Genomic DNA, 144179 nt, shown 5'->3' with positions numbered 1-144179 from the left:
GACCAAAAGTAATATTGGAATTGTACATTACAGGCTGGATATTCATAGACCCTAGGTTATAGGCTGCTACCTTAAAGTGACTGGACACTGGCAACTTTTGGACATTAGTTTTTTCTACTGTCCTTTGGTCAGCCTTTTTCAACCAGGGTGTGTCTTGAGGTTTCTTCAGGGGTGCCTTGGCAAAATGGCTAAAAATTGCCCAAAAACTATATACAGGCGTTGGGTGGATTAAACCTGCCTTTTATTTACACAAAGCCACAGGTTTTCATTGTGCACCATTATGAGCTTCTAGCTGCCAACCTCTGACAACCAATGACATCAGTTGATAAGGAGTATTTCAGTCGCCTGAATAACATCCATGTTCGACCCTCCCCTGCCTCTCTCCATCAGATTTGGGGTCACATTAGCTGACTGATGGAGAAAAACTGAGGAAGAAGAGAAACATTGGAATACTAGTCAGTACTAGTTTGCACCTCGAACATTGGGAATCCTATGTGTGGGGTTGTTGCTGCATTATGTAAACCTATTAAAATGTTTTTTACATTTTAGAATGGGGTGCCTCGAGACTGTCCATAATTTTAAAGGGTGCTTTGACTGAAAAAAGGTTGAGAAACACTGCCTTAAGTGATGGGCCTCTTTTGCCTTATGGAGAAGTTTTCTATGCTTAGCTAGTTTTTTTTATTTTACTTCACATCAACTCTTCACTGCCTTCTACTATAATATTAGAAGCATAAGCTAACCATAAATTAGCTTCATGTGTTGCGGTAACCCATGTTAACACTTGCATGTAAGTGCAGGGTGTTTCAGTGTTATTCATTGTGAATGACACCCTAATGCATGTATGCAGCAGTGCATCACAATACATATGCCCTGTGTCGTAGAGCACTGTGCTACCAAAAATGGGTTGTTCATATTTTGGACCATTGCCATGCATTGGCTGGTCATTCATAATGAATAGGCTGCCTTAATGCAGCACACAACATAATGTGTCCTTAACGCACCTCATCACATGGAAGAATTGTTAATCCAGTCATATTGCTGAACTGGAACAAATATATTAATAAGGAGTTTGATTACACTGAGTCTACTTGCAGCAAGTGTGTTGCAAGTCATCTCTCTTTCCAGTTTTTTGGAAGTACTGAAAATCTTTGACTTGCAAGAGAAAGTAGTGAGCAACTAAACGCACTTCAAAAATCCTGTTTGATCTGATAAAAGGGGATTTGGTAAAAACTATAGCTGGTCTCTTACCCAAACCAGTGAATACAAGGTATTTTAGAGATGTCGGTATGGTCCACAAGGAATAAAAACCATAACTTTTTATTTACAATTCCAATGTAAACACATCACCATATATAAAAAAATTACTATTCCATCAAGAATCTACGCCAATATTATTTATTATGTATATTTTCCATATAGGTGCATTTAAAAAAATTAGAATATTAATAAAAAGTTAATTTATTTCAGTAATTCAGTTCAAAAAGTGAAACTCGTATATTATATAAGAATTTTTAAAACAGAAATATTGGCTTACTGAAAAGTATGTCCATGTACAGGAAAGTATACACTCAATACTTGGTCGGGGCTCCTTTTGCATGAATTACTGCATTAATGCGCCATGACATGGAGGCGATCAGCCTGTGCCACTGCTGAGGTATCCAGGACATTTACCCCCTTCCTGATTTTCTTTATATATTTGTTGCACTAAAGTTGTTCTGAAGGCAGAAGGTTTATCTTAATGCATTCTGTGCATTAACCACTTATACCCCCTTCATCAGGCCAATTTTCAGCTTTCAGTGCTCTCACACTTTGAATGACAATCAGTCATGCAACACTGTACCCATATGAAATTTGTGTCCTTTTTTTTCACACAAATAGAGCTTTCTTTCGGTGGTATTTATTCAATTGCACAGGGATGTAGACACACGGCATATCCCACCGTGTGCCTCATGTAAAGTCCCAAACCCCCCCTTCTTCCTTTAATCACCACTGGGTTTTTTTATTTTTTGCGCTATAAGTAAAAAAAAAGAAAAATTCTGAAAAATTTGTAAAACAAATGCATTTTTCTTTCTGTTATAAAATTTAGCAAATTAGTAATTTTTCTATATAAAGTTAAGTTAGGTCAAAAGTTATGCTGCTACATTTCTTTGGTAAAAATAACCAAAAGAGTCTACAAGCTATGGGGCCAATCATTGAAAATTGATCACACCTGATGTACTGATGGCTGATTTCATTTCTTGAGACACTAACAAGCCAGGAAAGTACAAATACCCCCCAAATTACCCTCTTTGGAAAGTAGACATTCCAAGGAATTTAGTAAGAGGCATGGTCAGTTTTTTCAGGTTGTAATATTTTCCCACAATTCTTTGCAAAATTAAGATTATTTTTTTTTAAATATACATTTTATTGAGAACAACCGGGTACAGGCATAATCAGAAACATAACCATGAGGAGTGTAACATGAGCAAAGGTAGAAGGCAACAACAGGAGCCAAGAAAAAGATCAGCGTTGTAAGTCCCTAAGAGATCAATGGCAGAGCTTACTTGTGTCCCCCAAGAGGGACAAGATTTTTTTCTCTTTTGTTTTTCTCAAAATGTTTATAATAGGTTATTTTTCTCATATGCATACTTGCAACTACACCCCAAAACACATTTGGGTACTCCTTCTGAGTATGGCGATACTACATGCGTGGGACTTTTTCACAGCCTGGCCCCATAGAGAGGCCCAACATGCAGGGAGCATCGTCAGGTGTTCTAGGAACAAAATTACACATCTAATTTCTTGTCTAACTATTACACTGTTTAAGGCCCTGGAGCACCAGGACAATGGAATTGCCCACAAAATTACCCCATTTTGGAAAGTAAACACCCCAACGTATTTTCTATGAGGCATAATGAATCTCTTGAACATGTCATTTTTTTCCACAAGTTTTTGGAAAATGTGAAAATAAAATGAAAACTTATTTTTTTTACACATTTTTACGGCATTGATGGGAGCTGAGGAGGATCCACTGATAGGGTAGCACTGATGAGCACTCACTGATGGGCATTGATGTGCACTAATAGGGCACTTTAATGACACTGATGAGCACTGATAAGCACTCGTTGATGGCACTAATGAGCACTGTAGTGGCACTAATGGCACTGTAGTGGCACTGATGTGGCACTGTAGTGGCACTGATGAGCACTGTGATGGCACTGATGTGGCCATCACTGTGGGCGCTCCAAATCCAGCCCACTCACGGCTGCTGCATTGTCTCTCTCTCCTCAAACCAGATGACAACGGTTTGTTGACAAAGTGATTGCTCCGTCATTGGACTGATGGCACTGAAGGGGTACTGATGTGGCACTGATGGTACCGTAGTGACACTGATGAGCACTGTGATGTCACTGATGTGGCACAGATGAACACAAGAACATAAAACAGCACAGCTACAATGAAATGGTGAGTCTAGAGTTGGGTTTTAATGGTGTAATTTTATGTATATACAAATTCAATAAATAATAAATAAATTGAGTGGGTTTTCTGACTGGTCTAGCAGCAGTGTTTATTTATAGCTTTAATGGTAAACTGAATAAATATATATTACTGTGCAATTATACAGAGGCTATAAAAAGCATTCAACGTGTTGTAAGCTTCATTGTCATAGAACATTGACTCTTAGTGCATTTATTAATATTTTTATATAATTGTATTTATTTTTATACTGGTCGGCGAAATTATAATCTTCAACGGCAAAGGAAAAACAGAACTCTGCAAACTGACTTTAATTACAGTAAAATGTACAAAATAACTGAATGCATAAGTATACAACCCCATTAAGTTAGTATTTAGTAGATGCACTTGAGTTCTTTTTGTCTTCATAGTCTAGGTTTAGTCAAAATCCTCACCAGATGTTGGACTTTCCAAATATGCATTTCCACTATATTATTACTATAAATTACTATACATTACTATTACTATATATATATATATATATATATATATATATATATATATATATATAATATATACAGTGGGTACGGAAAGTATTCAGACCCCCTTACATTTTTCACTCTTTGTTATATTGCAGCCATTTGCTAAAATCATTTAGGTTCTTTCTTCTTCCTCATGAATGTACACATAGCACCCCATACTGACAGAAAAACACAGAATTGTTGACATTGTTGCAGATTTATTAAAAAAGAAAAACTGAAATATCACATGGTCCTAAGTATTCAGACCCTTTGCTGTGACACTCCTATATTTAACTCTTTCCATTTCTTCTGATCATCCTTTAGATGGTTCTACACCTTCATTTGAGTCCAGCTGAGTTTGATTATACTGATTGGACTTGATTAGGAAAGCCACACACCTGTCTATATAAGACCTTCCAGATCACAATGCATGTCAGAGCAAATGAGAATCATGAGGTCAAAGGAACTGCCTGAAGAGCTCAGAGACAGAATTGTGGCAAGGCACAGATCTGGCCAAGGTTACAAAAAGATTTCTGCTGCACTTAAGGTTCCTAAGAGCACAGTGGCCTCCATAATCCTCAAATGGAAGACGTTTGGGACGACCAGAACCCTTCCTAGAGCTGGCCGTCCGGCCAAACTGAGCTATCGGGGGAGAAGAGCCTTGGTGAGAGAGGTAAAGAAGAACCCAAAGATCACTGTGGCTGAGCTCCAGAGATGCAGTCAGGAGATGGGAGAAAGTTGTAGAAAGTCAACCATCACTGCAGCCCTCCACCAGTCGGGGCTTTATGGCAGAGTGGCCCGACGGAAGCCTCTCCTCAGTGTAAGACACATGAAAGCCCGCATGGAGTTTGCTAAAAAAACACCTGAAGGACTCCAAGATGGTGAGAAATAAGATTCTCTGGTCTGATGAGACCAAAATAGAACTTTTTGGCCTTAATTCTAAGCGGTATGTGTGGAGAAAACCAGGCACTGCTCATCACCTGTCCAATACAGTCCCAACAGTGAAGCATGGTGGTGGCAGCATCATGCTGTGGGGGTGTTTTTCAGCTGCAGGGACAGGACGACTGGTTGCAATCGAGGGAAAGATGAATGTGGCCAAGTACAGGGATATCCTGGACAAAAACCTTCTCCAGAGTGCTCTGGACCTCAGACTGGGCCGAAGGTTTACCTTCCAACAAGACAATGACCCTAAGCACACAGCTAAAATAACGAAGGAGTGGCTTCACAACAACTCCGTGACTGTTCTTGAATGGCCCAGCCAGAGCCCTGGCTTAAACCCAATTGAGCATCTCTGGAGAGATCTAAAAATGGCTGTCCACCAACGTTTACCATCCAACCTGACAGAACTGGAGAGGATCTGCAAGGAGGAATGGCAGAGGATCCCCAAATCCAGGTGTGAAAGACTTGTTGCATCTTTCCCAAAAAGACGCCTGGCTGTATTAGATCAAAAGGGGGCTTCTACTAAATACTGAGCAAAGGGTCTGAATACTTAGGACCATGTGATATTTCAGTTTTTCTTTTTTAATAAATCTGCAACAATGTCAACAATTCTGTGTTTTTCTGTCAGTATGGGGTGCTATGTGTACATTCATGAGGAAGAAGAATGAACCTAAATGATTTTAGCAAATGGCTGCAATATAACAAAGAGTGAAAAATTTAAGGGGGTCTGAATACTTTCCGTACCCACTGTATATTGTGAGGGATTAGCTCGATGGTAGGCGTGGATGACCCCTTTGGGGGTGCGTTTTCACAGAGAGATAGCCGAGCAGTGGTTGCAAACAACACTGATTTATTCATGCAATTTACTTCACACAACTGCAAGCCTCAAAGCAGCCAAAATAAAATAAAACAAAATAAATCCTTGCCACTGTGGGCGGCTACCTTCTCACACACTGGAACCTATCTAACGAAGTCTGTCCCCAACCTACTGTTGGGGCAGACTTGGCTGGTCATACAGCAGACTTTCTTGTCCTACAGCGGACACTCAATAGTCCATGTTTTATCTCTCCACCACAGCACATGTTCATTGAAGCTGTCCCTTTGTTTTTCTCTTTGCTTGGCAAACATTCCTTTATTTCTTCCACATAGAAATAGTTTGTTTATTTACCTTGAGAAGTCTTCACAACTGGTTACCCTCCTTAGTGCACATCACTTCAGGGGGTCTTCTCCCATGCTCACCAGCTTGTCGGGAGGCCCTCATCTGTCTGTCCTCCTCTCCCAGCCCACACGGCGACAGGAGGCAGCAATCCATAGACTTCCTCTGGACAAATTATAGAGGCCTTCATTTCCTCATTCCGAACAGCTGAAGGCCTTTCAACTTCTTTACACCTTCCTGCTGCCTTTGGCAGCCGACACCCTATAGTAATTGGTGAACTTGCCAAACCAGGTGGGAATGTGTCTCCTCTCTGTGACTACATCCCCAGATTTACCTGACTTCCTGTCACAATAAATATATATATATATATATATATATATATATATATATATACACATACAGTACAGACCAAAAGTTTGAACACACCTTCTCATTCAAAGAGTTTTCTTTATTTTCATGACTATGCAAATTGTAGAGTCACACTTCAAGAGGTAGTCACCTGAAATGGTCTTCCAACAGTCTTGAAGGAGTTCCCAGAGATGCTTAGCACTTGTTGGCCCTTTTGCCTTCACTCTGCGGTCCAGCTAACCCCAAACCATCTCGATTGGGTTCAGGTCCGGTGACTGTGGAGGCCATGTCATCTGGCGCAGCACCCCATCACTCTCCTCCTTGGTCAAATAGCCCTTACACAGCCTGGAGGTGTGTTTGGGGTCATTGTCCTGTTGAAAAATAAATTATGGTCCAACTAAACGCAAACCGGATGGAATAGCATGCCGCTGCAAGATGCTGTGGCAGCCATGCTTGTTCAGTATGCCTTCAATTTTGAATAAATCACCAGCAAAGCACCCCCACACCATCACACCTCCTCCTCCATGCTTCACGGTGGGAACCAGGCATGTAGAGTCCATCCGTTCACCTTTTCTGCGTCGCGTAAAGACACGGTGGTTGGAACCAAAGATCTCAAATTTGGACTCATCAGACAAAAGCACAGATTTCCACTGGTCTAATGTCCATTCCTTGTGTTCTTTAGCCCAAACAAGTCTCTTCTGCTTGTTGCCTTTTTTTAGCAGTGGTTTTCCTAGCAGATATTCTACCATGAAGGCCTGATTCACACAGTCTCCTCTTAACAGTTGTTCTAGAGATGTCTGCTGCTAGAACTCCATGTACCATTGACCTGGCCTCTAATCTGAGCTGCTGTTAACCTGTGATTTCTGAGGCTGGTATTTCTGAGGCTGGTGACTCGGATGAACTTATCCTCCGCAGCAGAGGTGACTCTTGTTCTTCCTTTCCTGGGTCTGTCCGCATATGAGCCAGTTTCTTTGTAGCGCTTGATGGTTTTTGTGACTGCACTTGGGGACACTTTCAAAGTTTTCCCAATTTTTCGGACTGACTGACCTTCATTTCTTCAAGTAATGATGGCCACTCGTTTTCCTGTACTTAGCTGCTTTTTTCTTGCCATAATACAAATTCTAACAGTCTATTCAGTAGGACTATCAGCTGTGTATCCACCTGACTTCTGCACAACACAACTGATGGTCCCAACCCCATTTATAAGGCAAGAAATCACACTTATTAAACCTGACAGGGCACACCTGTGAAGTGAAAACCATTTCAGGTGACTACCTCTTGAAGTGTTGACTCTACAATTTTCATAGTCGTGAAAATAAATAAAACTCTTTGAATAAGAAGGTGTGTCCAAACTTTTGGTCTGTACTCTATATATATATATATATATATATATATATATATATATATATATATATATATATATATATATATATATTGTGGGGATTTGCTCTGGTAGGTAGGATTTGCGGGTGCAGAATAGAGGCAAAACAGATGGTTCTTCAAGTAAATCAGGAGTGTTTTATTTACACTTCAGGAACACAAAAGTAACAGTCTTTCTTGGTGTTAACTCACACCCAACAAAAAGGAAAACGACAGTCTTTAAGGCAGGTTTTAAACACAGCAACAAGTCCATTCACCTATGTCTCTTTGGTGCTGTTCACACACAGCAACGGATCAGTTCACCTGCTTGGAACCTTTCCAGCCTCAGCACTCACTTCCACAGCCTTCTGGTGCATGGAGATAATTCTCAACCACCTGTTAGGCTGTCTGCCTTATAAACCCCAGGCAAGACCTGGCCTGGAGCGTGGGGAGCAGCCACCCACCCACACATTAACTGCTCCCAATAAGAGCCGGCCTGGATTCGGCTTTACAGCCACACTAAAATAGAAAAAATGTCAAACAGCACTAGCTGCTGCTGACACAGAATTACCGGCTCTTATCTCACCGAGGCCAGGAACCTCGGTGACGCGTATCTTCTGTCGACCACGGATCCATGTGCCCTGCCACATACCTCCCCCCTTTGTTCAACCCTCAGGGGGTGAACACATGTCATACAGTGTGCGCGAGACAGAGCATCCGCATTTCCCTGTAGGCGGCCTGCCCTGTGTTCCACTGAGAACTTGAAGTTCTGAAGGGACAGGAACCATCTGGTGACCCGAGCATTTCTCTCCTTGGCCTGGCTCATCCATCGGAGAGGGGAATGGTCGGTCACCAGACGAAATTTCCTCCCCAACAGATAATAGCGAAGAGACTTGAGTGCCCATTTGATAGCCAGGCACTCTCTCTCCACTACACTGTATCGGGTCTCTGCTGGGGTGAGCTTTCGGCTGAGGTACACGACAGGATGCTCCTCCCCATTGATCTCCTGTGACAGCACAGCCCCTAGACCTACTTCCGAGGCGTCGGTCTGTACTATAAATCCCTTCTTGAAGTCTGGTGTGACCAACACTGGGGACCCACATAGTGCCGACTTCAAAGCGGAAAAGGCCTCTTCCGCCTTATCATTCCAGTGAACCATGACTGACTTTCGTCCTTTTAGTAGCCCTGTCAGTGGAGCAGCTAAGGTGGCAAAATGGGGAATGAACCTCATATAATATCCCAGCATTCCCAGGAATGATCTGACCTGCATAGTGGTGACTGGTCGGGGCCAACTACGTATGGCTTCTATTTTGTTTACTTGGGGTTTAATGACTCCTCGCCCAACCACATACCCCAGGTATTTAGTCTCTTCTAATCCTATTGAACACTTTTTTGGATTAGCGGTCAGCCCGGCCTTCCTAAGGGCATCCACTACCGCCTGCACTTTGGGCAGATGACTTTCCCAATCCCGGCTGTGGATGATGACATCGTCCAAGTAAGCCGAGGCGTACTGACGATGAGGTCGCAACACTATGTCCATTAGTCTTTGGAAGGTGGCAGGGGCGCCATGCAGGCCAAAGGGTAACACCTTATAATGATATAGGCCCTGAGGAGTAACAAAAGCCGTTTTTTCCTTGGCAGACTCCGTTAAGGGTACTTGCCAGTACCCTTTGGTGAGGTCTAGCACTGAAAAATATCGGGCTTGGCCTAATTTCTCAATCAGCTCGTCTACTCGGGGCATGGGATACGCATCAAACTTGGAGATTTCGTTTAGCTTACGAAAATCGTTGCAGAACCGCAACGTCCCGTCTGGTTTGGGTACTAAAACTATAGGACTGGCCCATTCACTTTTAGACTCTTCAATAACATCGAGTTTTAACATGAGTTGTACTTCTTCCTCAATAGCATGTCGCCGAGCCTCGGGTACCCGATATGGCTTTACCCGGACCTTGACCCGGGGCTCAGTGACAATATCATGTAGGATTAGAGACGTGCATCCAGGGAGGTCTGAGAACACATCTGTGTTCCGACTAATGAACTCCCTGGCTTCCTGGACCTGTTTGGAGGACAGGCTATCTGCAGCTTTTACCGTGGTTACTGCTTCACAGGCTTCAAGAGGAGGGGCTGGACCTTTTTCACCTAGAAGCCCTGGTTGGGGGCTGTCGTTCTCGGACAAGTCCCTATCTTTCCACGGTTTTAGTAAATTTACGTGGTACACCTGCTCCAGCTTCCGCCGCCCTGGCTGGTGTACTTTGTAATTTACTTCCCCTCTCTTTTCGAGTACCTTATAGGGACCTTGCCACCTAGCTAGGAACTTGCTATCTACTGTTTGCACTAGTACCAATACCCGATCACCCGGGTTAAAGTTCCGGACCCGAGCCTGTCGATTGTAGATCCTACCCTGGGCTCGTTGGGCTGCCTCCATGTGTTCCCGGACCAATGGCAACACATTTTCCATCCGTTCCTGCATCTGGGTGACATAGTCAACAACACTTTTGTAGGGGGTTGGTTTTTGTTCCCAGGCCTCTTTGGCTATATCCAACAACCCGCGAGGATGCCTACCATATAACAGTTCGAAAGGGCGAGAACCCCGTGGAAGCCTGAGGTACTTCTCGCACTGCAAACATCAGATAGGGCAGAAGCAGGTCCCAGTCCTTACCATCCCTGGAAACTACTCTTTTTAACATGTTTTTTAATAAATCTCTCGACATCTGTCTGGGAATGGTAGACGGATGTACGTAATTGTTTTATGTGAAACAGCTTACAGAGTTCTCTCATAACCTTGGACATAAACGGTGTCCCTTGGTCAGTCAGGAGCTCTTTAGGCAGTCCCACCCGGGAAAACATTTCCATTAACTCCTTAGCTATAAGTTTGACGGACGTATGTCGCAGGGGTATCGCCTCCGGGTAGCGAGTGGCGTAGTCAAGGATGACTAGAATATGTTGGTGACCCCTGGCAGATTTTGGAACCGGGCTGATTAGATCCATAGCAATTCGTTCGAATGGGACCTCAATTATTGAGAGAGGTATCAGGGGACTACGGAAATGGGGCTGGGGGCTAGTTATCTGACAGGTTGGACATGACTTACAATACTCTTCCACTTCTCTGAACACACTGGGCCAATAAAACCTCTGTAGTATGCGGTCCTGTGTTTTCTGCCACCCCATGTGTCCCCCAAGAACATGTTGGTGGGCAAGCTCCATAACAAGCTTGCGGTACGCTGTGGGCACCACCAACTGTTCAACCAGTTCACCACGGATTTGGTTCACTCGATATAACATTTCCTGTTGAACAATAAAACGTGGAAACCTCAATTCAGCCCCAGGTTTTTGGGGTTTACCATTAATTATTACAACATTCTCCCAGGCCCTGCTTAGGGTCGTATCCCGGTGTTGTGCGGAACTGAAATTTTCCCCGGAGACCTTGAGGTCTGCCAACTCAGGGCCGGATGGCAAGTCCTCCACGTCTCCCACCATTACATTTAGTGGGGTGGTGTCCCCCTCTATCACAGAAGCTGTGGTCACCCCTACCGGGGGACCTTCGGATTCAGGCTCCCAGGGCTCTGGCCTCGCAATGGAACCAGGCCATTTTGCTAGGGTTGTCCCTGTCTCAGGTTTGTCAGACCCTTTTACAGTAGGCCACAGCGCCGAAAAACCTGGAAAGTCCCTTCCGAGTATTAGTTCATGTGGCAACTTGGTAGCGACAGCCACTTCATGGGTCCACTTGCCGGCCGCTGTGGACAAAGTTACCAGCGCTGTGGGATAGTCCTTTAAGTCTCCATGAATACATACGACCCCGACCTTGCGGCCGGTATACTCAGCAGGCCTTATTAACGCCGTTCTTACCAGGGACACCAGACTTCCTGAGTCCAGCAGAGCCATCGCCAAAGTGTCTCCCACTTTCACCTGACACAGATGGTTACTGTCTATCACCTCACCAGTGCCTGTGGCGCATAGCTTTCGTGCATACAATGAGTGGCGGTGTCCATAGTTAGTCTCCATAGGCTCGTCCAGTTGTGGACACTCAGCCCTCATGTGACCTGGCTCCTGACACCGCCAGCAGACTATTGGGGCCGGGCGTGCAGGGAGTACATCTCGAGTGGGCCTCATTGCCACCAAGCGTTGGGTCTGTGGCGGAGATTTCCGGGGTTTGACTGGCCCCCTCCCCCCTGTACATCCCTGTAAGTTCTTGGTGGCCTCATAGCGCTCCACCAGGTCAACCATATCCAGAGCATTGTCAGGAGAAGCCTGGCCGATCCAGTGCTGGAGGGGATAAGGCAAGGCCCTCCAAAACATGTCAGCCAACACACGGTCCAGCATATCAGTGGGATTTAACAGATCAGGCTGCAGCCATTTTTGCAATTTGTGCAGTAAATCGTAATATTGTGGCCTGGCCGGTTCGGCCGCTTTGTAATCCCACTGGTGCACTCGCTGAGCGCGGACTAAGACATTTACGCCCAGTCTCGCCAGGATCTCACCCTTTGCGGTCGGGTAGTCGGCAGCTTGGTCATCTGCCAAATCGAAAAACACCTGCTGGGGTCCGGATGCCAGGAACGGAGCGACCACCTCAGCCCACTGGTCACGGGGTAGCTTCTCCCGAACCGCCACTTTTTTAAATATGGCGAGGTACGTCTCAACGTCATCCGTGGGAGCCATCTTAGGTATTGATGCACAGACCGCTTTCCGGACATCATGCACTCCCTGAGACACCCCAGACTTTTCCAAAGCCAACACATGTTGCAGCAGCCGTTGGTTAGTCTCCTGCTGTGCACGCATAGCCTCCTCATGTCTTTTTTTCTGTTGCAGGTTAGTCTCCCGCTGTAGCTCCATGGCCTGCTGTTGTCCTAAATTGGCCTGGGTAAGCTGCCTTATCATCTCTTCCATCTTTTCCGGTGGCTGTAGCTTAGCAGGCTTAATATAAGACATGTACAGTCACGTTCAGCAGAACAAAAACATTTTGGCATCTTACGCCAGCCTCACTGCGCATGCCCGCATCCTCCACCAAATGTGGGGATTTGCTCTGGTAGGTAGGATTTGCGGGTGCAGAATAGAGGCAAAACAGATGGTTCTTCAAGTAAATCAGGCAGCCACCCACCCACACATTGACTGCTCCCAATAAGAGCCGGCCCGGATTCGGCTTTGCAGCCACACTAAAATAGATAAAATGTCAAACAGCACTAGCTGCTGCTGACACAGAATTACCGGCTCTTATCTCACCGAGGCCAGGAACCTCGGTGACACGTATCTTCCGTCGACCACGGATCCATGTGCCCTGCCACAATATATATATATATATATATATATATATATATATATATATATATATGTATAAAAATTACAATTACTATAAATAAAAACTATTACTATACTATATATATATATATATATATATATATATATATATAGTATTTCCACTATACAGCAGTCACCTGAAGCCCCTTGACTGCACTTAGTTAATCTCCTCTATTTTAACTATTTATGTGACTTTGGAAAATAATTTGCTGCTCTTGTAATGGTCATCGCATTCCAAAAAAAGACATATATACCTTTGCAGTTGTTTTGTGTTTTGATTTTCCTTTACTGAAATTTATTTAAAGAGAACCTGTCCCGAACATAAAAACGTTCAAGGAAAAGCACAGATACTTAAAAAGAAAAAAAAATTCTGGAAATGCTTGTTTGCAGTGTTTTGCCTTTTCCATTAATAATGTTTTATTCACTTGCAATGTTCCGGATACAGCATATGGACGGACGGCTTTTCATATACGGCTTTTACTCATTGTTTTATTGTAATCAACACCAGCAAATGACATGGCTCCCCGAATCATCACTGACTGTGGAAACTTCACACTGGACCTCATGCAACTTGGATTCTGTGCCTCTCCACTTTTCCTCCAGACTCTGGGACCTTGATTTCCAAATGAATTGCAACATTTTCCACACTTCGTGATGATTTGAGGAGCCATATCATCTGCTGGTGTTGGTCCACTGTGTTTTATCAAGTCCAAAGTCAGCGCAGCCCTCTACCAGGAAATTCTAGAGCACTTCATGCTTCCTGCAGGACTTGGCACCTGCCCACCCTGCCAAAAGTACCAATACCCGGTTAAATGTTCATGGTATCACTGTGCTTGATTGGCCAGCAAACACATTTGACCTAAACCTCATAGAGAATCTGTGGCGTATTGTCAAGAGGAAGATGAGAGACGCCAGGCCTAACAATGCAGATGAGTTAAAGGCTGCTATTAAAGCAACCTGGGCTTTCATAATACCTCAGCAATGCCACAGGCTGATCACCAACATGCCATGCCGCATTGAAGCAGTAATTCATGCAAAAGGGGCCCTGACCAAGTATTTAGTGCATACTATGCTGTACATGGATATACTTTTCAGTAAGCCAACATTTCTATATGAAAAATCCTTTTTTTTTTTTTTTTAATTGATCTTATGTAATAGTCTAATTTTTTGAGGTACTGAATTGTGGGTTTTTACTAGCTATAAGCCATAATTATCAAAATTAAAAGAACTAAATGCTTGAAAGCTATAACTGTGTGTAACGCATCTATATAAAATTAGTTTCACTTTTTGAATTGAATTACTGAATTAAATGTACTTTTTGATAATTTTCTAATTTTATGAGATGCACCTGTATTTGGGCTATAATTTTATTGGACACTTTTCAGCACTTTACAATACATGAATATAATACATGAATTGCCATATAAATGAATTGGTCATACACATTTTACCACTCTGATACACAAGTTGTTATATGCAATATTTGATTGCACATTTCTAGCACTTTATGATAAATGAGCTGATATGAATGGATTATTTATAGCATATTTTTATAGGATCACTAAGGAAGGATTTAAAAAAAAAAAATCACACAACATTAGTGCCATACTCTTTTTTTGCCTTATTAACTGGATTACTCAACATGTTAGGAAATAACCATTGTACAGGCTGCCACACCAAAACATCAATCCCGAGCACAGAGTCCATAGTATAATACAGGTTTGTATGTCTGTATGTTAAAGACACCCCTGGCTCTACTACCTGTTGGACACAAAAAAAGTGATATTGACTTATAGCAGTTTCTGCTCGAAAAACAAGAGTATAACTCAGGATGGGTGGGGAGCCATGTAAAACCCTATATAATATTTGGTTGTCCTGTTGTCTGTGCATAGAATCTCCACTGTCTGGCTATATTGGCTGAAAAATATTTAGTGACCAGTGGAGTGTTGGATACCTTACCCACTTTACCAGCACCAAAGCAGCCCCAGACATTTACATTACCTCCACCATGCTTGACCGATGGCGTCAGGCACTCCTCCAGCATCTGTTCACTTGTTCTGCATCTCACAAATGTTCTTCTGTGGGATCCAAACACCTCAAACTTAGATTCATCTGTCCATAACACTTTTTTTCCAATCTTCCTTTGTCCAATGTCTGTGTTCTTTTGCCCATCTTAATATTTTCCTTTTATTGGCCAGTCTCAGATATGTTTTTTTTCTTTGCCACTCTGCCTAGAAGGCCAGCATCCTGTAGTCGCCTCTTCATTGTGGATGTTGAGACTGGCGTTTTGCGGGTACCATCTAATGAAGCTGCCAGTTGAAGAGCTGTGAGGCGTATATTTCTCAAACTAGAGACTCTATCATACTTGTCCTCTTGCTTAGTTGTGCACCAGGGCCTCCCACTTCTCTTTCTATTCTGGTTAGAGCCCATTTTCTGTTCTCTGAAGGGAGAAGCACACCCCGTTGTAGGAAATATTCAGTGTCTTGGCAATTTCTTACATGGAATAGCCTTAATTTCTCAGAACAAGAATAGACTGTTGAGTTTCAGAAGAAAGTTCTCTTTTTCTTGCCATTTTGAGAGTATAATCGAACCCACAAATGCTGAGGCTCCAGATACTCAACTAGCTCAAAAGAAGGCCAGTTTTTTAGCTTCTCTAATCAGCACAACAGTTTTCAGCTGTGCTAACATAATTGCGCAAGGGTTTTATAATCATCAATTAGCCTTTTAACACGATTAGCTAACACAATGTACCATTAGAACGCAGGAGTGATGGTTGCTGGAAATAGGCCTCCGTACACCTATGTAGATATACTCCATTAAAAATCAGCCATTTCCAGATAGAATAGTCAATTTCCACATTAACAATGTCTAGACTGTATTTCTGATTAATTTAATGTTATCTTCATTGAAAAAACAGTGCATTTCTTTCAAAAATACGGACATTTCTTAGTGACCCAAAACCTTTGAATGGTAGTGTATATCAAAGAAAAAACAAATAGGATTGTTACGATGTTATGCAGGAAGAGTGTCTGTAGAAGCATTAACTATTTGGGAAATCACAAAAGCCATATTACATTTAGATGTGTACACTGTTAATTAAAAAAGCATTAAGACACATTGTAAAAGTGAATGGAAGAGGACTGGAAGGTTTACTACCTATTAGAAATATCTATTTTAGAGAAAAGTACAAAGGTGGCAGTGTGAATTCATTCCTATGTAGAAACAAAAGAGCAAAACAGATGCAAACTACTGTACTCTCACTGTACAGCTTAATTTTATCTTCAGCCCAGCATGGGGGTTCCCCTTTCTCCTCCTCCGGTATAATCTTAGTACTGATGCCAAATGTTTCTGCCCTACCCTAGATAAATGATGTGCTCATTCATCTACTTTTGTGACCAGCACTGACCACTGTTGTCTTCAGAGAGTATCAAACCTTTGATAGAGCTGACAGTTGGCAATAATCTTCAGCCTAGTGCTCAGAACTCCATGTTACACACATTACCGCAGCGCTGGCCATCTGTGATCTCATTCTGGCAGAGAGTTTGATGCATTGCAGTAAATTGAATATTTCTCTGATAGTTCTTATTTGTGTAGAAAAAAAAAAAAAAGATGGTTTCTTGGAATTTATATTTGTGAAATTTTTAAAGAGATCTTGTAAGGCCATATTTTTTGTTTTATATTCACTTTAATACTGGCTTATACTGACCTTCCCTTTTCTCTACTTCCACTGAGGTTGCTTTCTGTGAGCAAAGCAATTACTGTGTACTTCGGGTATGTGGGAGCATGATCCAATCCCCTTCCTCTTGCAGTACAGTACTGGTACTTGCAATTTGCTGCTCATCCAGCACTGCCACATGGTGAGGAGGCCTAAGCTTTGTGTAAGCTTTAAGTTGGGCTTCTTCTCTTAAATTTTTCCAGTGAACGGAGGGGCATGGATGTGAATGAATGGAAAATCTTGCTGCTGCGGCATTAGAGTGAACCTGTTGCTTTGCCCTTAATTATAAAAGCACAGTTTCATTTTAATATTTGTACTTTTAGTTTTGCACTACTAATCTAAAAAGTTCATTCTTCTATTCCCAGATTCTCTGTGTTGTCAAAGGCAAGCATTTCCCCGTGATATGGCATGCTGGTTAACTGATGCCATGCTGAGGAAGTCTTGTCCATATGTTCAGTTGTGTTTGGTGTGACGGTTATTGGCAAGGGCCAAAAGTAGAAGTCCTTAGACTCTCACAGTAAAGAAAAACTGGAACTAAACAGCTGTCCATTAACAGGGATAGTGTTTTTTTTTTTTTTTTTTTCTAGCATGCTCTTCAGAACTAGGTTTTGCCAAAGGTCACACAATAGGATGTGTGTCTGACTTAAAAATTTAAAACAATCCCTCTACTTTTTTTTTTTTAATATACTCATATCTGCCCATCATTGAGTGACCCTCCACAGTGCCTCTTCCAGGAATTAAGACTATCCTGTAACCGGCCTTCTTGCCACCCTTGTGACATTATAACACCACTGCATTCTACTGGATCCAAGAGGACCTTACTGCTGAACAGCCATTTGGACGTAACTACATCACTCAGACAGCAACGTGGGCACCCAAAGAAAGGCCCTCCCACTTTGGAGTCCAAAAGAGTAAAGACTTGGGGCCGACATGATCGGGAAGATGAACTTGTAAAGACACATTTCCTTCACCCATGAATTAATCTTAGTAAATGTAATAGAGTCTGACTTATTGGGGTTCTGTGTGATTTTGCAGATTAGTCACATTATTCTGTGTTGTGAAACCTCTCTCTTCTGCTCTATTATTTTGGGAAAGGAGGAAGAGGGATTAGAGAGATGGTGGTACATTAAATCGTACTGCTTTCTTTTTGAGGCTCCACATAAGAGCTGTTCAGAAGATGACGATAGCCGCAGCTAAAAGGATTTAGCTAGCAGGTTAGCCAGCTGCACAGTATGAACAGCGGGATGGAATTAGAGGCACTCAGCGGGAAGACTGTGTCCCCTAACTGAGTTTAGAAGAATCATTTAAATGTATAATTGAATTGCACCTTAAAACAAATAGGATTATGATTCATATTAACAAGTGCTAAGAGTGCAGCTGTGATCAATGTGATCTGAGTACCCCTCCGTGAATAAATGGCAGCCAGTCCATCTGAATATTTTTGTTTGAACCATTCCTTGCTCACACTTCTTTCTTTTATTGCTTCGGCATCTTATATGTTCTGCTCTGGTTACTTCTCTTCTTCAATTTAGCCTTTTTTTTTGTTAAATGAATGCGTCTGAAAGAAGAAAGTGTTGAATTTGTATGTTTGTTTTTTATTCGTCACCAGGAAAACTCGGCAATTATTGGAGAAAGTGGTTTATCAAACTGGATGCAGTGAGACGATTGCTGCTGTCGCCCGCTGGTATCTCCTTAGACATTTACATGCCAAAAATGATGATCAGTTAATTGAAGTAAGCCTTTGTTCTTGGTTTAGAGACTGTTCTTGTCATGTCATTTGTATAAAATCATTAATTAACAGTGTCACTGTGAAATGATCAGACTTCTTACAGGCTTATACTAGATCCTGACAGCTGTTCCTTGTACTGTGACAATGAATACTTGCTGTCATTTTGACACCTTATTAATACAATTTTTTATGCTAGGTATTTTTTTTTTTTTTTTTTTTTTTTTTTAGCTTAAAGGGTCAATCTACCTGAAAAATTATCTTTCAGCTTAGGAAGGATCATCCTGGATTAAATCAACAATCAACTCCATCAGTTCTCAGGTGTACCTACTTGTTGTAGCCATTTTGAGGGGTCTTCCTCTCTTGACAGATTCTTAGTTTTCTATTAGAAATAATGCAGCAGAATGAGTGAGAGAGCTGCTGCAGGGGAAGATTCAACATGCGTTTAGAGAGAAAAGCCAATAGTTACAGTGGGGTCACTTAAGAACATAAGAAACTAGTAAATTATTATTTTCATTGGAGTCTATCCCAAAGCAATCAGCGCAGTTAGTAACTACGAACTAAATAATCTCACACTTCTAAATAACTCAAAATTGTGTTGCAAGCTGTGACACTAAATGGTGATTTCACCCCACCATCGATCAATAAATGAATGCAAAAAGTGAAGCGCAACACTTCTCAAAAAATGATCCACCTCCAAATGTGTAATTACAATATAAAACTATCTACAACATCAAAAAAATATACTGTATTTTCTGGCGTATAAGACTACTTTTGAGCCTCAAAAAAATCCCCCAAAAATGGGGGGTCATCTTATACGCCGAGTATAATATCTCCAAGGTAACCTAAGTATAAGTATTACCGGTAGATGTAATCTCTCAAGACGCTGGCTGTGTGGGAATCCTGTACTGGTATACAGTATGTACCGTAGCTTCGGCTACATACAGTGTACCGTGCTGAGCCAATCAGGGAGAGCGATGTATTCTATTATTGAATGCAAAGCCTGCTCGGATTGGCGGAGTAACATCAGCCCGCTTCTCTGACTCTGCCAATCCGAGCAGGTTTTGCATTCAATATTAGAATACACCGCTCACTGTGATTGGCTCAGCGCGGTATACTGTATGTAGCCTGAGCTACGGTACATACGGTATACCAGTACAGGATTCCCACACAGCCAGCGTCTTGAGATTACATCTACTGGTAATACTTATACTTAGGGTACCTTGGAGATATTATGAGAGATTACATGTATTACAGTACTTGGGGTACCTTGGAGATCTCTGAGAAATCTTATGTTTTTCAATGGTGTTGCCTTGCTTCGGAAGGGGGGTAGTCTTATACGGCGAGTATAGACCAAAACCTATGTTTTAACTTGTAAATTAGGGGGGTCGTCTTATACGCCGGAAAATACAGTAAGTCCATACACATAGCATCAAATTATTTGCAATGCCCATCAAGTATAAAAATCCATTAAAAAAATCACCGTATGGCCCACATGACATCCCTTTATACACAATAATACTTTACCTTATGTTAACTCAAACCGTTAGACTGCATCTGACACCCTGGCTTATAACCAACCGCAAGGGCTTGTCTCAACATCCTTCTAAGAAGGAGATGTCTACAGAGAGTATCCCTGGTTCCTTTTTATAGGTGCTTACTTTTGTTGTTGTTCTTGTTGACCGTGTAACCAGAGTTTGTGGAATCACTCCATGTATACTAGCATATTCTCGTAGTCTGTACCATGCCCTGTATTGATATATTTTCTCAATAAAAAGTTTGAATATTAACGTGTGTCTCAATAACCACCACCACCACGTGTATCTTCCAGAATCCACTCTTCGATCCCTCCTGTCAATGTGGAGAAGCTGCCTCCTTACTTTTTCAACCAAGCTCCCACTCTTATGCAGGGTCATACAAAGATAGAAAGCGCGGACATGGTGTACTTTGCTAAATACAATTATTTGCCCAAAAAAAAATCATCCACAGCATAAAATTTAATTCTGGTCCTCCGCCAACTCACCACCTCAGCCAGCGAGCAGCGTTATGTCACAGGCTCGACTCATCCCTCCTATATGCGTTGCACCCCAGGACTGAAGAAACCCAAACAAGGGGCACAATGGGTAAAGGAGGGAGGAGTCGAGCCTGTGACGTCATGCTGCTTGCCAGCCGAGGTGGTGAGTTAGCGTAGGACGAGTATTCAATTTTATGCTGTGGATAATTTTTATCTAGTGAGTGTTATTGCTATTTCGGGTAAATAAAGGTATATAGCAAAGTACACTATGTCCGTGCTTTCTATCTTTGTGTGACCCTACATGAGAGTGGGAGCCTGGTTGAAAAAGTAAGGAGGCAGCTTCTCTTCATTGACTGGAGGAATCGAAGAGTGCATTCTGGAAGGTGGGGATTGAGACACGTGTGTTATCTATCCTTAGTAGGTGAGCTTGAATTTCACCTGGTGGTGGAAGAGCACAAGAGTGTGAAGCAATCATACAGACACAGTGGTGTTTAATGGATTTTTACACTTGATGGACACTGCATTTGATGCTATTGTGTATGGACCTTTTTTTATTTTTTTATCTACATGGTTTTATATTAGAAGTACACATTTGGAGGTGGATCATTCCCCCCCGTCTGCCGAGTGCCCCCCTAGCAAGCATACAATGCGATCAAATGTGACGTAGTGGTGTGGGCTTTTAGGGGTAAAACATAAGGCCTCCTCATCGCCTTTCAAATGCCCTCTGAAAAATCATTTCACTACAAATTACTTTTCAGAGGGCTAACACTTGTGTAAACTTGCCATTAAACACTCATAGCTGGAGCAGATATCAATATTTGAAGATCTCTCCCTTGCTCTCCAGTTACAGCTTAAAATGTTGTATTTCTCAGTAACAGGGGACACCAAGAAAGATGCCTGACAGGGGTTCTAACCACTATTTCCAAAACTGAAAAGTTTTAACAACAGTTTCTTCTGTTCCCACATACAGAGAATCTATGTGCAGATGTTGTTGAATACAGAAATATCACCAGATGAGGGCCAAGTGACTTACACTATTTCACAGCTTTTGTTAGGATAACTAGTCAGCGAAAGTTGATTTTTGAAGCTGCTTGGCACTTGGTGAATATCCTTTGTTTAGTTTGTTTATTGACCTGTTTAGTTCAGACATTAATACATCTTTATTAGTTTCCGAGGAATAAATTGCCTGTCTTGTCCTGTTGTTTGGTCTTTGATATTAATTTGCTACTTTTCTGCTCTACTCTTTCTCTTAGGTGCTCTTAGAGAATGCCAAAGTTCATGAAGACAGCCGAGTCCTGGATCTCCACCAGCAGCTGTCCAATAGTTCATAGTGTTCTGTTTTTTGTAACCGGCCATGAATTAAACAGACTTCCTGCCAGAATGTAAACCGTTTTTTTCTTTTTAAATATCAACGTGTAATCTAATATACAACCTGCGGCATCCAGTGCGTTGTACCAGCCAGAGCTTTCCTTTCATGTTTGCCACAAAATGCTGGCCAAACAAGCTGTGTGACTCAATTATTCATAGATATCTCAGTACAATGCATTTCATATGGTTTTTAGTTCTTGCATGAATTAGGCAATGCTTCTGTTTATTGCTAGATTCTATTGTTTAGTTCAATGTATGAATTATTCTCAGGAAGAGGACTCCATCTTTTTTATGAGCCATAATATGTGAGATTTTAGGCTGAACATTGGGTAAAACGCTTTAATACATGCATGTGAACTGTCTTATCTGCCAAAGGAGGTGTCACTTTATCTAGTCACTTTTGTGATTCATACACTTCTGCCAGACAAAACAGTCAGAAAGGTGACACAAGAAAGGAGAGAGCGGCGCCAGCTTAGTATAGTACAAGTTTATTTAACACTGTTAAAATTGGTGACTCACTGTCCGAGGTTGGGTGAGACCGGTACACAAAGACTGTTAGGGTCATCCATCTTCCTCTTCCATTATAGTGGTCATAGGAGAAGGTGGTGAGGTTCCAGAGGTATAGCCGAGCCGCTGTGGGGCTGCTAGTTGTCACTGGCCGCGGCGGAGCATGCACAACAGGGCTCCGGCTGCCGACTTCTGATCCCTGATGACATCACTTCCTGGCAGGAGAAAAATAGGGGTTGCACGCGTTCAGAGCATCCGTGCTCCTTCGTCAGGCGATGGGAGTGTCTCAGGTGGGGCAGGGAATTTATACCCTGTTGCCGGACTAATTGCAAAGACATCTGTCTGTGGGGGGGCGGAGCCAAAAGACTCTAAGAAAGTCATCTCAGTAAAAACACAATTGGGGATACATGTCTCTAGGAAATCCATAAAAGTACATAAACATACATAAAAATACATGATGGTATTACATAAAAGAGGACTTATAAGAATAAATCCCATAAAAACAATACTGACATGGCCATGGGGAAAATAGATCGGTAATGTGTGTATACATCTACATGAAAAAACGGTATTGGAGGAAAAAAAAAAAAAAAAAAATAAAAATAGAAATAAATGTAAAGAAAAAAAAAAAATTTAAAAAAAAATTTAAAAAAAAAAAATGAAAAAAAAAAAATAATAATAAAATAATAAAAAAAAAAAAATATATATATATATATAAAAAGATATATATAAAAAAAAATTAAATAAAATAAACATAAAAATAAAAATATATAAATAAAAATAAAAATAAACATGAAAATAAAAGTAAAAATAAAATAAAAATAAATATAAAACTAAAAATAAATATAAAAATAAAAATGAAAATGAGAATAGAATACACACATACATATATACATATATATATACACACATACACACATAAAAAAAAATATATATACATATATATACATATATATATATATATATATATATATATATATAAAAATATTGATGGAAAAAAAAAAAAAATATATATATATATGTCACTGATAGGGAATGATGTGTGAATGTATGAGGTGTCACAAGTATATGTGCAATATTTTAGAGTGTGATATTGATTTCTAATCCCTCGTTTAGGCCTCCTGGCGCTAGAGTGTCCAGGGTATAAATCCAGTAGTTTTCTCTGGTACACAGTCGCTTGAACCGTTCAGCAGGGGGAAAGTGTGCAGGGATGGCTTCCAATACCCACACTTTGAGTCCATCGGAGCACTTGGGATGATACTCAGTAAAGTGTCGGGGGACGCTATGTTTATCGGAACCTGTTTCAACAAGGTTCCGATGCTCTCCAAAGCGTTTGCGTAAGGTCCGTATTGTACGGCCTACATAAAGTAGGTTGCAGGGGCACACGAGGCAATAGATGACATATTCCGTGGAACAAGTGTAGAAGTCAGTGAGGTGATGGGTTTTTCCATTGTTTGTGAATTCCTTTAGACCGTGTCTCACATGTTTGCATGTTAAGCACCTGGTCTTACAACATTTGTACATTCCCTTGATTTGGAGAAAGGAGGTGAGTGATGAGTTAGTTTTTGGTCTAATGGAGCGGACCTGGCTTGGTGCTATTAGAGTTTTGAGGTTTTTTGCGCGCCTGTATGAAAAACGGGGGCGCTCGGTGAGGTCTGCACATAGGTGAGTGTCTTCCTTTAGGATTGCCCAATGTTTATGGAAAATGCGTTCCATGTGCTTGAATTTACTGTGAAACTGGGTAGTGAATCGTGCAGAGGTGGAATGATTGTTTATTTTCCTTGTATACTCCGCTCTACTTTTCTTTAAATCTTCATGCAGGTAGTGGTCAGAGGCTTTTGTTATGAGTTCTTCAGGATAACCCTTTTCAAGAAATTTCTGTTTGAGTAGTGTTCCATGGTGGAGATATGTTTGGGACTGAGTGCAATTGTGTTTAAGGCGGCAATATTGGCTCTTTGGTATGTTCTGAATCCATCTGGGGTGGTGGTGACAGCTATTGTAGTGCAGGTATGAATTTCCAGCGGTGGGTTTGACGTAATTCTGAGCACTGATTGTATTATCATGATGGTATAACTCGAGGTCCAAGAAAGTGAGTTTTTCGGCATCTGAGACTGATGTGAAGGATAGCCCCATCTGGTTGTTATTGCAGTGTTCGAGAAATGGTGGTATGAGGGAGGCAGGGCCATCCCAGATGATAACTATATTGTCGATATATCGACCAAAGAAGATGAGATGAGAAGCAAAGGGATTGTTGTGCCAAATGTATTGCTGCTCCCAGTAGCCCATAGTTAAGTTGGCGTAACTGGGGGCAAAATTGGCCCCCATGGCCGTGCCTTTGATTTGGGTGTAGAACTCGCCATTAAACTCGAAGTAATTGTGGGTGAGACAATATTCTATGAGATCCAGGAGAAAGTGTGTTTGCCGGGGATTGAGTGCAGATTCATCATTCAAGAAGAAACGTACGGCCTGAAGTCCAATGTGATGTGGTATAGATGTATAGAGAGAGACTACGTCCAAAGATAGCCAGAGATATGATGGTTGCCATGGGTAAGAGGATAATAGGTCCAGTAGATTGATGCCATCCTTAACATATGACGGAAGTTGTTGGACTATCGGTTGAAGGAAATGGTCGATATAGATGGAAAAATAACTGGAGACACTCTCCATGGCTGCAATGATGGGTCTGCCCGGGGGATGAAGGGGATCTTTATGGATCTTGGGGAGATGATAAAAATATGGCCTATGGTAAAAGTCATGTTTGAGAAATGACACTTCTGTGGAGGTGATGACATTGTCCTTTGCCGCTTTTTCAATGAGGGAATGAGCTTCCACTTTGAATTCGGGCAAGGGGTCACTGGTGAGTTTTAAGTAGGTGGAGCTATCGGACAGAAGCCTGATGGATTCTTTAATGTAGTCAGCTTTATTTTGAACGACCAGGCTACCACCTTTATCCGCTGATTTTATGATGATATTTGGGTTTTTCATGAGTTCCTTTAAAGCCGATTTTTCCATAGGTGTTAGATTGGAGGCAGGGTGTGTTTGGTCATGGGATGATTGGCACATGCGGCGTATATCAGCATGGACCACTTGGTAGAAGCTTTGAATGTACGGACCTTTAGCAAATGTGGGGTAAAAAACTGATTTGGGCCGAAACGTAGTATGCTGTATGGGTGGGGAACCAGGTAGGTTTTGGGAAAGAATGGAGACGTAATCATCAGTATCGCAAGTGTATAGATCTTCTAAATTCTCTAGAGCCTGTAGTTCTTGTGTATTGAAATGATAGTTCTGTTCAGTGGTGGGAGAACTGTCAATATCATCTATATTGGGTATTGGTGATTCCTTTATACTGTTTTTGTTTTTGTTAGCTTGAATATGGAAGAAGCGTTGCACCGTAAGGTTCCGTATGAATCTGTTCAGATCTAGGAAAAGGGTGAATGGATTGGGAGCAGCTGTAGGCGCAAAAGTGAGTCCTCGGGCTATAACAACCAGATGGGGCTATCCTTCACATCAGTCTCAGATGCCGAAAAACTCACTTTCTTGGACCTCGAGTTATACCATCATGATAATACAATCAGTGCTCAGAATTACGTCAAACCCACCGCTGGAAATTCATACCTGCACTACAATAGCTGTCACCACCCCAGATGGATTCAGAACATACCAAAGAGCCAATATTGCCGCCTTAAACACAATTGCACTCAGTCCCAAACATATCTCCACCATGGAACACTACTCAAACAGAAATTTCTTGAAAAGGGTTATCCTGAAGAACTCATAACAAAAGCCTCTGACCACTACCTGCATGAAGATTTAAAGAAAAGTAGAGCGGAGTATACAAGGAAAATAAACAATCATCCCACCTCTGCACGATTCACTACCCAGTTTCACAGTAAATTCAAGCACATGGAACGCATTTTCCATAAACATTGGGCAATCCTAAAGGAAGACACTTACCTACGTGCAGACCTCACCGAGCGCCCCCGTTTTTCATACAGGCGCGCAAAAAACCTCAAAACTCTAATAGCACCAAGCCAGGTCCGCTCCATTAGACCAAAAACTAACTCATCACTCACCTCCTTTCTCCAAATCAAGGGAATGTACAAATGTTGTAAGACCAGGTGCTTAACATGCAAACATGTGAGACACGGTCTAAAGGAATTCACAAACAATGGAAAAACCCATCACCTCACTGACTTCTACACTTGTTCCACGGAATATGTCATCTATTGCCTCGTGTGCCCCTGCAACCTACTTTATGTAGGCCGTACAATACGGACCTTACGCAAACGCTTTGGAGAGCATCGGAACCTTGTTGAAACAGGTTCCGATAAACATAGCGTCCCCCGACACTTTACTGAGTATCATCCCAAGTGCTCCGATGGACTCAAAGTGTGGGTATTGGAAGCCATCCCTGCACACTTTCCCCCTGCTGAACGGTTCAAGCGACTGTGTACCAGAGAAAACTCCTGGATTTATACCCTGGACACTCTAGCGCCAGGAGGCCTAAACGAGGGATTAGAAATCAATATCACACTCTAAAATATTGCACATATACTTGTGACACCTCATACATTCACACATCATTCCCTATCAGTGACATATATATATATTTTTTCTTTTTTTTTTTTTTTTTTCCATCAATATTTTTATATATATATATATATATATGTATATATATGTATATATATTTTTTTTTATGTGTGTATATATATATGTATATATGTATGTGTGTATTCTATTCTCATTTTTATTTTTATTTTTATATTTATTTTTATTTTTAGTTTTATATTTATTTTTATTTTTATTTTATTTTTACTTTTATTTTCATGTTTATTTTTATTTTTATTTATATATTTTTATGTTTATTTTATTTAATTTTTTTTTTTATATATATCTTTTTATATATATATATATATTTTTTTTTTTTTTTTTTTTATTTTATTATTATTTTTTTTTTTTTTAATTTTTTTTTTAAATTTTTTTTTTTTTTTTTTTTTTTTTATCTTTACATTTATTTCTATTTTTATTTTTTATTTTTTTTTTCCTCCAATACCGTTTTTTCATGTAGATGTATACACACATTACCGATCTATTTTCCCCATGGCCATGTCAGTATTGTTTTTATGGGATTTATTCTTATAAGTCCTCTTTTATGTAATACCATCATGTATTTTTATGTATGTTTATGTACTTTTATGGATTTCCTAGAGACATGTATCCCCAATTGTGTTTTTACTGAGATGACTTTCTTAGAGTCTTTTGGCTCCGCCCCCCCACAGACAGATGTCTTTGCAATTAGTCCGGCAACAGGGTATAAATTCCCTGCCCCACCTGAGACACTCCCATCGCCTGACGAAGGAGCACGGATGCTCTGAACGCGTGCAACCCCTATTTTTCTCCTGCCAGGAAGTGATGTCATCAGGGATCAGAAGTCGGCAGCCGGAGCCCTGTTGTGCATGCTCCGCCGCGGCCAGTGACAACTAGCAGCCCCACAGCGGCTCGGCTATACCTCTGGAACCTCACCACCTTCTCCTATGACCACTATAATGGAAGAGGAAGATGGATGACCCTAACAGTCTTTGTGTACCGGTCTCACCCAACCTCGGACAGTGAGTCACCAATTTTAACAGTGTTAAATAAACTTGTACTATACTAAGCTGGCGCCGCTCTCTCCTTTCTTGCATCTCTCAGGGCTTCTCCACGCTTCAGCCGGCTGCCGCGGACTATAGCTTCCCTACAGTACCAAATTTTGTTCCCCCCCACGCAGCCCCATAACCCCCCCTCCCATCCACCCACATTCCTTGTACCACCTTGGGATATTAGAAGAGCGCCATGACACCCCCCACTTTCAAGAAAGGTGACACCACATTCTTTTTTAGAGGTAAGGCATTCAGTCCTTGGCTCCAAGTTTAAACCTTTTCCCAGTATGAGTGTTGCTGTTCAGAGGATTACAGAAGACTAATACAGAAGACCAATATCTGGTACTGATGCTAGTTGTATACCTTGAAATATTTTTATAGAACGCACCGGTGCATTAAATGGTATTTGTCTGGAGACTAGGACCAGGGGCCCACTCCAAATAAATTTAATTACACCCTCCTCTCGCTAATACTCATGCATGCCTGTTCCAGAGGCGGCTCTGTATATTTAACAGGTCTTCTAAGATTGCCATGTATTTGGCTCCATCCATCTTCCCCTCAACTCTGACCAGTTTCCCTGTCCTTGCTGAAGAAAAGCATTCCCACAACATAATGCTGCCATCACCATGTTTCACGGTGGGAATAATGTGTTCAGGGAAATGTGCAGTGTTCGTTTACTGTCACACATAGCATTTTGCTTTTAGGCCAAAAGTTCAAATTTTGGTCTCATCAACTTATTATTTACATATTTGCTGTGTCCCCCACATGACTTCTCGCAAACTACAAACTGACTTCTTATGGCTTTCTTTCAACAATAGCTTTCTTCGTTCCACTCTTCCATAAAGGCCAATTTGTGGAGTGCACAACTAATGGTTGTCCTGTGGACAGATTCTCCCATCTGAGCTGTGCATTTCTGCAGCTCCTCCAGAGTTACCATGGGCCTCTTGGCTGCTTCTGTAAATAATGCTCTCCCTGCCCGGTCTGTCAGTTTAGGTGGACGGCCATATCTTAGTAGGTTTGCAGTTGTGCCATACTCTTTCCATTTTTGGATGATGGAGTGAACAGTGCTGTGTGAGATGTTCAAAGCTTGGGATATTTTATATAACCTAACCCCGCTGTAAAGTTCCCCACAACTTTATCCCTGACCTGGCTGGTGTGTTTGACCTTCATGATGCTGTTTGTTCACTAAGGTTCTCTAACAAACCTCTGAGGGCTTCATAGAGCAGCTTTATTTATACTGAGAATAAATTAAACACAGGTGGACTCTATTCACTAAATAATAAAAAAAGACAAAGTGTCAAGCTAGGTGTTTGTATGAGTCACAGACTCTATGCCACATCCCTATATATTGTAAAGGAAAGGGAAGAAACCACCATCTGGGACTTTGTAGGCAGAAAAAAGAAAAAGTATAAAAAGTACAAAATATAAAAATAGTATAATCTTTTATTAATTACAAAAGTGATAAACATCACAATGCACCAGCTGATTACTCATCTATGCTCCATGCACCCTATTGATGCCCGTTTAGCCACCATGGTATATAGGATTGGCCTCTGCCTTTTTTGATCCTTGTGAGCCTCCACCTGTGCTGCACTCAGTACAACCTAGTGGCCACCATTTCCCAATTCCTATCTGGGATCAGGGCTTTGGCCTTTGGTACTTCTGAACTGTTCAATACGAAGAGGTATGCTTTACCGAGAGTAATCATGCAATCATTGAATCTGATCATGCAGTATTAAAGTGTATTGTGTTCATCCCATCTCCCTTTGAAGAAGGAATTTTCTGTATTCCAAAACATGTCGGGAAAGACAGTGAGAATCCCATCTATTCATGGGCCTATATATCAATGCGATTCAGTTTGGGTTCCCACTATATGTGGATGATATTAGAATTATTGATACTGTATTGATCCATTGTTCTTATATGGCATTGTGATGTTTATCACTTTTACGCTATGTAATTAATGATTACACTATTTTTATAGTTTGTACTCTTTATACTTTTTCTTTTTTTCTGCCTACAAAGCCCCAGATGGGGGTTTCTTCTCTTTCCTTTACTATTTACGAATTAAGTGACTTCTGAAGGCAATTGGTTCCACTAGATTTTAGTTAGGGGTATCAGAGTAAAGTGGGCTGAATTCAAATGCACACCACACATTTCAGATATTTAATTGTAAAAAAAATTTGCAAACCATTTATTATTTTCCTTCCACTTCACAATTATGTGCCACTTTGTGTCGGTCTATCACATAAAATACATTTACTTTTTTGGTTGTAAAATGACAAAATCTGGATAATTTCAAGGGGTATGAATACTTTATCAAGGCACTGTAATTCCTGGAAGAGGCACCAAAGTCACATGACGGGAGACTCAAGTGAGCAAAAAAGAGCTTTCCATTTTTTTTTCCCCCCAAGTTTGTAAATGAGTGTGAGTAATGGCTGTGGCAGGGACAATGTTTGCCTGGAGATTGGCTTCAATAAAAACACACAAGTTAGAAAGTTTGAGTCTTTAGTATGCACAAAGTAAATAACTCTCATTCACACTACACAAGAAAATTATTGGCTGTTTAGCTGCACGTGCATTGTCCAATGTGATGCGTGTGTTGGAAGAAGCTGTAGATACACCCAGGGCTCATAGAGAATTGGTTCTTCTTAGAAAAGTAAAAGGTGCTTTAAAAATGTAAACAAGTAAACAAAGTTTGAATTTAGAAAAGTTAAAGAAATATTACTTTGTCACAAATTTTAAGCATGTTACCCTAGGTACAATCAGACCTGGTGCTGAATGGGTTAAGCAGAGAAAGCATCTATCATTGGATAATATCTGACAATTTATACAGACGCTTGTCATTTCACAGCCATTGTTCCTAATTTTTAGGGACTCCTTAATGACTGGCATAGAACCACTGGATTGGCGTAAGTCCAATGTGGTGACTATATTTAAAACGGGATCAAAGTCTTTGCCAAGTAACTATAGATCTTTTAGTTTAAACCTCTATAGTGGTAACATACTGGAGAGTTTAATAAAAGACCACATAGATGAGTTCTTGTTGGGGAAAAAAATTCCAAACAGTACCAAAGGTACCAAACAGCATAGATTCGTTAGACACAAGCTGTCAGACTAATCTGATTTCTTTTTATGAAGAGGTAAGTAAAACCTTAGACAGAAGAGTGGGTGTGGAAGTGGCATACTTGGATTTTGCAAAAAGCGTTTGACACTGTTCCCCACACAGGGCTAATGTGTAAGGTAAAGTCTACAGGCCTGGAAAACTCAGTTTGTAAATGAATAGAAAACTGGCTAAAAGATCGTATTTAGAGAAGAGTGGTGAATGATTCTTACTCTGAATGGTCTAAGGTTATCAGTGGTGTTCCCCAAGGTTCAATGTTGGGACCCTTACTTTTTAATATATTTATAAATGGTATAGGGTCTGGGATTAAAAGTACCATTTTAGTCTTTGCAGATGACACCAAGCTATGCAGTGGAATAACTTCCTTACAGGATGTCTCCCAACATCCTGACCTCAATGCACTGTTTATTTGGGCAACTATGTGGCAAATGAGGTTTATTGTGGATAAATGTAAATGTATGCACTTTGGGGCTAAGAATATGCATACATAATGCATACTAGGGGCAGTAGAACTGGAGAAATCCATAGTGGCGAAGGATCTGGGGGTTTTGGTGGATCATAAGCTTAATAATAGCATGCAATGCCAAGCTGCAGTTGCCAAAGCGAACAAAGTCCTTTCTTGTATTAATAGAGTTATGGACTCCAGAGAGAGAGATGTCATTTTGCCCCTGTGCAAATCATTATTAAGACCTCATCTGGAATTTGCAAGATATTGGGGAACTTGAGAAAGTGAGGAGAAAGGCAACCAAACTGATAAGAGGCATGGAGGAGCTCAGCTATGAGGAAAAATTAGAGGAACTGAATTTATTCTCTCTTGAGAAGAGGAGGTTAAGGGGGGATATGATCAACATGTTTAAATACATAAGGGGTCCATATAGTGAACATGGTGTTGAGTTATTCGCTTTAAGGTCATCACAGAGGACAAGAAGGCGAGAGATTTAATCTTCAAATGTGGAAAGGCTTCTTCACACTCAGAGTTGTGAAAATCGGATTCTTTCCTAAATGTACATAATCTAACTGGGTACTAACATTTATAGGTAAAGCTGATAAATTGATTCAGGGAATATCCAATTGCCTCTTGGGGGATTAGGAAGGATTTTTCCCCTGCTGGAGCAAATTGGATCATGCTTTGCTGGGGGTTTTTTTTTTGCCTTCTTGATCAACTGTAGGTATGGTATCGTGTATATGGGATTGTATGATATTTTGTCCCCCCCCCCCCCCTTTTTATTGGTTGAACTATATCAGGGATCTCCAAACTTCAGCCCTCCAGTTGTTGCAGAACTACACGTCTCATGAGGCATTGTAAAAATTCTGACATTCACAGACATGACTAGGAATTATGGAAATTGTAGTTCCTGAACAACTGAAGGGCCATAGAGCAACTGAACAACTGAAGGGCCATTTGGTGACCCCTGAACTAGATGGACTTGTTTGTGTCTTTTTTCAACCAGACTCTCTATGTAACTTGTTTTTGTAGCAGTGACATTAAAGTGAACCTGTCAAGATATAGTTTTGAAAAATACAATCTTCCCAAACTGCAGGCCCCTTGTGATGGTAACTATTCTTGATCTTCAACCTCTTTTCTGTGTGCCTGGGAGTCCATCAGGCCTAGGCACACATTGATACATCACTGCACATTGGGGTTGAAGTTAGGCCTGGTCAGTATGTAGTCACTGGGATTGAGAGACTTCCTAGATGCACAATAAAAAAAGGCACTTGTAGGCACTGCGGAGTCCCTGGAGAGTATTCATAGTTTGCAGACTTTTATTAATGGAAAGATTCACCATACGCTAGAGCTTTGAATTATATGACATCATAAATATTACACAATACAATTTATCAGATGTTTTCTGTTATTTTATTTTTTTTTTAAATTTTCACTCAAAATGAAAGTTTGAATCTAATTCCTTTATATGCTAGGTTGTAACTCAAGATTTTAATGCTATTTTTTTTAACTATTAAAGAATTTATCTTCAATTTATATAGAACAATGATGGAAAATAGTATGTTTCTGATTCTTGCCTGAAACTAAAAGACTCTGGTGTTGTGTTCCTGGATAGTTAACAGATTAAGGCTGGGTTCACACTATTGCGAATAGGATGCGTGGGGAAGCCGCATCCAATTCACATGTCAGGAGATTGTGACCGACTCTCTATGGAGCTGGTTTACATATCTCCAAGCTGCTCCGGTGTGAATTGCACAGGAGTCCCGTTCGTCTTCTCGTCTGTTTCAGGTCCAAATTCAGCCAAAAATTGGGACTGAAATTGGACCTGAAACAGTTAACAGGAACGCACCGGACACCTGCTGTGATCCGCCCTGTGCGGAAGTGTGAATCCTGCCTTAGATAAACAGGCTTGTGAACAAATTTGATTGGGACCCTACGATCATCACATAAAGGTGCTGCGATTATGCAGTCTCCTCTGCTATACAAGTCAATCAGTATTCAGTGGTTTCCGTCCATCAGCTATGCCCAACATAATCTGCCTTTGTGGAGACGTAATTTTTGTTTTGCTGAGACATGGTGTTCAATTGGAACTCAAAAGCTATAGAAAACCACAATGTGGTTATATATTCATTTAAAGGCAACTAGTGCAAGTACCCATTTTCATATGGTTCTGTTAAGTCAGCGCATGCAGACTGAGAAAGTAAAGGCCACTGGTTATAGCCATTCAGGTTCTACTGCACGCATATGTGCTCTGACAAGAAGCAAAAGTATATAAGAAAACCTAAATACTGTTGTACTGCTCTTTCATTGCTCCAGGCTGAGATGTGTTCTTCACCAAACTCTGCTACTCTGTCACTAGGGGTTTCAGAACTGGCTGTGCTGTCAGGCAGGGGTGAGTGGATCACAAGACTGGCCTTACAGAATTATACTGTTTTATTTAAGTTGTGTATTTTAGCTGCTTGCCTGGAGTTCAGCTTCAGGATCTGTAGATATTAGAATAAAACGCATACCTTTTTATACCCTTTGCTAGAATTTCATGCTAAATTAAATCATATAATGTTATCTGTGGGTACAGTGATGAAATAATTAATACGCTTGTGCTGGTGCATTACTTCTAATCAAAGATGCCATTATGAATACAGTTATGAGTCACTTTGGGATCTGCTTTATTTAATAACTTAAATGGGCCAGTAATCAGCCTGTAGCTTACCATTAATAAACTATTTCCTCTGCCTTTCCATTTCTCTTTTATTTCTAAACACATCACCACGTAAAATATATTAAGTTAAATGTACCACGTCTGACTATTGAAAGACCATGCTATTTTTTTTTGTCTTCTTCAAAGTCATCTATAAAGTCTGTAGAACTTACCTAAATCTTCTCCCCTTGTGAAGTGATGATTTTAGGCGAGCTGGCACCGTTTAATCTTCAGGAGTTCCCATGGTAGTATACTTTATAAACATAGGGAGTTTTCTTTTTCTTTTTTGTTAGTTTTTAGCACTGCACAGTGGCTTGGTCATTGGACTCTGCCTTGCAGCACCAGGGTCCTTCCCGCTTCAGATTCCCGTCTGGACACAATCTTCATGGAGTTTGCTTGTTCTCCTCGGGCTTGCACGGGTCTTCTCCCACACTTCAAATACATGCTAGTAAGTTAATTGGATCATATCTAAAATTGGCCACAGTATGTGTATGCACGCATGTGAGATAGGGATCTTAGATTATAAACTCCTTAAGGGCATGGACTGATGTGAATGTGTAAATAATGTAAATTTATAAAATAGGTGCACCTGTTGCCTAGAACTAGCTCTCTCAATCGCTCTCCTGATCCTTCCCCAGAATCTAGCCAAATAAAAGGCCTTAGCATTGCCTCAATAAAATGACAGATGGCATTAATGGTTCGACAATAGCCTGATTTCTTTTTTTAAAGAATACATTTTTATTCTATTTAAAATTTCATACAGAAATAGAAAAAGTAGGAACAGAAAAATGGACAGCAGTAGTCTTGAACAGCAGATTGTTACATTAATTTTACCACGAAAAGTGTAATGGGGGAAAATGAGTACCTCGGCTTCCACAGATGAAGCATATTATCAGCATATCAAACAAGAGATTGGAGCCTGATGCCCCATACACACGTGCAGATTATCTGCAGACTTACCTTTTCTATGTAGTGCAAGGGCCTGCCGGATTGCATACAAATTGAAAGTGTTTAGGTTTGACCTCATATTATATGGTTTTGGTAAGTCTGCAGACAATCTGCACGTGTGTATGGGGCATGAGAAGATAAATTACACTTGGGTTTGGTTTGCAATGGAAAACCTCTTATACAATGGATAAAAAAAAGTCTACACACCCCTGTCAAAATGTCAGGTTTCTGTGATGTAATAAAAATGAGACAAAGATAAATCATTTCAGAACTTTTTCCACCTTTAATGTGACCTATAAAATGTACAACTCAATTGAAAAACAAACTGAAAAATTTTAGGGTGAAGTAAAAATAAAAAACTAAAATAATGTGGTTACATAAGTGTGTACAACCTCTTATAAATGGGGATGTAGCTGTGTTCAGAATTAAGCAATCACATTCAAACTCATGTTAAATAGGAGACATTTTCTTAGTTGCATCCTACAGCAAAAGCCATGGTTCGCAGAGAGCTTCCAAAACATCAGAGGGATCTCATTGTTCAAAGGTATCAGTAAGGAGAAGGGTACAAAAGAATTTCCAAGGCATTAGATATACCATGGAACACATTGAAGACATCAAGTGGAGAAAATATGGCACAACTGTGACATTACCAAGAATTGGACATTCCTCCAAAATTGATGAAAAAACAAGAAGAAAACTGGTCAAGGAGGCTGCCAAGAGGCCTTTGGCAACATTAAAGGAGCTGCAGAAATATCTGGCAATTACCGGCTTTGTGGTACATGCAACAACATATTCTTCATATGTCGGGGCTATGGGGTAGAGTGGCAAGACGGAAGCCTTTTCTAATGAAGAAAAACATCCAAGCCTGGCTACATTTTGCAAAAACACATCTGAAGTCTCCCAAAAAGCAAGTGGGAAAATGTAAACACACATATGAATAGTGATATATTAAAAAAAATCAGCACATTTAAAACATTCAATAAGTAATCCCAATAGTGTGATAGTTCCAAATAAAGTATAATCAGTCCTTGTAGATAAACACAAACGATTATCACAACACACGTGAAACAAATGTAGAAGTAAGGAGCCTTTTACTGTGTGTGGGGAAAATAAGGGTTGGAGAGCGGCGGCGGAGATCCGGGAGAGGAGTGTGATATCCAGCCAATGGACCCCGGATAGACACAGACATAGAGGGAGAGGATATTATGGATGTGGAGGGAGCCCAGCCTGCAGTGTACACATTTTGATTGAAAATCCTGAAAAACATCAATGTGGCCATTGCGGAACCAATAAGTTTCTGGAAATACTTTGGTGTATTCGTTTCTAGCCTTAACTGTTGGTTTGAGCGATTAGCACAGCATCAAATAGACGAAGAAAGTGTTTCCTGGTCTTTGGTTTCAAGACTCCCTCAACCACCCATTAAGGGCAAGACGGATACCCCTTCTTCATTGAATCATCTTATCCTACCCAACACTGGTTAATGGATTTAGGCAAGTGAGCAGGAGAAGGGAGAGAAAAGCTGTTGGTATAAATGCACTGGGGCATGCAGATCTACTGTTTGTGGGAGGATCCTCGTCTTCATTGTTTAGTGGATAACCCTGACATCCATCCTTGCTGTGTTGACTCATCTGGAATCTTGAGGAGGTTATGAGGCCATCTACACTGACAGCACGATCAACGGCCCTGGCTGGGTATTAGCCGCAGGTGTGTTTGACCCTCTGTGATAGGGAGTCCATAGCATCTGGTAAGCATGCAATTTATAAGGTGGAGGTTGCACTCGATTTGTGGTGATTGGATATCCTAACACTGGAGGAATTCCTTTTCTAAATTTTTCTACATCTTTACTTTTTCAAAATTTGTTTCACGGGTGTTGTGATAATCATTTGTGTTTATCTACAAGGACTGATTACCCTTTATTTTGGACTATCACACTATTGGGATTTTTTTTTGAATGTTTAACACTATTCATATGTGTGTTTAATGCCGCTCTTTACAAAACTGTTTACTTTTTCACTGTGCATACTGTATCTCACAGCTGCTTTAGGTTATATTGGTTTATATTTTTTAGTACAGTTTTTTTTCCTCTTTTCACTTTGTAAATGTGTTAAAATGTGTTATGGTCTGATGAAAGCAAGGTTGAACTTTTTGGCTATAATTCCAAAAGATATGTTTGGCTCAAAAACAACAATACACATCACCAAAAGAACACCATACCCATAGTGAAGCATGGTGGTGGCAGCATCATAATTTGGGGCTGTTTTTCTTCAGCTTGAACATGGGCCTTAGGCTGGCCATACACTATACAATTTTCTTGTTCAACTTTCCTTTAGATTTACCAAAACCATATAATATGAGGTCAAACCTAAACACTTTCAATTTGTATGCAATCAGGCAGGCCCTTGCACTACATAGTTTAAGGTAAATCTAAAGGAAATTGAATAAGAAAATTGTATAGTGTATGGCCAGCCTTAGTCAAGGTAGAGGGAACTATGACCAGTTCCAAATACCAGTCATTGGCATAAAATCTTCAAGCTTCTGCTAGAAATCTGAACGTAAAGAGGAACTTCATCTTTTAGCATGACAACAACCCAAAGCATGCATCCAAATCAAGAAAGGAATGACTTCACTAGAAGAAGATTAAAGTTTTGGAATGGGTGATCTGAAGAGGGCTGCACACAGGAGATGCCCTGGCAGATTTGGAGTGTTTTTGCAAGGAAGAGTGTGCAAATATTGCCAAGTCAAGATGTGCCATGCTGATGCTGAGTGTTGTAATAAACTCAAAAGGTGCCTCAACAAAGTATTAGTTCATGGGTGTGCACACTTATGCAACCATATTATTTTATTTTTACTTCTCTCCACCTAAAATATTTCAGTTTTTTTGTTCAATTGAGTTGTACAGTTTATAGGTCACATTGAAGGTAGAAAAAGTTCTGAAATGATTTGTCTTTGTCTCCTTTATTTAAATCACAGAAACCTGACATTTTAAAAGGGGGTGTGTAGACTTTTTATATCCACTGGGAGCCTCAGAGAAGCATATATTATATTCTTCCCAGATTGAGTCAAATTGAGGCCTGTTGACCACTTTGTGCCAAAGGTAGCAACTTCCTTCCACCAGTCAGGTATTTGGGCTTTGCCCAACTTTCCAGAAGAGCACTTAGGGAGTTTGCATGAACTAGAGGTTTCCAGAACATTGAAGAAATACGTATCTGTTACTGCTCCTTTCAGATCATATGACAAGCTTTTTATAATCCCAACAGGAAAATACCGGGCAATCGAGGATAATACAAGGACTTTGGCAACCTGAATTGGTAAACTCATACAGAGAGCGTACAGAGCAAGGGGTTGTGAACTTACCTCATCTCTACCAGGGTGGTGGTGGCTTCATGGGCCCTTTTGAATGTGCTAATAGAAACTATCTGTAGAGCAGCATCATGGTCTTCCCAGAGCACTTTTTTAAGACATTATAGAGTTGACCCAGGCTCTTTGTCATCTGTAGATTTAGGCAGAAGAACTATCCAGTCTTCTGTCGTAGCCTAAATAAAATGTTTTGGTTTTGTCAAGCAGTACCCACTGTGTTGGCTAGTCATTTATCACTAGAGTGCTGCCATGTTGGCGTCAGGAAAATGGAAAATTGTATCAAATAACGTAATTTTCCTTTCTTGACGCCAAACCATGGCAGCATACGGGCCCTCCCTTGTATGTTTTAGTATAAAGCTTGTTACAAAGAATAGGGGGGCATCTAACATCTGCTTTTTTTAAGCTATTTGCTGGTCCTGAGAGAGTGGTCAAGAGGCAGAGCTCTATCCAGTATGCTGCCCTGGTTTTGCGTCGGGAAAGGACAAGTACAATAAGTGTTTGATAACATTTTCTGTTTTCTCATCAGCAGTTAGAGCAGTCTTGTGACTTCAATTAGTGTCCAGCCAAGCACTGGTTAAAGCTTGTAAGGGGAGTTTTCCTATGAAACTGTAAGACCTCTGACCCTCTGTCTGGACAGTGCTGATTGGCCCTGTGCTGATCACAAGAAAAAAAGCAACTCTAGCAATACACACCAAACTGAGCATGTGCAGCCTGACTCTATAGACTCTGTTATCAGGAAATTATCAGGGGACAGTTGAAGGAGGGGAGGATCAGAGAAGCCAGGATCAAACAGCCTTTTTACACAATATAGATATTAACCCCTTAGGCTTGACAGGGAATATAACAAGCATGCTTTACTGCATATACAGACTGATTTTACTGTTGTGGGTTTAGTAACACTTTAAGACTTGCCATACTTGTTCTTTTCAATCAAGATTCCTCTCCATGTAGTGACAGAAGGTTGATTTGCTTTTTTTGTAGCTACCTGGTACAGTTGTTCAATTTAGTTGTAGTTTTACTGTGACTGGATCCTGCTGCATTAGACATCAAGGGTCTAGCCTGTAAGTGATCCTTGAGTGCTGGGCTGGACTTTAGCTCTTTTCAGTTCTAGCTAAGCTAACTACACTGGCTTTTTTCAGGTCCAGTGCTGCTAGTATTGCCTTTGCTCTGTCTCTGAAAACTTTCTTTTGTGAGTGGGCCATTGGAGGCGGGCAATGGGATTCCCTCTTTTTTTTTTTTTTTGTAATAGCTGGACCCTATTTTGAATTCCATGTATTCAATTAAACAGTAGTCTTTATTAAAAAAAAGTAGTGAACACTTGTACAAAGGAACATGAGTGCTTACAAATAATACTGTACACAATACACCACATCTCTAGAACACAGCAGTATGAAACCAGCAACAGCAGCTATGGGGCACAGCATAATGACATGTCGACGGCAGGAGACACGAGCTTCAAACGTCCAGGAATAGGGACCATCACCAGCCTCGGGCTATAGATAGTCCATGGTCTCAGGGGCCGCAAGGCGTAGTAACAGGTGAGAGGCGGCAATGGATTCACAATACAGACAATACATATCGTAGGCAGTATAGACAAATTAGACACACGTCTCCGGGACCTGGACCCACCTATCCCAGATCTTATTATATTTAGTAGGACAGCCTCGGTGTGCATATATCAGTTTTTTTATATTGTAGAGGGGAGTTGACCGCCCTAAGCCAGTCTGAAAAGGACGGGGGGGGTGGGCCTCATCCACCTTTGCGCAATACATTTCCTAGCGAGGAATAGAGTCTCGTGTAGAAATTGGGTGGTTTGTTTATCAATGCTAACATCTGGAAATATACCGAGCAGGCATGGCTTCGGGGTCAGTGTCAGGGGGGAGCCCATGGTGTCATGTAGGAATCCCACCACCTGTTTCCAGAAGCCCTGGAGTTCAGGGCAACTCCAAAGGAGGTGGAAAAACGTACCCCGTTCCCTCCCACACATAGGACAGTTGGGGGAGGCATCTGCCTGGTATTTAGCTTTCAGAAGAGGGGTCAAATAGGCCTTATGGAGTACATACATTTGAGTCAGGCGGTCGGACAGCTTTGGGGATACCAATTTACAGTTATCAAGGGCATCCTCCCATTCCTCATCCTCCAGGGTTCCCACATCACCCTCCCATTTGGTTTTGATAGCATAAGCCAACACTGTAGATTCGGGAAGAATGAGGGCATTGTAGAGGTGAGAAATTAGTTGTTTAGGGTTCAGAGCCCCTGAGTACTACTATCATAGAGATCGGAGCTAAATCTGGTAAGGGTTGAGGAAACTGGGAGGAAAAAGCATGTCGAACCTGGAGATATCTGAAGAACATGTGGTTGGGAAGGTCGAACTGCTGTTTAAGGGTCTCAAATGTTTTGAGCACACCTCCAGAGGACAGGTGGGCTAAACAATGTATTCCGTGCCGGGCCCAGGCGTGCGCATCAGGAACAGACGCCAGTTTGGGGAGATGGGCATTATGCCAGAGTGGAGTATGATCATGTAGTAAGGGAAAGTCCAACTTGGTGGACACAACATCCCAGAGGCGTCTATAATGATACAGCATGCTCGCATTATCTCCCTCATGTCTGGACCCCCTGACCCCCGTTAAGATCAGGGACAAGGGGTCAGCGCCGGCTAGGGCCCAGGACGGAGCTAGAAGGGCCAAGAATCTCTCCCTGTTTGAGTTGTGAAGATGAAAGAAATGGGACAATTGCGACGCTATGTAATACATATTGAAGTCGGGGATTGCAAGGCCACCCAAATCCGTAGGGCTCTTCAGTTTCCTCCAGGCCAATTTATGGCGGCTGGAGCCCCATATGAAGGGTTTGAGGATGGAGTCGAACTGCAAGAAATATTTAAGAGGGAGATAGATCGGGGAATGCCAGAATGTATAGAGTAATTTGGGGATTAAAACCATTTTAACTAGATTCCCCCTACCTCGAACTCCCAACAGTAGACGTGCCCAGGTTTGAGTTTTAGACTTCAATAAGGCGAAGAGTGGTTGGATATTATCTGGCAAATAGTTTTTAGGAGAGTTGGTGACCTGAATCCCCAGGTACTTGATACGGTCCACCACCTGAAGGGGACAGCGTGGGTCAACGGGGCGGGGGGGATGTCGTCTATTGGTAAAATTTGGGATTTGTCCCAGTTAATCATCAGTCCTGAGTAACGGCCAAAATGTTCAGTAAGGGACAGGGCTACCTGGAGTGATTCACCCGGGTCAGACAAGCACAGCTGAGTGTCATCTGCATACATTCCTATCTTTTCCTCCAAAGCGCCAGCCCTTAGGCCTCGGATATCCGGGTGGAACCTAATAGCAATCGCCAGAGGCTCGGCCACCAGGGCATACAGTAGGGGGGACAAAGGGCAGTCCTGACGGGTCCCCCTGGTGAGAGGGTGAGAGGGAACGCCGCCGAGGTGCAGCCGTTGGCTAATACCCTGGCAACCGGGGCCTGGTATAGGATGCGAACCCATTGGATAAAGTTAGGACCAAAACCATAGTCGACTGCCTTGGCCGTATCTAAGGACACCACAACTCTAGAACCGGAATTGCTGTGTTGTGCAAGTACTATTAGAGCCTCCTGCATGGAGGGGGGTAAGGAAGAAGTTTCAAAGGCTGTGGTGAACATTGTCAGAAGGTGTGGAACTAATACCTCCGAGTACGTAGAGTAAAATTCGATGGGGAGGCCATCCAGGCCAGGAGACTTGGATCTTGGAAACTGAGCAATTGCTTTGACTATTTCATCGTGCGTCAAGGGGGCCTCTAACATGGTCAGCTGTACATGGGTCAATTGAGGTAGGACGTCCGGGGACAGGTAGGGCAAGATTGGGGAGTCATCATCGGGGGCCACTGAGGAGTAGAGGTCCTGGAAGAAACCGCAAAAGCAATTCGCCACCTCACCTGGATTTGATACAGGGGGACCATCAGCAGGGTGGGTGGAGGGTAATCATTACTGGGGGTCTGTCATTACTGTGGACTAAATAGGCTAACAGTCTACCCACCCGCTCACCATGTTCAAATAGTTTCTGTTTCTGAAAGAAGAGGGACCTACGCGCCTTCTCGTAGTCAAGCTGTTCCACCACTCTGGTAAGGAGCTTCAATTGAGCCGCCCCAGAAGGAGTCGGTTCAGCTAGAAAAGCTGTCTCTGCCGAAGCCAAAGCCCGTTCAGCCTGCTCATACGCCCGAGCAGAGTCAGCCTTAACAGAATTAATAGTGGAAGTCAAAGTGGCTCTTGCATGTAATTTGAAAGTCTCCCATACCACCAGGGGGGAAGCCGAGGCAGCATTATCATCGAAGAAGTGCTGCCAACTCTCGGCTATGTTCCTCTCCTCAGGGATCAGAGAAATCCAAAAAGGGTTCAATCGCCAAGCAGGCCTGGCCCGGTCGGTCCGCAAACTCACCGTAATCCAGTAAGGTTTGTGGTAAGAGAGGCCTCGCGCGCAAAAGCCTGCGTCCAGCAATCTGGGGAGCAGTGAGGGGGAGATAAGAATAAGATCTATGCGGGACATTGAACCATGGGTTGAGGAGTGGCACGAATAGGCACGAAGGGAAGGGTATTTGATTCGCCAGGAGTCAAGCAGATTGAATTCCGCCATCAGGCGGGCGAATCTAGTGGTAGTGGGGGGGGGTACAGGGGACCCGGAGACGTGCATCCTGTCAAGGCTGGGGTTCATGGTGTTATTGAAATCCCCGAGCCAAACCACTGGGACCTGGGGGTGTTGGACCATGTAAGCCAGCCCTTCAAGAAGTATCGTAGATGATAAGGGAGGAGGGACACAAAACGCCATAAGCAGGTAGGGATCCCCAAACAACAATACATCCAGAAATACAAATCTACCTGCAGGGTCTACTATCCCCGGAGCTCAAAGTGGACAGACTTAGCGATTAAAACCGCGACTCCCCGTGAGTGGGAGGTATACATGGAGTGAAACGTCCAGCCTAGCCATGGGCGTCGTAAGTTGAATTCCATGTTTAATGTCAGGTTGCTATGGAATAGGTTTACATTGTGCGACTGTATGCTGACATAATTCCACAGGGTGGAGTATTGCACCTATGCACTCTATGCACCACCTGACAGCATGAAGGAAGCATCTTTTCACTGATGCTGCATGAGCTTTGATTCCTGAATGTTTTCTACTGCCTGCCTGCAGTGATACTTAGTGACCTTCAACTGCTTGGGCCTCCAGTCTTGAGTGTTTTCTCCTAGCTGCCCAAATTCTGGGAGTACACAAGGTGTAGCCTCTTACCTTGAGCTTGTTCACTGCTCCTTGCTTGTGGCTGCAACATGTCCAATTGTTGACAGAGAGGGGACAGTATGGCTGTACGAGGTGTGCATGGCATACAGTCCACTAAAGGGTGATAGTGCCAATGCATGTAATGTGAATTCACATTGCTTGCTAGTGTTGAAGTCTGTTGCTGGACCTTCTCCTCTCTGAGGATAATTTTACTACAGTCATACATGAGTTTATTTTGCAGATTGGCCGAGCTTATATTTGACACAGCAGCAAATGCACTACCTCTCCTTACCTACAGATTCAGTGCCCAATCTGCCTGCAGTCTTCAATACTTCTGAGCCTTCAGGTGTGGAAATAGTGTCTGATACCAATCACTCAATTCCCTGACTGATGAGCTTTCCCCTGAGGAGTGGCAGTCGTCTGCTTCTACCCCAAAATCGAGACCATTTTGGCCTGTGATTGATGCAGTGTACCACAGCTAAAACTGGAAGATCAACCTGTCACTTCTATCACTCTACCACTTCTACTGGTCTTGGGTCTAAAACTTACCGTTCTCATCCTTTCTTATTGTTTCTCTAAGAAGATTGGAATCACCTCCCAAATGCTTGTTGGCACTGTAGCATTTTTCTGAGTAGTTTATCACTAAGTGGTCAGTTCCAGGTGTGGATACATCCATCTCTCACCTTAACCGGTTGCCGACCGCCGCACGACTATATACTGCGGCGGTCAGCCCCGGCCAGGCAGAGTGACGTATCGGTACGTCACTCGCCTGTCACTGACTTGCGAGCCTATCGCGGGCGGGCGCGCGCCCGCCGAGGCGCGCGCCCGCCGTGGCTCGTTCACAGGCAAGTCAGTGCGTGTGACCGGCGGACTCGATGTCCGCCAGTCACACTGCGATCGCTCCTGTGAAGGGAGAAAGACAGAGCAGCTTGTGTAAACAAGCTGCCTGTCAGTTCTCCCTGTGTAAAAGTGAAGATCTGTCCGTTCTACTACGTAGAACGGTTGATCTTTGCTTTTACACCAATAGGAATGTCCCTACACAGTTAGAATCACGCCCCTAGGACACACTTAACCCCTCCCTGTCCAATAAAGTTAACCCCTTCCCTGCCAGTGTCATTTTTGCAGTAACAGTGCATATATATAGCACTGATTACTGCAGTAATGTCACTGGTACCCCCAAAAGTGTCAAAAATGTCAGTCAAGGGTCCGATCTGTCCGCCGCAATGTCGCAGTACCGAAAAAAAAATCGCAGATCACCGCCATTACGCGTTAAAAAAAAAAACACCAAAAATGACAAAAATCTTTCCCTTTGTTAGTAAACGCGATAACTTTTGCGCAAACCAATCAAAATACGCTTTTTGCGATTTTTTTTACCAAACATAGGTAGCATAAAACAAATTGGCCGAAAAATGTTAAAAAATTTTGATTTTTACTTTTTTTTTTGGGGGAATTTCATATAAAAAAATGTGAAAAATATTGTTATTTTTGCAAAATTTACGCTCTTTTTTTGTTTATAGCGTGTGATCAAAAAATCGCACAGGTGATCAAATACCACCAAAAGAAAGCTCTGTTTGTGGGAAAAAAAGGACGTCAAATTCGTTTAGGTACAGCGTCGCACGACCGCGCAATTGTCCGTTAAAGTCACGCAGTAAAAAATCGCAAAAAAACCCCTGGTCCTTTAGCAGCCAAATCCTCCGGGGCTTAAGTGGTTAAAGAGGTTGTAAACTCATTAAACTTTTTTTTTTTTCCCAACCTGAAAGAAAAACACATAATGAGCTAGTATGCATCGCATACTAGCTCATTATGAAATACTTACCTTAGAACGAGCCCCTGCCGTGCCGCCCACTTACCTGTATGACGGGCGACATGTTCAGTAGCCCGTCTTCCGGGATCTTCCGGACCACACTGTTAATAGAAAAGAGGCTTTTTTAAGGCCATGTTCTATTTGGTAGGCTCTATGTTGCACCTGTTATGGCTGTATTTCTCGTATGCAACACCATGGCTGACTTGATGAAAACCTTTAAAGTGTATCTAAGCCCAAAAACTAAAATGTACTATATTGGAGTGTACCAATCCAAAGATGTTGTGTCTACAGTCGTTTACTGGCTTTTGTTTTTTAACTTTATTTACACCTGGTGTTTTCGCCAGTAACACCATCCTGTCTTAGGATAGCTCCTCTATCTATAGAGAAGCAATGGAGTCACCTTTGGACTGTCTGGAGAGGGTAGTGTTTAGATGGACTAATAGATTTAGATGGACTTTACATAAGTGACTAACACAAAAGCTAAACTCGCTAACACTTTTTACTTAGAAACTGTTATACCTTAATTAATAAAGCTGACTAAATGCCACTTTTAATGCACACCTTGGTCTGTTAAAGGAAGCTGAAAAATAACAGCAGGATCAACAAGTAAACAAAAGTAAATTACAGGAGGGACTCTGAAAAACAAAGTATGTTCTGTTAATACTTCTGACTGACTGCATCATATGTCATTTTTGATTTTGCCTTTAGTGCCACTTTAAGTTTGATATGACTGATGTGAACATTAACCCCCAGGTCATTGATCGCAATCACCAAATATCTTTAGCTGTGGATTTTAGCTTGCTGGAAGCCTTTTGCTTACTGTCCCACATTGGTCTGCTAGAAAAAAAAACGACACCAATAGAAAGATTATCAGACCAAAGGATAAAATTTACATATAAACATATAAATGCATTTATTAATTTACACTAAAAATAAAAAAACAGCCAACAAGTTTCAGGAGTCAGAACCCCCCTTCCTTTTCATCAGGGCTTTAGGTAAAATAAGAACCTTGAATTGATTCAAAATATTCCTGTGTGAATCATGTAGGGAAGCTAATTGCTGGATATGAGAGTTACTGGCTAGCAGCATTTGTGTGAGCAATCAAGATAAGATTGTGTTTTATTACTAAAGAATGTAGAAAACATGGCATCTTGTTGATTAAGTGTCGGCTCACCTTGGTGCGATGCGGGAACCCTGCGAATCCACTGCGGATTCCCGCATTGCACCCGACTCGCAGGCAGTTCACATTGCCATATGCAAACTGCTGGGAGTGTCAATACAAAGTTAACAACAACCCTAGATTTGTTTGCATATCGCAGTGCGAACTATCAGTCGGGACAGAAATCGGTTTGCATAGGTGTGAACACCCATGCGATCTGATTCTGGTGCGGACCAAAAAAAGGGTCCTGTGCGACTTTGGTCTGAATGCATTGCAAATTCAGCCACGCAATCTGTATGGCTGAATGTGCATCGCACAGACATCGCATGTGATTTACACAGCAGTGTGGTGTGCATCACATGCAATGTCTGACATCGTATATGTGTGAACCGGCGCTAAAACATTATGCAGTGAACATCTGTTACATAAGGTGAAGTACTTCATTGTAACACTCTGGGGAAAAGATGCAATGTCCACTAAGCCCATCTAAATGTATCTTTTTAAACTCTCATATATCCTAATACACAGCAAATGTTATTAATATTATGCTTTGTGTATACTATATTATGGTAAGGCTGCTACATTATAATCATTTCAAATATCTTTCAATTCTACAATCTTGCGTTGAATTTTCTTGATGTCTTTCTGGACTTTCCTGCTTTCCAGTTTCACTTTGGTCTCTTGGATTTGTTGAAGGGAATTCAGAGACTCTTGAATAGCTTGAAATCCTGTTGCCAAAAAGCATATTACATGTATAAACCTCGGTGCCATAGGTATGTGACTCATCATTTTAAATTACAGTTGCTCTCCACTGATTAAAAGTCAGCTCTTTAGAGAGTCATATAAAATTGCTACATGTGCCTTTCTCCTTGGTCCCCAGCCACTCTCACCGTTTTCTGCTGCTGACTCCCACAATACTACAGGACTCAGCAGCTTGCATACTATTACACCTCCCTAAAAAATAACTATTGTGCTAATCCAGTGTTATTTTCATTGGTATAAGGAATTGTGTTATAGCTAATTAGTGCTTGCTACACTACAACTATTAAAGTTGCCTGTCCTCAGCAATAGATAATGAGCGTGGCCAAACAGGATAAATTACAAAGCTAAAGATGTTAAATATGTATTTTTTAAAACATTTTTTAATTACCCAGTTTACAGAGACCCTTTCACATGGGGATGAGGACAAACCACTGTAGGTATGAAGTACTGGCGCCCAGATGCACATACCTGTAGAAGCCTCCTAAACCTTCTTTCAGAGTGTTCTGATTGGTAAAACTCTTGACTTTTCCAGTTACTGCTGCATGATTGGTCACTGGAGAGATTTACTGTTCCATTCTGTCCTGGTGACACCCTAGAAAATCAAGGACTGGCCACACATTGTAGATTCCATCCATAAAAGTCCCTTTTTCCATCATATGGGGCAAAACAGCACAGGAGTTACAATAAATCATTATGATTAAGCACTCCTAGTGTGAAACGTGACAAACCGTACCATTTGATTGTAACTCCTGGTGCTGCTTTGTCCCATATGATGGAATAAAGGACTTTTATGGACGAAATCTACAGTAGTCCTTGATTTTCTATGTTTATGCGGTGGCGAGTCGGGCCGGCACAGCGACCTGATTCCTGATTGACATCCACACATGAGCGGTATTCATAGTTACATAGTAAGTGAGGTTGAAAAAAGACATCCGTCTATCCAGTTCAACCTATGATGTGTGTGTATGTTTGCTGTCCTTACCTGGTTGCACCTGGTGACACCCTGATATTAGGAAATTACTTGGTGTTACCAGGACTGGAAGTAATGGGGGGCATCTACAAGTCAGGAACACAGAAAGCATTCCCACTCTATCCAAAACAAAAAAAGATTTCGGCTAGAGTGGGTCATGTGTGGAGACAGTCCAGTATACCTTTCATTTCTTGCCATAGTTCTTTTAAAAATACTGTGTAAAACTGACCAGATAGCCCATGTTATTTAAAATTCTTTTACTTTGGAGTATAGAGAAGTTCAAGCATAAGCTCTAAAGAACACTTCTCTGCTCCTCTGACAACAATGTAATTATAAGGAACATTTTTCTGCCACTTCCCACACACTACTTCAAATGTATGCCGGTTATTCCCACATGTTGATTTTTTTGTTGCTTTAATTAACATCTAATGTACTTTTCTGGCCAGTATAATGTCTGGATAAGTCACTTGTGAAATGGCAGAACTGCAAAGGTAGGAGGGAATACTTGCCTGCTCTGTATTCACTTTTTATATTCTCTATTTCATCCCACATTTCACTTTCAAGTCTTATGACTCTGGCGACCATTTTCTCCTCTGCATGTTTCAGTTTGTTGATCTTTGCCTCCAGCTTTTGGACATAGTCAGTGTTGTCTATTTTCAAAGTCAAGTGGTGCATATTTTCCTGTAGTCTCTTCTCTATTACATCCTGTCAAGCACATTCATGTTAGACATTTTTCTTTTTATTTAATATGTTTTTATTGAAAGAGAAAGTGCAATACAAAACATAAGCAATAAACAAGGCTTAAAAAACATATTGAGGAACAGTCAGTCTTAGAAGAATATCGCTGTTGCAACATCATTCGGCATGAAAAAGCTATTGGCAAATTGAAATAAATCATCAGATCATGTGTACAATACCAATATAGAGCAACGAGGTATTCCTCATATGGAAATCATAAGAGAGTAAAGAGAGGAGTAAAGACAGAAAGGGCTAGAGAGGGAACCGAGAAAAAGAGAAACATAGTGGGCAAGGAGAGGAAGGAGTAGAGTAAAGAAAAAAGAGAAAGAGTAAGTAAAAATAGAAAGTGTGCATGCCCCGGGTGTTAAAAAAAAAAAATAATATATATATATATATATATATATATATATATATATATAACATAGCAGGCATTGAGATGAGGAGCAAGGGATCTCTAAAAGAAAATAGAGAACATCACTCATGTAACACGGGGCAGGTAGTAATGGTACTGTATTCAAGCAGGAAACAATGTAAGCACTAAACATTATATATAATGGCACAATCGGTAAGTGGTACCTTAGATTAAGACTCATCTGATTGGGGGGACACGGAGGGGTTTGAGGAACAGATAGAGAAGTATGTAGGGGTAGTTTTAAACGTGGTCCACAGGGAACAAATTGCCCAAAAAGAATCCAGCTTGTCACGAGATATATGAAAAAGCTCTTCAAAATAACAAACTTTATCAATTTTCCGTAGCCATTGATCAACAGGAGGGATAGTCGAGCTACCCCAGAAAACCAGCATGAGAGCCTTGGCTGAGTTCAAAAGGTGTGGCATGAGTGAACGTTTGTAGCGAGATATCGATTTGGTGGTACAATGTAGTAAAACAGTGCAAGGATCCGAAGAAAGAGCCTTCCCTGTGATATCTTGTATAATGCGAAGTACTTCCGCCCAAAATCACTTGATTAAAGGGCAGTACCACCATATGTGAGCATGAGATGCAGTGTCTCCACAACCCCTCCAACATAATGGGGGGCTAGAGGGAGATATAGCATTCAACCTCAACGGGGTGTAATACCACCTAGACGGTAACTTATAGTTGGATTCCGCCACTTTGGTAGAAATAGATGAGATATGTGCCAGGGCGAGAATTTTATCTTTTTGGGCATCTGAGATTTGGGAACCAAGATCCAATTCCCATTTGTGGAGGAAGTCTGGATATGATTGGTTTGTAGATCAATGAGGATTTTATAAAATTGGGAAATAGTGTGTAGAGGAGGTTGTTGAGATTTAAACAAGAGCTAGATTGGGTTTAAATCCGAAAGATCTCTCAAAGGGTGAGGAAGAGGAAATCATTTTCAAGTTGTACCCACAATTTAGTTTTGAGTGAGTATTTCCAGTCGATCACCGAGATCGTGTGAAATACTCCCTCACATTAGGGAGTGCAAGCCCCCCAGAACGTTTAGAGCGGTAAAGGGTCGCCCTGGCTATCCTGGGTCGCCTACCCTGCCATACATAGGTAGAAATCAAGGATTGTAAAAGGGAAAAGAATCCTACAGGCACACTCAGCGGCAGCATTTGACAAATATAAAGAAAACTGGGGGAGAATATTAATTTTAACTATGTTAACTCTGCCCAGCCAGGAGTGAGAAAGGAAGGTCCATTTACGTAGATCAGATTTAACCATGTTTAATAGAGGAATATAATTGTGACGAAAAAGAGATTGCAATCGAGGAGTAAGGAAAATACCCAAATATTTCAGTTTATCAGAGCACCAGCGAAAAGGAAAATGTGGGAGCAGAAAATCCACTAACTGGTGGGGCATATTGATGTTAAGGATTTCAGATTTTGACAAATTAATATTGAAGTTAGAGAGTTGGCGAAATTCAATGAAAGCCTTCATAAGGTTAGGGAGGGAAATCCAAGGCTGCTGAATAAAGAACAGGATGGGAGAAGAGGGGCCAGCCGATTAGCCAAAACTTTAGAATATAACTTAAGGTCTATATTTAATAAAAAAATAGGACAGAAGCTACCGCAATCAGTTGGATCCTTACCAGGTTTAGGGATTATAGAAATATGAGCAGACAAGGATTCATTGCAGAAGCCTGCAGAGTTAGAAATAGAATTTGCGTAAGAAGTCAAATAGGGAAGTAAAATATCGCTAAAGGTTTTGTAATAAGCCACGGTATAACCGTCTGGGCCTGGGGGTTTACCCGATTGTGTGGATTTCAGTGCACCTTGAAATTCTTCAACTGAAAAACCTTCCTCAAATTTTAAGAGGAAGCGTCTAGAAAGTTTCGGGAGATTCGCTTGTTAGACATTACACTCAGAAGTGATGTATATTGGGTTGATGGTGTAACAATGCCAAGTTGTTTAATAGCTAATTCCACTTGTGCTAATACAAGGAAGGGATGGGAAGTTTTGGTCTGGGGAGAAGAACAACCAAATTGCCTTTTTACGGAAGGCCCCAGCTTCTGTCTGCCTTACCATTACTGTAATGCACCTCTCCTCTCCTGTGCCCCCCCCCCCCCCCCCAATGCTGTACCTTTCTCTCCTGTGACTTACCTGTTTTTCACCTCTCCACCCCTTTCTGCTTCTCCTCTGAACTGCACCTGTCCTCTTCCTGCTCCACCTCTCACTCCGATGTTTCCCCTTTACTGCACCTCTCCACTTTTTCCTGCTTCTCGCCTGTACTGCACCTCTCCCTCCTGTGTCTCCCCTGTACTGCACCCATACTCTTCATCCTTTGCCCCCGTGAAGTGCACCTCTCTCCTGTCTCTCTCTCTCATACTGCACTTCTCCCTCCTGTGTCTCCCCTGTACTGCACTTCTCCCTCCTGTGTCTCCCCTGTACTGCACCTCTCCCTCGTGTCTCCCCTGTACTGCACTTCTCCCTCCTGTGTCTCCCCTGTACTGCACCTCTCCCTCCCGTGTCTCCCCTGTACTGCACCTCTCCCTCCTGTGTCTCCCCCATATTGCACCTCTCCCTTCTGTGTCTCCCCTGTACTGCACTTCTCCCTCCGGTGTCTCCCCTGTACTGCACCTCTCCCTTGTGTCTCCCCTGTGTCTCCTCTGTACTGCACCTCTCCCTCCTGAGTCTCCCCTGTACTGCACCTCTCCCTCCTGTGTCTCCCCCATATTGCACCTCTCCCTCCTGTTTCTCCCCTGTAATGCACCTCTCCCTCCTGTTTCTCCCCTGTAAGACACCTCTCCCTCCTGTGTCTCCCCTGTACTGCACCTCTCTCTCCTGTGTCTCCCCATACTGCACCTTTCCCTCCTGTGTATCCCCTGTACTGCATCTCCCTCTCCTGTGTTTCCTTAACACTGCACTTCTCCTGAGTCTCCCCTGTACTGCACCTCTCCCTCCTGTGTCTCCCCCATATTGCACCTCTCCCTCCTGTGTCTCCTCTTTAATGCACCTCTCCCTCCTGTGTCTCCCCTGCAATGCACCTCTCCCTCCTGTGTCTCCCCTGTAATGCACCTCTCCCACCTGTGTCTCCCCCATACTGCACCTCTCCCTTCTGTGTCTCCCCTGTAATGCACCTCTCCCTTCTGTGTCTCCCCTGTAATGCACCTCTTCCTCCTGTGTCTCCCCTGTACTGCACCTCCCCCTCCCGTGTCTCCCCTGTACTGCACCTCTCCTCCTGTGTCTCCCCTGTACTGCATCCCTCCCTCCTGTGTCTCCCCTGTACTGCATCCCTCCCTCCTATGGCTCCTCTGTACTGCACCTCCCCCTCCTGTGTCTCCCCTGTACTGCACCTCTCCCTCCTGTATCTCCCCTGTACTGCACCTCTCCCTCCTGTTTCTCCCCTGTATTGCACCTTTCCCTCCTGTTTCTCCCCTGTAATGCACCTCTCCCTCCTGTTTCTCCCCTGTAATGCACCTCTCCCTCCTGTTTCTCCCCTGTAATGCACCTCTCCCTCCAGTGTCTCCCCTGTAAGACACCTCTCCCTCCTGTGTCTCCCCTGTACTGCTCCTCTATCTCCTGTGTCTCCCCATACTGCATCTTTCCCTCCTGTGTATCCCCTGTACTGCACCTCCCTCTCCTGTGTTTCCTTAACACTGCACCTCTCCCTCCTGTGTCTCCTCTTTAATGCACCTCTCCCTCCTGTGTCTCCCCTGCAATGCACCTCTCCCTCCTGTGTCTCCCCTGTACTGCACCCCCCCCCTTCCGTGTCTCCCCTGTACTGCATCCCTCCCTCCTGTGTCTCCCCTGTACTGCATTCCTCCCTCCTATGGCTCCTCTGTACTGTACCTCTCCCTCCTGTGTCTTCCCTGTACTGCACCTCTCTCTTCTGTGTCTCCCCTGTACTGCACCTCTCTCTCCTATGTCTCCCCTGTACTGCACCTCTCCCTCCTGTGTCTTCCCTGTAATGCACCTTCCTGTGTCTCCCCTGTAATGCACCTCTCCCTCCTGTGTCTTACCCGTACTACACCTCTCCCTCCTGTGTCTCCCCTGTACTGCACCTCTTCCTCCTGTGTCTCCCATGTACTGCACTCCTCCCTCCTTTGACTTCCCTGTACTGCCCCCCTCCCTCTTGTGTCTCCCTAACGCTGCACCTCTCCCTGCTGTGTCTCCTCTGTACTGCCCCTCTGCTTCCTTTGACTTCCCTGTACTGCCCCTCTCCCTCTTGTGTCTCCCTAACACTACACCTATCTCTCTTGTGTCTCCCTAACACTGCACCTCTCCCTCCTGTGTCTCCCTAATGCTGCACCTCTCCCTCCTGTGTCTCCCTCATGCTGCACCTCTCCCTCCTGTGTCTCCCTCATGCTGCACCTCTCCCTCCTGTGTCTCCCCTGTAGTGCACCTCTCCCTCCTGCGTCTCCCCCATACTGCATTTCTCCCTCCTGTGTCCCTCCCATTTTGCACATCTCCCTCCTGTGTCTTCCCTGTACTGCACCTCTCCCTACTGTGTCTCCCCTGTAATGCGTCTCCTCCTACTGTGTCTCCTTCCTAGTGCACCTCTCTTTCCTATGTTTCCCCTGTACTGTACCTCTCCCTCCTTTGTCCCCCTGTACTGCAGCTCTCCCTCCTGTGTCTACCCTGTACTGCACCCCTCCCTCCTGTGTCACGCCTGTACTGCACCTCTCCCTCTTGTGTCTTCCCTGTACTGCAGCTCTCCCGCCTGTGTCTCCCCCCATAATGCACCACTCCCTCATGTGTCTCCCCTGTACTGCACCTCTCCCTCGTGTGTCTTCCCTGTACTGCCCCTCTCCGTCCTGTGTCTCCCCTGTACTGCACCACTCCCTCATGTGTCTCCTCTGTACTTCATCTCTCCCTCCTGTGTCCCCCTAATATGGCACCTCTCCCTCCTGTGTCTCCCCTGTACTGCATCTCACCCTCCTATGTCTCCTCTGTACTGCACCTCTCTCTCCTATGACTCCCCCATACTGTACCTCTCCCTCTTATGGCTCCCCTGTACTGCACCTGTCCCTCCTGTGTCTCCTCTGTACTGCATCTCTCCCTCCTGTGTCCACCTAATATGGCACCTCTCCCTCCTGTGTCTCCCCTGTACTGCATCTCACCCTCCTATGTCTCCTCTGTACTGCACCTCTCCCTCCTATGACTCCCCTATACTGTACCTCTCCCTCCTTTGTCTCCCCAGTACTGCACCTCTCCCTCCTGTGTCTCTCTAACACTGCACCTCTCCCACCTGTGTCTCCCTAATACTGCACCTCTTCCTCTTGTGTCTCGCCTGTACTGCACCGCTCTCGCCTGTGTCTCTTCTGTACTGCAATTTTCCCTCCTGTGTCTCCTCTGTACTGCATCTCTCCCTTCTGTGTCTCCCCCGTACTGTACCTCTCCCTCCTGTGTCTCCCCTGTACTGCACCTCTCCCCCCTGTGTCTCCCCCATACTGCACCTCTCCCTCCTGTGTCTTCTCTTTACTGCACCTCTCCCTCCCGTGTCTCCTTCATAATGCACCTCTCCCTCCTGGGTCTCTCTCGTACTGCACCTCTCCCTCATGTGTCTCCCCTGTACTTCACCTCTACCTCATGTGTCTCCCCTGTACTGCGCCTCTCCCTCTTATGGCTCCCCTGTACTGCACCTGTCCCTCTTTTGTCTCCTCTGTACTGCACCTCTCCCTCCATTGTCTCCCCCGTACTTTACCTCTCCCTCCGGTGTCTCCCCTGTACTGCACCTCTCCCCCCTGTGTCTCCCCCATACTGCACCTCTCCCTCCTGTGTCTCCTCTGTACTGCACCTCTCCCTCCTGTGTCTCCTTTATAATGCACCTCTCCCTCCTAAGCCTCTCCCTCCTAAGTCTCTCTCATACTGCATCTCTCCCTCTTGTGTCTCCCCTGTAGTGCACATCTCCCTCCTGTGTCTCCCCTGTATTGCACCTCTCCCTCCTGTGTCTACCCTGTACTGCACCTCTCCCTCTTGTGTCTCCCCTGTACTGCACTGCTCCCGCCTGTGTCTCTTCTGTACTGCAATTTTCCCTCCTGTGTCCCCTCTGTACTGCACCTCTCCCTTCTGTGTCTCCCCTGTACTGTATCTTTCCCTCCTGTGTCTCCCCTGTACTGCACCTCTCCCTCCTGTGTCTCCACCATACTGCACCTCTCCCTCCTGTGTTTCCCCTATACTGCACCTCTCCCTCCTGCGTCTCCCCCGTACTGCACTTCTCCCTCCTGCGTCTACCCCATTTTGCACCTCTCCCTCCTGTGTCTTCCCTGTACTGCACCTCTCCTTACTATGTCTCCCCTGTACTGCACCTCCTCCTACTGTGTCTACCTTATACTGCACCTCTCCCTCCTGTGTCTACCCTGTACTGCACCTCTTCCTCCTGTGTCTACCCTGTACGGCACCTCTCCCTCGACTGTCCCCCTGTACTGCACCTCTTCCTCCCGTGTCCCCTGTACTGCATCTCTCCCTCCTGTGTCCCCCTGTTTTTCACCCCTCCTTCCCGTGTCTCTCCCTGTACTGCACCCCTCCCTCCTTTGTCTACCCCTGTACTGCACCTTTCCCTCCTGTGTCTCCCCTGTACTGCACCTCTCCCTCCTGTGTCTCCCCTGTACTGCACCCATTCTCTCCATCCTTTGCCCCTGTGAAGTACACCTCTCTCCTGTGCCCCCCTTTACTGTACCTCTCCCTCCTGTTTCCCCCTCATACTGCACCTCTCCCTCCTGTGTCTCCCCCATAATGCACCTCTCTCTCCTGTGTCTCCCCTGTACTGCACCTCTCCCCCCTGTGTCTCCACAGAACTTCACCCATCCTTTTCCCCTGTGAAGTACACCTCTCTCCTGTGCCCCCCTTTACTGTACCTCTCCCTCCTGTGTCCCCTTCATACTGCACCTCTCCTTCCTGTGTCCCCCTCATACTGCACATCTCCCTCCTGTGTCTCCCCTGTACTGCACCTCTCCCTCCTGTGTCTCCATCATACTGCACCTCTCCCTCCTATGTCTCCCCCCTGTACTGCTCCTCTTCCTCCTATAACTCTCCTGTACTGCACCTCTCCCTCCTATGACTTCCCTGTACCTCTCCCTCCTGTGTCTCCCTAACACATCACCTCTCCCTCCTGTGTCTCCCCTGTGCTGCACCTCTTCCTCTTGTGTCTCCCCTCTACTGCACCTCTCCCTCTTTTGTCTCTTCTGTACTGCACCTTTCCATCCTGTGTCTCCTCTCTTCTGCACCTCTCCCTCTTGTGTCTCCCCTGTACTGCACCTCTCCCTCTTGTGTCTCCCCTGTACTGCACCTCTCCCTCTTGTGTCTCCCCTGTACTGCACCTCTCTCTCTCCTGTGCCTCTTCTGTACTGCACCTTTCCATCCTGTGTCTCCTCTATTCTGCACCTCTCCCTCTTGTGTCTCCCCTGTACTGCAACTCTCCCTCTTGTGTCTCCCCTGTACTGCACCTCTCTCTCCTGTGCCTCTTCGGTACTGCACCGTTCCATCCTGTGTCTCCTCTGTACCGCACTTCTCCCTCCTGTGTCTCCCCCATACTGCACCTCTCCCTCCTGTGTCTCCCCCATACTGTACCACTCCCTCCTGTGTCTCCCCCATACTGCACCTTTCACTTCTGTTTCTCCCCTGTACTGCACCCGTCCTCCTCATACTTTGCCCTCCTGAAGTGCATCTCTCTCCTGTGTTCCCCTTTTCTGCACCTCTCCCTCCTGTGTCCCCCTTTAATGCACCTCTCTCCCCTGTGTCCCCTTTTCCTGAACATCTCTCTCCTGTGTCCCCCCTTTACTGCTTCTCTCTCTCCTGTGTTCCCCTTTACTGCACCTCTACCTCCTGTGTACCCCTTTCCTGCACCTCTCTCTCTCCTGTGTCCCCCTTTTCTGCCCCTTTCTCTCCCATGTAGCCCTTTACTGCACCTGTCATCTTCCTCTTTTGTCCTAACTGAACTGCACATCTCTCTCTCTCCTGTGTCTTCCATATACTGCACCTTTCTCTCTGTGTCTTCCCTATACTTCACTTCTCCCTCCAATGTCTCCCCTGTACTTTCACTTTTCCTGCCTGTGTCTCGCCTATACCGCACCTCTCCCCTCCATGTCTCCTTTGTACTGCACCTCTTCACCCCTTCCTGCTTCTCCTCTGTACTGCACCTCCCCGCTCTCTCCTGCATTACCCCTCTATTGCTTTTCTTTCTCCTTTCCCTATTATGTTTTAATGTAAAGCACAACTCTTGTTCTTCTTGTAATTCTCCTTTCCTTTTCCTCCCTCCCCCTGTGTCTACCCTGTACTGTGTGTTTATCTTTCTCTCACGCATGCATGCCCCTGTATTATGTTTATCCCACATCCAGTCTCCCTCATATACTATTCCTCTCTTCCCCCTTCAACCTTTGCCTCCAGTCTGTGTCTCTTTAGATTGCTCCTTGCACTGCACTTCTTCTATCTCTGGCATCCCCTCTGTGCTGCACCTCTTCTTTTCCTTCAGAATCCCCCCTATACAGCGTCTCCGACCCCCACCCCCTCTGCTAGAACATCCCACTGCATTTCCTGTTTTTTTGTTTTTTTTATTGATGTTCATCTTTAAGGAGAACTTGTGTATTTCCTCAATCTTCAGGCATTATACATTGGAGTCTATGTCTCATTGCTTCACCTCCTGGAGACTCACTGTTCAATTGTCTGCCAATTTATGAGACAGAAAGCCGAGATGCGCTTTCCTGAGCCTGCCTTAATTGCTTAATTTCAAACGCCTGGATATTCCGGCTAATACATTTACTAAGGAGTTGTATTTAGACAATGGCATTTCCAAAGTACTGTAAATTAAAACAATGCACTTACTGAAATAATTATGTTTGTAATTCATCATGAAGAAAGCAATTTTAATCTGCTAGAATACAACAGCTTTTCAGCTGGATCATAATAATAATAATTATTTGTTCCCAGAAATGTGTAATTAAAACATCAGGATCTACATTTAATAAATTGTCTATTAAAGAAAGTGCATTTACTTATTGTAAACAATTACAAATGATGCCAATTTAATACTATATACTCCTGTATTATCACTTTCTGCTTATTGGGAAGCTTGGAAGTGATGGTTTTTTTTTTTTTTTTTCTCATACAGTAGGTGCCTTAAAGGGTTTTGAAAGACCACTAATTTCAAATGGTAGATGAAGTGCTGCCTAAGGACAAAACTTTTTTGCTTTGGATAGAATGGAGAGGAATTAGAACAGCTTTCAGTTTTTATTGCCGTCTGTTCCACCGTTAGAGAGATTCAGCCTCTCTATTTGTCCTATTTACCATTAACATCAAAAGTGGAAATAAAAGTAAATATCACATTTTAAGTGGACATCAGAACACTGATAAAAGGGAAATCTGAAAAAAGGAAACGGGGCACTAGCTTTGGTGATCCTGTTGACACACCAAGATTCCCTAACTTTGAAGGGATTTCCTCAATTCCTGTTTTAGCTGCAGAACAGGAAGCGATGGGAAATCTCCTCAATGAGACACATATGGCAATAAAAACTGGCAAGGGTTATAACCCTCCCTTACTCAAGCCAAAATGGAAAAAGGTTTGGTCTTTAAGTACACTTTAAATGTCTATTGAATCCATATAACTGCATAAATGTATCACTTCTAATCATGCTGACAGTTTTCTTGCCCATATTTATTCAGGTTTGTACTTCCTCTACAGAGTTGCCATCGCCTATGTAAACAGAAATATTTCCCGGTGTTATTTGGCATTGCACATACAAATTAAATGGTTGTCAACCTTTTTGGGAAAACCTTAACTTTACAGTAAGCTTCTAAAGGTATGGATCACCCAATGGCTTTATACACGTTGTGAATTTCATCAGAGGGACATCTATACCTTAGTCCCAAGAAGTTGCTATCTTCTGCAGCCATTGCCAGGTACCTCACTCTTTTTGTTGGGTTTTAGATTTTACAGTAATGGTTCTAGGTTATCGGGAGTGTGACAACCCTGGAAACCTTGGCATTGAGATCTCTCTTGTGGATTCCCCCCGGGAGATGACTCCAGTAGGCTTTCATCCATATGCAAATGAGTGAAAAATACTTTATATCATCGTTTTCTTAAGAAGGAAAATGCTTCTCAATCTGCTTAGCATATATAAGAAACAAACAATCAATGCCACTTACCATTTTTTCCCGGAGATTATTAAGATGTTGCTGAATATGCTGACTCTGTTCTTGAGTTAGCCTTTCTAGCTGAGATTCAGCCCATTTGTGCTGATTTTGAATTTGTCCTTGAATGTCATCAAAAATACCCCCAAGTCTGAGAAAAGGAAACATAATTAGTAAGGCATCCTATCATGTAATCTTGAGTACTTACAGGAATCCTTAGTAATATCTGTGGGGGGTAATGACACTGCTGACTTGTTTTAAATGGTACATATTCAGGAACTATAATCCTCATCCTTGATTCACTTACCCAGTGAATCACTGGCCTACAGTACATATGCTTATCCTGAACTGCATGTTTGTTCTGTACCAGCGATCTAACTAAGCTGGCAAATAAGGAAGAGGATAACAACCATGAAGCTTGCACCTTTACGGCCTCTTCAGACCTATCCATAGCTGTACTGCACTGTAAAACACCCTTTATGTTGTGCATTGCCATTGATTTAGATTACAATGTCACCCCGACACGCAAGTATAGTAGGTGGCAACAAACTGTATAAAAATAAATGCTGCAGATCAGTTTTGTGGCCCATTGCCAGGCATTGCCAGCCCATTACACAGAATGTTCTGTTGTATTACACACACATTAAAGTAGAACTTTAGGCAAAACCTTTTTTAAAATATTAGATAGAGTAAGGAAGGGTTATAACCCCTGTCAGATTTTTTTCCCCCATCTATTTCCAATTACGGAGGTTTCCCTTCACTTCCTGTCTCATAGCCAAACAGGAAGTAAGAGGGAATTTCTGAAAATGAAGGGAATTCCTTGGGGACCCCCATGTCATCAGAACTAGTGTCCCCATGGAAAGATTTCCCCTCTATTACTTTTCTGGGGACAACTCAAAATGTTGTAATTTTTTTTACTTTTACTTTTAATGATAAACAGGACGAATTGAGAGGGTGAATCTCCCTAACGAGGGCACAGACAGCAATAAAAACTGACAAGTATTCTAATCCATCTGCACTCTGTCCAAAACTAAAAAAAGTTTTGTCTTAAGATATACTTTTAGGCAAAAAATACCATGCAAGAAGGTTATAGAAACAGTATGCTTTAATAACACTATTGATAATGACACTATTTTAGGTGGAAGCATTCTGCACTTCTTCAGATCTGCTCAATGTTGTATGATTGATTGATGTATAGATTGAGGAATGGAGTATCTGGATTTGTAATCAGTCTGGAGTGTGTACAATATTCTCATGACTTCTTCACCATAACCTAACAATACTGCAGCCTCCTCCTCACCTCACTATGGATTCTATATACCCTAAAAATAGTTTTGTACCATTAATCATCCTGTCCCTGTAGCAGTCAGCCATGTAGTGATTATATGTTCTATATTCTTAACACACCAAACTTTTAACTGTAATTCTGGGCACACTTGCTGTGAGTGAGCTACACTGGTATAATCCAAACAGTCTCTTCAGTCTACAGTATATTTATACCTAATAGGACTGTAGCATGCAGCACATATGAAATTCTGCAAAGACAATAATTAGACGGTCATAAACATGAGCAATAAAAGAAGAAAATGGTTACACACCACCATGGAATCCAATGAAGAAAAGTTCTTTATTCACATAAGTGGTACAAGGTACAGCAGGGTAGGACAGTAGACGCGTTTCACACGACTGCTAGGTGCTTGTTCACTAGTAGTGAAGCCTGGGCATGTGACGCTGACATCACTTCCTGCCGAGTGGTCACGACAGGAAGTGACCCAGCTCCTTGGCCTTTTGCATTGGCCGAATCCTGGGCATGTGACGCTGACATCACTTCCTGCCGAGTGGTTACGACAGGAAGTGACCCAGCTCCTTGGCCTTTTGCATTGGCCGAATCCTGGGCATGTGACGCTGACATCACTTCCTGCCGAGTGGTCACGACAGGAAGTACCAGCTGTTCCATATCATTTCCTCCTAGATTTACTTTATATAGATTGGCGTGATGAGTGTTTTCCATACCCCCTTGACAACGTCGGTGGACGAAAAGCTTCGGGAGGTGCTGAGTCTACACTCCTTATCACGCCCGAATACCGGAGTTGCCCGCCCTGTGCCTTGGTGTCATCTATTTACACTTTTGCTGTATCATGTTCACCTCAGGGTGAGTGCATGTCTTTTATCTTTCATTAAATGTTTTAAACGTTATCACGCTATGGGCTTGTTTCCGTTTTGTATTATATGCATACTTTGCTAAAAGTGGATCCAGCCCATTCCAGTGGATTTGGAATTCATCCCAGATGGTTTGCTTCTTTTGAACAAGTTCGGGTGGACTTTCTAGGAGCTGCCTTGCAGGATATGGGTGGTAGTAGTCCCATAACTACTTACTGCTTTAACCCTTCCTTCCTCTGGTAAGAGGCTTCATGTGGTGGAGGTTTCACTGATTGTCTGTGTTTATATACATACACCTGGGTGGACGACCATATGAACTTCATTTCATCTACTTGTTATCTCTTTGGAACTGTATTGATCGTCTTATCCCTCTGTCTTAGCCTTTGGTGTTACGCATGGTTTATGGACTTTAGTTCTCTATATGAGTTCACAGTTCTGCACATTTAGCGCGACTCTTGTTTTATATTAGTCATGTGAAACGCGTCTACTGTCCTAACCTGCTGTACCTTGTACCACTTATGTGAATAAAGAACTTTTCTTCATTGGATTCCGTGGTGGTGTGTGACCATTTTCTTCTTTCATGCTTCTCCTGGTGGCGAGCCGAGGTTCAGCACCCAACTTGAATTGTGGACTTTAACTAGCCTGAGCGGTGTTATCTCTCTTCATTAATAAACATGAGCAACTCCCACTCTACAAATCATGAAAAAAATGCATAAACCTTTTTAAAAAAACAACAACACACGTCTAAACTATCAGTAGAGATATTGGCAGCTGCAGATACTCTAAAATCTTAGTGAAGTTTACTGTCAAACAAGGCAGCCTCAAAGGCCGGAGGTTGGGGGGGGGGGGGTGGGAGGGGCAGAGGCATTCACTACTTTTACAGGAAATTATGATTTGCATATAATGCTGTAAACAATGTGCTCCCGCACTATAACTAAAAATAATAGAATGGATAACTGCTACAAACACCAAACTAATCTGTGGCTAATGAGTGAAAAAAGAAAAAACAGTGTTGGTGTTGCGTTGGTATTTTAAATGAAATCAATGTGATCAATGGTCAAAACATATAGAGTGATGTGGATACTCAAACTACATACACAAAAAAACACAATCAAGCAAATAGTGTAATCTGTGCCAACAACATATAAACTATGCCACTTCTACGTGCTTATGTCAATATAGTGACTAATATCCAAACCACATGTGACATGTCATAAAAGTGATAATAAAAAATAACATTCTAATAAAGTCCATATATTTATTGTGTCGTGATTATTGATAATGCATCCCTTCACCATTAGAATGTGGTGTCTGGTGTCTCTTCTTCCCAGTGATGTGACACCTATGTGCTCCTTGGCCTCTCATCTTACTGCTGTAAGGTAACAGCATAAGTAGGTCTCTTTTAGCTGTTGCTTGGTCTGCCACCTCCTGCCTCTAGGGGTGCTCCACCAGCCTGATAGATCATAGGAGGACCCCTAGAGGCAGGGAGGGACAGACCAAGCAGCAGCTAAAAGATACCTACAGTGCATCCGGGAAGGTATTCACAGCGCTTCACTTTTTTCACATTTTGTTATTTTACAGCCTTCAGAACTAGTGTCCCCATTGGAAGATTTCCCCTCCAATTTTGAGGAAAATAATGCATTTAATAAATTTGGCAATAGGGCTATAACATAACAAATGTGGAAAAATTGAATGTGAATACTTTCCAGATGCACTGTACATATGCTGTTACCTTACAGCAGTAAGGTGACTGGCCAAGGAACACATACTGTAGGTTTCACATCACTGGGAAGAAGAGACACCAGACAACACATTTTAATGGTGAAGGGATGCACTATCAATAATCAGGACACAATAAATATATGGACTTTTTTTTTATTAGATTGTTATTTTTTTTATTATCACCTTTATGACATGTCACATGTGGTTTGGATATTAGCCACTATATTGACATAAGCACGTAAAAGTGGCATAGTTTCTATGTTTTTGGCGCAGATTACACTACTTGCTTGATTGTAATCATTTGTTCTTTATTGGGGTTTTATATAGTTTATCTGAGTATCCACATCACTTTATATGTTTTGCATATAACTTTAGCTACTTACAGGTACTGTATCCCACAAAAACGAGTACACCCCCCGTATTTTTGGAAATATTTTATTATACCTTTTCAAGTGACAACACTGAAGAAATGACACTTTGCTACAATGTAAAGTAGTGAGTGTACAGCTTGTATAACAGTGTAAATTTGCTGTCCCCTCAAAATATCTCAACACACAGCCATTAATGTCTAAACCGCTGGCAACAAAAGTGAGTACACTCCTAAGTTAAAACGTACTAATTGGGCCCAAAGTGTCAATATCTTGTGTGGCCACCATTATTTTCCAGTACTGCCTTAACCCTCTTGGGCATGGCTCATCAGAGCTTCACAGGTTGCCATTGGAGTCCTCTTCCACTCCTCCATGAGGACATCACGGAGCTGGTGGATGTTAGAGACCTTGCACTCCCCCAACTTCCATTTGAGGAAGTTGCTCAATTGGGTTTAGATCTGGAGACATGCTTGGCCAGCCCATTATCTTTCCCCCTCATCTTGGGGGTGTGTTTGGGGTCGTTATCATGTTGGAATACTGCCCTGAAGCCCAGTCTCCGAAGGGAAGGGATCATGCTCTTCTTCAGTATGTCACAGTACATATTGGCATTAATGGTTCCCTCCCTAAACCGTAGCTCCCCAGTGACGGCAGCACTCATGCAACCCCAGATTTTGACACTCCCCCCACCATGCTTGACTGTAGGCAAGACACACTTGTCTTTGTACTACTCACCTTGTTGCCGCCACACATGCTTGACACCATCTGAACCAAATAAGTTTATCTTGGTCTCGTCAGACCACAGGCATGGTTCAAGTAATCCATGGCCTTAGCCTTCTTGTCTTCAGCAAACTGTTTGCGGGCTTTCTTGTGCATCATCTTTAGAAGAGGCTTCCTTCTGGGTCAGCCATGCAGACAAATTTGATGCAGTGTGCGGTATATGGTCTGAGCAATGACAGGCTGACACCGCACCCCTTCAACCTCTCCAGCAATGCTGGCAGAACTCAAAAGTCTATTTCCTAAAGACAACCTCTGGATACGACGCTGAGCATATGCACTCAACTTCTTTGGTCGACCATGGCAAGGCCTGTTCTGAGTGGAACCTGTCCTGGTAAATGGTCTTGGCAACCGTCCTGCAGCTCAGTTTCAGGGTCTTGGCAATCTTCTTCTAGCCTAGGCCATAATTCTTTTTTTCAGATCCTCAGAGAGTTCTTTGCCATGAGGTGCCATGTTGAACTTCCAGTTGCCAGTATGAAATAGTGAGAGCGATAACACCAACTTTAACACACCTGTTCCCCATTCACACCTGAGACCTTGTAACACTAACGAGTCACATGACACTGGGGAGTGAAAATGGCTAGTTGGGCCCAATTTGGAAATTTTCACTTAGGGGTGTACTCACTTTGGTTGCCAGCGGTTTAGACATTAATGGCTGTGTGTTAAGCTATTTTGAGGGGACAGCAAATTTACACTGTTATACAAGCTGTACACTCACTACTTTACATTGTAGCAAAGTATAATTTCTTCAGTGTTGTCACATGAAAAGATATAATAAAATATTTACAAAAATGTGAGGGGTGTACTCACTTTTGTGAGATACTGTATGATTCAGATCTATGTTTTTTATGCAGTTTTTTAAGTGCAGGTTTTCTGGCTTATACAGTATATCTTATTCATCAAAAGCTCAGTCTGATTCGCCCAGGTTAAAGACAAGATTACTTTAAATACTGAATAATTCTACCGGACACATTATAACACGTTCTCTTAATTCAATAAAACAGTAAGGGATCAAGTTGTCATAGTGATTCTAAGTTCTACTGCTTAATTTTGTATTGATTTAGTCTCTTATTTTATGCCAAGCTTGTCATTAGACTAAAGGCAATTTTCTTCTTGGAGCTGCATTAATGTAATTAAAATACATACTTGAGATCTAGAAGTTGGATCTCATGGCGCTGCTCCCCCTGGGCACTCTTCACTTTGTTGTTCTGCTCAAAAATTGAAGTTTCCATCTTTCCTAATAGCTGCATTACCTAATAAAAATTCAACAGGGAACAGTCCATCAGTTCTTTCATTAAATACGCACCGTTTACTCTGAGCACTCGGGAGTGAAGAAAGAGCACAGTCTGTGCAATGCCAAGCTACTTGTACCAATATTTTGCCATTTTCTGATCAGAATTTATCCAGAAATGCATAACGCGCTATCACACAGTATAAAAAATACTGATGCAGTTGTGCAACGGTGGGGAGATTTACTAAAACGGGTGCCCACAGAATCTGGTGCAGCTGTGCATAGTAACCAATCAACTTCTAGGTTTTATTGCCAAAGCTTAGTTGAACAAGCTTTAGTTAGAAGCTGATTGATTGGTTATTATGTACAGCAGCTACACCAGTTTTAGTAAATGCCCCCCATTGTGTGTATGTGAAAAGACACTAACTGTAGAGGAGAAATGATCAGATCAATTTTGATAAAATGGGTCCATGGGCAGAAATCCAAGTGGCACCTTTATGCTGGAATACCAGTTTTGTGAGCAAAGCTTGGATCGCAACTGACAAAATGAACCGTCTTTGTTTGTAAATTCAATCTCTGTGGTAGAAGAGCATAGCTGAAAGGTAGAGAAAAAGTAGAGCATGGGTTGTGGGACTTTCAGTGAGATCAGTCACTGTACTCAATATAAAGAGAATATACAGTAATCAAATATACATTTTTTTGCCATTTCATGATACACATAAGGATGTACAATGCATATATCAGTAATAAATATAGACATAAATGAAAGGAGAACAAGACATAAAATCACTAAATTCATATATATATACATATCAAGGTAATAACCATATCATAAATAATGTATATCATAAAACGTTTCGTCATTCTCCAAGAAATGATAAATCTTCAAAGCGTAAGCTCGACGCATTTCATGGCTCATAGGCCACTCATCAGGAGCTATTAAAAACCAATACCTGTAAATATACATAAGTATCAGACTATAGAATAATCATAAAGAAAACAGGAAAACAAATTGCTCCAAATAAATATGAAAAGTTGTCAGTTACTTACAAAAAATACGAAATGACCCAAGGTCATTAGGAGGAATCATAATCTCTCCCCCATAGCTGAAACGTATCTAAGCCCAAGAACAAAGCTGTAATATACTGCAGCACCCCAGTCTTTAGCTGTAGTAGCTGCAGCTCTTTTTTCTTTAATTGTATCTGCTGATCCTGCCAGTAACGCATTTCCTATCCTAAGGTGACAGCATTCACTCACTGTACTGTAAATATAGAGGAGCACAGCTGTCAAGCTAAGGTAGGCCATAGATTATGCAATTTTTCAACTGTGGTGGAAGGAAAGAAACTGGCTTGATTCCCACATCAACACTCAGTGTTGGTGGGGGAAATGCCTCCTGCAGCGCTATTGTGTTCTGCTGGTGGGGTGCTTTGGGAGCATTTTTCTGCCAGCAGAACACAAAATTAGTGATTTGCCAGCTATAGTTGGTGTCAGGACCCAGACTTGAACCTGGGACCTCCATTGTGTCTGGCAATGACTCTGCTTATGTAGCCACCTGGAATGCTGCACAGCTCCCTGGACAAATCCTTGAATGATCCTGCCGTGAATCTTAATTGCCTTGAACCCTTTGCTCCTCTCATGAACTTCCTGATTTAAGCTATGATTTAGCACTCCCCGTTTGCCAGAATATTGTGCCTTCACCAGCCAATATCTCGCTTGTCTCTCTTGCTGCCGTCTGTATCTTCGCTACCATTCTTTATCGACATTTGGCTTGTTCCTTGACTACGCTTCTGCTTAATCCCAACCTGCAACTACTCGTTACCGACCTTTGGCTACTCCTTGACTATGCTTCTGCTTGATTCCTACCTGCTATATCTGCTACTGGACCCTGGCTTGCTCACCTCCTGGTGGGGCAATGCTAAGGACCGCGACCTGGTACTAGCACGCAGCAAAATCCATCTTCACCATCAGGAGCGCCGGTGAACACCGGTTAGTACTTAGATTCCACAACTCAGGTGAGCCTGCGTCATCTGCCTGGGTGACCTGCCTATGTTCCTATCCTGCTGGTTCCTGTGTGAGCTGCCACTGCCATAGCTACTGGTCTTCGAGCCTGACCCCTGATTGTGACAGTTGGCGGCACTAATTGTTTGGGAAAAACCCGGCAGGCTGGTTGTATGCAAGTTAACTGATAGAAGGACTTGTGTACAACCTGGGTGCCCATACATGGATCAAAACTCGCCCGGTCTCTGATGAACCGGCCAAATTTTAAACCATGTATGGCCAGTTTAATACAGGAAGCGTGTTAGCATTGCAATTCATCCCTCCCTTCTCCATCTCCTTAATGTAGGTGAATGTGTTCTGTTCTGTAGTTGACAGAGAGAACTGGGAACAATATTAACTGATTAGTGCAGCACAGTAAGTAATCCAATAACTAGATTTGTGGTAGGATTCATAGATATTTTTAGAACAGATATAATAAAGCACTTTATAGGTACATATACTCTAACAGACCAAAAGGAAGCAAAAAGGAGAAGTTAATTCTTAGGGGTTACATACACTTTAACTGCCTCCTGTTTAAGCATTGTACATATATGGTTGGATGAAAGCAGTGCTGATGTGGGTGGACGTAGGCGTATGTCCTGCTGTAAAATGTGCAGTGGCAGGATCTGTGACCCGCTGTGTTCACCAGCCAATCACCAATTGTTGTCCTGGGATGCTATGGGCGGCCCTGGTACCATGTGATCGCTGTGACCAATCACAGCAAGCACATAAAGAGTAGTAAACAATACTGTCATTGTTTAATACTGTGTGAGCTCTGTGATTGGTCACAGTGATCAGGGCCAAGTGAGAACGTCCCGGACTTGACGGAGGAGGTGTGGCATGACGTCCTTCCTGAACAAATCCCGGTTGTAATTTCCTCCAGGGATAGAGTCATACAGTTAAAATTCCTGTATAGGGCTTACTACACACCCCTGTTCCTTCATAAAATTGGTAAATTATCCTCCCCCCTCTGCTCTAAGTGCTCTGATGGTGAGGGATCCTTCTTTCATATGTTTTGGGATTGCCCCCCTATCCGTACCTTTTGGTCAGGGGTGACGACCTTTATAAACGATATCTCTCAGTTGTCCAATGTCTGTAACCCCCTTCGTTGTCTCCTAGGGTATGTGGATGATGAGGATGCTCCTGCTCGCACAAAACTATTTATGCGTTTGCTCTTCTTCTATGCTAGGAAAGCTATTGCTCTCCGTTGGAAATCTTCCACACCCCCTGACGTTCCATTTTGGATCTCTATTGTTAATCAGGCTCTGCCTTTGTATAAACTGACGTATGAGGCCAGAGGTTGTCCCAAAAAAGTCCGTAAAATCTGGTCTTTCTGGGTAGACTCTGACCTTAAGGCCTCCTCGGTGTCTGACACTGCCTAGGCGATGTCTAAAGTGCCTTCTTTTGCTCCGAATGTGTTGTTATATATTGCATATGATATTGTGTTACCCCCCCGGGGGTTTTCTGCTGTGCTCCTTTTACCACGATTACTGTGTATTCTCTGTACTGTTGTTCTATTTTGCCAGATGATTGGAGAGGATGCTTTGTATGTTATGTATCCTCTCTTTTCTGCTGTACTGCCATTTTTCTTTTGGTGTACTGTGTTTTGTTTGTTTAATAAAAACCTTTAAAAAAAAACTATAAACATTGTTATATAGTTGAAGTATCACTTCAACTATATAATAGGAGATATCTATCTAGCCAATAACACTGCATCCAGTAAGGCAGGCCTTTATACTACATAGTAGATGGTGGATCTAAAGAGATTGTCTAGTGTATGGTAAGCCTTACATAACCCAGAACATATTTCTCCTGTTTTCAGTTCTACAGCTCTACCCACATAGGCTGTTATCTGATTGTTTAGCACACTCTTCCAAATGATCGATCTATGCAAGATAAAAGTTAAGGAAGAAAAAAAAAAAATTATGCCTGTGTATTTAGTGAGAACAGTGATAACTGATTTATTGCATTTCATTTAAAAACATGTACCTGGAAGTGGGTGGTAGGTAGGAGGGTAGATGATGCAGGGTGTGTTCTAAGGAGGTCAGCTGGTCAACTCCTTCCTGGGTCATGACCTATAGTCTGTCCAGGAAGTAAGGCAGAAGTAATGGGGATGTTTTTTTTAAACAGCCATGTAAAGACTGAGGTAAGTGTGTGTGGAATAAAGCTGCTTTATTTCTGCAAAAGAAGTACATTAATGCTATATTGGTACATAGGGGAGCTGGAATTTAGAAGATAAAAAAAAAGGTGAACAACGGTGAATTTACAAAGTGTTGTTTTTCCTTTGCTGTTGAAGAGTATAATTCAGTTGATCAGTATCCAAATAAATAAAAGTATATAAAAATAATAATAAATCCACTGCGAGTCAATGTTCTATGACAATGAAGCTTACAACACGTTGACTGCTTTTTATAGGCTCTGTATATTTGCACTGTAAAGTACATTTATTTGGTTTACCATTAAAGCTATAAATAAACACTGCTGCTAGACCAGTCAGAAAACCCACTCAATTTACTATTTATTGAATTTGTATATACAGCGGGTAAAATAAGTATTGAACACACCACCATTTTTCTAGGTAAATGTATTTCTCAAGGTGCTAATGACATGAACTTTTTACCACATGTCGGTAACAATCCATAATATCCATACATACAAGGCCACCAAAACAAATGAGTTCAGAAATTAAGTTATATGTAATAAAATAGAATGGTAAGAGGGCACAAGTAATATGCACCCTTGCACATGGGACAGGGGATGTGAAAAAAATAAAAATATATAATTTTTGTGTCAAGTTTTTTATTAATATGGAGGACGCTGTCCCTTTAAGAAATGAGCCCCTCACAATTCTGGCGGGCTTTGCAGTGGCGCGCGCCCCTCTAGAAGATTCTGGGGTTAGGCTATATATAGAGGGTCCCTGAGGTAAGCCCCTCAGTTGAGTAGTGACTGCCGGGCGAGCACCCCTCCCTCCCTCCCGTCACTGGCACTCTATGTGGTGACGTCACCCTTGAATCAAGGGGGGACTTTGTGGTTTAAAAATATGTTTTATTTCGCTTGAGTTCTGGAACTAAGCGATACAGATGTATGTTTTATAATTTTGTTTGATTTGGAAAAGTTTATTGGATTGAATTTTGAATAAAGAATTATTTCATTTATTTAAAATAAAGTGCCGCGGCCATTATTTATGCCAAAAAATATTAACTTGTGTTGGGTTTTTATTCATAGTTATAGTTTAGTTATTATTATAAGAAAATGCATCCTCCTGTCCCATGACACAGGGAAAAAGTTTTGAACACATGAAGAAAGGGAAGTACAAAAAGGCACGGAAAGCCAAGACACCAGCTGAAATCGATCAGTAATTAGAAAGCAATTCTGCCCCTTGTCAGTGCAAAATTACCACTTGCCGACCAGCCGCCGTACTTATACGGTGGCAGGTCGGCTCTGTCCCGCAAAACGACTTGCCTGTACGTTGCTTTGTGAGACAGCTAGTGGAGGCGCGCAAGCACCAATTGGTCATAGGGGGAGCCAATCAGGGGGTCCGCTGGATGCGATGTCCGCCAGGCACCCGCGATTGCTCCCCGTGGAGACAGAACGGCGGTCTGCCGATGTAGTCACGGCAGACCGATGTTCTGTCAGTGGTGAACACAGGCATCCTGTGTTCCTCCTATTTAGGAATACAGATCTCTGTGTTCATCCAGCAAGTCCATCCCCCACACAGTTAGAAAGCACCCCCTAGGGACACACTTAACCCTTTGATGGCCCCTGGTGTTAACCCCTTCCCAGCCAATGTCATTATTACAGTAACAGTGCATATTTTTAGCACTGATTACTGTAGTAATGTCACTGGTCCTCCTAAAAGTGTAAAAAATGTCAGTTAGGTGTCCGACCTGTCCTCTGCAATGTTGCAGTCCCGTTAAAAATCGCTGATCGCCACCATTACTAAAAAAAAAAGTGAATACATAAAAATGACATAAATCTTTCCTCATAGTTTGCAGACACAAAAACCAATCAATATACACTTACTGGGATTTTTTCTTACCAAAAATATGTAGCAGAATACATATTGGTCTAAAATTATGAAAAAATTTGATTTTTACATTTTTTTATTGGGAATGTTTTATAATAGAAAGTAAAAAATAGTGTTTTTTTTCAGAATTGTTGCTCTTTTTTTGTTTATAGCACAAAAATTAAAAATCGCACAGGTGATCAAATAGGAAAAAAGGAAGCTCCAAAAGGAACCAAAAGGAAGCTCTATTTCTGGGGAATAAAGAAAACCTATTTTTTTTGGGTACAGTGTTGCACGACCACGCAATTGTTAGTTAAATTAACGCAGTGCCGTATCGCAAAAAATGGCCCGGTCATTAAGGGGGTAAAACCTTCTGGTCCAGAAGTGGTTATTATCAGCTTGTTTAGTCTTAACTGATGGCCTATAAAATAGTGTCTCATTACCAAGGTGTCACACAAGAAACATCTCATGATGGGTAAAAGCAAATAAATCTCTCAAGACCTTAGCAACAAACATACTGATGGGATTGGTTACAGAAGAAATTCTAAACTTCTGAATGTTCCAGTAAGCACTGTTGGGGCTATAATCCAGAAGTGGAAAGGACATAATTTCACATTAAACCAGCCATGACCAGATGCTCCTCGAAAGATTTCTGACAGAGGAGTGAAAAGAATTCTCAGAAGTGCTGTCCAAGTGCCAAGGACCACTCGTAGAGAGCTTTGGAAAGACCTGGAATTAGCAGGTACAATTGTTTCAAAGAAAACAATAAGTAATGCATTCAATGCCATGGCCTGTATGCACGCTCACCACACAAGACTCCATTGCTGATGGAAAAGCATGTTTAAGCTTGTTTAAATTTTTTTGCAAAACATTTAGACAAGCCTGTGGAATACTTGGAGAATATAGTTTGGTCAGATAAGACCAAAATTGAACTATTTGGAGGCCATAATACACACCATGTTTGGCGGTCAAATGGCACTGCACATCACCCCAAAAACATCATACCAACAGTGAAGTTTGTAGGTGGGAACATCATGGGGTGGGGCTGTTTTTCAGCATACGGTACTGGCAAACTTCATGTCCCTAAAGGAAGGATGAATGAAAAAATGTACCAAGACATTCTTGATAAAAATTGCTGCCATCTACCAGGATGATGAAGATTAAACAAGCGTGGACATTTCATCAAGACAATGATTCCAGACACAAAGCCAAGGAAACCCTCAATAGGTTTCAAAGAAAGAAAAAGCTGCTAGATGGGCCCAACCAATCACCTGACTTGAATCCAATAGAAAATCTATGTTGAGAACTAAAGATCAGAGTTCATAAAAGAGGCCCATGGAGCCTTCAAGATTTGAAGACTGTTTGTGTGGAAGAATGGGCCAAAATCACACCTGAACAATGCATGCAACTAGTTTCTCCATACAGGAGGCATCTTGAAGCTGTCATTACCAACGAAGGATTTTATACCAAGTATTAAATACATTTCAGTTAGCGAGTTCAATACCTTTTCCCTGTGTCATTCCATTTTATTACGCATAACCTAATTTCTGAACATATTTGTTTTGGTTTCTTTGTATGTATGTATGTATTGCATGGGTTGTTACTGACATGTGGTACAAATCTCATGTCAAAAGCACCTTTAGAAATATATTTACCTAGAAAAATGTTGATGTGTTCAATACTTCTTTTTAACCGCTGTATATATTGTAAAAAGTATAAAAATTATATATATTTTTTTTTTACATTCTATTAGCAATCAGTGTCCCTAATTACCATTGGAACAGTGTCTCTGATCACCACCACGCCAGTTACAGTATCCCTGTTCACCATCACACCAGTCACAGTGTCTCTGATCACCACCACACCAGCCACAGTATCCCTGATCACCACCACACCATTCACAGTGTCTCTGATCACCACCACACCAGTCACAGTATCCCTGATCACCACCACACCACTCACAGTGTCTCTGATCACCACCACACCAGTCACAGTATCCCTGATCACCACCACACCACTCACAGTGTCTCTGATCACCACCACACTAGCCACGGTATCCCTGATCACCACCACACCACTCACAGTGTCTCTGATCACCACCACACTAGTCACAGTATCCCTGATCACCACCACACCAATCACAGTGTCTCTGATCACCACCACACCAGTTACAGTATCCCTGTTCACCATCACACCAGTCACAGTGTCTCTGATCACCACCACACCAGCCACAGTATCCCTGTTCACCACCACACCAGTCACAGTGTCTCTGATCACCACCACACAAGTTACAGTATCCCTGTTCACCATCACACCAGTCACAGTGTCTCTGATCACCACCACACCAGCCACAGTATCCCTGATCACCACCACACCACTCACAGTGTCTCTGATCACCACCACACCAGTCACAGTATCCCTGATCACCACCACACCACTCACAGTGTCTCTGATCACCACCACACTAGCCACAGTATCCCTGATCACCACCACACCACTCACAGTGTCTTTGATCACCACCACACTAGTCACAGTATCCCTGATCACCACCACACCACTTACAGTGTCTCTGATCACCACCACACTAGCCACAGTATCCCTGTTCACCACCACACCAGTCACAGTGTCTCTGATCACCACCACACCAGTTACAGTATCCCTGTTCACCATCACACCAGTCACAGTGTCTCTGATCACCACCACACCAGCCACAGTATCCCTGATCACCACCACACTACTCACAGTGTCTCTGATCACCACCACAGTAGTCACAGTATCCCTGATCACCACCACACCACTCACAGTGTCTCTGATCACCACCACACCACTCACAGTATCCCTGATCACCACCACACCACTCACAGTGTCTCTGATCACCACCACAGTAGTCACAGTATCCCTGATCACCACCACACCACTCACAGTGTCTCTGATCACCACCACACCAGTCACAGTATCCCTGATCACCACACCAGTCACAGTATCCCTGATCACCACCACACCACTCACAGTGTCTCTGATCACCACCACACTAGCCACAGTATCCCTGATCACCACCACACCAGTCACAGTATCCCTGATCACTACCACACCAGTCACAGTATCCCTGATCACCACCACACCACTCACAGTGTCTCTGATCACCACCACACCACTCACAGTGTCTCTGGTCATCACCACACCACTCACAGTATCCCTGATCACCACACCAGTCACAGTATCCCTGATCACCACACCAGTCAAATTGTCCCCTAATCACATCCACACCAGTTACAGTGTTTTACATTCTGAATTGTTTTTCATTATACCATTGTTTATTTCATTTCAGGATAATTGCTGAAAATAATGGTGTTGTATATAGCTTTGTGCAGATCAAGAAAGTTACAAAAATGGCAGAAGTCCATATCTAATACTTATTTCAATTTTGTGACTCTGGAACTGCTGAAGACGGCTAGGCAACTAGCATATCCAGAGGCGGGACCAAAGTCAGCCAAATTACTTTCTACTTTAAAATAAACATTTTATGAGAAAAGTACTGTACATGTGCTACAACTGCTGACCTTCTTTTCAAAATGCTAGTTGCCTGGCTGCCTCTGGCATGCAGACCAAAAAAGTCAGTTATGTAGCCTGTAAGTTATTCCCTTAAATTAAATCTGCCTAGTCTCCAGGAGCCTGGAGAGCTCTGTAATGGAGTTCCTCTTTACCCTCCTTTTCCCACAATTCCCAGAATTTCTGGACACTCCCAGGAAATATAAATTACGCTGTTTCCAGCTCTCAGGTGCTCAGAGAGACCGCAGTGACTGGGCACGTTAGCTGCCCCCAGATGAGGGTCCTCCATTCTCTCTGAAGTATGGGCCATCGGATGACAGCACACAGCTTTATCTTAAAGTAGCAGTACAGGTAGAGCTTGTTTGGCTGTACTTCTATGGATCACAGAAGTGCAGTTCGTTTTGCACTCCTGTGACCCATTTTCAGCAGACAGCGGGCTCAAGTCCGCTGTTGGCTGACGTCACAGAGCCGGTCCAGGCTCGGGACAGATTGCGATCATATGGTCAGGATTCGCCCACATGCCTGGACCATCACCCGCCTCAGCCTCTCAGACCCGCACTCCAGTGAGTTCAGGGGCGTTGGGGGGGGGGGGGGGTGCAAAACAGAAAGCCGGTGATTGGCAGTCACTAGCTCTCTGCTCATAAAGCTCTGAAAAATTAGCGATCCGATCGGTTCTCAGTCTTAGAGCTGGCGTAGGACAGATGCTGCATCCAGCTAGGTAAGTATGATTCTGGTATTAAAAGCATTCCCATACTTCTCTTTTAAGTCTCAGTCACAGAGATACCGGCTGCAGCTAGTCTCCTTGTAAGAGGACACTTTCCATTTTTGTAAATATTTTATTATATCTTTTCATGTGACAAAACTGAAGAAATGACACTTTGATACAATGTGAAGTAGTGAGTGTACAGCTTGTATAACAGTGTAAATTTGGTGTCCCCTCAAAATAACTCAACAAACAGCCATTAATGTCTAAGCCACTGGCAACAAAAGAGAGCCGGTTCACACTACCACGACCAGAAAGTCGCCCCATGAAGGAGCGACTTTTTAGCAGAGACTTGCAAGAGACTTGTAAGAGACTTAAATGATAGGCGACTTTGTCTGTGGGGAATGCCTGGCTAATCTTTTTCTTCTTCCTGGAAAGTCTGATCACAGTCGCTTGAAAATAGATAAGGATCCGACTTAGAGGCGACTCCCATTGAAGTCTATGTGCACAAGTCGGATAGAGGTCACCTTGAAGTAGTACAGGAACCTTTTCTGAAGTCGGAGCAACTTCAGTAGTGCATATTAAGACGGATCTCATTCATTTACATTGAATTTGTAATGACAAGAGACTTGGAGCGACTTGAGGGCACACAAGTCGCCTCCCAAGTCGGAGTAGTGTGAACCAGCTCTAAGTGAAAATGTCCAAATTGGGGCCAAAGTGTCAATATCTTGTGTGGCCACCACTATTTTCCAGCACTGCCTTAACCCTCTTGGGCATGGAGTTCACCAGAGCTTCACAGATTGCCACTGGAGTCCTCTTTCACTCATGCGCTCCTTCAGTTTGAGGATGCCCCACAGATGCTCAATAGGGTTAGGTCTGGAGACATGCTTGGCCTGTCCATCACCTTTATCCTCAGCTTATTTAGCAGGGCAGTGGTCATCTTGGAGTGTGTTTGGGGACGTTATCATGTTGGATCCTGCTCTGCTTCAGTATGTCACAGTACATGTTGGCATTCATGGTTCCCTCAATGAACTTTAGCTCCCAAGTGCCGGCAGAACTCATGCAGCCCCAGACCATGACACTCCTACCACCATGCTTGACTGTAGGCAAGACACACTTGTCTTTGTACTCCTCACCTGGTTGCCGCCACACCATGCTTGACACCATCTGAACTAAATAAGTTTATCTTGGTCTCATCATACCACAGGACATGGTTCCAGTAATCCATGTCCTTAGTCTGCTTGTCTTCAGCAAACTGTCTGCGGGCTTTCTTGTGCATCATCTTTAGAAAAGGCTTCCTTCTGGGATGACAGCCATGCAGGCCAATTTGATGCAGTGTGCAGGGTATAGTCTGAGCACTGAAAGGCTGTCCCCCCACCCCTTCAAACTCTGCAGCAATGCTGGCAGCACTCACACATCTTATTCCCAAAGACAATCTCTATATATGACGCTGAGCACTCAACTTCCTTGGTCAACCATGGTGAGGCCTCTTCTGAGTGGAACCTGTCCTGTTAAACCGCTGTATGGTCTTGGCCACGGTCCTGCAGCTCAGTTTCAGGGTCTTGGCAATCTTCTTATATCCTAGGCCATCTTTATGTAGAGCAACAATTCTTTTTTTAGATCCTCAGAGAGTTGTTTGCCATGAGGTGCCACGTTGAACTTTCAGTTTCCAGTAGGAGATAGTGAGAGCAATAACAGCAAATTTAACACACCTGCTCCCCATTCACACCTGAGACCTTGTAACACTAAAGGGTCACATGACACCAGGGAGGGAAATGGCTAATTGGGCCCAATTTGGACATTTTCACTTAGGGGTGTAACCACTTTTGTTGCCAGAGGTTTTGACATTAATGGCTGTGTGTTGAGTTATTTTGAGGGGACAGCAAATTTACACTGTTATACAAGCTGTACACTCACTACTTTACATTGTAGCAAAGTGTCATTTCTTCAGTGTTGTCACATGAAAAGATATACAAAAAATGTGAGGGGTGTACTCACTTTTGTGAGATACTGTATAAGTTAAGACAAACCTTTTTTGAGTTTTGGACAGTGTGCAAACGGATAAGAATGCTTGTCAGTTTTTATTGCTGTCTGCGCCCTCGTTAGGGAGATTCACCCTTTCAATGCGTCCTGTTTATCATTAAAAGTGAAAGTAAAAAAAATCCCAACAATTTGGGTTGTCCCCAGAAAAGTAATAGAGGGGAAATCTTCCAATTGGGACACTAGTTCTGATGACATGGGGATCCCCAAGGAATTCCCTTAATTTTCAGAAATTTCCTCTTACTATTATGCTATTACTGTTATACTAAGATATAATGAAATATTTACAAAAATGTGAGGGGTGTACTCACTTTTGTGAGATACTGTTGATATATATATATATATATATATATATATATATGATATCCAATGGCTGCCACCGCACACAAATCAGGGATAAAAAATGGGCCGGTGTACAGCAGCGACTGCGGCACATATCAAACCAAAAAAGAGAGCGGCACTTACAGGTCTTGAAAGGTAAATGCACAATGACGGTTTTAATCAATGTTTTGACGAGACACAAGCTTGTGACGAGCTCATGCCTTGTCGACATATTGATTAAAACTGTCCTTGTGTGTTTACCTTTCAAGACCCGTGAGTGCCGCTCTCTTTTTTGGTTTATATACATATTCATCCTGCTTTAAGCAAGACTGTATATTTATTTAGTATTTGCTAAACTTGTAGTCAGCCTGAGATGGATTTAATTATTTTAGCTTTCTTGGGTCTCTCCAGGGCCCTGGTTATCAATTGCTTCTGCCTGCTGCAGGGGAGTATCCCTGGCAGTAGTATGGGAGGCTGCACTAGTCAGAGTTAGGAATTTTTGTACCTCCCTCGCCAATCACTAAGAAGATTATTGCGAGTGGAACAACCTGAAAGAGGGCACAAATATTCAAGAGTGACCTTGGGAGGTCAGCCAGCCCCCAGGCCTCCTACATAGAGGAGAAATGTAGATGGCTGTCTGATCCTATTAGACTGCCTGGGTGAATGCTTGATTATAAAATTATATAGTTGCTGCTAATCAGGAGGACTTACGCACTGCTATAACACGCGCTTTACTTATTCATCACCTGAGAGCAGAAGTACAGCGTATCTTCTATACTCTACTCTAACGATCGACTTCTGTACAACCACCCTGTCGGGTTTCCACTGCTAGATCAGCGCCGCAGGCTACTGCCTGCAATGCTGACCACTGTATTCTGATGACGGGGAAGACTAACCTGCTATCAGAATGCAAACACTCAGCGGGAAGGATTCCCCCAGCTACATCGAGTGGTTGAACAAAAAACAAAAAAAAAAAATGCCTTAGTTGATACCTGTGAGTTTGGAACACTAACAGATGAAATCATAAGAGACCAATTAGTAGAAAAAACAAAACTCAGCCCACATAAGATTGCTTTTGGAACATGATTTAACTCTAGCAAAGACTATTTCAATTTCAAGCCAAAATGAAACTACTATGCCTGAGGCAAACAGTCAGTCAGGGGACTACTGGAAACATACTGGCCGTGAATTTGTCTCCTGTAAGGCACATTTTCAGGCCAAATACAAAGGAACAAAACCAGACTAATCTAAACTGCTGCACATAAACAGAACAAATACTGCTATGGGTGGGTTCTACTGGTTTATGCTAACGAAGGCTACTGCATTATCCTGATGCTTGATACTGGATCTGATGTCTCTACGCTACCTGAGGGAATCCACTTTGTAAATGAACCACTTACTACACCAATTCTGAAACTGGTTAGTTATCTTAGAGATCCTATTCCTGTCCTTCGTTGCCTATCAGCGACTGTAAGTTTTTAGTCAACTGGTCTTATGCCCCCTATGCTACCAGTGTCCAAAGTTTCACCACCAACAACACCTTACTGAGCAGTGCAAAAAACTTTGTACACAAAAAGAAAAAAATCAGAAATTGAGATGCTTACCCTTCTCTATAAAATATGTTGATTCTGAAGAATGTAAAGTGATATAAAGCTTTACATTCTTTAATTAAAATAATACACGTCATACTTACCTACTCTGTGCCATTGCCATCGCTCTTCACTCCTCTTCCTGGGCGACTGCCCACCATATAAAGCCACTTTCTACGGGGGCACTCATGCATGCTTGATCCCGAGCCAGGCTGTCTGCTTCTATTGAGCCTCACAGCCCGGCCCGGCCCCGTCCCCCGCTCTCTTCTCACAGGTTTTGACTAAAAGCAGCGGGAGGCTGAGAGCGGAGAAAAGAGCTGCTGCAGACATGCACAGCACTGGATCATAATCGGGCTCAGGTAAATTTTTGGGGGGGCTGCAAGGGAGCTATTATTAAAAGGTTTTTTTACCTTAATGTACCTTAATGAAAAGCAAGCATTAAGACAAAAAAAAAAAAAAACTTACCTTAATTTACCTTAATGAAAAGCAAGCATTAAGACAGAAAAAAAAAAAAACTTTACCTTCACGGCCACTTTAAGAGACTACTAATATAAGATGTGATTGAAAAAATGTGATGCCTCTGAATGGTTATCTCCTATTGTGGCAGTGAAGAAAACAGGAGGTTTTAGATTGTGTGTTGAACTTTGTGAACTAAAAAAAGCTGTTGTTATTGATATTATCCCTTGCCATGTTGAGAACGTATTTTCAGAACTTGAAGGAACGAAAATTATTGTTTAAAATGGATCTTCAATGTGCGTATCATCAGGTTTTACTGTAAAGTAGATAAGGAAAGTAGGGAGCCCACTACATTTATTACCCATGTGGGCCCATTACCTTACAAACAAGTACCTTAGTAATCAGCTTCAGTGGCAGGTTGTTTTGAAGACTGATATATTCAATCCACAATAATGTACCTGGTGTACAGTCTATCCGGATGATGTAATTGTATATAGCCCAGCTCTAGATCATCATGATAATTACCTTTAAGAATATTCTAAAGTGCCAGAATCTGCAAGACTGAAACTGAATCTTTCTAAATGTTGCTTTGGCCAAACTCTGTTTTTATCTCTAGGTCACATTATATCACGAAAGAGACTATTGCCTGATACAGGGTATGGAAAGGCTGTGATACAAGCACCTACTCCAACGGACTTTCTGATCTTCTGTGCTTTCTTCAATCTTTATTCATGGTATTCCAAATGTGTTCCCAATTACGTCTTAGTTATTGAGCCATTGAGAGCATTACTACTTGCAAATGCAAACATGGTCTGGTAAGAGACCTCCCAGCACAGCTTTAAAACAGTAAAAAAGCTTATGAGCAGTACAGCACTAGCATTTTATGATTCTTCTCTACCTACTATTAGTGCTACAGATGCTTCAGAATGTGGCTTTGGTGTGGTTCTTGCATAACGCCATGCAGACCAGGTAAGGAATACCATTGCTTATGTATCCAGAACCCTTAGGGCTTGTTCACACTTGCTCAAAATACTGATGCTTATCAAACGTGCCTATAGCGTTAATGTTCATTAATAGGTGCGATTGATAAGCGTTAAAAGAGAAATAAAAATGCTCCGCCAAACGCCCTATGCATGTTTGTGGCGCGTTTATGGCCCGGTTGACATGCATTTTAGGAGAGTTAAAACTCCACCACTAACGACTATTATTAACCACTTGCCGACCACCCACAGTATATTTACTGCGGCAGTCAGCCCCTCCTGGGCAAAGCGACGTAGTACTACCCCCGCTCGTTCCCCTGCATCCCTGCGCGTGTGACCAGCGGCTCCGATGTCCGCCGGACACTCGCGATCTCCCGCTGGAGAGGGAGAAATGGCAGGCGGCTGATGTAAACAAAGCCGCTTGTCATTCTTCCTGGTGTAACTGCAGGGATCATACGATCCTGCTATGTAGGATCGTATGTCTCTGTGGTTACATCACAAGCCACACCCCTTTACAGTTAGAATCATGCCCCTAGGGACACACTTAATCCCTCGATCACTAATAAAGTCAACCCCTTCCCTGCCAGTGTCATTTTTACAGTAACAGTGCATATGTATAGCACTGATTACTGTAGTAATGTCACTGGTACCCCCAAAAGTGTCAAAAATGTTAGTCAGGGGTCCGATCTGTCCGCCGCAATGTCGCAGTCCCGCAAAAAAAAAAAAAAACGCAGATCGCCGCCATTACTCGTTAAAAAAAAACTATAAAAATTACATAAATCTTTCCCTTAGTTAGTAAACGCAATAACTTTTGCGCAAACCAATCAAAATACACTTATTATTTTCTACAAAAATATGTAGCAGAAAAAAATTTGGCCTTAAATGTTAAAAAATTTTTACATTTTTTGGGGAATTTCATATAAAAAATGTGAAAAATATTGTTATTTTTTCAAAATCGATGCTCTTTTTTTGTTTATAGCGCAAAAAATAAAAAATCGCACAGGTGATCAAATACCACCAAAATAAAGCCCTGTTTGTGGGGAAAAAAACAACGTCAATTTCATTTGGGTACAGCGTTGCACGACCGCACAATTGTCCATTAAAGTCACGCAGTGCCGAATCGCAAAATAGGCCCTGGTCTTTGAGCAGGAAAATCCTCCGGGGCTTAAGTGGTTAACCGTAATGTACTACTGTGCCGCAACCAGGCTACAACCGCGCCGCAACCGCAATGCTGGCGTGTTTGCGGTGTGTTACCATAGACTTGAATGGAAGGAGTTATTAAAGTGCTTCAACTCCTTTCAAACTCGACATGAGGCTTCAATTCTGATACGAAGGGACGCTAACACTTCATGTTTTGATAATGTGAACAGCACTATGTCTATAGTATATTTTGCATAGGCGTCTGAGGGGCGTTAAAAATGCCCCTCGACCCCTACTTTCAAGCCCAGTGTAAATTATATTTCAATAATTTTTATTAGTTTTTTTTCAAACAAGAGAAAGAAAAGAAAAAAAAAAAAAGCCCAGTGTGAATTAGATCCTACAAAAGCAATATGAAAAGATTCTCCTGTAGAAAAAGAAGCACCAGTATGTGTTATGGACAACAGAAAAATGGAGAACATACATGTGGGCTTAACAATTTACCTTGTGGGTTAACCATATTCTTTAACTACACTTCTTACCCCAAAGGCATTAGAGCATGTAGGAATGCATATAGCCAGATAGTCAGAAAGACTAATCAGTTTTAATTACACATTACAATACAATACAAACGGGGTTTTAAAAACATTACTGCTAATTGTTTGTCAAGTAAGAATATGAGGATGTTGAGGTTGTTGCATTTGCGGCAGTCACAGCATCAAACAAGTTTGTCCTGCATGCCCAGTACAATTACAGGAAATTCTGTGAAGCAAATGGCCAAACTCATAAATAAATGGAGTCCTGCTCTTCAACGTTACTACAGGTTTAGGCAGTGGCGTACCTAGAGCATTTGGCACCCGGGGCGGATCCTATATCTGGCACCCCCCCCCCCCCCAACTTTAAAATGTAAAAACACCCACAGAAATTTGTAATGTTTTCAAGAATATTTATTGCACAAATTTCACAGCCCCCCATCACAGTGCCCCTTGCCGTCTGCCCCCTCCCCCGTCTCTCTAATCGCAGTTCCTCCTTTTGCACTCTCTGCCTCCCCTGCACAGTCCTACCTTCAGCATAAATAGATAGAGACTGCAGACATGGTACAGGAGATGGTCAGAGACTGCAGACGTGGTACAGGAGATGGTCAGAGACTACAGACTTGATACAGGAGATGGTCAGAGACTGCAGACATGATACAGGAGATGGTCAGAGACTGCAGACATGATACAGGAGATGGTCAGAGACTGCAGACATGATACAGGAGATGCTCAGAGACTACAGACATAATACAGGAGATGGTCAGAGACTGCAGACATGATACAAGAGATGGTCAGAGATTGCAGACATGATACAGGAGATGCTCAGTCAGAGACAGCAGACATGATACAGTATATGGTCAGAGACTGCAGACATGATACAGGAGATGGTCAGAGACTGCAGACATGATACAGGAGATGGTCAGAGACTGAGGACATGATACAGGAGATGGTCAGAGACTGCAGACATGATACAGGAGATGGTCAGAGACTGCAGACATGATACAGGAGATGGTCAGAGACTGCAGACATGATACAGAAGATGCTCAGAGACTGCAGACATGATACAGGAAATGGTCAGAGACTGAGGACATGATACAGGAGATGGTCAGAGACTGCAGACATGATACAGGAGATGGTCAGAGACTGCAGACATGATACAGGAGATGGTCAGAGACTGCAGACATGATACAGGAGTTAGTCAGAGACTGAGGACATGATAGAAGATAGAAGAGCACTAGGGGGGCCAGAGAGCACAGGCGAAGCAGAGAGCACTGGAGGAGCTGAAGGGCACGGTGGGGGGGGGGGCTGGAGAGAATTAAGAGGGGGTTTGGAAAGCATTGCAGGGTTGGTTGGAAGGCGCAGGGGGTGGAGAGCACGGGGGGGGGGGACAGGGAGCACTTGGGGGTGGGCAGGGAAAACCAGGGAGGTGGAGAGCACTGGGGGGACAGGGAGCACTTGGGGGGTGGGCAGGGAAGACCAGGGGGGTGGAGAGCAATGGGGGGGACAGGTAGCACTTGGGGGGCGGGCAGGGAAAACCAGGGGGGTGGAGAGCATTGGGGGGGGGGACAGGTAGCACTTGAGGGGTGGGCAGGGAAAACCAGGGGGTGGAGAGCATTGGGGGGGGGGGACAGGTAGCACTTGAGGGGTGGGCAGGGAAAACCAGGCGGGTGGAGAGCACTGGGGGGGGGGGGGACAGGTAGCACTTGGGGGGTGGGCAGGGAAAACCAGGGGGTGGAGAGCATTGGGGGGGGGACAGGTAGCACTTGAGGGGTGGGCAGGGAAAACCAGGGGGTGGAGAGCACTGGGGGGGGGGGGGACAGGTAGCACTTGGGGGGTGGGCAGGGAAAACCAGGGGGTGGAGAGCATTGGGGGGGGGACAGGTAGCACTTGAGGGGTGGGCAGGGAAAACCAGGCAGGTGGACAGCACTGGGGGGGGGGGACAGGTAGCACTTGGGGGGTGGGCAGGGAAAACCAGGGGGGTGGAGAGCACTGAAGGGGACAGGGAGCTAGGGAAAGATGAATTCCTCATATGCAGCTGCCCCATCCCCCTCCTATCCAGCACACACACTTCGGAACTCACCTTCTTCCTGCCGAGGCTGAGGCTCCGCCCCTTCTTCCCGCCGAGGCCCCGCCCCCTTCTCCCGCCGCGGCTCCGCCCCTTATTCCCGCCGTCGTTCCGCCCCCCCCCCCCCCCCCCCCCCCCCGCAGCGCTGACTGAAGGAGCTGCCTTCACAGCGATACGGAACACGACGGGCAGGGCACAACACCGGCTGACACCCCCCAGTGCGTGGCACCCGGGGCGGGCCGCCCCCCCGCCCCCCCTCTTGGTACGCCACTGGGTTTAGGCATAATGGGGTAAAAACAAAAAGACAAGTGCAGTTGCTCCAGAGTTGTCTGTCTTTTTTATATTCTTTCCATGTGTTTGGGTATTCTTTGTAAAGTGCATCTTCGCCTAATTTTCTAAGCTCTGGAGCACTTGCAAAGTGCACAGTCAATTTCCATTTAGTAAATCAACGCCAAACTGTCTTTAGTTGATATTGTCCAAGGGTCTTATCCCTTACTAGTACCATAGACCTTGAGTGAGCACCTTCACCACTTAACCACTTCAATATTGGCCACTTTCACCCCCTTTCTGCCTGTGCTGTGACACTTTGAATGACAATTGCGCGGTCATGCAACACTGTACCCAAGTTACATTTTTTATACCCAAATAGAGCTTTCTTTATTTTGCTTAAGAAATAGGAAAAGACCAAAAATGTTCAAAAAAAAGTTTTTTTTCATTTTTGTTCTGAAAAATTTAGCAAATAAGTAATTTGTTTTCTTTTTCACTGATTTACGCTGATTAGGTTGCACTAATGGGGAATGATAGGCGGCACTGCTGAGGCTGCTCTTATAGGTGGCACTGATTGCCACTAATAAGCTGCACTGATAGACAGCACTGATGGGTACCGATAGGCGGCACGGATAGGTATTGATAGTGTAACGCTCCTGCGTTTCTTATATGGTGTGGATTTTCAGCTGCAGAAATAGTTCCACGTCAGTAGTCATGTAAGAGATATGCTGAGATACCATTCCCAACCTCAATGACTCATCATGTGTGGAAGGTCTTATTTCAGCCAGTAAATACACACAATTAGCAAGCTGGTTCCTAGAATGACTTTATGTATGTGGTAACACAATGATGAAGGTTGAGGGATAGGTTGAGTGGAGGTGGTAGGTGATAGACACTTGAAGGTGAGACAGTAGCAGATGGATGCAGGAAGGTTTAGCAATGTTGTATGGTAGCAGATGACAGAATAGCAGGTGGACATACAAAAGAGATCAACCCAGTGCAGAAAAGTAGCAGTAGTCTCAAGAGCTAGCAATCTAGTTATGCAGATGTGATAAACAGTCTTTACTATGCAGAGCTAGATAGTGTAAGCTTAGTATAAGTTTATAGAGAATTCCCCTGCGGGGTACTTAGCACTATTAGCGATACAGCCGAAGGGTGGTTCAGGAGAGGCGGATGATCCAGTAGCGGGATACAGGGATCAGCGCGGCGAGGTTCCGTCAGCGAGGTAAGCTTGCAAGCATGGAAGCTTCAAGCAAGGTTAGCATCCAGGTAAGGGTGTTTGAACGAACACATGTGAGTGAGAACCGGCGCTTTAAATAGCCATCTAGTCCGGTGCTGGGTGATGACAGCTCCAGTCTTAAAGGTGTATGCGCACCTTTCCAAAAGTAAATGGTGGGGCGCATACACTTGTGGAAAGTGTAATTTAGGGTACCAAAGGTACCGGAACATTACAATACCCCCCCCTTAAGGCCTGCTCCTGAAGGCCTCTGGAGCTGGTTTGTCTGGGTATCTCGCATGAAAATTGCGGATTAATCTAGGGGCATGTATGTCAGAGGTGTTTAGCCAGGTGTCGTCTTGGGGCCCATAGTTCTTCCATCTAACCAAGTACTGAAGTCTTCTTCTGTAGATACGAGAATCCAGAATCTCTTTTATCTCGTATTCTTCTCCACCTTCAACTTGTACAGGAGGGGGAGGTGGAATATTAGGCCTTATTCCTTGGTCCGGAACATGAGGTTTTAGTAGCGACACATGGAAAATGGGATGGATTTTTAGGTCCATTGGCAATGTAAGCTGCACTGCAGCTTTTCCAATAAGTTTCTTGATTGGGAAAGGTCCCAAGAACAGAGGTCCAAGCTTTTTGCTAGGGATCTTCAGTCTCAAGTTTTTTGTTGAGAGCCAAACGAGGTCCCCGATAGTATACTGTGGAGAAGGTCTTCTACGAAGATCATAGTACTTCTTTTGTTGACTGTGAGCGTGTGCAATGGTAGTATTTAGTAAACCCAGAGAATCCTTTATTTGGGTAAGATAGTCTGAGGCTACTGGGTTATTTGAAGGAAGGATGCGTGGAGGGAGAATAGAGGGATGGAACCCATAGTTCAAGTAGAACGGACTCTGCTTGGTTGTACTGTGAGTTGCGTTGTTGTAGGCAAATTCTGCCAGGGGGAGAAGATCCAACCAATCATCCTGTTGGTAAGAAGTGTAACAACGTAAATACTGCTCGATGCATTGGTTGACTCTTTCAGTCTGTCGGTTCGTCTGCGGATGGTAAGGAGAAGTGAGCTTCCGCTCAATCCGTAGTATGTGACATAGTTCTTGCCAGAATTTAGAAATAAATTGGGATCCACGGTCAGACAGAAGAGTTTTTGGGATACCATGTAATCTGAAGACATGTTTCATCAGGAGTTCTGCCGTTTGTTTGGACGAAGGTAGTCTGCGAATAGCAATAAAATGTGCCATCTTTGTCAGATGGTCCACTGACACCAAGATGGTATTAAATCCTTTGGAAGGAGGCAATTCTACGATGAAGTCCAATGACAAAACCTCCCATGTAGTTTGGGGTATTGGTAGACTGCATAGTAGACCGGATGGTCTCGTAGTGTCAATTTTGGACCTGGCACAGACATTGCATGAAGAGACGAATTTTTGTATAGATGTTTTCATGTCAGGCCACCAGAATTGTCGAGAAATCAAATTGAAAGTCTTTGTCATACCCATATGTCCTGCCATAGGCACATCATGCGATAATTCCAAGATCTTGGTGCGTAGGGTAGGTGGTATGTAAAGTTTGTCGTTGTAGTAGAGGAAGCCTTCTGCATCAGTATTTAGTTGTGGTGGGGGTGAATCCAAACTTATACCATGCAGAACCTCTTCCTTTAAGGAACGGACAACTCCAATAATGCGTTTGTGAGGTATTATAGGAACGGAAGGGATTTCAAAGTAGTTTTCTTCAGTTAGTCGTGATAGTGCATCCGCCTTTTTGTTCTTATCTGCAGGTGTGTAGGTCACTAGGAAGTTAAACCTTAGAAAGAATAGTGACCATCGTACCTGTCGATGCGAGAGAGTTTTGCTAGTCTGAAGATATTGGAGGTTTTTATGGTCCGTGTATATAATTATTGGTAGTTGGGTGCCTTCGAGTAAATGTCGCCAATTCTCCAGAGCCAATTTTATAGCAAGCAGTTCCTTTTCACCCACGGGGTAATTTATCTCGGGACTGCTCAGGGATTTAGAAAAAAAAGCGACTGGATGAAGTGGTGAAGTGTGGGTAGGTCGTTGGGAGAGTATTGCTCCTACTGCCATGTTTGACGCATCTACCTCCAGAATGTATTGGAGGGATGGGTCTGGATGGCGTAATATGGGAGCGGAAGTAAACCTTGTCTTTAACAAGTGGAAAGCCTTATTTGCTTCTTCTGACCATTTAAATGGTATTTTTATGCTAGTGAGCTGTGTGAGGGGTCTCACAATAGCAGAAAAGTTTTTTATGAACTTCCTGTAGAAATTTGAAAATCCCAGGAATCGCTGTAGCGCCTTGCGTGTAGTTGATGATAGGTCTGAGACTTGAATCTTTATTGCGAACAAAAAAGAGTCCTGCTGCTGTGGAAGAAGTGGAAGGTCTAATAAAACCTTTTTCCAAGTTCTCATCCAAATAGGTTTTGAGATGGGCAAGTTCATCCTGTGAAAGAGGATAAACATGACCGAACGGCAATTTGCTATTTGGGAGTAGATCAATGCTACAATCATAGTCTCGATGAGGAGGTAATGCTTGAGCATTTTTCTCAAGAAAAACCTCAGAAAGATCCTGATAACATAGTGGTGCAATCTCATCTGTCACCACAGACAGAATCTTCCCGGAAAACGGGAGGTTACACGTTTCCTCGCAATAACAAGAAGGGAAGGTCAAGGACCGTTTCTTCCAATCTATGGTTGGTTGGTGTGTGTGCAACCAGGGAAGTCCCAACACAATGGGAAAGTGGGGTGATGGTATTAAATCGAAGGTAGAAGTCTCCCTATGAGACTCGTTAATAGTGACTAGAAGTGCTTGTGTCTGATCGGTGATCGGACCAGAGGATAACGGAACACCGGTAATAAGACTTACTGAGACAGGTTTGAGTTTAGAAATAATAGGAATTTTATTTAAAGCAGCAAAACATATATCCATATAATTTCCACAAGATCCTGTATCAATCATGGCCTTAGTAGTAATCCTGTTCTGGTCCCACTGTAATGTCAAAAAAACAGAAATGTAGGGGTTAGTGAATGAAGTTGTCAATCCTCCTAGGGAGACATGTGAACACTCACCCTTCTTTTTGTTGACTAGGGGACAGACATTTATCTTGTGATCCGGGGATGCACAGTATAAGCAGAGATTTTCATTTCGTCTTTTGGCTTTTTCCATAGTTGATAGTGGTGGGCGTATGGTTCCTACCTCCATAGGAACGGCCAGACTCCGAGAGGAAACGGATAATGGCATTCCCATCTTTTCAGCCTTTCTTTCTCGTAGTCTTCTATCTATGGTAATACTGAGTTGTATTAATGCATCCAGGGTTTTTGGCAGATCCGCTCGGGCGAGCTCGTCCTTAACGGCTTCTGATAGGCCAAGCCTAAATTGGGTTTTCAGAGATGCATCATTCCATTCTGAATCAAGGGTCCATCTCTTGAACTCTGCGACAAAGTCTTCTACAGGCCTCCTTCCTTGTTTCAAGGATCTTAACTGAAGATCAGCAGTACTCTGCCTATTGGGGTCATCATATAGGCTAGTGAGCTCTGCCAGGAACAAGGCATAGGAGTTGAGAAGCTGGTCGTTTTTCTCAAAAAGAGAATCTGCCCAGGCTCGAGGATCGCTTGATAGGTAAGAAATAATAGTACAAACCTTAATGTGATCAGTAAGGTAGGTACGAGGTTTTAGCAAAAAAAGTAACTCACATGCGTTTTTAAATTCTCGAAATTTTTTGCGATCGCCTGTAAATACCAAAGGGGGATTTATCTTGGGTTCAGGGGACTGAGCAGAGGTAAGTTGTGTCAGTCTAATTACCTGCTGCGACAGAGCCTGATTGTCTTCTTTTAATTCAGCAAGTGCGTGTATTAACGCAGATACTTGCTGTTTTAATTGTGTCACCTGAGTGGTTATTTCTGCTGAATCCATTTTTAGGTTCGTTCAATCTGTAACGCTCCTGCGTTTCTTATATGGTGTGGATTTTCAGCTGCAGAAATAGTTCCACGTCAGTAGTCATGTAAGAGATATGCTGAGATACCATTCCCAACCTCAATGACTCATCATGTGTGGAAGGTCTTATTTCAGCCAGTAAATACACACAATTAGCAAGCTGGTTCCTAGAATGACTTTATGTATGTGGTAACACAATGATGAAGGTTGAGGGATAGGTTGAGTGGAGGTGGTAGGTGATAGACACTTGAAGGTGAGACAGTAGCAGATGGATGCAGGAAGGTTTAGCAATGTTGTATGGTAGCAGATGACAGAATAGCAGGTGGACATACAAAAGAGATCAACCCAGTGCAGAAAAGTAGCAGTAGTCTCAAGAGCTAACAATCTAGTTATGCAGATGTGATAAACAGTCTTTACTATGCAGAGCTAGATAGTGTAAGCTTAGTATAAGTTTATAGAGAATTCCCCTGCGGGGTACTTAGCACTATTAGCGATACAGCCGAAGGGTGGTTCAGGAGAGGCGGATGATCCAGTAGCGGGATACAGGGATCAGCGCGGCGAGGTTCCGTCAGCGAGGTAAGCTTGCAAGCATGGAAGCTTCAAGCAAGGTTAGCATCCAGGTAAGGGTGTTTGAACGAACACATGTGAGTGAGAACCGGCGCTTTAAATAGCCATCTAGTCCGGTGCTGGGTGATGACAGCTCCAGTCTTAAAGGTGTATGCGCACCTTTCCAAAAGTAAATGGTGGGGCGCATACACTTGTGGAAAGTGTAATTTAGGGTACCAAAGGTACCGGAACATTACAGATAGGTGGTACTGATGAGGGGGCACTGATAGGCGACACTGATGAGGGGGCACTGATAGGCGGCACTAATGGGCACTGATAATCAGTGTAAATGATGTGCTGACAGGCTTACCGGTTAATAGCTCTCCTTTCCTCCCTCAGACACAGAGTGGGAGGAAAGGACTGTTGATAATCCGCAAGTCTGTTTATATTTGATCAGCTGTGATTGGACACAGCTGATCACATGGTAAAGGGCCGCTGTGATTAGCCCTTTACCCCGATCTGTGATCAGCTGTGTCCAAAGGATACAGAAGAAGGCATGCAGGGAGCGGGGTTCTGGGAGGATGTCAACTGGACGAAGACGCTGTAGCCATGGTTTGGCTATAGCAGGGTCATCAAATGGTTAAACAACCTGCACATTCCACCAAGGAATTGTAAGCACAAGTTGTAGGTGGCCTGGGATAGAAGTCTAACTGCCATTCAATCTTGCATTACTTGCCATGAAAAATTTGCTGTAACACACACTCACTCCACCACTCCAGCCAGTACCATTTTCTGATTCTGCTTGGGGTTAGATTGCTATTGATGTTGATGCATCTGTGGACTGCTGATTTGCTATGACATTAATAAATTATTTCAGTAAATAGCCAAATTTTGCAGTTGTTACAAATATTACATCCGCTATTGTAATTATATTTTAGAAGGTAACCCAAAAGAATTATTGACTCAAAGTGGAGCACAATTTGTCTTATAGGAGTTTGAATCATTCCTGAGAGAAAGAAATATTATGCATAGGAAAGGCTCAGTTAATCAGCCCCAAGCAAATGGATAGTTTCAACCAAAATCTTTAAGAAGCTCCTCTGACTGTAAATCTTACAGAGCGACTAGACCTACAACTACTCAAGCATCACCAGCTGAATTATTACATGGCAGACAAATGCACACTACACTACATGTTACAGACAAACAACTCCCACAGAACCCAGTGCAAAACCCAGTAAGGTGTATACTGATGGGAAACATAGTGCAAGAGAAATATAGGTTTAGTCTGGATCTATAGTTACAGTTAAGAAACTTGGCTTATTGAAACAGGGACACCCAAACTCTTCCTGTCCACTTAGAGTGACAGGTCCATGAAGACCTTATACCTATGACCTGCCTGAGGAACACATATTGAATGCCAGCCACCTTGTGCCTATTAGGCAGGGTTTTTAGAAGTTCCATTTGATTGACATTTTCCCATTTCTACCTATAACGACCAAACTGGAGACCAGAAACTTGAACAGCCTAGACATATTCAAAGAATCAGAAGGCCTCCTGTATGGGCCAGATGTAATTAAAATGCACAGTACTAGTGATATCTGCTCTTACTCAAGATGTCCGTGGCTAGAAATGCTAGGGGGTGTATTTCAAAGGGACTTCCCAACAAAGTAAAACATGAAGACATGGATGGATGGGCAAGTCTTTTAAATATTAAACATGAGTTAAATAGCATTTTCAGCCTCTGGTGCTTAGATACAGTTAAAGTGGTTGCCACTCTATGTATAAATGTTAAAAACCTTCTGTGTGCAGAACCCCCCCAAGCCTCCCTCCCCCCAATGCTTACCTGAGCTCCTTCTTGAATCCAGCGATGTCCATGAGAGCCTTGCCTCCGCTGGGACTTGCACTCCTGATTGGCTCTTGGCAGCAGCGGGAGCCATTGTCAAGCACAGCCAGTGAGACAATTAGGAGACGGAGGGGGTGGATGATCGGGAGCCCGTCTGCATGGATGTCCCTTTGCAAGCTGCTTGCTGTGGGGGCACCAGGGGAGAGGGAGGAGCCAGGTGCACCGGCGTGGGACCTGAGAAGAGGAGGATCTGGACTGCTCTGTGCCACACCACTGCACAGAACAGGAAAGTATAACACATAAATAAAATGAGACTTTACAATCACTTTAAGTTCTGCTTTGATTAAGCACTCTATAACTACTCTGCCTCTACAGGACACAACATTAGGCTCATGCCGTGATTCACTTTGAAACTGTGAAGTTTGTTCATCTAGAGATTAACTGTAAGGATGTATTTTTGGCATTCTCTTAATGTTTGATAATCACTGTATTTTACGAAATTCAATTATCCTCCTAATGGCCTCTGGGGAATGACACATTACTGTATCACATTGAGCCTGAAAATTATAGCCTGTCTATTAGGTAAGGAATATGGGCACCAACTGATGTTTGCTGTGCTGCTAGAAAGACCTAAACAAATATTCACGTGCGGAAATGTCAGCCTTCCGGCCAACTGCAGAAAAACACATAACATGACTTGTGAGGATCAATAGTTTTCTTTTTTTTTAAACTCAACCTGCTAAGCCGGGCCACACAGGCATCTAATTGGGTTCATTTTTGAAGTCTGATCTAAAAGCATTCTTTTCCATTTTGATCACTCACAAATTTCTATTTTTTTTTTTAATCTCATTTGATGTCTCACTGCTATTGAATAGATGTACCTAGGCCATACCTCCTAACTTTTTGAGATAGGAATGAGGGACACCTATTAGCAAAAGTAAGTAGGCATCAGACACACACCCATGCCACGCCCCCTTAAAGGAGAATTACATTAAAAAAAAAAAAAAAAAAGAAGATTTAATTAAACCCACAAGTGCTTTTTTTTTTTTTTTTGTACCACTAATAGTTGTTTATACTGGCTTTTAAAAAATTTACAAATGCAGCAATTTAGAAATTGGTTTAAACTCGATTCACACTAGCGCGACTTGTCAGGCGACTTGTCAGCCTAACAAGTCGCGCTCCCTCGCGGACCATTGACTGCTACAGGACCCGTTCTAATAGGAGCGACACAAGTCCCTCCAACTTAGAAAAAGGGTCCTGTACTACTTTGGGGCGACCTCAGTGCGACTTGCATAGACTTCCATTATGTGAAGTCCATGCAAGTCGCTCCAAAGTCATGGTGTATGGTAATGCACAAGTTGCCCCTGAAGTAGTACAGAGTCATGCCGCCCCAGTGTGAACTGACTCTGAAAGATTTAGCACATTGAAACACTTTTTGAAACATAAATAGTGTATTTTATATACAACTATATAGATCAGACCAAAATGTGGGACAAATGAGGAGAAAAGAGGGACAGAGGGACTTTGTTCCAAATCAGGGACAATCAGGAGCTATGACCTAGCCAAGATTGCTGAGGATAGTTTCTGAAAGTACAATAATTCAATCACGGACAATATATATTTAGCTGTATTAAAACATACATTTTAACAGAATCCAAGAACATCATAAACACGCAAGCTTACACATTAAAACAATTCTTAGTGCAGTCTGCCAGAATAATTTTAGTTAAAGACATGTTTGGCATTGTGAAGGATCCTTCTTCTCCCTATAGGAATTCATTAGCATGTAGATGCACTGTATCTTATTAAAATTTTTGTACCAGAACTTTTTATGCAGAACTGTTGTTCTCTTATTTTCTCAGTAATCTGTGCAGTTGGCAGCTGTAAACACGCTGCGCACATTGCTGTTGACAAGTTGCCATAGCAATGTTCATGGGCTCTGGTGAGTGGCCAGAGCCGCGATGACGTCTCTCCCAGGCATGCGGTTTGGGGTCCGGCAAGAAGCTCTGAAAATCTGGCATGCCGGACCTTCAGAGCGCATGCTCCTGTGACATCAGCGGCTGCATGCAGGGGGAAATTCTCGTGCAGGTTTAGGAGATATTAATTTTACCTACAGGTAAGCCTTATTATAGGCTTACCAGTAGGTAACAATAACAAAGCAGGCTTTACTACCGCTTTAAGCATTTTCTCAAGGCACAGCAGAAGAAATCTGAAGGCACCCTGGTTGAAAAAGGCTGGATTAGAACATCTGTCAGTTTTTATTGCTGTCTGTGTCCCCTTTAGGGCGATTCACCCACTCTATTTGTTCTGTTTACCATTATCATTGAAAGTGGAAGTAAAGGAAAATCCAAAAAAGAATTTTGGATTGCCCCCATAAAAGTAATAGAAGGGAAATCTTCCAATGGACAAACTGGGTCTGATGACTTGGGGATCCCGAGGATATTCCCTTAAAGCTGTTGTATCCCCCCCAAAAAAAAAAAACCTGCAGGACAATGGCATAATGTGCTAGTATGCATGGCATACTAGCACATTATGAAATACTTACCTTAGAACGAAGCCCCGACACGGTCGCCCAGACACCACTGAGGGAGCAGACATGTTCCCTCGGCCTCTCTTCCGGGTTCGGCGGCTCTGGCGCTGTGAGGACATCACTCCCACGCAAGTGCGCAGGAGTTCACTTTCCGGCAAGGAGCTCTGAAGGTCCGGCAAGATACGCCGGACCTTCAGAGCGCATGTGCCACTGGTCTCAGCGGCTGCATGCAGTGTGAATATCTCCTAATCCGCGCAGGTTTAGGAGATATTATTATTATATAGGATTTATATAGCGCCGAGAGTTTACGCAGCGCTTTAGAACTTGAGGGTAGACAGTACAAATACAATACACTTTAATACAGGAGGAATCAGAGGGCCCTGCTCGTTAGAGCTTACAATCTAAGAGGAGATATTAATTTTACTTACAGGTAAGCCTTATTATAGGCTTACCTTTAGGTAAAAGTTAAAAAGCGAAGTATACTACCACTTTAATTAGCAGGGATTTCCTCTCACTTCCTGCTTTGTCTCTGTGACAGGAAGTGAAGGAAAATCTCTGCAATGGTACACAGATGGCAAAAATAAACCCTACAAGGGTTTTAGCTCTCCTTTACTCTATCCACATTAAAAAAAACTTTAATCCCTGACTTTAACCTAGTTTAACCCTTACACTAACACCTAACACTAAACCGACCCAATTCTGTGCTATACTCCGCTTATCCTATTCCAGGATTAGCCCAAACCAGGCAGACCCATACCTGAAAACTACCTTTCACCTGGCTTGACATTGATTGGTCTGAAATGATGTGATAATTGTGCTGCAGATAGTACTGAAAGCAGGTTTTCTCCTATAATTGTGTAGCATGTCTGGAGTAGATAGAAGTAAAAGCGGGTGATTTTATACTCCCCCCTTTTGTGATTGCCATTCTGTCTAGTAAAACTCTGAATGTAACAGATCTAGTTTATTTGACACATTCTGGCTGACAGAGCGATGGGATTTTGACATATTTCCATCCTGTTAGCTGTTTCGCCTTGGCAGCAATTATACAGTTTAGGTGTCTGAAAATGTGCAGATGTCCATTCCCGAGAATGTCTGTCTACATTTATAGCCCCGAATGGCTCACGACACGTACAGCTTAATAAAAATCAGCTAGCCCTTAATTCTATAAAGTTTCTTTCACTGTTCAATAAAAGCAAAGCTCTGAATACAATGACACATTTACTACAAGCACAATCTAAAATATATATGGTACATCTGCCTAGTATAAGCCATCTGTTATTATATGATTCATTACAAGGTTTACATTGTGATTTTATGTAATGATTGAATTGATTATATATTTATCAGATATGCTCTCTGCTTGCTGGAATTTAGAGCTTTTGAGAATAATGAATATTATATCTGTATATCATTTTCAGCTTATCAATAACAGTATCAAGAAAAAAAATCAAAACACGCTTTTTACATGGATAATACAAACCTGAAGATTTTTCTTTATAATTCTCAAAATGTATCTCATGCAATATGTTCAAAATATAGTCTTTCAATATAATGAACTAAATCATAGATAGAGAGCCTTTCTGGATAAAGGCAACAGGGGAATTTGCCCCAGATCTCCCAGAAAACAAGCCCACAATGAGACATGTCACCAATGGAGGCTGACAAATGATGGACAATACCTGCTAGTGCACCCTTGGGATACAGCAGAATAAGTGACTGTTTATTAAAGAGGACAGCCTTTTCCAGCATGATCAATAATGACAAATTAAATAGACATAGAAAATTCTATTTTAACTTGCTGGAAAATCATTTATTATATCAATCATTTTCAAAAACCAATAATTTTGGTAAATAATAATCCTTAAATGCTAATGTAATTATTAGAATTTTTTGGCGCCCTCTTAAATTTATCGTTTGGGACCCAGTAAATTTTTCAGTGTCCCAAAGATTTTTTAACAAATATTGGTAAATGTGTAACCTGCAGTAGTTTGGTCACAGACAGCCAAATACCCTATATGGGTTAAAGTTTTTGGACACCCGATGAGAAGACCTTGCTTGCAATTTTAATTTCTAATTCATCCCAAAGGTATTCAAAAGGGTTAAAGTCAGGCCTCTATGCAAGCCATTCACGTTTCTCCACCCCCCAGGCATATTAGCTATGTATTTAAAGGCACAAGCTTACTGGAAGAGGAAAGAGCCTTCCCCCAAACTGTTGGAGGAAGGTGAGAAGGAGGGAGAAGCAGGGGGTATCTTGCCATCCTAGGCTATAAGGCTGTGTGTTTCTATTGATGCACACAGTGTAGGCAGACACAATTCTAGTCCCTGTATGCAAAGGTGGTTCCAAAAGAAAGGAGCCATCCAGAAACAGGAAATCTGGGGCAGCGGTCATGGCAACAGACTAAATAAGAAGATAGGCATGAATTAAAAGGAAAATAAGATGCATATGTTATTAAATCAGCTGCTCAAAATGTTTAAAAAACTGAGGATTTAATATCACTTTAACACTACTCTGGAAACCCCTGAACTGAGTCATTTGGAAGGCTATCTACATATTTTGCTGATTTGTGTAGTAATGTATATAGCCACAACTCCCAACTTTTTGAGATGGGAAATAGGGACACCTATGATTAAAAGTATGTAGGCATAGGACACACTCCCTGCAACGCCCCCTTAAACATTTTCCACCCAAGTCAATTCTGGCATTTCTCTCCTTCATGTAAAAATCATCAATATTTTGCTAGAAAATTACTCAGAAGAACCCCCAAACATTATATATATATATATATATATATATATATATATATATATATATATATTTGTTTTTTTAGGGAATAAAATGGCGCTCGTTGCAATTTTCTTTTGTCACACGGTATTTGCCCAGCAAAATATACAGTGACAGAGTCCTAACGCCAAGTGAATTTGCATATTATCTCACTAGTTTCAAGCTCATCTGACCCCGAGATTGAAACAGCTGAGGGTCCATTGTTTCTGGTGAGTGGGGATACAGGAGGGGAGTGAAACAATCAATCAAGCACCACTTGATTAGTTTGAAGCACCCCAGCACCTTTTTGAGGCACTTCAAGCACTTTCTATTACCAAGCACAATTGCACTATTTATGGACTTTTTTTTTTTAGCACTATTGCATTTTTAAGGAATTGCAGATTTTTTGGACAATTTTTTAAGCACTATTGTACTTTTCAGATTTTTTTGCACAATATTTTGCACATGAATAATTGATATTATATGATTGTCAATTGTATTATTGCAAGCGCTGTTTTATTGTTAGTTATTCATTTCTGAGTTTTTACTTGGTGAACAGCAGCTACATTTCTAAATATTCAATACATTTTTTTAATCATTTTTTAAAAATATTTTTTAAATATTTTCATTGATATTTTTAACACATAGACTTAGCGCGGGTTTAATAATTATTTAGATCTAAAGGAGAATTATGGAACAAAATAAAATTAAATCCACAAGTGCTTATTTTACCACTGCTATTCCTTTATACTGGTTTTTTAAATTTACAAATACAGCAATGTAAAAAAGGTTTAGCACGGGGAAACACTTTTGAAAGATAAAAAGTACATTTTATATACAACTGCATCGATCAGACCAAAATGAGGGACAAATGAAGAGGAGAGGGACAGACGAACTTTGTTCCAAATCAGGAACAGTCTCTCAAACTTGAGGGAAAATCCCTCTCTTCAATTAAAAGTGTCTTTAGCTGATTGAGGTAGTTGTAATGCCCTCTAGGAGTTGGCAAACAATTTGATAACTGCAACAGAAGCTAACATTGGGAAGTTGTAATTATTAGAATTTTTTTGGTGCCCTTTTAGATTTATAGTTTTGGGCCCAGTAAATTTTTCAGTGTCCCAAGCCCAGATTTCCTAGACTTAGGTACTTTACCCATGGACAAGTGTTTCAAGTAGTGTTCACATAACCAGGAAAATGCTGTATGTGTGAGCTCTGCCTTTCTAAAGCCTAGCCTACCAGCTCCTCACCTTGGTTAGAATTGCAGCACCTGCACTGAAGTTTTAAAATACAGGGAAAAATGGCAGTTGACACCTTGCTGACCAGGGGCTTTTTGCACTACCATAGAGTGGAGCCACCCTAAGACAGGAACTGTGCTACTGGCGGATAGGTGCTAATAAAGGGAAAAAAAATACAGCTACCACATCTAAGAATTGGTTACGTGCACTATATATACTGTATATATATATATATATATATATATATATATATATATACATACAGTGCTTTGTGAAAGTATTCAGCCCCCTTGAACATTGCGACCTTTTGCCACATTTCAGGCTTCAAACATAAAGATATAAAACTGTAATTTTTTGTGAAGAATCAACAACAAGTGGGACACAATCATGAAGTGGAACAAAATTTATTGGATATTTCAAACTTTTTTAACAAATAAAAAACTGAAAAATTGGGCGTGCAAAATTATTCAGCCCCCTTAAGTTAATACTTTGTAGCGCCACCTTTTGCTGCGATTACAGCTGTAAGTCGCTTGGGGTATGTCTCTACCAGTTTTGCACATTGAGAGACTGAAATTTTTGCCCATTCCTCCTTGCAAAACAGCTCGAGCTCAGTGAGGTTGGATGGAGAGCGTTTGTGAACAGCAGTTTTCAGTTCTTTCCACAGATTCTCGATTGGATTCAGGTCTGGACTTTGACTTGGCCATTCTAACACCTGGATATGTTTATTTGTGAACCATTCCATTGTAGATTTTTCTTTATGTTTTGGATCATTGTCTTGTTGGAAGACAAATCTCCTTCCCAGTCTCAGGTCTTTTGCAGACTCCATCAGGTTTTCTTCCAGAATGGTCCTGTAATTGGCTCCATCCATCTTCCCATCAATTTTAACCATCTTCCCTGTCCCTGCTGAAGAAAAGCAGGCCCAAACCATGATGCTGCCACCACCATGTTTGACAGTGGGGATGGTGTGTTCAGGGTGATGAGCTGTGTTGCTTTTACGCCAAACATAACGTTTTGCATTGTTGCCAAAAAGTTTGATTTTGGTTTCATCTGACCAGAGCACCTTCTTCCACATGTTTGGTGTGTCTCCCAGGTGGCTTGTGGCAAACTTTAAACAACACTTTTTATGGATATCTTTAAGAAATGGCTTTCTTCTTGCCACTCTTCCATAAAGGCCAGATTTGTGCAGTATACAACTGATTGTTGTCCTATGGACAGAGTCTCCCATCTTAGCTGTAGATCTCTGCAGTTCATCCAGAGTGATCATGGGCCTCTTGGCTGCATCTCTGATCAGTCTTCTCCTTGTATGAGCTGAAAGTTTAGAGGGACGGCCAGGTCTTCGTAGATTTGCAGTGGTCTGATACTCCTTCCATTTCAATATTATCACTTGCACAGTGCTCCTTGGGATGTTTAAAGCTTGGGAAATCTTTTTGTATCCAAATCCGGCTTTAAACTTCTCCACAACAGTATCTCAGACCTGCCTGGTGTTTTCCTTGTTCTTCATGAAGCTCTCTGCGCTTTAAACGGACCTCTGAGACTATCACAGTGCAGGTACATTCATACGGAGACTTGATTACACACAGGTGGATTCTATTTATCATCATTAGTCATTTAGGTCAACATTGGATCATTCAGAGATCCTCACTGAACTTCTGGAGAGAGTTTGCTGCACTGAAATTAAAGGGGCTGAATAATTTTGCACGCCCAATTTTTCAGTTTTTTATTTGTTAACAAAGTTTAAAATATCCGATACATTTCGTTCCACTTCATGATTGTGTCCCACTTGTTGTTGACTCTTCACAAAAAATTACAGCTTTATATCTTTATGTTTGAAGCCTGAAATGTGGCAAAAGGTCGCAAAGTTCAAGGGGGCTGAATACTTTCGCAAGGCACTGCGTATATGTATATATATATATATATATACACATATTTATTTTATTTTTATTTATTTTTTTGGGGGGGGGGGGTAAAATTGCTTATATTGTATTGTTATGTGTGCTATGCCCCTCTCTGGGAGACTGGAAAGCGGTATTAAACCCAAAACCAAAATGCAATATATATCAGATTACAAATCATTAGATGTGGGGGCTGCATTTGTTATATTTATTTTTTTTTTTTGCCTTTTTTTTCCCCTCTGGTATCACCTGGTGATCCAGCCAGTAATACACTTCCTTTATTAGAGTATCCTCACTCTGGATGAAGGAGCACAGGGGACACCTTTGCACCTTTGGACAGCAGCATTGTTTATTTGAGGGAAGCGGAGTGCTAGATGTACTGACAGAGTTAGATACACTAACAAGTTAAAGTTGAACACCATCTCACATTTTTTAAGAAGTTATAGTAACAGTTTTTTTTTTTCTTTTCCCATTTGGAAAAAAGGTTTTACCAAAACACAGAAAAGCTGATCATTGTAAGCACATCTGTCAGTAGTAAATGTTTTTCTCGACCCACTAACTGCTACATGTGCATGAGAGCTTTTTCTTTTAAAAAGACCTTACTGACCATAAGGTGAAATAAGAGAAAGAGCTTAAAAAAAAAAAAAAAAAAAAAAAAATGAATGCAGCCATCAAATCTAAGATATGGTAAGTTGCAGTATAATAAATATTTGCTTTTGGGTTTAATACAGCTTTAACAGTGGAAGCATTTGCTATAACTGGGAAAAATATAATAATTAAATACCAGAATTTAAACCCATTTATAGGAAATATTGTTCCACCTTGTCTAATCTTAGGTACGGCATGATTAAAGTCAAGTGATCTATTACAGCTTGCACGCAGTCAGATACCACAAGCAAATCATTCAGACTAGGGTGAATGATGCGCTAATCACCTTGAGAGTGACTCACATAGGTTCTGCTATGTAACCGATAAATCTGCTAATCGTAAAATAAATATGGGAGCTTTAAGACATTCCTCATTTGGAGAAATGATGCCAACTTCAGCCCCCTCACTGTCTGTGGGAAGTGTCACAACAGGCAGCATATGCTGGGAGAGCCTGATAATACAGCATAGCACTATCTATGTCTTTATTCCCCATTCCTGGAGCATAGCCGCTATAAGGCTCATTTACTGGAACATCTAACTGGCCTGAACAATCATTCGGGGTCTCTATACTTGTGCCAATGTGCATGCCAACGCTGCATTAACCCCTTCAATGCCAGGTGTCTTCAATGGATTTGTGACACATTTAGTCTGAAGCTTGCTTTTGTAATCTATGTCTCTTCAATGTAGAGGCATTTGATAACAGATTTTAAAGGAAACCTGTATTCAGAAAAAATGGTGGCAATGAACAAAGGGGTGCCTGTGAGTCGCGGATCACTTTTGACAGACTGACGCAAGTGTAAATGAGCCTTAATGGTGATATTTCTGTGTTTGAGCTCCTAGCATGCAACCAGTGAAGGGAAATTCTTTAATTATTTGCATATTTATTTCTGCTCAGCCAGTGAATCAGCATTATATCCATGCAATTAGGGACTTCAGAAAGTGTTGATGTTTCAATCCTTACAGGTTCAATTGAAGTGCTTTTGAGAACACTGACTTCAAATTACTGCAGAAAACTCCCACTGCAAGACTTATGAGGGTCTAAAACATTCACCGATAGTATGCTGGCTCATAAAAAGGTCAGAGTTTCATTTTCTGATAGAAAAAAATTAATTCAATGAAAGAGTAATAGCTACGTAGGAAAATATTATGTGGCCAGCCTACGCTGGGCCCTGGTGCTTCTCCGATAGCAATCACAAGACATGGAGTACCAACAGTTATGATATTCCTGTGTCACCATAAAAGACCAAGTTCATTTATATTTCCTGTGGAGAGAATATCGTATCCTAACCTTTAGGTCCAGCTCTTTCAGATGTGCCTCCACAGCGGCACTGCTATTGCGATTCTCCTTCTCCTTGGCCTGCAATTCCTGTTTTGTTGCTAATAGATCCCCGGATAACTTTGCTATGCTGGCATCACATCTGTAAAAACAAAACACAAATAAACCAAGGTTTTTCAGAACATTCATTTAGAACAGTGATAGCGAACATTTCTGAGCCCGAAGTGCCCAAACTGCGACACAAAACCAACTTATTTGAAGTGCCAATACTGCAATTAGTAACAGCCACAGGTAATTGCAGCAAGGGACTCTCACCAATCCCAGGGACACAGCAACAACGCTTCCACCGAACAGATGTCCACATATGTCCACTCACTCTCAGTTGCCAGTGGCAATGCCCGAAACTGGCACTACAGGGGCAGTATCCTGGCAGCCTCCCTGTCCCCTGGCTCACAGTGTGCTGCTCCAGTCTATCTCCCTTGCAGCAATTACTCCTCTCTCTCTCTTTCTCTCTGGGTGGAGATGTTGGGCTGGACATTAAAATGGACCCATAGCCTTCCGGGACTAAATGTCCCATGGTGCACTTGTCAACCTCCTCATTGTTCCCTGGCTGCAGCCAATGGGGAGGCAGGAGGAATCATTGCGGGCAGCGATCTCTGCAAGCGCCGTGATCCTGTCCAGCACTTCTTGACAGAAGAAGGGGGGACAAGCAGGGGAAATACACTGACAGCCCACGCTCGCTTCTCCCCTTGTCACAGCGATGCTGCACTTCTCACTCCCCCAGCTTTGCTGTGTGAGGGGAGCTGGGCTGGACATTAAAATGGACCCATAGTCTTCCAGGACTACATATCCCATGGTGCACTTGTCAAGCTCTTCATTGGTCCCTGGCTTCAGCCAGTGGGAAGGCAGAAGGAATCACAGTGGGTGTTAATCTATGCAAGCGCCATTCTGTCCCTGTCCAGCACTTCTTGAGAGAAGAAAGTGGGTAAGCGTGGGAAATACACTGACAGCCTGCTCTTACTTCTCCCCTTGTCACAGCGCCGCCGCTGTGCAGGGAGGGGGGGATTAGACAGCGCAGGCATCAGCGGCACCAGCTTCCCAGTATATCTGGCATGTCCACAGAGAGGGCTCTGCGTGCCAGCTGTGGCACGCGTGCCATAGGTTAGATATCACTAATGTAGAATATCAGTTGTGACTACAATCATTTCCTTTTCTAATTAAATGACCACACAGATTGGATGATTATAACTGCCTATACACATCTGAGACTAGGGCTGGACAGCAGATCTCTGTGGCTGGAATCACAGTTGTATGTGAAAAGCTGCATAGGGGAAGACTCTACAAAGCAATAGCAGGCTGACAGGTGCCATGGCTATATGCCGCTGTTTACAGTGCCTTGCGAAAGTATTCGGCCCCCTTGAACTTTTCGACCTTTTGCCACATTTCAGGCTTTAAACAAAGATATAAAACTGTAATTTTTTGTGAAGAATCAACAACAAGTGGGACACAATCATGAAGTGGAACAAAATTTATTGGATATTTCAAACTTTTTTAACAAATAAAAAACTGAAAAATTGGGCGTGCAAAATTATTCAGCCCCCTTAAGTTAATACTTTGTAGCGCCACCTTTTGCTGCGATTACAACTGTAAGTCGCTTGGGGTATGTCTCAGTTTTGCACATCGAGAGACTAACATTTTTGCCCACTCCTCCTTGCAAAACAGCTCGAGCTCAGTGAGGTTGGATGGAGAGCGTTTGTGAACAGCAGTTTTCAGTTCTTTCCACAGATTCTCGATTGGATTCAGGTCTGGACTTTGACATGACCATTCTAACACCTGGATATGTTTATTTGTGAACCATTCCATTGTAGATTTTGCTTTATGTTTTGGATCATTGTCTTGTTGGAAGACAAATCTCCGTCCCAGTCTCAGGTCTTTTGCAGACTCCATCAGGTTTTCTTCCAGAATGGTCCTGTAATTGGCTCCATCCATCTTCCCATCAATTTTAACCATCTTCCCTGTCCCTGCTGAAGAAAAGCAGGCCCAAACCATGATGCTGCCATCACCATGTTTGACAGTGGGGATGGTGTGTTCAGGGTGATGAGCTGTGTTGCTTTTACGCCAAACATAACGTTTTGCATTGTTGCCAAAAAGTTCGATTTTGGTTTCATCTGACCAGAGCACCTTCTTCCACATGTTTGGTGTGTCTCCCAGGTGGCTTGTGGCAAACTTTAAACGACACTTTTTATGGATATCTTTAAGAAATGGCTTTCTTCTTGCCACTCTTCCATAAAGGCCAGAATTGTGCAGTATACGACTGATTGTTGTCCTATGGACAGAGTCTCCCACCTCAGCTGTAGATCTCTGCAGTTCATCCAGAGTGATCATGGGCCTCTTGGCTGCATCTCTGATCAGTCTTCTCCTTGTATGAGCTGAAAGTTTAGAGGGACGGCCAGGTCTTCGTAGATTTGCAGTGGTCTGATACTCCTTCCATTTCAATATTATCGCTTGCACAGTGCTCCTTGGGATGTTTAAAGCTTGGGAAATCTTTTTGTATCCAAATCCGGCTTTAAACTTCTCCACAACAGTATCTCGGACCTGCCTGGTGTGTTCCTTGTTCTTCATGATGCTCTCTGCGCTTTAAATGGACCTCTGAGACTATCACAGTGCAGGTGCATTTATACGGAGACTTGATTACACACAGGTGGATTCTATTTATCATCATTAGTCATTTAGGTCAACATTGGATCATTCAGAGATCCTCACTGAACTTCTGGAGAGAGTTTGCTGCACTGAAAGTAAAGGGGCTGAATAATTTTGCACGCCCCATTTTTTCAGTTTTTTATTTGTTAACAAAGTTTGAAATATCCAATAAATTTCGTTCCACTTCATGATTGTGTCCCATTTGTTGTTGATTCTTCACAAAATATTACAGTTTTATATATTTATGTTTGAAGCCTGAAATGTGGCAAAAGGTCGCAAAGTTCAAGGGGGCCGATACTTTCGCAAGGCACTGTACATGTATGCGCACATCAAACAGTTAAAGTGGTAGTAATACATATGCAATAAAAAGGTGCACTGTTCCTAAAAATATACAGTAAAATAAATAACCAAAAAATATTTGGCTAACCAAATGTCATATGAAAAGCAACCGTCATATGAAAAGTGATAAAGGAGAAGTGGACTAATCCTGTAAATCAATTATGCATATCATACTCCTGTAATAGTTCCAGGAAACCCATGAAATAATCTTGCAAAAGCAATAAAGTGCTAGTTTGAAAATGTGTACTGTCCCTTTAAATCAAACATATATGATATACACCTGTAATAAGCCAGCAGATAACACAATGTTATATACAAACACAAATAAAAGTGCTAGTGCTGTGCAAATATTTAAAATCCACATAGGAATATAAAGTCCATGGAAAAGATGCTAATTTCACAAGGTGCCCAGTGCTGCACAACACGTAATTGCACCACAGGTGCTCCAGTGAGGTAAAGATGCTCCAAATGGCCTCTTACCAGAACAAATGGATCTCGGTTACAGAGATCAAAAACAGCCCATGTTGAATCTCCACAACGAAAATCCCACTAAAAGCTTATCTTCTCATGACAATCACTTCTGAAGGAGACAATTACTCAGAACGGCAACATATGAGAAATAGGGAAAAGCTTCATAGTGTGAATCAGTAAAGTACGTTTATTAAGAACATTAAAAGATGCACTTACTGTACAATGAGGTAGAAATATTCAAGCAGTTTAAAACAAGCCGGTCGTGGTGTCATCCATCATCCAGCTGCGATGACCTCACACCAAGTCTCCACCGGACGCGTGTCCCCTCAACTGTCGTCTTCTGGGATTTAAGGATCGATCATTCAATCCAGAAGATGCCAGCGTCGGCTTGTTTAAAACTGCTTGAATAATTCTACCTCATTGTAAGTGCAATGGTAGGTGCAACGTCATGGGAGTGACGTCATCGCGTCCCTGTCCACTCATGTAGCCAAAGGCCACAAACTTGGAAGGAAGATCGTGTGAAGATGTCAACCCTCTCAGCGGTGATAGCGTGGCATTGGAGCGCTTTGCTCTTTCTTAACCACTTGCCGACCGCCGCACGACTATCTACGTGGGCGGTCAGCCCCTCACAGGCAAAGTGACGTAGGTCTACGTCGCTCGCCTGTGAGGGTTTAGGGAGCGAGCGCGCGCCGCCGGAGGCGCGCTCCCGCTCCCGCGTGGTCACGGACCCCCCCGCGCGCGTGACCGGCGGACCCGATCGCCGCCGGCCACTCTGCGATCGGCGGGGGAGAGGGAGATAGTCAGGCAGCTTGTGTAAACAAGCTGCCTGTCATTCTCCTCTCTGTATGAGAGCTGATCACATGGATCTACTATGTAGATCCATTGATCACTCCTCATACAGTTGAAGCCACAGCCAATCACAGTTAGAATCACGCCCCTAGGGACACACACAGCCCCTCCCTCTCAAATAAAGTTAACCCCTTCACTACCAGTGCATTTTTACAGTAACAGTGCATATGTATAGCACTGATTACTGTAGAAATGTCACTGGTAACCCCAAAAGTGTCAAAAATGTCAGTCAAGGGTCCGATCTGTCCGCCGCAATGTCGCAGTACCGCAAAAAAAATCGCAGATCGCCGCCATTACGCGTTAAAAAAAAAAACAACAAAAATGACAAAAATCTTTCCCTTTGTTAGTAAACGCAATAACTTTTGCGCAAACCAATCAAAATACGCTTTTTGCGATTTTTTTTACCAAACATAGGTAGCATAAAACAAATTGGCCGAAAATATTAAAAAATTTTGATTTTTACATTTTTTTTGGGGGGAATTTCATATAAAAAAAAGGGAAAAATATTGCTATTTTTGCAAAATTTACGCTCTTTTTTTGTTTATAGCGCGTGATCAAAAAATCGCACAGGTGATCAAATACCACCAAAAGAAAGCTCTGTTTGTGGGAAAAAAAGGACGCCAAATTCGTTTCGGTACAGCGTCGCACGACCGCGCAATTGTCCGTTAAAGTCACGCAGTGCCGAATCGCAAAATGCCCTCTGGTCGTTTAGCAGCCAAATCCTCCGGGGCTTAAGTGGTTAAGGTAAGTTTCTCATACTTTGCTAATATGCGATGCATACTGGCACATTATGATATTGCCTTGCAGGGAATCTTTTTTTTTTTTTTCACCGACTGCAGTTTACTACTGCTTTTAAGGACAGATGATCAGTCCTGGATGCAATCCAGAGATGGTCATCTGTCCCCAGACATAAATAACTGTTTGATACATGGGAAATGGACAGCAGCAGATAGCCACAGCTCCTATCACACTGTCAGGATTATGGTGTGGGATTGCTTTTCAGGGGTTGGGCTTAACTTGACTCTTAAGGCGTCAGCATACTATAACATTTTGGGCAATTTCATGCTCCCAATGCTCCCAACTTTGTGAGAACAGTTTGGGGATGGTCTCTTCCTGTTCCAACATGACTGCACACCAGTGCACAAACAAGATCCATAAAGACATGGATGATTGAGTTTGGGGTGGAGGAACTAGACTGGCCTACACAGAGTCCTGAACTCGACCCAATAGAATACCTTTGGGACAAATTAGAGCAGAGACTGCAAGCCAGGCCTTCTCGTCCCCATCAGTGCCTGACCTCACAAATGCGCTTCTAGAAAAATGGTCAAGCATTCCTATAGACACACTCCTAAACCTTGTAGACAGCCTTCCCAGAAGAGTTGAATATGTTATAGCTGCAAAGGGTCATCTAGCTCAATATTGGACCCTACAGACTAAGACTGGAATGCCATTAAAGGTCATGTGCATGTAAAGGCAGACATCCCAATACTTTTGGTAATATAGTTTATATATACACATATACAATCTCTTACAAAAGTGAGTACACCCCTCACATTTTTGTAAATATTTTATTCTATCTTTTCATGTGACAACACTGAAGAAATGACACTTTGCTACAATGTAAAGTAGTGAGTGTACAGCTTGTATAACAGTGTAAATTTGCTGTCCCCTTAAAATAACTCAACACACAGCCATTAATGTCTGAACCGCTGGCAACAAAAGTGAGTACACCCCTAAGTAAAAATGTCTAAATTGGGCACAAAGTGTCAGTATTTTGTGTGCCCACCATTATTTTCCAGCACTGCCTTAACCCTCTTGGGCATGGAGTTCACCAGAACTTCACAGGTTACCACTGGAGTCTTCTTCCACTCCTCCAAGATGACATCATGGAGCTGGTGGATGTTAGAGACCTTTCGCTCCTCCATCTTCCATTTGAGGATGCCCCACAGATGCTCAATAGGGTTTAGGTCTGGAGATATGCTTGGCCAGTCCATCACCTTTACCCTCAGCTTCTTTAGCAGGGCAATGGTCGTCTTGGAGGTGTGTTTGGGGTCGTTATCATGTTTGAATACTGCCCTGCAGCCCAGTCTGTGTAGGGTGGGGATCATGCGCTGCTTCAGTATGTCACAGTACATGTTGGCATTCATGGTTCCCTCAATGAACTGTAGCTCCCCAGTGGTGGCAGCACACATGCAGCCCCAGACCATGGCATTCCCACCACCATGCTTGACTGTAGGCAAGACGCACTTGTCTTTTTACTCCTTACCTGGTTGTCGCCACACATGCTTGACTCCATCTGAACCAAATAAGTTTATCTTGGTCTCATCAGACCACAGGACATGGTTCCAGTAATCCATGTCCTTAGTCTGCTTGTATTCAGCAAACTGTTTGCGGACTTTCTTGTGCACCATCTTTAGAAGAGGCTTCCTTCTGGGATGACAGCCATGCAGACCAATTTGATGCAGTGTGCGGCGTATGGTCTGAGCACTGACAGGCTGACCTCCACCCCTTCAATCGCTGCAGCAATGCTGCTAGCACTCATATGTCTATTTCCCAAAGACAACCTCTGGATATGATGCTGAGTACCTGCTCTCAACTGGTTTGGTTGACCATGGCGAGCCTGTTCTGAGTGGAACCTGTCCTGTTAAACCACTGTATGGTCTTGGCCACCGTGCTGCAGCTAGTTTCAGGGTTTTGGCAATCTTCTTATAGCCCAGGCCATCTTTATGTAGAGCAATAATTCCTTTTTTCAGATCCTCAGAGAGTTCTTTGCCATGAGGTGCCATGTTGAACTTCAAGTGACCAGTATGAGAGAATGAGAGCGATAAGACAAAATGTAACACACCTGCTCCCCATTCACACCTGAAAACTTGTAACACTAACGAGTCACACTGGGGAGGGAAAATGGCTGATTGGGCCCAATTTGAACATTTCCACTTAGGGGTGTACTAACTTGTGTTGCCAGCGATTTAGACATTAATGGCTGTGTGTTGAGTAATTTTGAGGAGACAGCAAATGTACACTGTTAAACAAGCTGTACACTCACCACTTTACATTGTAGCAAAGTGTAATTTCTTCAGTGTTGTAACATGAAAAGATAGTATACAAATATTTACAAAAATGTTAGGGGTGTACTCACTTTTGTGAGATACTGTGTATATATATATATATATATACATACATACACACAGTTTATAAAACTATAGTCAGTTTTAAAATTACACTAAACTCTCTGATATGTAATCCTTACTCAGAAAAGGACCTTTTATTGCTCTCTGCCTCCTACAAATCTCCAAATTCCTTTTTTTCTCTTGCTCACTGTCGAGATGGATTAGGGACTATAGATTTGTAATGTGCATAGAGCAGTACACATGACTGCACCTAGTTCCAAATGGAATTGTGGGAAAAAAACAACAAATTGGGAGTTCACAGAGGATGCTACAAGGAGTCAGAAAAACATAGTAAGAAATTATTAGACGTGTGCAGATAGTGTGGTGTGCTACCGGAATTAAGAGTCAGCCTATCTACTCTGTCCTTTAGTCCCGCCCTAGTAGTGTCTGCATAATAGCTGCTTTTGGCCCAGGATTTAGAAGCATGGGCCGGACATGTGGCTGAGACTTTTTCTATCTCTCTCCAATTCCTCATTCCAGGATTTCAAAGCCAATAACCCAGGGAAAGGAAATGCATACATAAAAATGTACAGGCAGACAGTAGAGAGAAGAAAATCCTTACACAGGGCCATTAAACAGTAGTAAACTCTGCTTTGTCACTTTTACCTACAGGTAAGCTTGTAATAAAGTTTACCTGTAGGTAAAATGAATATCACTTAAATGTGTATTCACATTTTGTACAACCAGTGACCTCACCGGAGCATGCGCACTGTGCCCTGGGTACACTGATGATGCCATCAATCCAGAGAACAGTGCTGCGACCGTGTCTCCTTGGTGCAAGCAAGGGAGTAACAGTAAAGCCGCTCTATAATTCAAAAGGCCTGGAGCCTGTGAACCTGGAAGGAGGACCGGGTGAAGATGGAAGCCCTGACGGCGGTGAAAGTGCGTTGTGGAGTGATCCGTTTATTACAGGTAAGTCTTTTATTATGTTCTAGTGTGCAATGCATACTAGGACCTTATGCCATTAATTTGCAGGGGGACCGGATTTTTTTTTTCTTCTGGACTTTACTACGGCTTTAAGTAGCAGATGAGTATGTTATTTTTTAATGAATAAGAATATTATTTAGTGTCACTATTACACATTTCAAGTGAAGTTGTATTGTAATATACTTACTATATATTGGTAAAGCAAAGAAATGTTGGGGCAGTTGGGCTGTTATGCTGACACACTGACTTCAATAGCAGCCAATCAAAATAAACTCAAACAAGGACCAGATGAATTATGATTAGTTGTTGGTTATTGCACTTAAATAATTAGCACTGAAGAATTAGAACCTTTTTGTTTAATAGGACTGCCTGGCTATAGCCTGAAGATCTATGCCACTTCCAAATTATTTTACATTTTTGGAAGTTTCCTCTACGCCACTCAGAAGATGAGGATAGCGGCATCTAATTTAGAAATGCATCCAGGTGCAGCAGAAAATCCTATCATATCCTGCACTTTTTTTACTTTTCTTTATACAATATGAATAGGAAGTATATTTAAATAAACAGTTTTGATAATATGTATGTTTTGAACTTTATACAGTTATAGATCAGTTAGAAATATCCTTCATCTTTTCCTAGGTTTAATTGTGAAATTACAAAAATGGGCATTTCTTCAGGTACTGGCAGCACTTGTTAACAAATGTCCTTTCTGACACTAATAAATAGCAGCTGGCCTGCTTATTAAATTCCCTCTTTATCAAATTAGGACAATTCAGTGTGTCAGCAATTTCTCCATCTTCCCCATCATTTAGCTTACCATGAAATAACAGATCAGCATTTTTACTCATTAGTTATTCAACTTCCTTTCAACATGTTTCAAATGTAATATTGATTTTGTATTTAAAGTGAAACTGAATTTATAAAAACATCCAAAGCCTACTATGTATATCAAATAGACTTTAGCCGACTTTACTACAAATTACTACTTGTGTTTTACGGCCCCTGGCACCTTCTTTTGTTAATTATGGACTTGCCCAATTATTTGGTAATACTGGCAACAACTGGTGCAATCCCTTCATTGTACTATGGGCCTCCCCTTTCTTTAAGCCCCAAACACTGCATACTTGGGATATTCCCTGACCCTGAAACAGACAAGTTAATGACTATATTCCTACACAAAACCCTTTACAGCACAAAGAAACTGATAGCTAGGGGGTGAATAAAGGCTGCCCCATTTACCATTAGGGCCTCGCTCGCAAAAGTCAATGCCTCCCTGCCCTGAAAAAAATGTATCTATCTCCACAGTGGATGCTCTTCTAATTCAATAAAGTATGAGATGGCTGGCTGCAACAAGCAAGTACTTGTGTATATGTACCCCTTTTTTTTTAGTTCCTCCTATCCAAACTCACCAGGCATTGACGGGTTAATTTGAAGTGTTGCCTTTACATGCATTGCTGTAGGTTTTACAATATTTATTCATATCCCTGAGCAAACTGTATTTTTTAACATAGTTATGGAATATATGCCATGATACAGAATTGGGTCTATGCATTAGGCCTATTCAGGGCTTTTTTTCAGCGGGAACGTGGGGAAGTTCGGCACCTCCGGGACTAAATGTATGTAATGGCAAGGGGTGCTGGGGTGTGCTGGAAGGTCTATTGATACTGGCTGTTGGGGGATCTATTTTTGCAGAGGGGTCTATTGTTGCTTGCAGGGAATCTATTTTTTCTGGGGGTGGGTCTTATGTTGCTGGGGGGTCAGTAGTTGCTAGGAGGGATCCACTGTTGAGGGATTGGTATAATGTTGCTGGCTGCTGGAGGGTCTATTGATTCTGGCGGCAGGGCGTTTTGTTGTTGCTGCCGGGGTCTATTGTTGGGGGGGGGTACTTTGTTGCTTGGGGGATCTGTTGTTGATGGGGGGGCGGCTATTATTGCTGGCGGCAGGGGTCTGTTTTATTGCTTTTCTTGTTATCATTGACAAATTCTATACAAATTACTTAGCACCCCAAATGTTACTTGGTTCTGTATTCTTTAAAAGGGGTGATACTGGGATGTGGGTGAGGTTGGATTGGAACCACGGGACGGTGGTTGAAGGTGGGTAGGGGGCGGAGACAAAGGGGTGACTCTGAAAGGGGAAGTTCCTGCACATATTCTCTGAGAAAAAAAAAGCCCTGGGCCTACGTACATATTTGTATACATATACATTGTAACCTTGCCTCTTCGTGGGTTTACCTGCCCTCGCAGGACTATGCACTATGGTGCATGTGGATCTGTAAAAGTCTGAATCCTGTAGTTAGCAGCATTTTCCAGCTTTTTTGGCATTTTTTCGTCATTTATTGTGGGGTTGTTTTCGGGTTTTTTACAGCCAGAAACTGCCCCTGCCAAAAACTGCCGATAACAGCTTATATGTGCATGGACACATAGAATAACATGCCGGGGCGTTTATTGGCTGTAGAAAAAAACATCGGACCCACAAACAGCAGCTGTAAAATTGTCCCATGAGGCCTAAAGACTGATGAGAAAAAAAGAAGGAAAAAAAGTTCCACAAGTCCAGACCGATGTGAAAACTTGAATCTTTGATAAGTGATCCAAGTGAATGTTGATTAATACTGTAAATAAACTGTAGGAGATATTGCATGCTATTGCTGAGTCTCCCTCGATTCCCTCAGAGTTTCTCCCCCTAGCCTTTAGCTTGCTTTTATCTTTTTATCCCCCAAGTGCATTACTTTACATTTTCCTACATTGAACCTCATTTGCCCATCCTTTTATTTTATCTAGGTCTTCTTGTAAAGTTTCAGTATCCTGTTATAGAGTTATTGCCCAGCTTCATATGACCAGCAAACACAGAACCTTTTTTCTGCCAAGGGCCATTTGGATAATTATAAAATCATTTCGGGGCTGTACAAAATTATCAACTTAAAAATTAGCCTGTTATATTTGGTCAAACATTTAATTAACTCACCCCTAATGTGATGGCCAGAACTGCTTCTCTTTGGTGAGGTGTGTGATGTTAGCTGGTATTGATGATGTTGCTACTCTCAACTGGTTTTCCAAGTTTGCGTCGGTAAGTCTGGAGCGCAGTTGACTCTGCGGTGGTAAGTTTTGAAAAGAACTGCTGGTGGGTACTGCTGGCTGGTACTGCTGGCGGGTACTGCTGACTGGTACAGCTGGCTGGTACTGCTGGCTAGTACAGCTGGAACGAAATGCTGGCTAGTACAGCTGGAGGGAAATGCTGGCTGGTACTGCTGGTGGGAAATGCTGTGGGTACTGCTGGCTGGTACTGCTGTGGGTACTGCTGGCTCAGGCTAGTACTCGGCTGTGGGTACTGCTGTGGGTACTACTGGCTGGTACTGCTGGCTCAGGATGGTACTGCTGTGGGTACTGCTGGCTGGAACTGCTATGGGTACTGTTGTGGGTATTGCTGGCTCAGGCTTGTACTGCTGGCTGGTACTGCTGTGGATACTGCTGGCAGGTACTGCTGTGGGTACTGCTGGCTCAGGCTGGTACTGCTGGCTGGTACTGCTGTGGGTACTGCTGGCTCTGGCTGGTACTGCTGTGGGTACTGCTGGCTCTGGCTGGTACTGCTGGCTCTGGCTGGTACTTGCTGGCTCTGGCTAGTACTGCTGTGGGTACTGCTGGCTCTGGCTGGTACTGCTGGCTTTGGCTGGTACTGCTGTGGGTACTGATGGTACTGCTGGCTCTGGCTGGTACTGCTGTGGGTACTGCTTGCTCAGACTGGTACTGTTGGCTATTATTGTGCTGTAGGTACTACTGACTGGTACTGCTGTGGATACTGCTGGCTCTGGCTGCTACTGCTGTGGGTACTTCTGGCTCTGGCTGCTACTGCTGGCTCTGGCTGGCACAGCTGTGGGTACCGCTGGCTCTGGCTGGTACCGCTGGCTCTAGCTGGTACTGCTGTTGGTACTGCTGGCTCTGGCAAGTACTGCTGGCACTGGCTGGTACTGCTGTGGGTACTGCTGGCTCTGGCTGGTACTGCTGCTGGTACTGCTGGCCTGGCTGGTACTGCTGTGGGTACTGCTGGCTCTGGCGGCTACTGATGTGGGTACTGCTTGCTCTGACTGGTACTGCTGTGGGCACTGCTGGCTGGTACTGCTGTGGTTACTGCTGGCTCTGGCTGATACTGCTGGCTCTGGCTGGTACTGCTATGGGTACTGCCAGCTCTGGCTGGTACTGCTGTGGGTACTGCTGTCTCTGGCTGGTACTGCTGACTCTGGCTGGTACTGCTGTGGGTACTGCCGTCTCCGGCTGGTACTGCTGTGGGTACTGCTGGCACTGGCTGGTACTGCTGTAGGTACTGCTGGCTCTGGCCGGTACTGCTGGCTCTGGCTGGCACTGCTGTGGGTACTGCTGGCGGGAAACGGTAGCTAGGAGCATGCTGCCATAACCCCGGTATTTAACGTCAAAGTGCCGGTGGGCGGTCCGGAAGTGGTTAAATTAAGTGTTTTTGGGGTATTGTGTCAAATGCTTTGGCGAAATCTAGATACACTACATCCACAAGCTGTCCTCTATCCAGATTACAGTTCACTTCCTTAAAGAATGTTAATAGGTTTGTCTGGCTGGTTACTACTAATGATACTATTTTCATCAGCAAATTCTTGGATATGGTCCCTTATCATCCCCTCCAATAGTTTACAAACTATTGATGTTAGGCTGAATGACCTTTAGTTACCAGGTATGTATCCCTGTCCTTTTTTGAATATTGGTACCATGGTAACTTTTGCCAGTCTGCTGAGACCATTTAAGTCAGTAAACTGTCCTTAAAGATTAGGAATAGCCATCTAACAATGACCTGGCTAAATTATTAAAGGACTCTTGAGTGTAAACCATCAGGTCCTGATGATTTGTTCACAACAGGTTTTTCAAGTCTTTAAAGAACACTAGATTCGGTTAGCCTCAAGGGGACCCTCCTTTCTGTGTTGCTGACCTTACCGTCTTGTCTTTTACTATTTTTAAATTTTAAAAAGTTTTGGGGATTTTATTTTCACTCTTCTCTTCTAGGTTATTTTATTTTTTCTCTTCTCTGCTAGGTCACCCTGATCGCTCTTTTACATTTCTTAATGCATTCTTAGTAGTACTGGAATGCTGACGGTGTTCCAGCAGCTTCATATTTTTTAAAGGACAGTTTTTTTTTCTCTTTTAAATGTGCCTTTTTACGCTCAAATTTAGCCACCCAGGTTTAACCTTAGTTCTTTTATATTTGTTCCTCATTGAAATACACTAGCTAATGCCATTATTAAAATGTTCCAAAAGTACTCTCACTATTTCTCCCTGTTTTTTTTTTTGTTTTTGTTTCTAGAATATCTTGCCATTTAATGTCATGAAGTAAGGAGTGCAGTTTAGGAAAGTTGGCTCTCTTGAAATTTAATGTACTTGTCCTACTCTCGTGTCTGCTTTTTCTGTGATTTACAGTGAACGTAATTGCCCTGTGATCACTGTTTCCTAAGTTATCCCTTACTTCCACATCCGCTATCAGCCCAGTGTTGCTTGTAATTAGTAGGTGAAGCAGAGTTTTGTTTCTAGTTGGGACATCCGTCAATCAACAAATAAAACTGTCCTGCAAGACATGTAAGAAATACCAAGCCTTAGCGGAATTAGCAGTTCCAACTGCCCAGTCAATATCTGGATAATTGAAGACCCCATGATTATAACATTATCCTGCCATACCGCCATTTCTAAGTGTGATAGACGATCAGTCTCTTGGTTCCTGTGCAGGCTGTGATTTCCAAAGTAGTGTAGGGACTTCTTTCCTGTGTGTCATGGGGCAAGGCAGCCCATTCTAATGAATGGGCTGTTGTGTCCACGCAAACCGCAGCCCCCATGGCCGCGTAGATGCAAACCTTTTGCTCACTACAAGGGTCCTCTAAATGAATGTTTATGGATGGGCAGCATGTAAATGGATGAACATGTTTATATTTAGACTTTATAAAGATGCTTCTATTTGATATATAAAAAGGCTAACAAAGTGTCATTCCATAGATGAGGCGCTCTTTGCTTGCATTGAAAAAGCAGCAAAAAAGGCTGTTATTAGACCTGCAAAGGTCAATCAATCTGCCCTAAAGACCCTTTTGCAAGTTGGTGTACAGCGGCAGTGTAGCAGCATCAAGCAGGTGTATTGGCGTTCACCTCACCAGTCCTAAGCCTCATTGACCCCAGACTGAAATAGCTAAGGGTCCAATATTTCTGGTGAGTGGGGGCACAGGAGGGGAGTGAAGCACCCCGCACTGTTTGAATTGTTTGAAGCACTCAAGTACTTTTATATCTACAAGCACCTTATTTCACTTTTGTGGACATTTCAGAGCACCTTCAGCACTTATATTTGTTGGAATTATTTAGCACTTTTACTGATGTTATGCATATATCATGTTTTTGCACATGAACACTTTATTGATTTTGATGTATATATAAGTTTACATAGGCAAGTGCTGTTTTATTATTATTATCTATATCTCTGAGTTTTTATACTTAGTGAACAGCAGCTGCACATTATCACCTTATTTGTTTTTATCATACCTAGCGCGGGTTTATTTGAATAAAATGGATGAACATGTTTACATTTAGACTTTATACATGTAGCACCCTACAGGTAGGTGCTAGGTAAATGTCTAGTGGGCCTTGTCTGCCTAACAGCAGGGCCATGATTTCTTAGTTAGAGTGTCATGGGTTCCAGATGTGTTTGCTGAAGGGGAAGTTTCCCCACTGGTTCCTGTGAGAGGCTTCTCATAGGGTAGTGGAGGAAGCCCAATCAGGGAACACATTCAAGCTTGTAACTACCCCAGAAGGCAGATTATGCCGCAAAGAATTCTGGGAGTGTATATGTTTGGGGGAGGTGCGCGACATGGTGTCTTTGGCAGGAGCAGAGTCCCAGGAGGGAGAGAACTGCTGTCTCTCCTCCTGTCTGAGGATGCGGATGTCTCGGGGTGTTGCCTGGGTATCCAGAGAGTGCTAAGTTGAGCTGAGGGGATCTGGTGTGCCGAGAACCTGCGGAGAGCGGGTGGGGTCCAGTCCCAGGAAAGTCTACACAGGTTGTGAGTACTGAGGATTGCCCCTGGGGGTCTGCCTAAAGTCAGAGGGGGCCACTCCGGAAGAGGTTCTAGGATCCAGTGTCAGCTAGCTGAGGAAAGGGGGTACCTAGGTTGAGGACCCTGAAGTTACAGAGGGGGTACATAGTCAGTGAACCCCGAAGAGTTGAAGGTTAAAGGGGGCACCGGCAGTTTGGGCCCTGAATTGTACAGAGTGTCAGTTGAGAGTTGCAGCTATACAGGAACCTACAACAAACTACCTCAAGCCAGTGCAAGGCTGGGGGGAGTAGTCAGTGACTTTGCAGTATCGCAGTGTCAGTAGTTCTATAATCCACAGTCCTGGATCTTCTGGACTTAAAGTTGAGGATTCAGCACTTCTATCAAGTTACAGTGTGTTCTGAGAGTCAGTGAGCGTTGGCTGGCGACAAGGCAGCGCTAACAGACATTTTTCCTGGATAAAATCCCAAGTGTATTTAGTTGAGCCTAAGGAGTATCCCACTCATTCCCTTCTCCCATCATCTTATCTACAATAAAACCACAAAACAAAGATGCCGGAGTTGTCAATGTCTCAGTTCTCACACCCTGGGTCACAGCTCACATGGGCTGGAGAGGTAACCGGTAACAATGGCAGACCCACATCAGGCTCAATGCCTGGAAAACCTGCTACATACAGATGCTTCCATTTGATATGTAAATCATTAAAGTAGATCTAAGGCATATCGGGATGATGTTTTTATTCTCATAAAATCTTGTTTTCAGATTTTTTTTATGCTTTTTTTTTCAACTTACTGCTGCTGATCTTCTGTAACTGCACATCAATGGACCGATTAATTATAGTCAAAAGCAGCCTTTCTCAACCCTTTCAACACAGAGAACCCCTTGAAATTATTTCTGGTCTCGGGGGAACCCCTGCTAAAAATTAAAAATCTACAACTCATGACACATTAGAATGACAGTCAATGGGAAGAATGCTCCTTACTCTTGTCATCATTGGGAAGAATTACCCCCTTACAGATAGCTAAAAGGAACAATGGTGTCATTGGAAACTTATCTGAGAGGCAGAAATTGCTCAAGGAACCCCTAGCAACTTCAGGAGGAGCCCTAGGGTTCCACAGAGCCCTGGTTTAGCAACCCTGGTTACAAGGGTAGACCTTGTTTTTGCAATGTGTGTCAGCGTGGCTGCTTGTACTCACAATGAGAGGTGCAGGTAACACAGCAACACAGAAGGCAGCTGTGGCCCCCTAATAGGATCTACCTGAACAAAGACCTTCATGGCAGGATCACCATCATTATTTTGATGAGAGCTGCGGATGAAACAAATAAAAAACCTTGCCATTTGAAATTACCTTTTGAAATTAAATTAACATGTTAAATGTGTATAGAACATCCACCGACTCCGTTAAAGAAATTCTGGAGAAAACATTCTTCAAACATTATATTCCACCTTGTTCCAATGTTGACACAAAGTAAATCCATAGAACTAACCTGGCTACTCGGCCACGTAGATCACCAATTCCAGATAGATGTTTTCTATCCAGGTTCTGCACAGCAAAGCTTGTTCCTGTGCTTACTGTGTCTCTGGCCCTGATTTCATTTTCCAAAACCTACAACAGCGAGAGAAATCCTGACATCATTGTACTGACAATAGCAAATGATCACAATCGGCTGACTAAATAATACTTTGTCCTATGGTTGGAGGTAAGGATTTTCTTTTAACTCCCCTGAAACACTTGGATGTATGTATTTCTTTTACTAACAGCATATTTAAACTTTTGTCGAGTGATTATTCTATTGTTTACTTGTTATAAATGCTTTTCTATAACAGGCAATTTATTATCTGAGTCTGTTTAAAAGAACAAATTGGGCAGAAATACATTAAAAAAAGCTGGCACTATGCTGTTATTGAAAAAATAGTTCTTAATTTGAAAAACAACAACAGAGTGTACTTTGGACTCTTGTTTCCCAAAACCTCTTTTTATTCTGTTGTCCCTTTCTATACCAACAAGGGAGACAACATTTAAGAGACTGTCATATATATGGATAGAGACTGATAAACTATGGAGGGACTAGAGACATGTGCTAAAGGTGCCTCTAGGGCTTCTATAAACGATTATTTGTCTTGCTTTTGATTTTGAAGTGTAACTCTCTTCCTCTTGGGGTGGTGCAGAATGACCCCCTAAGTCAGGGCTTGACAAATTTGCTTGAAATCTAGGAGCCAGCTAAAAAAGTTAGGAGCCAGTTTTTTTTCACGCATGCCGAATGGCCGACTTCTGTTGGACCAGTTTTTAATGAACCGGCTGATGTTGCCCGGCATTTGGCCCGTGTGTACTTTGCTTGATGGTGAGATGGGCAGTGGCTCACTAGGGGAGGACAGTGCAGCAAGTTGGAGGCAATAGGAGATCCAGTAACTCATGCCACCTTAGACCCCTTTCACACGTGCACCTTCGCTAAGCGGAATCCGCTTGCTCAGTGGGGTTTCTCTACTAATCCCCGCTGAGCAGGTGGATGACAGGTCTTGTCTGCACCGCTATACAGAGCGAACATGGACACAGTCCCACTCTCCTCTATGGGACAGTCAAATGGAAATGGACTGCCTGTCCATTTCAATCTGATGCCATCCGATTCAATCCGTCGGACGGATGGAAAGTAGGACCACCATCCATCTGTTTTTGGCCAACAGGATCGGATGGCGGCGGTTGTCAGAGGACATCTGCCACTCCATAGAGAAGACTGGAGGGTCCGATCATGTCCGCCTGAAAAACTGACAGGCAGACCTGATCAGACAGCCCATGTGAAAGGGGCTTTCGGCTGTGTGGCATGACAGGGAGAGAATAAAAAAGAATAAAAAATAAATTTTAATAGAAAAAAATAAAATAAATAAAAAAAACTGTTTCCATCTCAGCGCCGCCATTGACTGCCTATTGCAGCCTCAGCCACAACAGGAGGACACCAATTCCCCCGATTGAAGGATCTCCCTACAGCAGGCTGCAAAGCCGCGGCCTCAATTACAGGCCGGTGCAGCATCTTAGTCCGTGAAACCGCGGGCAGGGACTGCAGTGTAGCCCAGGTGCCAGTCCGCTAATTCTAGTCGCCAGTGCGACCTGGTGCCTGGGTTTTATCAAGCCCTGCCCTAAGTTGCGTGCAGACTAACATTTTTTTTTTCCAGGTTTGGATTTTTAGTGTATAGTGGAAAGAAAAAACTTTGGTCTTCTTAAAGTTTATTTCTGAATCAAGTTTTAGGAGAGGGGATGGGGGGCACAGGATACTCAAAAAGATCAAAATAGCTCAGGTATTCTAGCAGTAGTTGGCATTTTAATGGCATCCTCTAGGTAGTAGTTGACCCTCTTGCAGTCAACTCAAATTTATGACCGTGTAAGATCAGTCATGGGCTCTTCTTTAATTGCAATGAATCTTTATCTTTCTCTAAACACTTAGTCGTTTGAACCTTTGCTCGCAGCCATAAGTACCTTAACTTATGGGCATTGGATTACAAATACTCTCCTGTCCGGATAGCGAGTGCTCTTTGAAATAATCCGAGGACCTCAACATGAAGCAAATGTGCTTATGTCTGTAGGTCCTATAATCCTTGATTCAAGTTTATCAGAATGCAGTGTGAAAGACCTCACTAATGCATCACAAACTGGTCTAAGATTATTCCCAAATGCAAGATCGTTTTCCCTAGTCTAATGCCTCTATACATTAAGCAGAAGGTGGCCTTCCCACAATATTATTGGAAGGCCACATTTTGCTTATATTTGGAGCAAAACAGCCAAACTGCTGGCTGACCCCTGTTTATCTGACACACACATGCTTATGAGATAATACAATAAATTGAATGGTTATCATCATAGGTGTGCACAGCCTATTGCATTAGGATGTGCACCCCAAACACACATGCCTTTCTCTGCAGCCTCTGTTTCACGGGACAGTGAATGAATAGGAAGTGCTCTGTGCTGAGCAGCTTCCTGTTCATTCACAAACTGAAGCGCAGTAAACATAGTTTACTATGCTTCAGTTATGAATGAACACAGTAAGTAAGTGTGTTCACTGGGTTCATTTAGAAATGGAAGGCACTGGTAAATTACATATTTACTAGCCCCTTCCCCCCACTCTCCATCCTGAAACATCCCCCATAGCAACTAGGGGGAGAGGGAAGCCAGCAGAACTACAGGGTGAAGGGCCAACTTGGGGGTAACCTGGGCAGTAGGGGGAATTGGCATTGCACAAAGTATTTAGGGTGTGCCCAGGCACACCTGGCAACCCCCCTGCTCACGCCTATGGTTATCATGATTCCCCTCTGTTCTATCAGCAGAAGAAGGATATTTAACAGACATTCAAAGACCCCTGTTCTTTTGTTATACAAAAGCCTGTTAAAACACACACAAAGAGGGCCTTTTGCACAACCAGCTATAGCGTCCTGAGTGTGACCACATTTGGATGGTTCACAATAGTGGAAGCCATATTGGCTCTATTGCGCTGATTAGGGGGTTATGATTGCCACATTTACAACATTTATATTGTTCCATTGTGTACCTCAATGTCTTTACTAAGCTGTTTAACTATTTGTGTGACGATCTGCATGTGATTTTCAAGCAATCGCTGGGCCATCAAGTCCCACTGGGTGCCGCGGTTGCCTCTCAACATGGAAACATCCTCTTTAATCTTGAAGGCCTGTTCTAGGAGTATGGTGGTTGTCTTCTCCTGGTTGGAAAATCTGCCTTCCAGTGACTCAATTCTACCTCCATGGATGCTAGGCAGGAAGGACTGCCCCCTGAATTAAAAAAAATGGTAATTAAAACACAAACCCAAAAAAAACTTTAAGACATGGGAAAGTATGTATGATTGTAGATATTTTGAATTATGCTTCAAAAACCTCTAAAACCAATTCCACAGGCTTTCATCACATAAAAGTTCTCCATGTTGTTCATATTATACAGCATCTTCAGTACTACCAAGTTAGAAAAGTTTAGGTCAAAATAATTTGTAGCTAAAATTGGGTGACGTGTATTCAGTGTGTCAGTTATACACTGCTCAAAACAATTAAAGGAACAATTTGAAAACACATCAGATCCCAATGGGGAAAAATATCATGCTGGAGATTTATACTGATATGACCTGAGTAATGTGTTAGGAGCCAAAGGATGCAACATCATTTAATGGAAATAAAAATTATCACCCCACAGAGGGCTGAATTCAAAGACACCTGTAAAAATCAAAGTGAAAAAATGATGCAGCAGGCTACTCGATTTTGTTGAAATTTTATCTTTTCTGACTGTTTTTCACTAGTTTTGCATTTCGCTAATGGCAGTGTCACAACTGGTAGCATGAGGTGATACCTGATCCCTTTAGAGGTTGCACAGTCAGACCAACTCCTCCAGGATGGCATATCAATACGTGCCATTGCCAAAAGGTTTGCTATGTCTCCCAGGCACAGTCTTAAGAGCATGGAGGAGATTTTTAAAGGAGACAGGTAGTTACTCTTGCTTACTTAGTTACTGGAATGGTTTTACAGGTGGAGGCCACTGACATTTTTTCCCTACTCATCTTTTCTGACTGTTTTTCACTAGTTTTGCATTTGGCTAGGGTCAGTGTCACTACTGGGGCTCTATAGAGGTTGAACAGGCAGTTCAACTCCTCCAGGATGGCACATCAATAGATGCCATTGCCAGAATGTTTGCTGTGCCTCCCAACACAGTCTCACGAGCATAGAGGAGATTCCAGGAGACAGGCAGTTACTCTCAGAGAGCTGGACAGGGCCATAGAAGGATCTTTACCCATCAGCAGGACCGGTATGTGCTCCTTTGTGCAAGGAGTAACAGGATGAGCACTGCCAGAGTCCTACAAAATGACCTCCAGCAGGCCACTGGTGTGAAAGTCTCTGACCAAACAATCAGAAACAGACTTCACGAGGGTGGCCTGAGGGCCCAATGTCCTCTACTGGGCCTTTAGCTCACTGCCCAACACCGTGGAACTCGATTAGCATTTGGAATTAAACATCAAAATTGGCAGACCCGCCACTGTGCTTTTCACAGTTGAGAGCAGGCTTACCCTGAGCACATGTGACAGACGTGAAAGGTCTGGAGAAGTTGTGGAGAACATTATGCTGTCTGTAACATCATTCAGCTGGACCGGTTTGATGGTAGGTCAGTGATGGTCTGGGGAGGCATATCCATGGAGGAAAGCACAGACCTCTACAAGCTTGAAAATGGCACTCTGACTGCCATTAGGTATCAGGATGAAATTCGTGGACCCATTGTCTGACCCTACGCTGGTGCAGTGGGTCCTGGGTTCCTCCTGGTGCATGACAATGCCCGGCCTCATGTGGCAAAAGTATGCAGCCAGTTCCTAGAGGATGAAGGAATGGATACCATTGAATAGCCCCCACGCTCACCTGAGCTAAATCCAATAGAACACCTCTGGTACATTATGTTTTGGTCCATCTAACACCGCCAGGTTGCACCTCAGTCTGTTAGGAAGGTCAGTGATGCCCTGGTCCAGATCTGGGAGGAAATACCCCAGGACACCATCCGTCGTCTCAATTAGGAGCATGTCCCAATGTTGTCAGACATGCATACAAGCACGTGGGGGCCATATAAACTACTGAGGACCATTCTGAGTTGCTGCAATTAAATTTTAGCAAAATGGACTAGCCTGCTGCATCATTTTTTCACTTTGATTTTCGGGGTGTCTTTGAATTCAGCCCTATTTAGGTTGATAATTTTAATTTCCATCAAACAATGTGGCATCCTTTAATTCCTAACACATTACCCGGTGCTTATAAGTATAGATATCCAGCATGAGATTTTTTCCCTATTGAGAGCGAATGTGTTTTCAAAGTGTTCCTTTCATTTTTTTGTACAGTCTATTATGTGGTATGTGTCTGTACAAATAGTCTTGATTGTTAGTTCTGCCTATATATCTGTAGAATTTACAGCAAACTCCAGCTTTTCCAGTTTTTTTGTAGCTGCTGTGTAGTAAGTCTTGTCATGTATTGTCAAATTCATTGTTGCCGGTGATGAGCCTGTTTCCACCAGTGTTTTGGAATTAAGCCATGCATGCTGCATTTTGACTGTATTGACCTACAGTTTGCTATTATGATGGATATAGCAGGTTTCTGTAAACAGCAGGGTAGTCTGGCTCACTGAAGCTACGCCTGGTTTAAACAGCAACAATTAACAATGTTTTCTATTACATCATTTGCTGACCAGGTATCCTGTGGTGCACTGCCAACAATTATCCTACCAGGTAGGTGATGGTTGGACAGATGGGAACCTGGCACTTAGTATTACTGAAGCCAACAGAGAGAAGTGACAGAGATAACTGACTGATTGATTTGCTATCAAGGTCCACTTTTGTCCCAGGTTTTAAACATTAGGTCTATTGTAGACCTATTGTGTGTGTGTGTGTGTTGTCATTTAGAGAGATTTTTCTATTGCTCCTTCATGCTGAGCTCATTGTGTTAGTAAAGAATTATTTTTGCTACAATAAAAAATGTTTCCATAATTTGGAGTGTCTGCCTAGATATACAGAAGTACTGCCTTCCTAGTATAAGCTACTCCTCTGTCCCTGGTAAAATATTTGCAACAATAAAGATGTATAGAGAGACAAATAGGGGTTGATTTACTAGAGACTTGATCTTGCTTGCTTTCTATATACTGTGTATATATACATATATATATATATATATATATATATATATATATATATATATATATATATATATACACTGTAATAGTATTTGAGATTTAGAAATTATAGCTAAGGGCCAGTTCACACAAGTGCATGGGAACCCAGTACAGTAAAAAGAAAAAAAGAAAACAGGAAAAAGAAGAAAGAAAGCATCTGGAATGCATCAGGAAATGTATCAAAACATAAAAAATGCACTGGAACTTGTCAAAAACACAGTAAAAAGGTGCATGCTGAAACACATCCGGAACGGATCTGGAATGTGTTTTTGTGGTGTGAACCAGCCCTTATAAAACAAGGGCCCCCAACCACTGAACCGTGGCCTGACACTGGGCTGTGGCCTCTCTGCAGACAGGCTGCGAGTGCGATGGGCGGGCAGCATGAGAGAGCCAGAGGGCAGGCGGGCTGGTGGATGAGACAGCAGAGAGATGACATCTCTCACTGCCCGCCCTGCATCATCGCAGCTCCACCCTCACTATGCAGCCTTGGGAAGCAGGGAGATTAAATAATCTCTCACTGCCCGCCTTCACAGCCAATGCACATGTGCGGAAAAGCCTGTAGAGAGAAGCCTCTTTCTCTGCTGTCACTATTACCTGCCACCAAATTGCTTTTACATTTAAAAAGTAACAAGCTGCATCTGGTAATTTTTGGTTGCAGAAACAGTAACAGTGGGAAGCTTCAGCTGGTGGCAGGATAGTGACAAATTGCATCTGGTGATAGGCGACGTGGCAAGTGACAATTCCCACTGATGAGAGGTGACCTAACAAGCTGCATCTGGTGGCAGGTGACCTGGCAAGTAGCAATCCACATCTGGTGACAGGTGATGTGGCAAGTGACAATCCACATCTGTAGCAGGTGACGTGGCAAGTGGCAATTCGAATCTGGGGGCAGGCGACATGGCAAGTGACAAGCTGCATCTGGTGGCAGGTGACATGGCAAGTGAGAAGCTGCATCTGGTGGCAGATGATGTAGCAAGTGACAAGCTGCATCTGAAGGCAGGTGAAGTAGCAAGTGGCAAGATGCATCTGGTGGCAGGAAACTTGGCAAGTGACAAGCTGCATCTGAAGGCAGGTGACGTGACATGTGACAAGCTGCATCTGGTGGCAGGTGACGTGGCAAGTGACACGTTGCATCTGAAGGCAGGTGATGTGACAAGTGACAAGCTGCATCTGGTGGCAGGTGACGTGACAAGTGACAAGCTGCATCTGGTGGCAGGCGACGTGGCAAGCTGCATCTAGTGGCAGGTGACGTGACAAGTGACAAGCTGCATCTGGTGGCAGGCAACGTGGCAAGCTGCATCTGGTGCCAGGCTCCATGGCAAGTGAAAACCATGGTGCCATGATGATTGAAGCGCCAATACCAGCCATTGCCCCGAAAGATTGCCAGCGAAAAAGGTTGGGGACCACTGTTATAGAGAAATAAAAAAAAAAAAAAACTTCTAATTTCTAATAGAGGCCATGTGGTTTATAGCAGCTACAAATTGTGAATCTTACAATAGGAAGCCCCAATATTACATTTTTAATTATAAAAAACATTGATTTACTTTTCCTTCACCTGTATCAACTCCTGAATCTTCCCTCTTACTTCAAGGAAGCTGTAGAGTTAATTTAAATTCTAGTTAGGCCAGGGAGCCAGTTTAAGTCACTCTAGCGAAAAGCTCATTAATTCAATTTAAAAGTGCTATGTGAGTTTTTCTGTTTGAGCATCACTGCAATAACAGTTATCTCCATACCCAGACACCCAAAATCATTCTGTTTTGTATGCTGCACCGGAGCCTTTTTTAAATGAGTGACAGTATATGTGCAGATCTACTATTCTCAAGGTGCCTCTACATAGACAGAATACTATAGGAATCAGCAATAGTCAGGCTACAAATAGGCCACCACCAATTTTCAGTAACAATTGATATTTGCTGTGGTAACAAATGGCTGTAATAGACAATGTGATTGTTTAAAGGCCACATTGGCTTGTGTGTGTGTGTGTGTTTTTTTAAAGTCAAATACATTAAACCATAAAATGAGCATCTGGCAGTTGCCTGTGCTGATTTTGTTCTCCGTGTGTGGAGAAATGTGTTGTAGATAAAGCCTCATAATTAGAAAGCACAATATTGGGGGATTAAAGGTATCTGTAGGCATGATTTGTTCATCCCTGAATGTGGCTGGTCATTCTTTGAGGAAAAGCCATATTTCTTTGCTTGTTTTCACGTAATCCAAAAGTGATATTTTAGTTATGAGTTATGTCATATCTTTGTGCAATAAATTCCTTTTCTGTAAGTTTTGGGTGTCCCTGTTGACATTTCGATTGCCCAGCACCTTTTGTTCTGCTTAATATAAATTAATAAAAACAAATTGGCATTAATCGCCAACAGTACCTGTGCAAATGGCAAAAATATATAAAAGTGTAAATCCTATCTAAATAAATGTGTAGGACAAATCCATAAAGTGCAATATATTGGTGTGAACCATATAAAAGGGCTACAGCTGAATCGTGAAAACGTATAAATGATATAACTACACCTAAAAGTGTACAAAGCTGCGCTCATCTAAAGTGCACAATGTGTTTAATAAAAATGAAAATTAAAAAATGTTAGGAAACATTAATGAATATAAATATAAAGTGCATTAGCAATCGTAAAAATCCCATATAAAGTGCATATACAAATATGGATTCACCCACCCATTGCTGATGTACTTTATATTTGTATATGCACTTTATATGGGATTTTTACAATTGCTGATGCACTTTATATTTATATTCATTAATGTTTCATAAATTTTTTAATTTTCATTTTTATTAATCACATTGTGCACTTTTAGGTGTAGTTATATAATTAATATAAAATAGATTAAAATTCTAAAAAAGTGGGAGCCCCTATAAAGGCCACAGGAAGTGTCCATATCTAGGAATGTAATAGCAGAAATTTCACTAATGGACTAATAAATAAATAGCCATTCTCAACCAGGGTACCATTGAACCTTAGGGTTCCTCAAGAAGCTTCTAGGGGTCCCTTGAGCATGTGACTGGTTGACCTCCCATCTGATGGGGCCTACATACTGTAGTTTTGGGTCCATAAGTACTTGGCATAACACCAGTGATCTTTTTTTGTTGTCTGTAAAGATTGCATTTTGACCAGGATTGTAAGGGGGCATTCTTTCCACTGACCACCCAGTGGTTACATGCTTCCCACTGACCCCCAATGCATTATTTTAGAAGGGGCTCCCTGAGACCTGAAAAGTATCTCAGGGGTTTCCCTATGGTAAAAAGGTTGAGAAAGGCTGCTCTAAAGCATCTACCAAAAGCTGCAACTTAGGTTTTGGCCAGACTGACTTTATGGTTACATGTATTTTACTTATAAACCAAACAAGCATTACCTTTCCTGGTAAGGGATGAGCTGCACAGAAGCATCTTTTGACATTTTTCTTGAGTTCTACCTAAAAGGAGAATATATCAATATACATTTACCTTCATCACTTGGAGAGTTATTGTTATATAGCTTTACCAAAGTTTTCTAATTACGCAAAAAGTATTGCTATTGCTACATATATGTAATTCACTGCAGATTTTAGACCTTTAACCCAATTTGCCCTACCACTTTAAACATGCAGACATTAATACATGAATAGGTAGGCATTAAAACACATATAACGAATAAATAAAATACAAGCAGTAAATAAAAACCGATCCTACCATATGGATTAAGAGTAAAGGTCAGTACAATAAGCCCTAAATACACGCTTGTGGTACTCGTGCTATAACATTGTGCCATGGGCTGTGCTACTGATAGAGGATAGTTAAATTGGAAAAAAAGACCCAAAGATGAAGTCCATTTTAAATCTATCACACCCAGCAATACTTGTTTGTCCTACATAAATAGTCAAATAAAGAAAAAAGACACATGTCAGCAGAGTTCAACTAAAGCCTTGTACACACAGGCTCATAGTCAGGGGACATCGGCCGGTTTATTCAAAACCGTCTGACATTCGGCTCGTGTGTATGGCAACAGGGCTGACAGAAGCTGGCCATGGGACTTGCAGGCTGGAAAACCAGCAGCCGACTGGCTTCTAATCAGTGCTCTCAGCCAATAGCTGTCAGTTGTTTTTTTCACTAATGGTATGTACTAGACTTAAGGCTCCATTCACACTTGTGCAACTTGGGATCCAACTTGTGAGACCCCCAAGTCGCAGGACATGCAAAATTCAATGCATGTTAATGAGAGCCATTCCTACTGACACTACAGAAGTCAATGCCACTTCAGAAAAGGTTCCAGCACTACTTTGATTTTAGATGTAACTTTGGTCCAGAGAATGTAAAGTCAGGTCAAAATTGCACCAATAGTCGCATTAAAGTCGCGCTCCAAAGTTGCACTGGAAATCGTGCAACTTTGGAGACGCGCTAATCTAAGAGGAGCCTAATAGAGAAAAAAACAAATAAGTTGAAAACCTGCTTCTACAGAACCTTAAACTTACGATAGATAGATAGATAGATAGATAGATAGATAGATAGATAGATAGATAGATAGATAGATAGATAGATAGATAGATAGATAGATAGATAGATAGATAGATAGATAGATAGATAGATAGATAGATAGATAGATAGAAAGAATCCTTTATTGTCTGAATTCTGGTCCAAATTGCTCCAGCATAGAAAAAAAAATCTTCCTTATCCCCTAAGCTAATCAATTATTCCCTGCATCTACTATCTATGGTGCTATTCCTTAAAATATTAATAGCCAGTTATATTCTATGCAGTTTAAAACACAAACAGCTTTTTTAAACAATCTACTGAGTTGGCTAGAACATGCTTCTGTGGAAGTTTGTTTCATATTTCAAAGCTCTCCTAATGCGGAGGTTAATGCCACTCTTCCTCACATGAATGCCCCCTTGTCAGTTTCAATAACCTTAAAATGAACAACTTTGCAGCAAGTTTATTTTATGGACCATTTTTGCGCTGTTACATTCAATATAATACTTGTATGTCTTTCACAAGGCATACCCGTCTAACCATTATTGTTTGTACTTGGTCTCAAAGTGTTTTTATCATTATTTTAACAAGAGTTATTTGAAATTGTCTTTACTGAAAACATCACACAACTTCAGGAATTTACACCTGTGGGCAACACTGTGGCTTAGTGGTTAGCCTCCCTTGCCTTGCAGCGCTAGGATCCTTTGTTCAAAACTCAACCAGGAAGCTACATGTGTTAATTTTTCACGTTCTCCTGGGGCTTGGGTGAACTTCCTCCAGGTACTCCGGTTTCCTCTCACATGCCAAAGACCTGCTGGTAGGTTAGTTGACTCTTGTCTAAATTCACCCCAGTGTATGTGAGATAAGGACCTTACATTGTAAGTTTGGATTGTAAGCTCCTTGATGGCAGGACTGATGTGAATGTACAATATGCGAAGCGCTAGACAAATTCATGACGCTTTATAAATACCTGTTCTAAATAAATGATTCCCCCTCTTCCCCAAAATGACAAAGTAATACTCAGAATTTATAACTCAAAAGAATGAAGCGCCATATGAGCTGGGCCCTCAGTCTCCTTCTGTCTTGTTGTAAGATTCTGGTACCTCCGGTACCCTTAATCACCACTTTCTCTGTAATGCGTCCCACCTTTCTCTTCAGGTGGTACGCATATACCTTTAAGAACAATGATGTCACTGCTGAGCGCCGCAGAGCGGCTATTTCAACCGCCGGCGGTCTCACTCACATTGTTCGTTCAACCTGCCTTGTTATCCACATGCTTTCAAGCCTGTCTCTCGATCGGAACCTCCAGCTATTCCCTTTACCTGGAGCAGACCGGAACCTCGCTACTGATCCCTGTATCTCGCTACCGGATCATTCCTTATCTACTGGACCTCTCTAAACTACTAACATTACAAGTGATAAGTACCCCGCAGGGGAACCCTCCATAACCTTATTGCACTATCTACCTATGCACATTAAGGACTGTTACTACCTATCCATACTATCCTATCATCTGCACTGTTACATAGATTGCTAGCTCTTGAGCCTACTACCATCTATCATCTGCACTGCTGCATAGATTGCTAGCTCTCCTGTCTATTACTATCTATCCTTGCACTGGGTTAGTCTATCCTGTATTTGTCATCTGCTGTCCTCACCACCTGATAGCATACTCGATACTAACCTATCTGCATTCCTAAATACCATCTTGAACTCTCCTATACAAACCTATCAAGTGATTACCATCCTTGTCACTGTTCACACCTGTCCCTTCAGCACATCACCTTCATACTATCATATACATCCTATCACTCCAGGAACATCTCATTGAGTGTGTATATATCTGTATGTTGAAGCTGACAGGCCCACGGTGATGAGTCCTGGAGAGTTGGATCTGGTATTCAACACATCTCTACATGACTACTGAGTGGAGATTTTGCAGCTGCAAATCCAGCCTATACTAAAAACGCAGGAGCGTTACAGATTGAACGAACCATAAAAATGGATTCAGCAGAATTACCCACTCAAGTGACACAATTAACACAACAAGTAAAAGCGTTAATACTTGCTCTGACTGACGTACAAGAAAAGAATCAGACTCTGACACAGCAGGTAACCCAGCTCTCACGGCTTACTGCTGTTCAGCCTCCTGAACCTAAAATAAACCCTCCTCTAGTGTTTACAGGTGATCGGAAAAAATTTAGTGAATTCAAAAACGCATGTCAATTGCTTTTTTTGTTAAAACCTCGTACATACCCCACTGATCAAATAAAAGTCTGTACCGTTATTTCATACTTGACGGGTGATCCACGGGCCTGGGAAGACTCTCTCTTTGAGAATAATGATCAGATTCTCAACACCTATTCCTTATTCCTAGCGGAACTCGCTAGTTTATACGATGACCCCAATAGGCAGAGTACTGCTGATATTCAGTTGAGGGCCTTAAAACAAGGAAGGAGACCTGTAGAAGACTTTGTATCTGAGTTCAAAAGATGGACCCTTGATTCAGGGTGGAATGACACATCTTTACGAACTCAATTCAGACTCGGGTTATCGGAAGCTGTTAAAGACGAGCTCGCCCGAGCGGATTTACCTGGCACCTTAGAGGCCTTGATACAACTTAGTATCAACATCGACAGACGACTGCGAGAAAGAAGGGCTGAAAAGATGGGAATGCCATTGTCTAGTCCTTCTCAGATTTCGGCCGTTGACCCTACTCCCATGGATGTAGGAACCATACGCCCACCTTTAACGACTACTGAACGAGCTAGAAGAACATCCAGAAATCTCTGCATGTACTGCGCATCCTCGGATCATTTGATAAGCACCTGTCCCCTTGTCCGCAAAAAAGAGGGTGAGTGTTCACATGTCTTGCTGGGAGGATTAACGACTTCCTTTTCTAACCCCTATCTTTTTGTTCATTTAATATTACAGTGGGACCAAACTAGGATCACCACCAAGGCTATGGTCAACACTGGATCTTGTGGAAACTATATTGATACACGCTTTGTTACCTTAAATAAAATACCTATTATTTCAAAATCTAAGCCTGTTTCTGTTAGTTTCATTAATGGTATTCCACTGTCTTCTGGTCCAATCACCAACCAGACACAGGCACTCCTTGCCACTACCAACGAATCACATGTGGAGACCATCACCTTTGACATACTATCCTCACCCCATTTTCCTATTATTTTGGGACTTCCCTGGTTACACACACACCAACCAATCATAGATTGGAAAAAACGGACTTTGGTTTTCCCTTCTCACTATTGTGAGAATACGTGTAACCTCCCATCTTATGGGAAGATTCTGTCTGTGGTGTCAGATGAAATTGCACCACTATGCTATCAGGATCTGTCCGAAGTGTTCCTTGAGAAAAATGCTCAAGTGTTGCCTCCCCATAGGGATTACGATTGCACTATCGATCTACTCCCTAACAGCAAATTGCCTTTCGGTCATGTTTATCCCCTTTCACAGGATGAACTTTCTCATCTCAAGGAATACTTGGATGAGAATTTGACAAAAGGGTTCATTAGACCCTCTACTTCTTCCACTGCTGCAGGACTTTTCTTTGTCCGCAATAAAGATTCCAGTCTCAGGCCTATTATCGATTATAGGCAATTAAACACGATTACGATAAAGGATCGCTATCCTTTGCCGCTCATCCCTGAACTTATTGAACAGGTGCGTGGGGCTACTTATTTCACCAAATTAGACCTGAAAGGGGCATACAACCTAATCCGAATCCGTGACGGGGATGAGTGGAAAACAGCATTCAGAACCAGATACGGACTATTCGAATACCTTGTGATGCCATTCGGGCTATGTAATGCTCCCGCAGCTTTCCAAAGATTCATAAACGACATCTTTAGAGACTTACTTGATGTCTGTGTTGTAGTATACCTAGACGATATACTTATTTATTCTCGATCTATGCCTGAACACATAAAACATGTAAGACTTGTGTTGTCCAGACTGCTGTCACACAGACTATATGTGAAATTAAAAAAATGTCTATTTCATAAAGAAGAAATATTATTTCTAGGATACTTCATATCCAAAACTGGAATTAAGATGGATATGAGTAAGATATCCTGTATTCTAGACTGGCCTATACCAACAACTCGTAAGGCCCTACAGCGATTCCTTGGATTCTCGAACTTCTATAGGAAGTTCATCAAGAACTTTTCCGCTATTGTGAGACCTCTCACACAACTGACAAGTATAAAAAAAACATTCAAATGGTCAGAAGAAGCAAATCAAGCTTTCTGCTTGTTAAAATCAAGCTTTACTTCTGCTCCCATACTACACCATCCAGACCCATCCCTCCAATATATTCTAGAGGTAGATGCGTCAAATATGGCAGTAGGAGCAGTTCTCTCCCAACGACCAACAAACACTTCATCACTCCACCCAGTTGCTTTCTTTTCAAAATCACTAAGCAGCCCAGAGGTGAATTACCCAGTGGGTGAAAAGGAGTTGCTTGCCATAAAACTGGCACTGGAGAATTGGCGACATCTGCTCGAAGGTACCCAGTTACCAATACTCATATATACAGATCATAAAAACCTTCAATACCTCCAGACTAACAAGACTCTCTCCCACCGGCAGGTACGATGGTCATTATTCTTTTTAAGATTTCATTTCCTAGTGACCTACACGCCTGCAGACAAAAATAAAAAAGCGGATGCGCTATCACGATTAACCGAAGATAACTGCGCCGAAATCCCTTCCATTCCCATAATACCCTATGAACGCATTATTGGTGTTGTCCGTTCCTTGAAGGAAGAGCTTTTGCACAGTATAAGAATGGATTCACCTCCACCACAACTAAGTACTGATGCAGAAGGCTTCCTCTATTACAATGACAAACTCTACATACCCCCTACTATGCGAACCAAGATCTTGGAGTTATCGCATGATGTGCCCATGGCAGGACATATGGGTATAACGAAAACCTTTAATTTGCTCACCAGGCAGTTTTGGTGGCCTGATATGAAGACGTCTGTACAAAAATTGTTTCTTCATGTGACATCTGTGCAAGGTCCAAAATTGACACTACAAAACCATCTGGACTACTTTGTAGTCTACCAATACCCCAGGTTCCATGGGAAGTTGTGTCCTTAGATTTCATAGTAGGACTACCACCCTCTAAAGGATTTAATACCATCCTAGTGTCAGTGGACCACTTGACAAAGATGGCACATTTCATTGCTATCCGTAGACTACCTTCATCTAAACAAACAGCAGAACTACTGATGAAACATGTGTTTAAGTTGCATGGAATTCCAAAAACTCTTTTGTCCGACCGTGGTTCACAATTCATCTCTAAATTTTGGCAAGCACTTTGTCAAATTTTACGCATTGAGCGAAAGCTCACTTCTCCCTACCATCCTCAGACCAACGGACAGACTGAAAGAGTCAACCAGTGCATTGAGCAATATCTACGTTGCTACACATCATACTTGCAGGATGATTGGGTGGATCTCCTTCCTCTAGCAGAATTTGCTTACAACAACGCAACCCACAGTACTACGAAGCAAAGTCCGTTCTAATTAAACTATGGGTGTTATCCCACTCTTCTTCCACCACGCATCCTGCCATCGAGTAACCCAGTAGCCTCGGATTACCTTACCCAAATAAAAGACTCTTTGGGTTTACTCAATACCACTATATCACACGCTCACAGTCAACAAAAAAAGTACTACGACCTTCGTAGAAGACCTTCTCCTCAGTATGCTATTGGGGACCTTGTTTGGCTATCGACAAAGAACTTAAGATTAAAAATCCCTAGCAAGAAGCTTGGACCTTTATTTTTGGGACCCTTCCCAATTAAAAAACTTATCGGAAAAGCTGCAGTACAGCTCACCCTACCAGCAGATCTCAAGATCCATTCCATCTTCCATGTGTCGCTACTGAAGCCCCATGTTCCTAACCAAGGAATAAGGCCTACCATCTTGCCTCCACCTCCAATACAAGTTGAAGGCGGAGAAGAGTATGAGATCAAGGAAATTTTGGATTCTCGCATCCATAGAGGAAGACTCCAGTATCTCATAAGATGGAAGAACTATGGACCCCAAGACGACACCTGGCTAGATACCTCTGATATTCATGCGCCTAGACTTATACGGAACTTTCACTCGAAACACCCAGAGAAACCTGTCCTATAGGCCTTCCGGAGCCGGCCTTAAGGGGGGGGGGTACTGTAAGATTCTGGTACCTCCGGTACCCTTAATCACCACTTTCTCTGTAATGCGTCCCACCTTTCTCTTCAGGTGGTACGCATATACCTTTAAGAACGATGATGTCACTGCTGAGCGCCGCAGAGCGGCTATTTCAACCGCCGGCGGTCTCACTCACATTGTTCGTTCAACCTGCCTTGTTATCCACATGCTTTCAAGCCTGTCTCTCGATCGGAACCTCCAGCTATTCCCTTTACCTGGAGCAGACCGGAACCTCGCTACTGATCCCTGTATCTCGCTACCGGATCATTCCTTATCTACTGGACCTCTCTAAACTACTAACATTACAAGTGATAAGTACCCCGCAGGGGAACCCTCAATAACCTTATTGCAATATCTACCTATGCACATTAAGGACTGTTACTACCTATCCATACTATTCTATCATCTGCACTGTTACATAGATTGCTAGCTCTTGAGCCTACTACCATCTATCATCTGCACTGCTGCATAGATTACTAGCTCTCCTGTCTACTACTATCTATCCTTGCACTGGGTTAGTCTATCCTGTATTTGTCATCTGCTGTCCTCACCACCTGTTAGCATACTCGATACTAACCTATCTGCATTCCTAAATACCATCTTGAACTCTCCTATACAAACCTATCAAGTGATTACCATCCTTGTCACTGTTCACACCTGTCCCTTCAGCACATCACCTTCATACTATCATATACATCCTATCACTCCAGGAACATCTCATTGAGTGTGTATATATCTGTATGTTGAAGCTGACAGGCCCACGGTGATGAGTCCTGGAGAGTTGGATCTGGTATTCAACACATCTCTACATGACTACTGAGTGGAGATTTTGCAGCTGCAAATCCAGCCTATACTAAAAACGCAGGAGCGTTACACTTGTATTGTAACCGTACTGTCTGCCCTCAAGCACGGCGCAAACTGTCGGCGCTATATATATCCTGTATAATAATCAGGGCTGCTGTCACATGGCTCCATACAGCCTACCTTGTCCCCCAAATCCCCCCTGCCAGCACAAATTCCCCAATCCCTCCTATTAGCCCAAATTTCCCCACCCCCTCCTGGCACAAGCATCCCCTCTCCTGGTTTAACCGCCGCCCCTCCTAACCCTCCTCCTAGCACATATCCCCCCTCCCATTCTTTCTTCTAACACATATCCCCCTCCCCAAATCCCCATACAGATAAATACCCCAACTTACGTGGGGAAGCCACTTAAAGCCAGGAGGAGGTGCGCAGTGTTGTGCTCTCCCCTCGTATCAGAAGAGCGCTGATCTATACAGCACATGAGACCGGATGGCTCTTACTGTAGATCACATTGTACACACACACACACCCTATCTCTTCCAAGGGCTGCTCACCTCCCAGAAGCAGGGAATGTGGATAGGGGGCGGTGTGTGTGAATACAGTGTGATCTACAATAAGAGCGATCTGGTCTCATGTGCTGTATAGAGGAACGTTCTTCTGATAGGAGGGGAGAGCACAACACAGCGCACCTCCTCCTGGCTCTTTCCTCTCTGCCTCTTCTATCTCAGCTGCAGACTGTCCTCTCCTTGTCCTGGCTGTGAGTGTGGGCGGGAGCAGGGGAAGGAGCTCAGCGGGGGCTGCCCAAGGGGACAGAACTGAAATCTGAGTGGGCACAACCCACCCCAGGCACCCCCTAAATACAGTCATGTGTGTCTCACCCAGCAACTAATAGCCGGTTTTTCCCCCTTCTCCCGCCGGCTTTTAGTTGCTGGGTGAGACACACAGAGGGCATTGTTCTGCCTCTGCTCCACCGACCCTCCTGCTGTCTGGACCCCCTGTGTGCCCATGCCCCCTAGAGGAAGACTGGTGCCCCTCCCTATCAGCGGCCCTGATAAAAATATTAATGATATGAGAATTAACCGCTTGAGGACCGTATACTGTAGATATGGCATGGCGGCTCTCCTGCGCTGGATCACGTACCTAGTAATACTTCCGGGTTTGCGGCGCCGGTGGCCTGCTCCCGTTCCCTATGTAAACAAGGCAGATTGCCGTTCTGTCACTACAGAAAAGACATGTGCGGTTTGTTTCGTTCCGAATTAATATTCAGACAAATTTTTTGTTATTCGAAGATTCGGAAATATCCTAATCCCCAAATTACAGTATAATCACATTTTACCGAATTCTCTGATTAACGAAACGAAATTTGTCAGAATTTCCGAAATTCCAACAGAAATTTGACTTGAATTTTACATTGAATTCCATTGTTGAAATCAAAGACTGTGTGTGTTATAAGTGTACCATTTTGAAATAATGCTCTTTTTGTTAGGCCAAAGATGATTTAAAGAGTCATTGTAATCAATAAATGAAGATTTTTCTTTTGTTCGTTCATTTTGCAAGTGTAAAATTGATAAAAAGAAACCAGTAAAATACAAATATTGAAAAGCATTTGTACTTGACATTATTTTTTTCTCAGCTGGCTAAAACTTCTGTGCAGTATTGTACATAGTAAAATGTTGAAAGTAAGATACTACTTTTATTACCCAGTTTTGGACCGGAAGGATTTGCCCCCTTAATGACCAGGCCATTTTTTGCAATTCGGCACTGCATTACTGTAATGGAAAATTGCGCGGTCATGCGACACTGTACCAAAATAAAATTGTCCTTTTTTTCCCCACAAATAGAGCTTTCTTTTGGTGGTATTTGATCACCTGTGCGATTTTTATTTTTTGCGTTGTAAACAAAAAAAAAATGACAATTCTGAAAAAAAAAAAAAAAACAATATTTTTAACATTCTGCTATATAACACCCCCCCCCCCCAAAAAAAAAAAAAAAAATCCAAATTCTTTCATCCTTTTAGGCCAATTTGTATTCCGCTACATATTTTTGGTAAAAAAAAAAAAAAATCTCAATAAGCGTGCAAAAGTTATCGCGTCTACAAACTAGGGGAAAGATTTCTGTAGTTTTTATTTATTCATTTATTTTTTTCCAGTAATGGGGGCGATCTACGATTTGTAGCAGGTCTGCGACATTGCATCGGACAGATTGGACCCTTAACTGACATTTTTGACACTTTTGGGGGGACCAGTGACATTACTACAGTAATCAGTGCTAAAAATATGCACCATTACTGTAATAATGACACTGGGAAGTGGTTAACCTAGGGGTGATCAAAGGGTTAATTGTGAGCCATGGGGAGTATTTTCTAACTGTAGGGGGAGGGACTTGTGAAATGATCATTGAGACCTGTGATCCTATATAGAAGGATCACAGTAGCGCTGTGATCATTTCAGAGAGAACAACGGTCTGCTGTGTTTACAACAGCTGACCGTCCTTTTCTCTCAGCGGGGACTGATCGCGGGTGTCCGGGGGCAATCGCAGCCGCCGGTCCAGTTGATCGGCATCCCCACTGCTCGCCCCCCAGCACCACTCCCACGAACCGACGTACCCCTACATTGATTCGCACAGCCGAGCCAACCTGCCGCAGTAAATATGCGGCGGGTGGTTAATTAGAAGGCTCCTTTCACACGTTCAGACTAATCAGGTCCACGTGTCTGTTTTTCAGGCATACCTGATTGGGCCACCCATTCTCCTCTATGGGGAGGTGGATGTCAGCTGGCATCCGATCCGATAAGATCTGCTAAAAACAGACGGATGGCAATACGTTTGCCGTCCATTCTACGGGTCGGATCGGATGAAAACGAACAGCCGGCCCATTTTCATCCGATCTCCCCATAGAGGAGAGCGGAACTCTGACAGGTCTGTCTCTGCACAGTGAGCAAGGATGGACCTGTCATCCGCCTGCTCAGCGGGAATCAACGGAGCAATCCCCGCTAAGCAAGCAAAGTCTGTCAAGGGGATCAGCCACGTGTGAAAGGGCCGAACACTTTGCATATTTTAAATAAACGTATTAATAGTACAAACAGGATCAATGTGTATAAATAATGGATGTTTGGTTACTCGGCTGCTGCATTCGAATAAATTTTTTTTTTCAAATTGACCGATTTTAAATTTATCAAATTGAACATTTTGAATTGAGAAAAAAAAAACGATAAATTCGAAGAAAATTCAAAAATACATAAAATGAATTCCGAAAACCAAATCCCAAATCCAAATTGAACAAATCAACCGGATTTAATAAAACCAAATAACTAGATTAACAAATCTAAACTAAACAAAAAAAAAAAATTTTCATCATGCACATGTCTACTACAGAAGACGTGGATCATGTGTCTCATCCATACCTTCTCCTAGTATAAGCAGCTCCCCATTCAGTAGTAAAGCACATGTCAAGCGCACATTTAACCTTTTGATCGCCCCTGATGTTAACCCCTCCCTTGCCAGTGTCAGTGACAGCATTATTTTTTTTTGCACTGATCACTAAATTGGTGTCACTGGTCCCCAAAAAGTGTCCCAACTGCCCACAATATCGCAGTCCCACTATAAGTCGCTGATTGCGGCCATTACTAGTAAAATAAATAAATAAATAAAAATATCCCATAGTTTGTAGGCGCTTAAACTTTTGTGAAAACCAATCAATATATGCTTATTGGGATATTTTTTTTTTTTTTACCAAAAATGTAGCAGAATACATATTGGCCTAAATTTAGGAAGAAATTCGATTTTATTATTTGATATGTTTTATTGCAGAATGTAAAAAATATTATTATTTTTTTTCAAAATAGTTGGTCTTTTTTTGTTTATGGTGCAAAAAATTCAAACCGCAGAAGTGATCAAATACCACCAAAAGAGAGCTTTATTTGTGGGGAAAAAAAGGACATCAATTTTATTTAGATACAGTGTCAGTTTAAGTTACGCAGTGCCGTATGTATCCCAAAAAATGGCATGGTTATGAAGGGGGGGTAAACCTTTTAGAGCTGAAGCGGTTACTAAAGATCAATATACCTCAGTTAAAGTATATACACATTATTGTAGAGAAAATGATTGAGCCTTATCATCATGCAAGTACTGCTAAATGATTAAACAGTTTACTATCTGAAAAAAAAGTTTGAAAAAAGCATAAGAGTGGTTTATGACGAGAGTTAGGTTTAGTTCGGTAAAGAAGTGAGAACATGTAATCATTCAGAAATATAATATTACTTACTTTTATTATTAATGTCTTCCTTTTCTCTTTTTTCTCAGGGTGACAGCGGTGTACAGTGCCTCGCCTGTACACCTGATATCCTAGAAACCAGAGTAACCAAACATGCTCTGTCTGTGTACAACTTTGTCTAATCTCTTTCACAACCGGCCAGTCCTCCACAGTGTTATCTGCAGATCAGAGGCGAAAAGTCCAATCTAGTATTCTGAGCAGCTTTTCTATTTAAAATCTGACACCGTCATGGTCAGAAACACATATAGACACACGTATGATCTGTTTAAGTGTCAGATCCTGCATACTCATACATGGGACTTACACGTTACTCTACCATATTGCCATCTCCCTGTCTGAATAGGAGGCTGCTTTTGTTTGGGACGGTTTCCAGGCTACAGGCATACTTCATTTACTTACTTCTTCATACAAAAGCAGGCCACTCCAGTCATTTATGTATTCAAGACTTCCAATACGCTGTTGCTCAGTGTAAGCATTGCCTAATGGTTTGTGTAAAACGCAGAGAATAGTATACATATAATTGATATCTTCAGCGAAATCCGTACACAGTTTGATTTTTCATGATTAGTAATGAGCATTTCAGCAGAATAAAAGTTGTAACTCCTGGGAGTTTCAAGCTCGTTAAAAAGAAAATAATATCATAAACTAGATAGCTTGTTCCTTTTAATGTTCAGACTTTCATTTATATAAAAAAAAGAATTCCTTGAAGATGATGTGATACAAAAAAGTTGAAAGAAAATACTAGTGTTTAATTGTCTTTGTAACTTGTTTGTGCTAATTTGCGTTGCATAAATTAGCATTGCATATTATGTTTTAGAAAGAAAACGCCTGCGAATGTTTGTTTTATGTGCTGTGGATTTAAATAATAGAGCTGGTTTATATTGCTTACATTTCCATAGGATATATGATCACAATCTGCCTTTTTAGGTGGGGGGAGTGAAAAATTCCCCCTTGCCATGAGAATGGTAATTAACCTTGCATCCAAGAACTTGGAGTGCACCACTCTGCGTGCTCCTAGTTCTGAGACCCCCCTGTAAAACTGGCAAATTCATCATAGACTTATAGGCCTCGGGCACGGCCACTTTTTTATTCCCTATTTATTTTCTCCTACGTTTTTCACTCTTTCACTTTTGTGTGTGTTTTTCTCCACAGATGAAGGGTGGGAGTCCTCGGGCTTACCCTGACGTCTAGGGGGAGGATGTGTGGCCCTCGGGGGGGGGGGTAAGTTTGTCTCTCTTCGGGAGAAGAGGAAGTATTTGGGGGCGGCTTTGGCTGCCAAGAAGAACAGGGTCTGCCAGGTCTTCTGGCTAGGCGGACCATGTAAACCCTTTGTCCCTGTGAGGAGCCTTGCGCCTTGGGGGATCAAAGTGGAGGTCGGGGGGTGGACTAATAGCACACCCTTAAGTGCAATTTTTAGTGTGTGTTCACAAGCACGTTTTTTGTTCACTTACGGGTTTTTTTCGTTGTAGGTTTTTGCTTCACGGCAGACTTAAAAAAAAAGAAAATAGACATATAGACAATTTAATTGATGCATATTGACATTGATAAACTTGGTCTGGACAATGAAAGTGTTACTAAACCCACAAAAGTAAAAT

At 42.6% G+C, this 144179-nt stretch overlaps 2 protein-coding genes across 2 annotated transcripts in view; one reads left to right on the top strand and one right to left on the bottom strand.

Moving 5' to 3' along the window:
• Nucleotides 1-22280, top strand: part of SKIC3 (SKI3 subunit of superkiller complex) — a 249004-nt gene extending 226724 nt beyond the window's left edge. The window contains exons 40-41 of the mRNA XM_082272834.1: nt 18375-18498; nt 21759-22280. Coding sequence (XP_082128960.1) covers nt 18375-18498; nt 21759-21836 — 202 coding nt within the window. The 3' untranslated portion in view covers nt 21837-22280. The remainder of the gene's footprint in view (nt 1-18374; nt 18499-21758) is intronic.
• A 24346-nt stretch (nt 22281-46626) lies between these two features.
• FAM81B (family with sequence similarity 81 member B) lies at nt 46627-130258 on the bottom strand. Its single transcript, XM_082247726.1, has 9 exons — nt 130194-130258; nt 123670-123907; nt 120622-120740; nt 103654-103783; nt 65982-66088; nt 59827-59962; nt 49053-49248; nt 47228-47539; nt 46627-46826 (listed from the first exon to the last, which is right to left on the bottom strand). The coding sequence occupies exons 1-8, from the start codon at nt 130235-130237 to the stop codon at nt 47406-47408; spliced, it is 1104 nt and encodes a 367-aa protein (XP_082103852.1). The 5' UTR covers nt 130238-130258; the 3' UTR covers nt 46627-46826; nt 47228-47405.
• Nucleotides 130259-144179: the final 13921 nt, after the last annotated feature.

This window comes from Pelophylax lessonae (genome assembly GCF_965119305.1).
Source record: "Pelophylax lessonae genome assembly, chromosome: 1".
Lineage (NCBI taxonomy): Eukaryota > Metazoa > Chordata > Amphibia > Anura > Ranidae > Pelophylax > Pelophylax lessonae.
Note: the sequence above shows the minus strand (reverse complement) of the source record. Positions and strands in the feature narration are given on the sequence as shown.

Coding starts and splice junctions, on each gene's coding strand:
- FAM81B (XM_082247726.1), bottom strand. CDS start 130,237: ATGTCAAAAGATGCTTCTGTGCAGCTCATCCCTTACCAGGAAAG. Junction 123,908..130,193: donor CTCATCCCTTACCAGGAAAG/GTAATGCTTGTT, acceptor TTTTTAATTCAG/GGGGCAGTCCTTCCTGCCTA. Junction 49,249..59,826: donor ATAATCTCCGGGAAAAAATG/GTAAGTGGCATT, acceptor TGTGCTTGACAG/GATGTAATAGAGAAGAGACT.